At 54.4% G+C, this 138742-nt stretch overlaps 4 protein-coding genes and 1 long non-coding RNA gene across 8 annotated transcripts; 3 read left to right on the forward strand and 2 right to left on the reverse strand.

Moving 5' to 3' along the window:
* The first annotated feature begins 4552 nt into the window (after positions 1 to 4552).
* MFGE8 (milk fat globule EGF and factor V/VIII domain containing) lies at positions 4553 to 13304 on the forward strand. Of its 3 annotated transcripts, none has more exons than XM_040569926.1 (10): positions 4553 to 4744; positions 6804 to 6929; positions 7142 to 7267; positions 7552 to 7665; positions 7780 to 7961; positions 8239 to 8394; positions 9156 to 9300; positions 10285 to 10469; positions 11540 to 11695; positions 11814 to 13304. In XM_040569926.1, the coding sequence occupies exons 1-10, from the start codon at positions 4672 to 4674 to the stop codon at positions 11955 to 11957; spliced, it is 1407 nt and encodes a 468-aa protein (XP_040425860.1). In that variant the 5' UTR covers positions 4553 to 4671; the 3' UTR covers positions 11958 to 13304. The 3 variants fall into 3 exon arrangements, with proteins under 3 accessions (XP_040425860.1, XP_040425859.1, XP_040425858.1); XM_040569925.1 differs by having other exon boundaries at positions 4567 to 4744; positions 10267 to 10469; XM_040569924.1 differs by having other exon boundaries at positions 4586 to 4744; positions 7552 to 7961.
* Positions 13305 to 16321: 3017 nt separating this feature from the next.
* On the forward strand, positions 16322 to 20624 carry HAPLN3 (hyaluronan and proteoglycan link protein 3). Its single transcript, XM_040570352.1, has 5 exons — positions 16322 to 16454; positions 17902 to 18060; positions 18250 to 18621; positions 19263 to 19565; positions 19753 to 20624. Exons 2-5 carry the CDS (start codon positions 17934 to 17936, stop codon positions 20031 to 20033), a joined length of 1083 nt encoding a protein of 360 aa, XP_040426286.1. The 5' UTR covers positions 16322 to 16454; positions 17902 to 17933; the 3' UTR covers positions 20034 to 20624.
* A 794-nt stretch (positions 20625 to 21418) lies between these two features.
* ACAN (aggrecan) lies at positions 21419 to 69642 on the reverse strand. Of its 2 annotated transcripts, XM_040570245.1 has the most exons (18): positions 69274 to 69642; positions 48919 to 48995; positions 48006 to 48377; positions 46785 to 46959; positions 46301 to 46428; positions 45412 to 45705; positions 42878 to 43390; positions 42199 to 42373; positions 41641 to 41768; positions 41203 to 41496; positions 40636 to 40830; positions 36347 to 40180; positions 27307 to 27420; positions 24207 to 24365; positions 24039 to 24121; positions 23655 to 23799; positions 22870 to 23052; positions 21419 to 21968 (listed from the first exon to the last, which is right to left on the reverse strand). In XM_040570245.1, the coding sequence occupies exons 2-18, from the start codon at positions 48986 to 48988 to the stop codon at positions 21880 to 21882; spliced, it is 6951 nt and encodes a 2316-aa protein (XP_040426179.1). In that variant the 5' UTR covers positions 48989 to 48995; positions 69274 to 69642; the 3' UTR covers positions 21419 to 21879. The 2 variants fall into 2 exon arrangements, with proteins under 2 accessions (XP_040426179.1, XP_040426178.1); XM_040570244.1 differs by lacking the exon at positions 27307 to 27420.
* LOC121076157 lies at positions 39760 to 41209 on the forward strand. The gene is made up of 3 exons (XR_005823365.1): positions 39760 to 39841; positions 40572 to 40740; positions 40822 to 41209. It is a non-coding gene; the product is annotated as an uncharacterized LOC121076157 (long non-coding RNA).
* Positions 69643 to 120408: 50766 nt separating the features above from the next.
* On the reverse strand, positions 120409 to 123113 carry AEN (apoptosis enhancing nuclease; the record flags this gene model as incomplete). Its single annotated transcript, XM_040570334.1, has 4 exons — positions 120409 to 121161; positions 121450 to 121650; positions 122059 to 122612; positions 122981 to 123113. Coding segments are annotated over 4 exons (1092 nt in total), but the record flags the coding sequence as incomplete, so codon positions are not given.
* Between the last annotated feature and the right edge of the window lie 15629 nt (positions 123114 to 138742).

Here is a 138742-nt window from a genome sequence, read left to right on the forward strand (position 1 = left end):
GGAGGAATGGAGCGGCCGAGCTGGCTCTGCTGGACGCAGACCTTGGTGCCAAGCTCCCGCTGCGCTTTCTGCTGCGGCCCCAGAGGCTGCAGTCCACGAGGCCGGGCCTCTGGAGCTCCCCACCGGCACAGAGGTCCTCCAGGAGTCCTGGCACGGGGACACGGGTGGCTCCTGGTGGCCTCCGAGGGCCGCTTTGGGCTGCAGGCCCCGTGTTTGGGGCGTGAGGCAGGGATCTGTGCTCTCCTGCTGCCACGGCCGTGGATGCGGCTGCTGAAACACAGCCCCAAAAGCCCCACACGTGCCTCTCCTCAGGAAAGAACAAAGCCCGGAGCTGCGGCAAATCTCACCCTGCCCGGCTCTGGGGGGGGATCAGAGCGAGTGGGAGGCACGGGCAGGGGGCGAGGCGGAGCCCCCACCTCCTAATTATGCCCCGAGATAGGAGATCAAAGGCAGCTTCATGAAGGAACGAGGCCCAGGCCCGGGCAGAGCCTCTCCCCGCACGGCTGGGCGGGCGGCAGGGAGCGGGGAGCGTGCCCTGATGAGCACAGCGCTGCTCAACCAGCCGGTAGGGCAGGTTGGGGCTCCCTGCACACGTTGGGGCTCATTATTGCCGGTACATATTCATACGGCATTAGTGCTCTGAGGCCCGGGGTGCTGGGTCAGGCTGGAAGCTGCTCTCGGGCCCCAGTCCCGCAGGAAGGGAGGAAGGCCCTGAGGAGGCGTGCGCTGGGAGCGCGTGCACCAAACCGATGGCTTTGAGCAAGGAGAGGGCCTGGGCCAGCAGGCGGGGCTGTCCCTTGCCACAAAAACCTCGGTTATCACGGGAACGGGGACGATAAGCTTATCAGGCACACAATTTAGAGTTTCATGTCAAGGCAGGCGCTCGGCGGGAGCTGCAGGGGAAGAGCAACTAGGCACGGCTTATCTGCCTCCGGCATCTGCTCGCGCTGGGGCCTGTTGGGGTCACTCGCGCCGCTGGTCGATGCGCGGTTTCGATCACGCGTTGCGGCACAGCACCATCGGTTCTGGCACGGCCCGGGTGCCTCTGCCCCTCGGGCGCGGAGCGGGCATGCAGGGCTGGGATGTGCCTTTGGGATGGGGCAAATAATTGAGCCTTGTCCTCGCCCCCGGCCCCTCCAGCCCTCGGTTTCCCATCTGGAGATGAAGGAACACCTTTTCTGTCGGAGACACAGCATGCCTAAATCCTCGAGAACTGCAAAGCACTCGAATTCGGAGAAGGGGTTATATAAAGGTGCTTATTTTAAGCACCTTACACGGACACACCGGCTCTAATCTGGATCTAATCTTGTTTATCGAGGTTAGAGCAGAGTTAAACTGGCTGGGATCTCATCTGAGCTCTGACACGATCAGCAGTGGGAGCTGAGCAAAACTGAGGGGGGGGGTGCTGCCCTTTGCCTCCTTCCTTTTAATTCACGAGGTTTTTCATACCCCAAAGGGAACTTGTGAAGAGCTCTCCATGCCCCAAGGATATTCAGTGTCCAGGTTTCTTCAGATAGTCCTGAAATTCCTGGTACCTAAGCGTTAGCATCACTGTAAAGCCCAATTTACAGAAACCACTGACCTTTTCGTGGAAAGGGCAGAGGATTTGGAAAGCTTTTCTTCTTCTAGAAAATAAACAGAGGAGTTGAGCCAGAAGCAAGGATTGGCCTGGCTGAGGATGTTCGGCAGCCATCGGAAACCATGAGCTGGCACCCAGACGGGAGCTGACGACGTCGGGGCAGACGGGGCTGCAGGAGGCTCGAGATGCTGGCAGCGAGCGCCGGGTTATCCTGGTTAGCAGGATTAGGATTAGGGCTGGGGCTTAATCCCCTGAGGCGGCGCTGCAGATTGCTTGTCCCTGCTGCTCGGAGAGACAGAAATGTGGCAGGGTAGAGGCTTCATCCCACGGGGCAGGAAAGCTTCCCAGGACCTGTGCTGTGGCCTGAGCCACAACTTTGTACGGAGCTGCTCTAGGAAAGGGATGAGCTCGGTGCTGGGGTGAGGGAGGAAAACCACATCAGGAATCCCTCCTGGGTGTAACGCTGCCCTGCTCCCCAGATAAACCTAAGCCATCGAACTGCTTTATGGAGGGATTGCTGAAACAATAGGGGTGTCCACCCACACGAAGATCCACACGGCGGGGGTCTCTGATGGGGGGGGAAGGTCCCGTGGGTCAGAGGGGAGTGCCTGTGCCCGGGGGTGGCGAGGAGGAGTGCGAAACCCCAGTGATAACAGCGCGACCCCTGCAAACGTATCGGCCCTCAGCCGAAACCCGCGGGGTTTATGGCCCGGGAGCTGGCTGGGCGCTTGAGCAAGGGGAAGGCCGGGGATTGTTAAGGGGAAACAACTTTGTATGAGCTTGGAAATAAAGAGGATTGCACCACAGGAACACGCAGCCCCATCACGTATGTTTCTCTTTCTCACCCCCCCGCTGGGGCCCAGGGCATCGGCTATCTGCACGGCTCAGAAAGAGTTACAGCGCTGCTTGGCTTGGAAGGTCTCCACGCGGAAGAAACCAAACCCAGTGGTAAATCCTGCTATAACGAGGCCTAAATAGTCCCTGCAGAAGGCAGTGAAATTATGCCTGACCTTCGACCTACCAAACCCTTTCAAGTAGAGCCATCCCTTGCGAAAACTTGGCGGCTGCGCGCAGCTGGGGCGTGGTGTGCGCGTGGGGGGCTCTCTGTGCTCCTCAACGCTTCCCTGGGCTTCACAGGTTGCTTCTCTCTCTTTTGACAGCCAGTTCATCCCTCTTCCAGCCAGGATCTTCCAGCACGGCACCTTTCCAGCCCCAGGTGCCCCCCTACCCTCTCTGGGATCCCTCGTCCCCCCGCAGGTCCCCCTTCGAGGAGCCCCTGGTGCTGCCAGGACGGGGGGTCCTGCGGAGAGCAGAGCTCCGGCTGCCTCCCCCGTCTCCGTTTTTAATATCCTTTCCCATGCGTGTCAGTAGGGACAGCGGCATTTATGCCCCAGGGGACAGAAGGAAAACATTCCGCTTTCTGTTTTTAGAAAGGCTGCTGATTTTTCTGGAGCTCCTTCTGGGACACATCCAGGCGGTTGCCCCTCAAAAGGCAAAACAAACACCCTTGGCCTAGTTGCCTGCGTACGGGCCTGGGAATCTTGCCCCGTGCTCCCCTTCCGACCTTGTTTCCCGCTGAACACAATAGCAGTAATTACCCTGAGGCTGAAGGGTTATTCGAAAGCAAGCTCAGTGTCTTGTCCACTCTCTCCTTTCCAGCTGCTGTTTCTCCCTTCGCTGAGCAAAACGTTCGCTGGTGTTTCCATCAATAACTGATGGAAATTCCACCGCCGAGCTTGGCCGTGAGATACGTGCGTGCTCCCTGCCTTCCTCACGCCCTGGTGCTCCGGGGATACGTTCAAGGGGTTTATTTACGAGGGTGGGCAAGCTCCCTTTGCGTGGGGCACCGCTTGGCTGCACCTCACAGGAGGCACAGGCTGTGTCCAAGGGACGAGGCGGCTGGATGCTGGAGCAGGGATGGAAAATGAGGTGGAACGGCTGATCAAAGTGCACGGCACGTGGCCAGGCTGCTGAGCTCGCTGCCGGCTGAGCTTGCCATGTTGCCAGGGCCAGAAATGGAGCAAGACTCGGGAAGAGTCAACATGTAACGGTGGGCAGCAGCAGGACTATCTGCAGCAGATTAGCTAATGCTAAAACAGAGGGTTTTGCAAGAAGAGATAAGGTCAACTTCATGTTTAGGGGGGACAGGAGGAGATTTCCAGCGCGGAGGCAAATGATCCTGCATACTTTTACTGTGTGGTTTCCTGTACCCTCTTCAGAAGCGTTTGCTGCTGAATATGAATTCAGCCTGAGCGTGCTTTAGCCCGACAGTTTCTGCCTTCCCGGGCAGAGCTCCCCACGTGGCACCAGCTCTGGAGAGCACGGCTGGGCTTTTCCAGCACGGCCTCCCCTGGGGTCTGGGCTGGACAACGCTCAAAGAGGGTCTTGTTCATGGCTGAGCCAACAGATGTGTGGTGCTGGGCTCTGGGGCTGTCCCCGGCCTGGCTGCAGGCTGCTCCGGAGGAAATTGGGCTCCTTGGGCTGATCTGTGCGTGGTGGTGTGGGATGCGCCCTGAGCTCCAAAGCGCCCTGCAGGAACACAGGGGAAGCCCACCCAGGGAGAGGAAACGTACCCCGAGCACGCACCCTGTGTGCTGAGCGTGCTCCCCGTGCGCTCTGAGTGTGCATCCATGCACCCTGCGTGCGCCCTGTGCACTTTGAGTGTGCCCCCCAGGCACTCTGAGCGTGCACCCTGCGCACTGAGTGTGCACCCGGTGCACTCTGAGCGTGCACCCCGTGCACCCCGAGCGCGCACCCCACGCACCACCAGCACGCCCCCACAGCCCCGGAGCGCGCACCCCACGCGCCCCAAGCGCTCTCCCCGAGCTCATTAGCGCCTCGCTCGGCGCTTACTAATTAACCACCTCTACCTTTGAAGCCCGACCCGCGGGGCAGCGGCGGCAGGGCTCCGGGGGGCCGTGCCGGGCCGGGCCGGTCCCACCCCGGGGGCGGGCGGCGGAGCACGTGAGGCCGTGCCGGGCCGTGCCGGGCCGCCCCGAGTCACTCCCCGCCCCGAGCCCCGCGGCGGAGCGGAGCAGGAGCGGAGCGGCTCGGCACGGCTCGGCACGGCTCGGCACGGCTCGGCACGCGGCATGGAGCCGGCAAGGCGGTGGCGAGCGCTGCTCCTGCTGGGGCTGGGGCTCTCGCTGCTGCTGGTGGTGGCCGGTGAGTGCAGGGGGGGGGGCCCGGGGGGTGCGCGCAGCCCCCGCAGGAGCAGAGGGGCCGGGCGGGGCGAGCTCGGGGTCGCAGCTCGCTCCTGGCTGCCAAGCCGGGAGTAGCCGAGCCGAGCTGGGCCGTCCCGTGCTTTCGGGCTGAGATAAGCGTGTAAACAGCTGCCCTGGGAGCGGCCGGCGCGGCGCGGCACCGGGAGCCGCGGGGAGAGGCAGCGCCCTGCGGGTCACCGTGGGGTGGGTGGCCCCAAAAGGGTGACCCCCAAGGGTTACAGTGGGGTGGCTGACCCCAAAAGGCTGACCCCAAAAGGCTGACCCCAAAAGGGTGATCCCAAAGATTGACCCCATAAAGGTGACCCCAAAGGGACGGGTGTGAGCAGGGACCAGGGGAGCGAAGCCCACGCGCGGGAGGGCGCCCGTTCGGCCCTCCCCAGGCAGCCCTGACCTGACCCCCCCCCAGCCCCGCCGGTTTTCGGAGGATGTTATTTTTGCCTTCTGGCCAGCCTGTGGGCTCACATAAGCAAACATTTCCAAAAGCGGTGCCTGAGCTTTGTGGCCTTGGTTCCTGGCTGTCCAGCCCGTGACAGCTCCGTCCTTGACCCGAGAGATCCGTGTGTGGGGAGGATGGAGATGCTGAACCGCTCCGCCACCAGCCCTGAAACGTCCCAAAAAGCAGGAGCATCCAAAACTTTTTGCAGCGATGGAAAATGTGAGCGGCGTGCCTTGTTGCTGGGCGAGGGGCTGGCCGGTGACACCCGCCACCCGAGGAATTATTCCTGGGAGGGGATAAAAGAGAATCTGCTCCCTCGGAATAAATGAAGTATAAATCTAGCACCGGGACCCCTCCCGTCCCAGCCCTGGGAAGATATGCAGGGAATTTTACACCGCTCGCTCCTTTTCCCGCAGTGTCCCACCCCAGAAACTCCCCCGTCGGAGCGGCGTGCGCGAGGATGGCAGGGCGCACACGTCCGCTGGCACGCCGTGCTGCAGGAGGCAGCCAGCTCCTGCCGCTCAACACAGGCAGCTCTGTGCGCAGGGGATCCTTGGGATGCACCCAGGACCTGCGGAGGAGTGTGGGGCGAAGGCATCCCCACGGACCAGCCCGTGTAGGAGCTCTCTCCTCCCGCACCGTAGCTCATGGCAGCGCATTGATGGAGCATGAGGTCATGCAGAGCTGGCTGGGCAGCGCAGGCAGCGACTTGAACCGGTGCCCGAGGTTTTCTGTCTCCCAAGGCTGGGCTAAGGGAGCTCCAGCATCCTTTTGGAAACCCTCGTGGGACGCCCGGGCCCTGCCTGGCCTGCCTGCTCCTGGTGCCTACCCTACAGTTGCTGAGCATCGGGAAGAATAGGATTACCTCAGAGCAGCCCTGCTATTAAAAGGCTAATGAGTAGGAGCTCGCTGAGTAGTAGCTTAGGCTAATGAGAGCCTTGCTGCTTGGTGTGGGTCCAGGCAGCAAGCCCACAGCTCATTACCTTCCACCTTCTCCAGGGCACGCAGGTAGTGGGGGATCACTGCTGGGTCTCCGCCTGAGTTGGAGCTTTGCTCCGACTCGAGCGTGGCACCGAGCGACGTGCTGTCCCTGCGCTTGGCGTGGGGCTCTTAAGGTTTTCAGGCAGCTCTGCGGGAATCCGGTCGAGGTTTATGGAGAGCGTTGCCACCCTGCAGCTGTTTGGGCAGGGTAGATTGGGGGTGGGAGGAATTTCCCCGAGGCCATGCGGCACCCTGCGCTTCCTCCTCTCCCGTCTCCAGTGGCTGTGAGCGCAGGCACGTGGCTCCCCCTACGACGATTTTTTTTGTTTGTAAATACTAACTTTGGTTAGCAAAACCCAGCAGGGTGAGCAGCCCCGTTCCCTGGCATCATCCTGTCCTGCTCATGCCTGTGTGTGCCCCAGCCTGGCCAGCCCCGGCCTCCCGGCACCGCAGCCGAAGCAGGAAGGGCGCTGCAGGCCTGGGATTCCCCTGGGCGCTGGGCTGACCTTCGGGCTCTGTCCAACCACTTTTTCTGTGCACTTTTTTCCTGATGGCTCGCGGTGACACGTGGTTTTGCTGGCAGGTGATTTCTGCAACGTAAACCACTGTCAGAACGGGGGCACCTGCCTGACCGGCATCAACGAGGCCCCCTTCTTCTGCATCTGCCCTGAAGGCTACGTTGGGATTGACTGCAATGAGACAGAGAAAGGTGAGGCTCAGGGAGGGACCCGAGTCCCCGTCGCAGGGGCTCTGTGAGGTGCAGGGGACCAGGCAGCCCGCAGGAGCCTGGCAGCGTGCCCTCCTCGTGGCCCTGTGCCTCCAGCCCTGTTGCATCCTCAGGCACTGAAAACACAGAGGATGCTCTTATTTTCCCCCTTTGCCCATGTAACATCCCTTTTTACCTCCTGTCCCCTTCCCCAGGCCCCTGCCACCCTAACCCTTGCCACAACAACGGCGAGTGCCAGTTGGTCCCAAATCGAGGGGACGTCTTCACCGACTACATCTGCAAGTGCCCCGCGGGGTACGACGGGGTGCACTGCCAGAACAGTGAGTACAGCAGGCTGGGGGGCCGGGGGGGGGCTGGAGGTGGCAGCTCAGGCACCCCTGGACCTGCTCCCAAGGGGATGTGGTGATCCCGGTGATGTGACAGGGGCTGCCCCAAAGCTCAGCTTGCTCCACACGTGTTACCAGCCCTGCGGTCAGCAGGGACACGGCTTGGAGGAGAGCTTCAGGCTGTGCCAGCAGGCCTGGGGGAACCTCGCTCTGCAGACACCTCTCTTCCCGGGGCTGGCTTTGGGGTCACCTCCTGAGCCCCCTCTCCTCTGTCCTAGACAAGAACGAGTGCTCCTCCCAGCCCTGCAAAAACGGAGGCACCTGCCTAGACCTGGATGGCGACTACACCTGCAAGTGCCCTTCTCCCTTCTTCGGGAGGTCCTGCCACGTCCGTAAGTTCCTGGCACCCCTTGTCCCCAGGCAGGAGGCAGACGAGCCCCTGGTTCTGCTGCCTGGTCACGTATGGCCCCTGCTCTCCCTCCCTCCCTCCCTCCCCGCGCCCCCAGGCTGTGCCGTTCCCCTGGGCATGGAAGGAGGAGCCATCTCGGACGCGCAGCTCTCGGCCTCCTCCGTCCACTACGGCTTCCTCGGCCTCCAGCGCTGGGGGCCAGAGCTCGCCCGCCTCAACAACCACGGCATCGTCAATGCCTGGACCTCCAGCAATTACGACAAGAGCCCGTGGATCCAGGTACCTATGGGAGGAGCGGCGAGCAGCCCCGTTAGCTGCTGCTGCTGGGGTTTAGCACGGTGCCACCCGGGACGCCGCGTGTCCTGGAGAAGGCGGTGGGCACCCGGCGCGGTGACGTCCCCTCCTCTGCCCAGACCTGGGGCCAGGGCATGCAGGGCTTTAGCACCGAGGAACCCACGGTGCCCAGGTGTTCCTGGGTGTGATGCGGCCGGGCTGGGTGGTGCCGTGGGTGCAGACCTCACATCCCACTATATTCACCCTCTCGCTCCCCCCCCAGGCCAACCTGCTGAGGAAGATGAGGCTGAGCGGCATCGTCACGCAAGGCGCTCGCCGCGTGGGGAAGTCGGAGTACATCCGCGCCTACAAAGTGGCCTACAGCCTGGACGGGAGGGAGTTCACCTTCTGCAAGGACGAGAAGCAGGACACGGACAAGGTGGGCTGAGCGGTGGGGCTGTGTGCCCAGTCCTGAGCTCGGGGGAGCGCTTCTGACCCGGGTCAGAGCCACCTCGGGGACCCTCCAAGCTGCCGCACGGGCGGTGGCGGTTCGGGAGTGCTCTCCGGCTCTTTAATTGACCATAATGAGCACACCCAAAGAAGCAGGGCTGATTTATTCAGGTCATTCAGATAACATCTTTGTAGTTAACGTGCTACAGAGGATGTGGGCACGGCCTGGAAGCGCCAGCAAATAACTTGCGTGGCTCTGGGCTGAGCGTGAGCCCACCGCGTATCTCGGTCTCGAGTCACTGAATGCAGCACTTTTTTAGGGGAAATGCCTCCTGGCTGTTTTTTTGTGCACCCAGGGAAAGGCTGGGAATATCTGCCTCGCTTTAAACAAAGAAAAGTTTATCTCATCTGCACAGTGCTGGAAAAAAAAAAAGCATGGAAGCGTGACCTGACAGCACGCTGCATTTTGAACGCAAACAAGCACGCCGCCCCTCTGCTTTTCGAGCGCATGTCGCGATTTGGGGAGCGCAGCTGCAGGGATTGGGGGCAGCTCTGTGCGGATGAAGCACGGGGCATCACGTGGCAGTGCTGAGAGCATTGGGGCTGCTGCCAGCTCGTGCGCTCTTCGGGGGCACAATCGAAGAGCTCAGGTTCCCCTGGTTCTGGGGAACAGACACCGAGGTCTGTCCGTCTGGTGGGCAAGGGCTTTTAGGAGGTGCTGGGGTGCCCACCTCTGCCTGCTTTTCCCAGGTTTTCCAGGGGAACGTGGACTATGGCACCATGCAGACCAACATGTTCGACCCTCCCATCACGGCCCAGTTCATCCGCATCTACCCCGTGGTGTGCCGCCGCGCCTGCACGCTGCGCTTCGAGCTCATCGGCTGCGAGATGAACGGTAAATGCGCGCCGTGTGCCGCGGGGAGGTGGCTCTGCGCGGGCTCCGGCTGCTGGGCAGGGGTTGTCCCCTCCCCAGGGACCACGGGGCTGGCAGGGGGGTTCAATCCGGATGGGTGTCGGTCTGGATCCACTGCTGACGTCTCGCCTCTCCAGGCTGACCCCGTGGTCACTGCAGGGGACGTAGGACAGGGCATCCCCCCTCGTACCCGTCCTCGTCCCTACTTGGCCAGTGAGCGCTTGTTTTTCTCAGGCTGTCTCGTGATGCCTGGAAATCCCCACGGGAGCTTTTTGGGAGCGCAGGCTGTTAATCCCATCAGCTCAGCCGGGTAGTGCTGCGTTCTCACGCTGCTAACACCTTCCCAAGCTGTCCCAGCTCACGGCTGGGGTTTTTTTATTGTTCCCCATCCAATCCCTGACCCGGCTGCTTTTCCTGCCGGGGAGCTTGGAAAGCTACCGAAGATCAAAGTCCTGTGGGAAACGTGACTGATGATTAGCCGGAGCCCTCGGCTTTCCCTTCTCCTCCCCGCATTCCTGCCCTGCTGCACGTCCTAGGCAGTGCCTGGCACAGCCCCGAGCGGGGTGAGCGTGCCGGGCTGGGGCTCGGGCCGCATCCTGCCCCTACCCAGGTGCGGTGCCAGCTGTGAATTCAGCGCTGAGCTCTGTCCTCGTGCCGGGCTGTGCTGCAGGGCTGTCCACACGTCCCTGCAGCAGGAGGCACTGTGAGGCAGGGAATGGCTCGGCACCGAAAACACCGTCCTGGCTGCGGCCGGGAGCGTGGGCGAGCTGCCAGCCCCGCACATCCACGGTGCCGTCCCGTGTCCCCGGTGCCATCCCGTGCCCAGCTCTGCTCTCCGTGCCTCCGGGATGTGCCCCCCGGCCCCAAGGGGCTCTGTTGGCTGCGGTGGGGGTGCTGGTGCTTTGGACTCTTTCCATTTCACCGCCCGCATAAACCGTTGTGTTACAGTGTATTTCAACACGGCAGGTTGCTCGGAGCCTCTGGGCATGAAATCCCGCCTGATCTCTGACCAGCAGATCACAGCCTCCAGCGTCTTCAAGACGTGGGGCATCGACGCCTTTACCTGGCACCCCCATTACGCCCGCCTGGACAAGACGGGCAAGACCAACGCCTGGACGGCGCTGCACAACGGGCAGGCCGAGTGGCTGCAGGTGGGTCTGCGTGCCCCAGGCTCTGCCCCGGGGCTGGGGGGGGGCTTACGGCAACCCCCGTGGGGCCCTGACCGCACTCCGGACCCCGACTCCTCAGCCCCAGCTCCTCCTCCCTTCTGTTTTGCAGGACAGCTCAGGTCTGCGTTTCCATTCCCAGCCTGGAATGGGAACAAATAGTTTTGAAATTTCCTTCTCGGTTTCCTTTCCTCCGCTGTTTTTATACTTTTCACATGATTTCGTGACATAATAGGACAAAGCAGTTTAGATATTTGTCCCACTTTTTCTTTTATTTGGGAAATGATTAAAAGCAGCTGCTCCTCAGCCCTAAATCAAGCAGCTGAGGGAAATGCCTCCTGATGGGGTCGCAGTGACACGCTGCCTTGGGCTGTAGCACTGAAGGCTGTACGTTTGTGTACGTGCAGATAGGTTTACATTTACACTCATCTATATAAATATACAGATATGTATGGCTAGTACTGGCCTGAAGGAACATAAAATAGGAGCTAAATTAATGAGGCTTTCAGCTCGTTTGCTGCGTTGCCCCGCGCCGTGCCAGCAGCAGTAGCACAGCGTGGCAGAGCAGGAGGCAGAGCAGATAGAACAGAAACCATCTCACTCACGGCCCAAATGTCAGACCGCGTTGAACCGCGTGTTTCCTCAGCCAGAATCGCTTTCTGCTGGAAATGCATTTCCCCTGGGGGTTCTTTACTTTTTGCCTGGAGAGCTTTGCCATCCTTCCCACAGTGACCTTTTCAGCAAACGGTGCGTAAGGGGCAGCAGCGACGTGCGGGGAGCAGACCCCTGCCCCACGGGGGCTGAGCTGAGGCAGCTGGGCTTGTGTCTCGCTTTGGGTCGCTCGGAGGGATGCTGCGAGTGTTAAAGGCTCGGATATTTCATGACAGCATTTTATTAGCTGCTCTGCCACCGGGGAAGAGGTTGAGTGGTGTTTTCTGTGCTCCGGACCCCCGGGAGGCACGGGATGCTCTGGGTGGGAGCGCTGCTGCCCCGGCAGGGCTGTGCCAGCCCCGCTGATGTGCGGCGCCGTGCCCCCAACCTCCTCTCTGTGCCAGATCGACCTCCGGGACCCGAAGAAGGTGACGGGCATCATCACGCAAGGCGCCCGCGACTTCGGCCACATCCAGTACGTGGCAGCCTACAAAGTGGCCTACAGTGACAACGGCACCTCCTGGACCGTGTACCGGGACAGCCAGACCAACAGCACCAAGGTGAGGGGGCGGCGAGCTCCCGGGGCTCGGGGACGCCTCGGGGTCGGGTGGCACAGGGGAAATTCGGGCTGGTGGCCGGGGGTTCCCCGCGGTGCTCACCCCCGCCCTCTCCCCCCAGATCTTCCACGGCAACAGCGACAACTACTCGCACAAGAAGAACGTCTTCGACGTGCCCTTCTACGCCCGCTTCGTGCGCATCCTGCCCGTGGCCTGGCACAACCGCATCACGCTGCGCGTCGAGCTGCTGGGCTGCGACGAGTAGGCGCCGGGGCGGCGCGCAGAGCACCGACGGGGCTGCTCTTCCCCGCCGCCCGGCCCGCGCCCTGCCCGCCCCCGCGCACCTCCCGCTCCCACCTCAAGCCTCCCTCTCCCCCTCCCCGAAAATTCGGGGGCGCTGCCTTTCGCCCTGGCTGGATGGGGCTGGGGAGGCTCCCCCCGCCCTGCCTTGGCGCTGGGGCTGCAGCACTGCGCTTCGTGGGGCTGTTGTGGGTGGGATGTGGGGATGGGTCCTGCTCTTTTGCCCCGTGAGCTGGGAACGAGGGGCCCTTCTGCAGCTGGGGCTTGGCCGTAGGACCCCCCGCAAATCCTGGAGCCAACTTTTCTGCCCCTTTTCGCTTCTGCTTCCAGCAGCGAGGCTACAGCCAGCAGCAGCGCCCTGCCTGCGCCACGCCAGAGCTCAGGGCTTGGCTGTTTTGGGGGGACCAAAACCAGCCCCCGCCGTCCCTCCTGCTCCCCGCACAGCTGCACGCAGGGGGCTGCAAACCCTCAGCTGGGTCCCCTGTCCCTTTCGCAAGGCCCCGAGTCCCCTTGCCGGTGGTGTCAGTGCTGCATAGTGCGAGAGGAGTGATGAGACGGGGGAGAGGCTGCTCCTATCACAAAGTGCCGCGTCTCCTTGGCCGGCAGCTCTGCCCCCTGGGTCTGGCTTTTTGGCAGCCGAGAGCCCTCCCCAGCCCCCAGCCAGGCTGTTTTCCCCAAGGGAGCAAATCCGGGGGTCTGCGGGGTGCGGGTGGTGGGGGCACCCTGCCCTCCTAAGGGGGGAGGTCTTGGGAATTGTTTCTCTCCCCTTTGATCACATTCCCAGGGTGCCAGCACCAGCGTCCTCCAAGCCTCAGCAGTGCCACCGTCCCCTTTTATTGGGGGGGCTGCAGGTCCCTCGCCCCCAGAGCCAAGCAGTGGCTGCCATCTGCAGTGGGGACGGGGAGCTGGGCACGGGATGCCGGGAGGAGCAGCAGCAGGCGGTGGCTGAGCGACCCAAGTGCAGTGGGCAGGCAGTCGCATCCCTGACCCTTTTTGTAACCTGATTTTTCCCTTTCTGTGCTGGAGGGGAGCCTCACGATGCCGGAGCAGGCGGGAGTGGTAGTAGGAGAGGGGTGAGAGCTGACACTGCCAGGCAGGAGCGTGGCCAGGGGCTCAGGGCAGCGGCAGGACAAGCCCTCGCCTTGGGGCCGTGTCCCCATGGGCAGCACTGGTGGCGATGCTGTCCCCGTGTGCTGCGACGGGAAGCGGCCGCGGGGCCGGGCTGGCTTTGGAAAGCACCGAGGGGACCTGGCCCGTCTGGGGCTGGCCCTGCTGGGGTGTCACTGACAGTATTAAAACCAGCTGAAACTTCGGGCTGTGTGCCCTCTGCTCTGTGATGCGGCTGGAGGGAAGGCGGAGGGGCCCCGGGGTGCCCCTGTGCCCAGGGTACCCGGGCTGCGCGCATCCTTCCCACGGCCTCCACCCCTCCCAGCTGCTGCAGCCCGGTGCTCGCAGCTGGCCCAGCGTAACGGGACGGGACGTGGGGAGGGGAAGTGGCTATCAGCACCCCACACCCTGCGTATCCTCCTTTGGCTCTGATCCTGGAGCAAATCCCCCAATGTGAAGCGAAACTGGCTCTTGGAGCGAGAGCTTCGGCCGGGGCTGCGCGCGGGGATGCGGCCGGCCGAGCTCCTGGGGGGTGGGGGATGGAGGGTGCTGGATGGGGACCCTGGGCCTGGCGGGGAAGGCACTGAGGTGTTGGGGTGGGTCAGCTTTGCTTCCTTCCAGAGGTTTCTGCCTCACTGGGCAGGGACCCCGAGGCTGGCACGAAGGGCCCTGGTGCCACCTGCATCCCGCCACAGTCCCGCTGTCCCCGAAGCTCCTGAACTCCCCACAGCCCTGGCTGCTCGGTGACAAATCGGTGACACAGCCAGAGCTGGGGGGGGGGACACGCTGAGCTCTGCTCCCATCCAGACGTGCCCCCCTTATCGCCGGGAAGCTGCGGCAGAGATAAGGGCAGCCTGCTCCAAGGCAGGCCGAGACAGCCCTGAGCCGGGGGAGGCTGTGACAGGGAGGACGAAGCGAGCCAAAGCCACACGTCGGAGCAGGGGACGCGTCCTCCACGCCCCGTCACCGCTGTCCCCTGCCACCCCCACCCCGCTGGGGGATGCTGAGCCCCTTCCCAGCACCGCGCCGCTTCCTTCCTCCCGCAGACCTCGGGGCTGCCTTTGAAGAGGGCGAGGAGGGCCGGGGCACCCTGCTCACCACGCAAAGCCTCTGTCGGCTCGTCCCTGTCCCTCGGATGCTCTTCCCGGAGGCAGGAAGGCCGGCACGCTGCAGCCGCGGCACCCCGCCGCCTGCTGACCCCGCTGCCGGTGCTGCCAGCTGCCCGCGAGCCTGCTCGGCAGGAAGCAGCCGCAGGGGAGAGCATCCTCTCGCCTCTGCCCGGAAAGCCCAGCGCCGATCGCAGCCTCCTCCGTCCTGCCGCGGGTGCGGGTTTTCCTCCCTGCTTTTAGCCTTCAGCAACAGGTTCCTGCTGGGAGCTGAGACGGGTCCCATGCAGGCGGCGTTTCGGAGAGAAATCCCCAACGGGGCCGCGCCGGAGCTGTCAGCCCCTGGCTTTGAGGCGGGCGAGCCAGGGATGACATTTTTATGGCTCCTGTTCAACCCGCAGCTCGGCCAGCCCCAAGCACGTGCCCGTCCCACATGCTGCGGGGTTGGATCTGCCCTGACCCCGCGCAGCGCCGCTCACCCCGCAGCCCACGGCCGCCCTTGGGGGGCTCAACCCAAAGCCCCAGCAGAAAGCAGGGCTGGGAGCATCCCCTGAGCACCGACAATAGGGTGAGAGGAGGGAAGGAGCCCAGGGGATTCACCAAACAATCCCTGTCCCCTTCTCCTGGGGCCGTGCGGAGGGATGGCTCGTTGCGGGGCATTTCGGGCACCCTGCAGCTTTTTCCTCCTCTCCGAAACAATGGGGCGGCCGCGCCAAGGAGCAGCGTGCCCCGGCGGGGAGGGGACCGTCCCCGATCAGATCAGATCAGACGCTGGCTGGGACGTGGGGAGGCATGTCCCGGAGCCGCCGTGCCGGGAGATGTAATCGCCCCCATTGTGGGCTGCGGGGCAGCGCGCTCCGGCCGGCAGGGCGGGCGGCACGCCGGGCGTCACGCACCCATGGCTGTCCCTCGCCAAAAGCGAGCTGACGGTGCCATGGATCGGGGCCCCGTGACGGTGCTGGGGGCAGGATGTATATGATTACAGCCAGCATGGGGGCTCGGTGTCCCCAAAATACCCGTGATGGCCTCTGCGTCCAGCCAGAGCTGCTCGGCGAGGCCGCCTGAATTCAGGCTGCCCCTTTTTTTGGGGGGTTGGATTTAATCTCTTACTTCTTTGTGATTAGAGAGGCAGAGCTGAGCCGTGAGACCCCGGGTGCCCCAGCAGTCCCAGCCATGCTTCCCAAGGGGGTCGGGGCAGCGTGGGCCCGGCGGGCTGGTGGCAGATAACGCCGTGTCCCGGCCGCCGCCGCTCCCTATCAGCGTGCCGCCGGTGCCAGACGGGCTCAGGCCCGGGGCCGCCAGGATGGGGTTTCCCATTTATTTTCGCACGCCTTGTTTTCTTTCCGGTTTGACGCCGTCCTGAGCGGCGGCAGGAGCAGGGCCCGGGCCCCTGAGCCTCATTTCCTCGCCATAAAACAACAAAGCGCAGCGCCGGGCCGGGCCGGCGGGGCACCGGGTCAGGCCACACGCTGCTGCTGCTCCCAGGTCCCGCCGGGCGCTCGGCCACCCCCAGCCCTGGGACGGCAGCCGTGCCCTCCCGAGGGGTAGATCCAGGGCTCTTGGAGCTGGAAGGAGCTGGGGTTGTGCTGTGGATGGAGATGCCCCAGCGGATGGGCTGCCCGGATGTTCTGGCCCCGTTTCTGTGTCCCGGTGCAGAGCCATCACTGAGTCGCGCTCTCCCAGCTCTGCTTTGCCCACCTGGCCTCAGGCTGAGCCCCGACGAGGCTGAGCCTCGTGGCTCAGTGCCTCCCCTTGACCCCAGAGCACAGGCACCCCCAGAGCTGCTTGTTGCCTGCATGACATGCTCGTGGAGCTCCCACAACGTGCTCGCTTGGCACCACCGCTGCCCGTAGCCAGTCCCCACGTTGGGCAGTGGGATGCATCCTCTCTCCACGCACACATCTTTGAGCAGGACACACTGGGGCTCACCCCCTCATCCCGGCATCCCCAACGGGGCACCCCGTTCCCCTCGGCTCCCCCCACAAGCCGGGGCGATGCCGTCCCGTGACCAGGCGGGTGCTTGGCGAGGGCATGGCCCGGGCAGGGCGCGTGGCTCCGGCTGGGGCTGGAGGGCGGGCGGGGGTCTCGGGGCACCCACCCCTGCTCCGGGCCGCGAGCAGGGGGTTGGGAAAGGCGTGTGTTTCCCTTTAAGAGGCAGGCCCTGGAGCTGCTTCCTCTCAGCCTTTGCAAGAGCCCCAAACACACCGCACCGCCTGCAGCCTGCCCGCTGCCTGCCGCTGCTGCCCGGCGTGAGTAGGGCTCGGTCCCGGGGACGGGCGCGGGGCGGGCTGGCACCCCGGGGTGCGGCACCCGGCGGGGTGCGGAGGGCCGGGAGGGCTGGCATCGCTTTGGGACTGCCGGGCATCACCGCGGAGGCTGCCGGGCATCGCCGTGCAGGCTGCCGGGCATCGCCACGGTCGAGGACGCCGGCTCTCCGTCACGTCCCCACGCCGCCGTCCACTTGCGGGTGGTGAAGAGACTTGGGATGCAGCGGGGTGAGGTCCGGCGTCCCCGTCCCGAGGCGCGAGGCTGCCGGTGCCTCGAGCCCGTGCCACCGCCCCGCCAGCGCTCGGCGGCACACGGCGGCGTGAGCATGGCCGCGGTGCCTCGAGCAGCGCCGTGACGCCCCGCTCGCACCCGCCTCGCGGCCGGCACCAGTGCCCACCCCGCGTCCTCCGTCCTGGGGTCATGAAGCTCTCGGGGATGGGGTTTTTGGGGTTGGCTGTGCATGGGCTGCACCCACAGGGTGGTGGCACCGGGCGAGGAGGAGAGCCCCGGGTCGGGCACCCCGCGGTGGGAGCAGGGGGCTGCACGTCCCGGCCCCGGCGGCGTGGCTGGATGTCACCGCTGTCCCCAGCCCGGTCCCCGCTGTGCCAGCCAGCCCCCCGTGCCCGCACCCTGGGGCACCCTCGTGGTGCTCGTAAACCTTGTCCGAGCGGGGGGCACGGGTGTCACATCCCTGCCTGCTTTGGAGGGGGGCTGCGGAGGCTGGCCGGGTGCCGTGCCCCCTCTGCCGGCTCTGGGGAAGGCTGCAGGCCGGCAGGTAGCGATGTGCCTGTCCTGGGGGACACCGCGCTGGGCACCCTTGGGTGCCCGTGGGGGCCGAGCTGGGGGCAGCGACCCCATAGGTGGGTCCCCGGTGCCGTGGGGCAGCCGGGCTTCTCCCAGGGGCCGCGGTTTGCGGCGAGCTCGTTGTATGGGGACAGCCCCTGCTGCGTCTGGGGCGGGAAGTGGCACCCGGCCCTGGATGGGAGCTCGGGGTCTGCGGCCAGGCCGGGGGCTGCCCCCGCTGCCCCGGCCCCGCACAAAGCCGGGCGGCCCCGAGCTCTCCTCCCCTGCTCGGCTGCACGCTCTGCTGCCTCTGTAAGCTGAGCCTGCCGCCCGCAGCCGGGCTCGGCCACCGTGCTCCCCGTGTGCCCCAGGGGAGGCGTTCCCAGTGCTCCCAGTCCGGAGGACGCCCTGGGGTCCTGCTTTCCCTGGCGGGTGCTGTCCTATTCCCTGCTGTGCCCCCAGCTCTGCGGGCTGGCCGAGCCGTGGTGCTGGTGGCAGTGAGCACCCCGTCGTGCCAGGGAGCACTGTTCCTTTTTGGGGTCACCCTGCAGCATGGCGGGTGGCCATCGTGGGGGCTGTTAAGGGGCTGCTGGGGTAGCACCGGTGCCTCTCCAGGTGTCGCCCCAGCCCTTTCCCTCTCTGCAGCCCGGGCTCAGGGTCCAGCCCCGCTCCCAGCCATGCTGCTGCTCCCGCTGCTCCTCGAGGCCACCCTGCTGCAGCTGGCCAGCGGCTCCTACCACCCCTTCTACAACGGCTTCTACTACAACCACGTCATGAACGACAAGGGCAACGGGCATGAGAAAGGTACAGCAGGCACTGGGGGGGTTGGTGCAAGGGGCTGAATTGCCCCCACTGCCTCTAGGATGGGGTCGGGACCCACATTTTCAGGGGTACGCAGGGCTGGAGGAGCACTGGGGGTGTTCAGGGATGCTCAGAGGTGGCTGGGGGGAGAGGTGAGGCCCAGCCCGTGACATCTTCCCTCCCTGTCTCCAGTGGCTTACTTCAACGGGGCAAAGCTGGTGGTGGAGACCCCCAGAGACCCCGTTTACAGCTCCAGCGGCGCCAACGTCACCCTGCCCTGCCACTACCGGTTCGAGCCTGACCAGGAGGGCAAGCGCAAGATCCGCATCAAGTGGTCCAAGCTGCGGGACGACTACACCAAGGAGCAGGACGTACTGGTGGCCATCGGCAAGACCTACATGGCCTTCGGGGACTTCCGAGGCCGTGCCCACCTCCACCAGGCTGGCCGGCACGAGGCCTCGCTGGTCGTCAGCGACGTGCGCCTGCAGGACGACGGCAAGTACCGCTGCGAGGTCATCGACGGGCTGGAGGACGAGAGCGACGTGGTGGACCTCCGGCTGCAAGGTGGGGACGGGGCGGGGACCGGCGAGCGGGGACCCCTGCGGGGCAGCGAGGTGTTTGGGGGGAGAGCCCAGCCGGCCCCCGTGGGCAGGAAGGGGCTGGGGTGTGCGGGGTGATCCTCGGGGCTCAGAGCTCTCTGGGATGGGGGTTTGGGGGTTCCCGTTGTCCAGCTGTCCCTGTGACAGTGGTACAGCCAGCCCCATGTTGGTGGCGTTCCTGCGGTCTGTGCGTCCCCGTGGTGATGCTGTGTCCCCCTGGGACCCCTGTCTGTGTGTCCCTGGGTCTGTATGTCCCTGCAGTGGTGGTCTCTGCATCCCTGTTATAGTCTGAGCATCCCCAGGCGTTCAGGTGCCATCCCCACGAGGGAGGTGTGCGTGTCCCCAGGACGGAGCCGCCAGCTGTCCCTGTGCCACCAGATGTCGCTGGCATCTCGCTGCTGGTGGCTGCGTGCCCAGCGCACCCCGTCCGGCCCCGCCTGAGCCTGGGGCCGTGCTGCCTGGGCTGCTGCACCCTGGGGTGCTCCCTGCCCCGCAGCGTGGGTTTGGGGTGGGTCGGGGACCCGTGCGGGCTCCTGTTGTGGCCAGGGATGGCGTCGGGTTCGTGGGCTGCCCTGCGAGCCGGCTGAGCACCCCATCCGCCCCCAGGCATCGTGTTCCCCTACCAGCCTCCCCGCGGGCAGTACCGCCTCAACTTCCACGAAGCCGAGCGAGCGTGCCAGGAGCAGGGCGCCGTCATCGCCACCTTCAGCCAGCTCTTCCAGGCGTGGAGCGAGGGGCTGGACTGGTGCAACGCGGGCTGGCTGGCCGACGGCACCGTGCAGTACCCCATCCGCCTGCCCCGCAAGCCCTGCGGCGGGCTGCACCTCGCCCCGGGCATCCGCAGCTACGGCCCGCGCCACCGGCACCTGCATCGCTTCGACGTCTTCTGCTTCTCCTCCGCGCTCAGAGGTGGGTGCTGAGCCCCGGGGGGGCGCTGGGGACGGGGCTGTGCCCCGCAGATGGCATCTGGTGCCCCGCTGGTGGCGTCCCGTGTCCTCCCTGCCCCTTGGGGTATAGGGCTCGCAGCCCGGCAGGGATGCTCCGGGTGATGCTCGGCACCGGGGGCTCCCCCCCTGATTCCCTCCGTCCCTCCTAGGAGAGATTTTCTACCTGGGGCGCCCAGCTGGGCTGACGCTGGAGGAAGCCAAGCAGGCGTGCCAGGACGCGGGAGCTGAGATCGCCAGGGTGGGACACCTCTACTCCGCCTGGAAGTTCCTGGGGCTGGACCGCTGCGACGCCGGCTGGCTGGCGGATGGCAGCGTCCGCTACCCCATCGCCAAGCCCCGAGCCAACTGCGGCCCCGCCGAGCCCGGCGTCCGCAGCTTCGGCTTCCCCAGCAAGGGCAGGTTTGGGGTTTTCTGCTACAAGGAGAGATAAGGAGCTGGGGGAGCTCCTTCTTGGCCAGAGGATGCTTCCAGCCCGAAGATGCCTTGCACCGGGTGTTTCCCAAGGCTGTTTTGGGGGTGATTGTGGGGGGAGGCGGGGTGGGAGGAGGCTTATTTTGTTTGATTTTTTAATTTTTTTTTTCTTCCTTTACATTTTACACTTTCTCAACGCAGCAGGGCTCCTGGCTGGGGCATCTCGCTCCACGTACAGCATGGGGCTGCTGCTCGGGGCCGGGGCAGCCCCTCGCCCACGCCGGCCACCCTGCCGTTCCCAGGCTGTTTCTGCCCCCTTGTCCCCGGCCACGTTTCTGCCCCCTTGTCCCCTGCCACCCCGGCTGCAGGGGACCAGAGGCACAAAGCAGGTGCCTCTGCTGCAACCCATCCCCTGCTGTGGCCCTATACCCGTCCCATCCTGCTGGGGGATGCTGCTGTGCCCGTCCCCACGGGAGCCCCAGTGCCTTACCTCCGTGCGCCCCGCGCCCGGCCTCCGTGTGAACTCTGGTGCCTTCTTCTTCGAGCGTTTTGTTACGAAAAGATGTATTTTCCTGGAGCTCTTCTAATAAATGAGGGAGAAAGCCCCGGAGTGATGTGGCTGTGTCCCCACCTCTGTCCCAGCCTGGTGCCGTGGAGGGAGGATGTGGGGGTCCCCGGCAGGACCGCCAGGGTGCTCTCGGGGCCATGCATGCCTCCATCACCTCAACATCACCTCCTGGGGGGCTTCCCCTCATAACGAGTGCTAATTAACCCCCAGGGGCCGGGCCTGGAAGGCAGGGGGTGAGCATCTGCTGGTAATGGGATTTCTCGGTGTTGGGTTTTAGCTGTGGGGGGTGGATGGGGTTGACCCCTCCTGGGCAGCTCCTCCTGCCCCAGCCCCTTCCAAGACAAATCTGGGGAGTAGTTTCTCCTTTTCGGGTCCCCCTGCATTTCTCCCTTGTCCCCACAACTGCACCCCTGGGATCTGGCTGGGGCTGATGCATGATGCTCTGTGCAGCCCCTTTGGGCTCCCTTCTTTCCCCGTTCTCTTGCCATGGAAAACCCTCCACCAGTGCCCCACCAGACACCTCCCACCACCCCCTTTCCACCCCCCCCCCAAAAAAAAAAAACCACCACACAACCCTATCGGATTTGGCTCTCTTTATTATTTATCATTCTTTCAAAATAGGATATGTTCAAAAATATAAATAGGTGCAGGGAACGCTGGTGCCCCGCACGGTCCCCTGGAAAGAGCACGTCGTCCCGGGGTGGGCGCTGCGCCGTGGGGTGGCGGCGGGGAAGCAGAGCGGGGCCGGGACCCCCGGGTCTCAGCATCCCCCCCCTGGCTCCCCCCTACCGCAGCCCCCGGCCCCCCTGGTACATTCACTGCCCATCTCCCCACCCGCCCCGACGCGCCGCAGCAGTAGGAGGATTCTGGAAAAAAAAAATTAAAAATAAAATTAACCCCAAAAGGTGCTGTCCACCCTGGAGATTAAATAACAGAAATAATTACATTGTTCGTGGATAAAATCAGGAAAAAAATAATCATCTTTATTATTTAACTTAACCCCCTGCCCTCTGCAAACCCACCCCCCTCCCTGTCCCCGAAGGCACGAAGATAATTGGAACCGGACGGTTAGTAAAAAGGCTGACTTCTAATTCGCTTTGCTTTGGTGCTTGGAAAAACATTAATTTTTTTTTTCTTTTATATATATACACAAAGGTGGGTTTGTCTTTAATATAATTTTTTTTTCCTTATATGACAAAAAGCAACAAGAAGAAGAAGAAATCGACTCTGTTAATATAACTGTTCTGTAAAAATCTCTTTCTCTCTCTGTTTGCCCCTCGGTGTCTCTCGCCCCGCTCTAATGGGTGGGTCTGTGCACGGCGCTGCCGCTGGGTCTCGACCGACTCCGGGGGCTCCTCTTGTATAGCCTGCGCTGGTAGCTGGAGGCTGCGGGGGGAGAAAAGACACCTTGTTGGCAGCACAGACACTGCTTGTCCCGTGCAAAATAAAATCCCTGGGAAAACAAGGGTGAGCACGGGGAGCAGAGCAGGGTGTCCCAGCGGCAGCCAGCACACCGCCGTCCCTTCTCTCGCCCCCCAATAGCTGCAGGAGGGTTCAGATGGGGGCAGCAGAAAGAGGGGAGCAGCCTGAGCCCCCTGCCCTGGTGCTTGGCAGAGCCAAGGCTGCATCGAGCCCTGGCTGCCCCGCTGCCTCCTGCCCCTGCTCCTCTTCTCCTCCCTGCCTGGAGCTTTGTTCCCTCCGCCCCGGGACTGCAGCCGGAGCAGCAGCTGGGCTGACACTTGACGGATGTGATTTGGCTGAGGGCGATGACATTGTTGGGAAGCTGCAAGCAGGGATGGGAGCGGGGTGTAGGCAGCCTGGGGATGGGCTGGGACGCCTCGTGGAGAGGGCTGGAGGGCCGAGAGGAGAGGGGCGAGGAGCCCAGCCCCGTCCCTCGGGGCAGCTCTGCCGCTGGGCTCCTGTCCGCTCGGCAGTGTGCTGGGACGGGGGGACCCCGGGCACAGCGCCCTGCTCCTGTCCTCTGCTGATGCCAGAGCTCACCACTGCAGGAGTGTTCCTTTTTCTTCCCTAAGTAGCCTTGGCTCTTATTAAGCTCCTTTTTCCCCTTCCTACAGCCCTATCTCGGGAAAACTTCCAGCAAGACAAGGGACCAGGGCATCCCTCTGGCTCGGAGCTACCCTGACCCCACGGCGGTGCCACCCCTGCATCAGCCCCAACCCTCCCCATCCCCAAAGGGTGGCCGAGGGGGGGAAAGATTTGGTCAAAGGCATCCCTCTCTGACATCCCACGGGATGGGGCTGTGGGGATTGGGGCAGCCAAGACGTACGGTTTATGCAGGATATCCGCGGCTCCTCCCACTGCCCATTGGGCTGGCAGCGGATGGTGGGCACATGGCGCTGGATGTAGCCCTGGTCGCACTGGTACCGCACCAGGGAGTTGATTTCGTAGCGGTCCTTCCTCCGGCCGAAGGTCCTGGCGTTCTCCACCACGGGGGGATCCCCGCAGGCAACTATGGGAGACGGGCAAAGACAGGGAGAGATGGAGGGATCCGAAAGGTTTCTGGCTCATCACCTGAGCCCCAGTGCCAGAGAAGCAGCTGACAATGGGGCGATCATTTATTTTGGGGAGAAACAGATGGGGGTGATACAAAAAAGCGGACTCTTGCAAAAAAAGTTCATAAAAACTTCACCGGAGAGGCAAGTTTACAGTGAGAGCTTCCATGGCAGGGCATGGGGCTGGCATGCAGGAGCAATGCTGCCGTCAGGGTACAGCCCTGCCTGGGGACATGAGGCCCCCGCTCCTCCTGGCTTGTGTTATTCTTTTTCAAGACCTCAGGAATCTTTCTCCTAGAGGCTTGATCAAGGTCAAATCCTAATGCCAATTCCTTCCACCTTTTTGAACACCCCTTGCAGTGACAAATCCATGTTAAGTTCCTCTTTGCTCTCTGCGTTGACTTTCTTGCGCAGAAATGAAGCTTCCTGCGAGGAAAACCCCATTGGACCTGACCCATGGGTTCCCATTCACGTGCACTGGGTGCTCCCAGTGCTGCCCTCGTGCCCTGGCCCCACAGACACTGTCTGAGCCCCCCTCCTTGCTGGTGCAAGGGCTCACCTGTTCCTTTCTTGCACGTGAAAGGCAGGTGGTAGTTGCAGGGGACGTCGTTCCATTCGCCTTGCTCGTGCCAGATCATCACAACGCAGTCCTCACCCGCGGCGAAGAAGTTATCGGGTTGGTTGGGCCGCCAGTTCTCAAATTGCTGGGGAGAGAGGAAAGCCTTTTACCTGGAGCCAAGCCCTCCCTTTTCTCCCGCTGCCTCTCCTCCCCTCCTTTGTGTCCCCTGCCTTTTATCAGGAGAAACCACGGGCTGCCCACACCGCTTCTACAGCGACTATTTCTACCACCATGGGGCCCAGCCTGTGGCTCTGTTTCACGAGAGGCTTGGAAATGCCAGGGGAACCCTGCTCCTGTGCCCCCTGGCCTTCCCCAGGGACTCACCAGTGAGTGCCCGTCGGACCAGCGGAAATCGTTCTCCACGGCTCTGTCGCTGAGCCCGATCCACTGGTAGTCCTGCGCGTGGCCTGCGAAAACCAGACGGGGAGAGAAGAGTGGGTGGTGGCTCCCCACGGCTCGCTGCAGGTCCTCCACGTGCCCCCCAACACTCACTGTTCACAAATTCTTGCTCCTCTGGGGTGATGATGCTGCTCAGGTGGGCTTGATGTTCTCGGCACCTGGTCTCCGCGTCCATCCATGTCTCCCTCTCTTCAAAGTGCCTGTAGCAGTGCCCCTGGAACTTGGTCCAGCCATCCTCGCAGTTCTCCAGGTCTGAAACACACAAGGGCGTGATGACAAGGAGTTGGAGCGTGAGCCGGGAGGCCTTCCAACTCACCTGTTGGCAGCTCATGCGCTGATGGCACAGGACAACACACGGTCACTGCCACTAAAAAGCAAACCCTGACAGGGGTGTCTCTCTGACATCCTAGGGAAAATGACAGAAGACATCGAAGAAAAATGCAGAAGAGAAGGGAGCCTGTGTTGAAGGCCCTGTATTTGCCATAGGGTGACCAGTGCTACTGGAAAACTTGAGTAACACAGAGTTATTGCTGAGCAATTCCATCCTCGTTGGTGTCTGGGCTTCTTGAGGAGCTGGCCCAAGCCACAACCCTCTTTTCTCACTTGTGTTGGCCTGCAGAGTTTTCTTGCTTTGGAAAGCATCTCCAAAACCCGAATCCCAGAGCCCAGAATCGACATTCGCATGTTGAAAAGGAAAGGGGGGGAGGAAAGCCTGGGTTCAGGTGGTCACATTGTTTGCTGTGGTTCTGGGTTCTGAGGAAAAGGAAACCTACCCAGATGGAGAAAAGAGAGGGGGCAGGAACTTACCGTGGCAGAGACAGAAAAGGAAATCTCAAGAAAAAGTCTTGGAAACTGCGAGAAAAGGACAAAAATGTCTCAACTTTTTGAGTGTCTTTTACCACCTGAGAAACTTTGAAGAGTTGAACCTACTAATTATAAAAATAAAACCACAGATGGGGAGAACAGAGGTAAACGGAGAAGCCACCACAAAAGTAGCTTTCACAAGCTTCCATCCAACACAACAGCACACTTCTTCTCCACGTGCCTGAAGGAAACGAAGGCAGACACAGAAATGGTGCTATGGTGGCACATGAGACTTGGGTTTTGGGCAGGAGCAGCCACTGGCTGGAGATGGTGTACCTCTAGGGCCTTGAATGAGCTCTGCCACATCATTTTTTTTCAGTACCTACATTCACAGGGATGAGCTTTCCCTCTGCTGTCCATGAAGAGGGAGCAGAGAGAGCCGTACTACACTGGTCGGAGAGAAGTCTGGTAGAGGTGAGAGCAGAAATCGAGGACACGCCAGGATGGGTTTAATGTCAGCCTTGCAGATGCATCACCTCCCACCCTTTCTCAGCTACCTCCTGCTCTCAGAGTGGTGAGATTTCATCAGTCCTCGTGCCTCATTCCCTTCCCAGTAAGGTTTTCTGTGCTCAGTTTCTTTCTTCTGTTGTTAAACTCAGTAGGTCAAAGCACGGTCACCTTCAATCACATAAACTCCTGCTAATCCACCTTTCTGTCTCCTTCCAACTGGGGACTGCAGGTGCTTCATAGGTGTTGGAAGGGTTCAAAATGTTTTCTGTCCTCCTTAGCAGATCAGATGGTTTATCTGGAAGTAGCTGAAGCTCTAAGGATCCTTGGTCTCTGCAGGCAGACCACTCGCACGAGGTGAGCAGGCATTGCTCTGTCTTTTGAGATTTAAATATACTTTTTTCCAGCTGCTTGAATGTCACCTCTTGTCATCACAGCCTGGGGACGGGACAGCACATGGCACAGAACCTCAGCAGGACATTGCCTCGGAGAAAGGCCGCTCTTTCCTACACAGCTGTTACTTATGGGAAAATATGACAGCAATCGTCTTGGAGAAGAACAACAAAAAGCTTTTTCCCTGGTAGGGACACTGTCGTGGTGATAGGAAGGACTGACTAAGTGCACAGATGGCAGAGATCACCTGCAGTGTCCCGGTGCTCTTGGAGACCAATAGATGTCAGAGAAAGGAAGACTTGCCACATGGGAATAATCAAGATTTGCATTCACCACTGAATTTGGGGCATTGATTTCCTCTTGCATGTCCCAGGCTATGGGCCCCAGGCATCGCGAGCCCATAAATCACAGAAAAGAGGAAATTAAGGCTGGCTTGGACCAAACAAGTTTATAAGCGGCTGCAGGGTAGGCATCTTCTGGCAGAACAAAAGGCAGCAGGGAGGAGTAAATCAGGAGCTGATTAGGTTTCATTAGCAAGGAGACATAAAGACAGCATCATTATTGCCCAGACGGTCCCAAAATCCTGAGCCTTCTTCTTATGGTCTACTCCATATGTTCATAATGAAAGCAGAAAGAGAGATGCAGACAGGTGAGGAAAAAATCCAACGTGTGTTATTATTACTTGTGTCAAGGTGAGTAAGAAATTGCAAACTTATTCCTCTTGTTTGAGCAAGGCAGGGGAACTTCCCCTCAGTTAAGCTGACAAAAGTTTGGGCTTTCATCAGCTTTAAGAAAAAAAAATGTATTTTTTCTTTTCTTGTAGAAACAAAAAGAAGTATTAGTGCAGGTCAAAGTGTGCCTCATTTTGATGTGAAAGTACGTTGCTTCATGTTTTCTCAAAGACACATATTCCCTGCTGGTTTTGCCATGGGAAGCCGCGATGCAGAGATGACAAAAATGTCATGCTGTGTCAGATCGGCGGAGGGTCCTGGAGTGAAGGAGGCTTCTCTCAGCTGCATCCTCACAGAGTGAAACGCAATCATTTCACATGGCTCGCTTGAAGCATCCTTCCATGAAATTCCAGTCTAGCAGAGACAGCTTGCCTGGGGTGAAGATGTACTCAGATGTTTCCCTGCTGTTACAGATGAACAGGAGGACCCTTGAGCCAACGAGACAGTGACTTCTGTGACCAGCACCACTACAGTCTGTACGGAGCTCCACCAGAGAAACTGAGCAAGAGAAAGCTGAAGAAGACGCCAGAAGTTCCTGCTCAGGGATCTTAGAGAACACACTGCCGTGATGAGCAAACTAATCAGAATATGTAAGCAAAAGGCTCAAAACGTTCCCCTGCTGTACTCCAAGCTGCTGTTAGAGGTTAGCTAACAGAGATGAGGGCTGACGGGAGCACCTGGGATCAGCTCTTTGGGGTAGGGTGGGAAGGAGGTGATGTAGCTGTTAGTAAGATTAGCTGAAGCCAGGTAGGCCGTACCGATCTCACACAGGTCCCCTCCGTAGCTGGGAAGGCATAAGCATTTGAAAGAGTCGATGCCATCAGCGCAGGTAGCTCCGTTCAGACAGGGGCTTGAGTGGCACTCATCAGTGTCTGCAAGAAATGAAGGGCTTCCATTAGGGCTCTGGGCAGGGAACTCCACCGACAGGAGAACTCGTTTCCTTGCTTGTTTAGGGAGTACCAGGTGTTCTGGGGGAACCTGGGAGTTGTTAGGTTCTTATTTGGAAGCATACTGCCACTGCTGCTGCTGGAGGAACGAAGGCAAGAGGCCCGACCCACCCTATGAGGAGGATGTTGTTTTGGTGTCACTTGATGGTTGAACACCGCTCTGGAGATATCAAGACAGCCTCAGCAAGACATACATCTGATACACAGCACTCAGCCTCTTTGATAGCTAGGGTAACTCTTTCTTGTCTACCATCTCTGCCCAACGGATGGAACATGCTTGTGGCCGTCTCCACCAGTTATGTGTATATGAGGAAGAATGTGGACTTCTCAAAAGTGAGAAAAACATTCTGAAATAGATGTCTATCATCTCCCAGCTGGCATTCCTGGAGCCAGTGTTCCCTACTAGTTTCTTCCTAACCTTAATTCAGATGAAGTCCCAGGGCAAGTAATCTCATCTCAGTGAAGCTAAGTGCAGGGAAGAAAAGAAGGGCATTCAGAGGTGGTTCAAAGACCCTCAGCCTTTTCCTTGTGAGGATTTTAGGACAGCCTCTTCCTCGGTGAAGAACACCGGAGTGTAGTGCCATTCTCTCTGGACCTGTCCACACTATGCACTTTCTTGCTTGTGATGGGTCTGGAAGAAGCTGTAGCTCTTTCCCAGCTGTGGATTCCCTCATGGTGGTGGAAACTATTCCTATTTCCTCATCTAGAGCAGCTCTTAAGATTCCTTCTGCTTTTCCACAGGTGAAAAGAGAAGTTGGGATGGAAAGAATTCAGCCCCCAGCTCTCCAGTGTTCCTCAATCTGTAATTTGCACAAGCCTGGGTGGTAAGTGCCATTGTTTGGTAGCACTTCCATCCTCTATCATCTCAGGGAAGAATGAAGGAGACATGGATGCTCTGAAGAAGGCCATGTGTGGGCAGTTTGTATCTATATGAGAAAATGTAATTTGTGCTGGAATTAAAGTTCTTCTCCTAGTATCTCTCCATACCGAGCCTTAATCCTACTTATCAACCTTTGGATTCAGAAGGAAAATCATTCAGAATGGAAAGATCTCAGAGATGTTCAACTAAAGAAACAAGACTAAGGAAGAAAGTGGGAGCATACCATGCAGGTTAGGTTAAATGATGATTGATTAGCTCTTCATGTGAGATAACACTTCTTTCTTTCACACTCAGAAGAAAAGTAACTCTTTAAAAGTGCTGACTAACTTCCCATGCTCTTCTTGTGGATCAGAGGGGTTAGTGAAGAAACATTCGAAGATGATGAAAATGGTGGCTGTGGAAATACCAGGGCAGAGCAGTGACTCCTCAAGGTCTGTGTTCTTCTGGTTAGGGCATTTTCACTCTGATACTGTCTCCCTGCAGAACAGTGGCCCAGTTGCTCAGTGTCCCCAGACATATGAGAGCAGACACGTTATACCCGATGTGAATGTCTGGTTGCTCAGTGGCCAACGTCTGATTATGTCAGCTAAAATATGGCATGCTTTGTAACATGCCTAAGAAATGCAAAACATTCTTCCTGACCTTGGATGGTAAATCGATTCGTGCTTTGGAGCATGAGGATTGTCATCTTTATTCTAGGCTGCGTCACTGTGAGCAATGTAATCGTTCCTCTGATGGCTGATGGACCACTTCCACCAGTTCTGCAGTTAGTTCTTCACTGAGAGAAGGCATTTCTTCCTCTGATTGCCCTTCTAAATAATCGTGAAAGATTTCTGGATTTCTATATTCACTGCAGCATGAAGAAAACTGAAGATCCTGTCTCCAGGACACTAATAAGTCGGGACTTTCCAGAACATAATGGAGGTCATGGGCCTGGTAGAAGAGAGAAGCTGCACTTGGCTGGCTCTTGCTTATCAGTGACACTTGGAGTTCTTAGAAGACAGAAAGCGTGAAGGAAAATGAAGCATCCTGAGGGATGATTACAGCTCTAGAGGTCCCCCCAGGCTTCCAACAGCAGTGGCAGCAGACAGTTGTACTGATTCCAGGGGGCTCCAGCTGAACAAGTAAGGAAAGGCTCTCCTTTGTCCATCAGGCTCCATCAAGGGGAAAGCACACCACAGAAGTGGGAACAGAGCACTAAAGCAAGAGCTAAAGCAGAATATTTAGTGGGGAATAATGAGTCTTCAGTCGTCTTTGGCAACGTGGACTAAAACTTGGTGCATCCGAGATCTCTTCTGAGATGCGTGAGACCCACTGCGAGTTGTTGTCATCCCTTGGGCTAGAGGAAGAGGGAGCAGACACACACATGCAAATTCGTTGCCACATATCTCCAGCTGGGAAATAACACTGGGGCAGAATTTCCTTTTACAGATAGTGTATATAATATGACTGCACATATTATATAGGCTGTAAAAACAAATCTCTGCGTACAATATATATGTTATATATATCTCCATACATACACATATATATCTGTATATATCACACAAAGAGAAAAGGTGTGTACTCACAGGTAGTAAAGGAAAAACAGGCAACAAATAAAAGTGAGACTTTTTCTTTTCTTTTCTTTTTTTTTTTTTTTTTTTCCTCAGAAGCATGCTGCAAATGGCTGTAAAGAAGACATTTTAAACACATGATGATCACAAATACCAAACTCCCCCTTCAGCCTGTTTGCTGTTGGGACAGTGACTGTGCCTCCATCTGGATGCAGGATCACCTCACCAGGCTGATATCAGGAAACTTAAACATGTCAGTTAGCTCGGAGGAAGTGTTGCTGATTCTGGTCCTCCCAGAAAATCTGGTCTTTTAGAAAAGTAAGCTTTAAATGGTAAGATTGGCAGCCATGGTGCCTCTGGAAACCCTGGCAAGCCAGTTTGTGGGTGGTTCTAGGATATCGCATCAAAGCCATGGGATTTATGGGAGGTGAGAACTCCAGTGAAAAGAATCCCATCTATCACTCAGCGCCTGGCTTTTTTCTTCTTAACCTTTTCTATGCCAGAAATGCATCCGCTTCCCCAGAGTTTAGGACTAGGTGAGGTCAGCACGTCGCTGTGCCCATCACCAGCTGGCTGAGAAGCCTGCGGCATGCACGAGGGCAAGCTGTGCTCAGCAGGGACCAGCCCCAAGCTCCACAGCACCGGCTGCCCCCTCCCTACCTCGCCACCCAAGGGTCTTACGCGTACGTGAGCTATTTATTTGCTTGGGTGAGCAGTCATTCTAAAGTCAGCTTTGCTTTGAGGTGCAGCTCAAGAGCTTATCAAGCAACAAGAAGAGATTCCTGCTATTATTACCCGGCGCTAACAAAGGACAACTGATGTGGCATGGGATGCAGAACAGAGGCAGCCCCTGGCTTTCAAGAGCTTCAGCTCTGAAACAGAGGCAGAGAAGAAAATGCTTCGCAGTGCCAAGAATAGGAAGCCCATTTAGAACATGTTATTAACTCACTTCTCGAGGATAATGCAAAATCAACAACTCTTTGCAAGATGATTTGCACTGCAGTTAATATCACCCAGAAGTTGCAAAAGATTATTCAAACCTATTGTCACAAGAGTTTCTATTTTACAATATTAACTGGACCTAAGGTCTAACTTTTGGATTTTTTTTTTTTTAAATGAAACCAGAAATTAAAACAAAGAAATCTAATGTAAATAGGCTCTTGCATCTGGAAGATGTAAACTGTTGGCTGGCAAAAGCAAGGGGAGTTGCAGTGTTACAATGAAAACTTTGAATTTCCTTCACCATTTTCTTCCTAAGATTTCTCTTGCATTGCCAGATACTTACTATATTTAGTCAGTACTATTTTCTTTTGATGCAACTAAACACAGCAGAAGTATTTGCCCAGTGTCTTTGAAGACAATGTGCTGTACTAGATCATGGAAACTGGAAAGAAAAATCCTTTAGAAATGAAAGAGAAATAGATCGGTCCTGGTTTTGCTCAGAAGGCAAATGGCATGCAAAAGTGAACACACAGTGAGAAGGGACTACTTTCAAAATCCTTCATCCCAAGCTAGGAAGACAATGCTAGAGACAGTGCTAACACTTCTTAAAATGGTGCAGTCTCTGCATTTCTCCCAATGGCAGCCTGGATCGATGATAGCAAGAATATCCATCAAATAAGGCCAACTTTGCACTTAAAACATTTCCTGGGGAGAAGCAGCTTGCAAACAGACAGGATGCTATCACCCAACTCCTGAAATAAACTGTGCAGTTTTACTGAAGCTCTAAGTGACTAGTTTAGAAACACACTCTAGGATTTAAACTCCTGCTTTTGTTCTGCAGAGAGGAAAATATAGGAGTGAAAGGCAAGGCATGTTCAGGATGTCCAGCTGTCCCTGTTGGGCCTCTCACCTGTTCTTTATAGAATCCTGTGTGTTCATCCAAACAGGGATTCAGAGACCAGACACAACATTATCTTCTAGAGGCCAAAGGAAAAAAAAATCCAGGTACAAATTAAATTTGCTTTTCAGAGACTCCAGGGAAGTTTGAACTGATAACTCAGAGAAGAAAAACATTTGAGCAATTGTAGAATGACTCCTACAAGAAAAGAATAGGAGGAGCTGGAGAAAACAATTCCCTCACATTTTAAGTAAAGTACCAGCACTGAACATCATGTAGCCAGCTAGTGACTTATGATGAGGAATTACGTTCTGAAAAGAATTAACTTTAATGATTAAACCACATCCTCCACGCAGTGGAAGGGCAGATATTGGCACAGCCTGTTTCTAGGAGAAGCTGCCAATCTGCTGGGATGTTTGATTTGTCCAACACTCCCATGGAAGGAGAGCTCAGCAACTTTGAGCATCTCTGCCTCCAAAACGTTGTGTGTAGAAGTTAACTGATGGATACAGAAGACTATTCCAGGGCTGTAGGCTGCGTCTTCAGAGAAAGGTCTGAATTAAGCAAATAAAAGTTTGATGCAAAATGCACAGTGTGTCCAGGAGACATCAAATCATCTGGGTGGCCATTAATGGTTTCTGATTTTGCTCATCTCTCAGCCAGGACTGGAAGCTCCATTTCCTTCTTGAGAATGTACACTCCTTTCCACACTGGGTGAAGCATTATGAACCAGGTGAATGATTTTTAGACATTTTTCTTCTGGTATAGTCTTCTTTAAACCAACAAAGCATTATCCCTTGGATTTCCAGGGTATGAAGAAGGAGGAAACCTCATCAAGACCTTTCTCCCTATGACTTCTAACCTTCAGCTGTGCTGGGGCCCTAGGCAGCAGGCTCCGTGAGTTCATTTCACCAGAGACAAGCAAAACTTAACATAAATTGCTGCCATTTCAGCACATTTCTATTTTCCCCCCTGACCTGAATGAAGTTGTTAAGTCATTGGCTGGTCAGAGTGCTCCAAACCACAGCCTCTCACTGAAGCGCCAGCTTGCTTTTCTCAGCTAATAATTATTTGTCTTCAAATGTTACCAGAAGCAAAAAGACCCACTGAGTTGGCAAAACTCTGGATGGGGAAGCCAACTCTATGGACAGTTCTTCAAGCTGTAGGCTCGTAGGGTTCCTGTCCTCATGGAGGAGTCAAACTGCTGACTAAAGACATGTGCAGGCAAAACCTTCAATTTGGTTAAAAACTAAAGAATACTGGCATGCCAAGCGTTAATTTCTGGTCTTCGTGTGCTTCTGGCTCTATCCTTCAGAGAGAAGTAGGGACTACAGCAGAGCAGAAAAATATCATTCTTCTGAAATCATCCCACTAAAAAGGCTGCTGAATCTAACTGGAACACTTAAATGACAGGACAGGAGCCCAGCAGCTGCGTGCCCCCTGCTCCTCACTCCATGCTCCTTTTGTAAGCTGAACTAGCTTCACCCGTGCTTCAATGGTAGCCAAAATTCATTGCATTTAACGGGTAACCATTACACCCTATGAGCTCTGAGCACAGCATAAGGGACAGGTATTAGAACTGGTCTTTTTGCAAGAGGTAAAGTCAAAGACCAGGAAGCTTCAGGTAGAAAGGGAGCCACGGCACAGGAAATACTATTTTGGGTTCCAACCTGTGGTTCTTCCTTGTAGATTTTTCATGTTCACGATTCCCAGTGCAGTGGGAGGAGTAGTTGAAGTAAAAGATCTGTGAATGTTTTTCCTTCCTCCCCTCCCTTCTGCCATCACTTTGCTTTTCTGCAGGAGTTTCCCCTCGGTGCAGAGGTGCTGCACATTCACGGTCAGTACGCTTTCTTGCTGCCTGGATGAGCCTCGTTCAGACCCCAATCTGGACTGCGTTTCACCCTGAAGGGATACTGCTGCGAAGCTCACTGACCAAAATGTTCTCTCACCCTAGAATATCTTCTGGGGGAGCACCAACCAAGCACGTGTCCTGAAGCTCTTCTCCGGTTGATCAGGAATCCGCAGTTAAGCTTCACGCAGTGGTCGCTTACCTCTATCTGTCACCTGCTTAGAAACCCCAGCTGCCGGAGCATCATTCCCATGACTCATGAATACACAACATGTTCCAGTTTTGGAACATTTTTCAAACTTCTTCACACATGAGCTGCCGAACACATGGTTTTTCTTTCTAAATACTTCACAAGAATGTTGGCTAACAAATGCTCCGCAGAATCTGGCAATCGCCTTGTGGGTAATTTATAAAAAGAATAAGCAGTGAAATAAAACCATTCTTTGGGGCCAATTTTTTTTTCTTTCGCTGAGCCTCACTGGCTGGTTCCTTTCCTTTCCCTCGCCTCCGCCTTTGCTGACTTGTTTTTTACCTCCAGGCTAGGACGTGGCAGTGAGCATGGCCCAAAAGCAGAGCTCGTTAGGTGTGCTAAGAAGTTTTTTGGGTACGCAGTTCCCAAGCCCCAGGCCCTGGGACTACCCTACTGCCTTGCCCTCGCCCATGCCTGCAGCATCTGCTCTGCAGGGGCTCTGCAGGGATGGGGGACCTCAGATGCGTGGGACCAGGGCTGAACAAAGCTCTACAATTACCTGGTGTCTCAGAGAGATGCAGAGGGAACTCGTTCAAACTACCTCGAGGATGGAAGCAAAGTTAGAAACTGGGCTGAGCTTCACAGAGCCCTGCATTTACAGACCCTTGCCAAATCCAGAGCTGCCTGTGCTGCAAGCTGTGGATTAACCAGTCCGGGAGGTAAGACGGGAAGGGGGCAGGATGAATATTACTTCTGCTAGAAGGAACTGAGTTCGTCTCTTAGCAGATACTTTTTGTGCCATGCTTCTGCAGAGTGGCCAATGTGAAGGTGCAGCCCGTTCAGAACCGTGATGCACCTAAGCACATGTAGGACCTTTATACCACAGCACAAGCATGAATGGTTTTGCAGTGGGGCCCATGCCCCAGAACCTGCTACTGGCAGCCGCAAAGTGAAACCAAGCCATGGCCAGGGATGTCGTGGGACATCCTGTGTTACTGGGCTCCTTCCTGGCCAAGAAGCAGCAGCTGGCAAGCATGACAACACCCCTGCTCTTCTTCTCCTTGTAGCATCCTAATGCCTCCACGGCATGTCAGCACTGCTTGGTGGATGGTTGTCAGAAAGCTAGCGAAGCATTTTCACCATACAAGGCTACTCAGATTTAAATATTGTATCTGTTTATACTTGGCAGCAGTGGGTCCTGCTAAAGCACCAAAAAGGGGCAGGGTGGAGGGAAGCACATCTATCAGCGGGGCTGCCAGAAGGCAGCGCTGGCTTGCTGTGAGCATCGCCTCGCACGTTTTGCCCGTTTGCACTGCAGAGAGCAGCACAGGATGCAGACCAGAGGGTGGCCACGCTCCATGCCAAAGGGCAGCACAAAGACAGGAGCAGCGTGCCCGATGGAAACGTCACACCCAGCAGTGACAAAGCGGAGAGTGGAGATTTTGGTCCCCAGCTGGCTTGTTTTGCCTCTCAGGCCCTCGGCACTGCGCAGCAGCTGATGGCCAGCCTGCAGCCGTGGAGCAAGTGCTTGGAAACACCCGGCGGTCCAGGCAGCAAGTCAGCACATCACGGAAAGAGAAACAAAACAGGGCAGAGGCTCGCAGCCTGCCTTATCCAACTTCTCAGCCACGTCCCTCAGCCAGGGTGGAAGTCTCCAGCGGGTGGAGCCGTCTTTGCTTTAGTTTCCACATGAGAAGAAAAAAAGATGTTGTTTTCTTTAGATGATAGCAATGGCTAAGAGCAATTTCAGATGGGGCGTGAATGCCTTGGTGCCTTCCCCAGCCATATCACACCCAGTGGCTCTCGCCAATCATTCACAGAATACTCTTTTTCCAGCCCCCCCTCCAGCAGCACGGAGGGGAGATCCCACCTACATGCCGGTGGTCAGCTGTGGACCCGGGGGGCAGAAGCAGATGATGCCCCTGCCGTGTTCCTGGCAGCTCCACCAGGCTGCTCATCGGGGCTGGGCTGCAGCTGCATCCACCAGGAGCAGCAGCTCTGAGGAGTGCCCGATGCCTCCTACAAGGTGCAGCAGGGGAAGGCCACCTGTGCTTCTCCTGGTGCTCCCCTTGAGCTGGTCCCCAGCTGCTCTCCCCGGTAATGGCAGGAGGGAGGTGCAGAAGGCTTCTGGGGATGTGGTTACACGGGCTGGATAATTAGTACCTATCCAACACAGCCTGTTAAGACAGAAGCTATTGAACATGACTTGGTTTGGTGCCTCGTGTGCTTGTGTTGCTGCAGTGTGACACAGGAGCATTCCCTGTGCAGAACAGTCCCTGTGGTCAGGGCGTTAAACACAACTTTCTTCGGGGACACCAGTAATTGCTGCATGAGGGACTGAGACCGTGAGGTTTCAGCTGTTAATGCATGGTGGAACCCGCCCATTTTTATGTCTTCCCACCATAATGATGTTCTTCTTGAGTCTCCTTATGTGTTAATGCTCTTTGCTGTAAAAGAAGCAAAAAAGTAACAGCTATGCCCCCTCCCTCCCTCCCCTTCTCTTCCATAGTGTTAGGATTAGGAGAAGGCACAGTACCTTCTGTAGTGGGTCCTAATGCCTCGATGGCTTCTTGTGAGGCTTGAGGCAGAGCAGCAGTAGCGGTGGCTGACAGAGGGGGGTTGTCCAGGACAGCAGCTGTTTCTGTCTCTTGTCCTGATGCCGCAGGAGTGGAGGGCTCTATTTCGAGCTGAGCCTCTTCAGGGCTCCTGGGTCCCTGTGTTAGCTCAACATCTGGAGTGCTGGTACTAATTACAACGTCTGGGACAGAGGTTTCCCCCGAAACGCCTGTGACTGAGTGTGTCGCAGCTCCCGATGTTTCATCATGAATTTCCTTTCCCTCAGGAGCACCAGAGGGCTCACCACTGGCCAGAGATGTGGCAGCAGTTTCCATGTTAACAGCAGATAATGCAGATGTTTCCCCACTGGTTTCATGGAGAGTGGAGGCTTCTATGATGATCTCAGGATAGGCAGATGTTTCACCCCGGGCTTCTTGACTTGGGGGTGTTTCTATTCTAATTTCAGGAAAGGCAGAAGTTTCCCCACTTACTTCTTGAATGGTGGATGTTTCAATGCTAATTTCAGGATAGGCAGAGGTTTCACCCCTGGCTTCTTGTCTTGTTGATGTTTCTATGCTAATTTCGGGAAATGCAGATGTTTCCCCACTGGTTTCATGAACAGTGGACGTTTCTATGCTAATCTCAGGAAAGCCAGATGTTTCACCTCGGGCTTCTTGACTTGTGGATGTTTCTATTCTAATTTCAGGATACGCAGACGTCTCACCACTAATTTCATGGGCTGTTGAAGTTTCTACATTAATTTCAGGAAATGCAGATGTTTCGCCACTGATTTCGTGGACTGTCGAAGTTTCTATGCTGATTTCGGGAAATGCAGATGTTTCGCCACTGATTTCACGAACTGTTGAAGTTTCTATGGTAATTTCAGGCAATGCAGATGCTTCCCCACTGGTTTCATGGACTGTGGAGGCTTCTATGCTAATCTCAGGAAAGCCAGATGTTTCACCCCTTGCTTCTTGACTTGTGGATGTTTCTATTCTAATTTCAGGAAAGGCAGAGCTTTCCCCACTAATTTCATGGACTGTGGATGTCTCTATGCTAATTTCAGGGAAAGCAGACGTTTCTCCACTGGTTTCATGGACTGTGGAGGCTTCTATGGTAATTTCAGGGAAAGCAGATGTTTCTCCACTGGTTTCATGGACTGTGGAGGCTTCTATGGTAATCTCAGGAAAGCCAGATGTTTCACCCCGGGCTTCTTGACTTGTGGATGTTTCTATTCTAATTTCAGGAAAGGCAGAGCTTTCCCCACTGATTTCTTGAATGGTGGATGTTTCTATTCTAATTTCAGGAAAGGCAGAACTTTCCCCACTGATTTCTTGAATGGTGGATGTTTCTGTGCTAATTTCAGGAAAGGCAGAACTTTCCCCACTGATTTCTTGAATGGTGGATGTTTCTGTGCTAATTTCAGGAAAGGCAGAACTTTCCCCACTGATTTCTTGAATTGTGGATGTCTCTATGATAATCTCAGGGTAAGCAGATGTTTCACCCCGGGCTTCTTGCCTTGTAGATGTGTCTATCCTTATTTCGGGAAATGCAGATGTTTCTCCACTTACTTCCTGAATTGTGGATGTTTCTAGGCTAATTTCAGGAAATGCAGATGTTTCCCCACTGATTTCTTGAATTGTGGATGTTTCTACACTAATCTCAGGATATGCGGATGTTTCCCCACTGATTTCTTGAATTGTGGATGTTTCTACACTGACCTCAGGATATGCAGATGTTTCCCCACTGATTTCTTGAATTGTGGATGTTTCTACACTAATCTCAGGATATGCGGATGTTTCCCCACTGATTTCTTGAATTGTGGATGTTTCTACACTGACCTCAGGATATGTGGATGTTTCCCCACTGATTTCTTGAATTGTGGATGTTTCTACACTGACCTCAGGATATGCAGATGTTTCCCCACTGATTTCTTGAATTGTGGATGTTTCTACACTGACCTCAGGATATGCAGATGTTTCCCCACTGATTTCTTGAATTGTGGATGTTTCTACACTAATCTCAGGATATGCAGATGTTTCACCGCTGGTTTCATAAACTGTTGATGCTTCTATACCTCTTTCTGGCAGTGCAGATGTTTCTCCACTTAGTTCACCAGATGCAGAGGCCTCACCGCTTGGCCCAAAACCATAGGGAAAGGTGACAGCTGCTTCCCCACCCAGTTCCTGTGAAACTGTTGGTCTTGTCACAACTTCTACTAAATCAGAAGTGACTAAAGTGACTTCTGGAAGTCCTGAGACCTCCCCACTGATATCAGTCACTGCTGAAGGTTGTCCACTTATATCCGTAGCTCCAGAAATGTCTCCACTGAAATACGGGACCCCAGATGGCTCTCCACTGAAGTCTCCTGTCCCTGAAGGAAACCCACTAGACTCCACGGCTCCAGACCCTTCTCCAGATAGTCCTCTGTCTCCAGAAGGAAATCCACTGATCTCCATCACCCCAGATGGCCCTTCTCCCACTTCTTGTGCAATTGATGTCTGCGTTACAACTTCTACCAAAGTAGTATCCACAAGAGAGACCGTAGGAAAGCCAGAGGTGAGTCCACTTTCCTCTCCAGAAGGTAGGCCGCTGGTGACATCCACACCAGAGACTTCTCCACTGCCGTCGATGACCCCGCTTGGAAGTCCGCTCATCTCAAGCACCCCAGAAACACTCCCGCCAAAGTCCATATGTCCTGAAGGCTGACCACTGACCTCCAAACTCCCAGACGCCATGCCTGATGTCTCTCCACCTCCTGACGGCAATCCACTGATTTCCAAAATCTCTTTTGCTTCTGCTTCTGCGGTTGAAGGGGTTGTCACTTCCTCCAAGCTGGCATTTATAAAGGTAACGCCTGAGGCCTCACCACTTCCATCACCACCAGAAGTAAGGCCGCTGAGGTCCACCACACCGCTCACCTCAGGTATTCCAGAAGGTTCTCCGCTGACATCCAGCCCCGAGGGGAACCCGCTGAGCTCAGGCACCCCAGAGGGCTCCCCGCTGAGCTCAGGCACCCCAGAAGGTTCCCCGCTGAGCTCAGGCACCCCGAAAGGTTCCCCACTGAGCTCAGGCACCCCTGAGGGCTCCCCGCTGAGCTCAGGCACCCCAGAGGGCTCCCCGCTGGTTTCAGCTCCTGAGGGCAACCCTCTGGCTCCTCCACTGGTGTCCCACTCAGCAGATGGAAACCCTGATAGCTCTCCTTCACCGCTGACTCCAATTGATCCTTTTCCCTCCTCTTGCCATCCCGGTGCCGTTGTTACAACTTCTACCAAGGTAGAGTCCACAAGAGAGATGGTAGGAAAACCAGAGGTGAGCCCACTTTCCTCTCCAGATGGCAGGCCGCTGATTAGTTCAGTACTGGAGATTTCTCCGCTAAATCCAGAATGCAGCCCACTGCTTTCAACTCCAGATGGCATCCCGCTAATTTCTGGTATCCTGGAAGCAGACACAGTTATATCTTCCTCTGCAGAAGGTAAGCCACTGATATCAACAGTGCCAGAAGGCAAGCCACTCAGGTCCCCTGAGGGCAGGCCACTTTCTCCAGGTAGAAAGCCACTGGTATGCAGGTCTACAGATGGTAATCCACTTTCTCCAATCCCTGAGTGTTCTCCACTAAGCTCAAAACCTCCAGAAGTTGGTTCTCCGCTTGTATCTGGGGCTCCAGATACCCATCCAGATGCTGAAGATTCACCACTGACTTGATGCTCTCCGGATTCAGGGATCTCTCCTGACACTGACACTTCAGTGATGGAAGCATTGGTGCTTGTTTCCTCTGGTATTATGGTAGCTGGAGGAAAAGCAGATGGACTCACTGGAAAAAAAAAAGGAGGGGACAAAGAGAGGGAGATAGGACAATCATTTACTAAATTATTTTAAAGAAGCTATCAACAATTTCATCATTGACTTTACCTCCAAACCGATATCTAATAAAATAATAAAATCACCTTTGGGATAAAGGCACTTGCAAAAATCCTTTGATCCCCTCAAATTTGTTAATGAGTATAATATCTTAAATAACTGTTAACTGCACCACAGAGGTCCCAAGCGCCTCCACGCTTCCCAGCACACTCCTCTGAAATGCACCTGAGGCTGTTGTGTGAAGTGCTAACTCCACGATACGAGACCGCTGAGCTTTCTCTTTGAATCCTTGGATGCATTTGGAGAGGATTCCCTCATGCGAGGACACAGCCTGTTTGTTTTAGGAGTGCCCTGGCCCAACAAGAGCAGCCAAGCGTGACCCAAGAGATGGAGGAGCACCTGACCCACCTGAGAGCAGCGATATGTCAGTTGGGAAGACCTCTGTTCCCCAGGCTGTTCGGTTCTCAATTTCGGTGGAAAACTCCATCTCCACAGTAGTTTCCTCCCCGGAAGGTATCCCCTCCACCCCGGGGATCACTTGGGTTACCATCACCTCTTCTTCAAAGAGTGAGGTAACCCCCTCCTCCTCCACAGATGGCAGAGCTGGAAAAGAAAGATATGGAGGGAGTTTCCAGGAATTCGCATTCTCAGGTGAAGTGGCTGCATGAGGGATGAGCCAGATACCAAAACAATGACCCATGGTGAAAAAGTATACAAAGACTCTGATAACGGGAGACAGGCTGAGCAGAGAAGTGGAGGCAGAGGGAATTGGGTGAGACTTTCCCTCTGAGGGCTTATCAAGACAATAAAGTAAATACATAATTATGAGGATGTGTCTCTGAGTTCCCAGAAGAAGCAACTCTTTGGTGAATCCGGCTTAGCCCAAACTGGGACCCCGATGTGCCCAAGCTCCCTCATGAAACCCTGTTCCCTGAGCAGGAAAGTATTTATGACCTACGAGGGGTGGAATGGTACCTCTGAAGCAGAAGGCATGATGCCGTGACAGCGGGTCAGGAAATCCCGTCTGGTTGTAGTGCTGGTAGATGGTCCTGACACCAGGCGCATCTCCCCCGCAGGCGGGCCGGGGGCTCACGATAGGATACCGCAGGCTGCCGTCGGCTAACCAGCCAGGGTAACATCTATCCAGCCCCTGCTTCCAGGCAGCATGGAGCTGCCCAACAGAGGCCAGGGTGGCATTTTGGCTCTCACAGTACTGTTGGGCTTCTTGGAAGGTGAACTGCTCTGGTTGGGTGGCAAAGAACACCTCACCTGAGGAACGATGGAGAAGACAAGCATTAGTCTCAGAACCTCACCACGCTTGGCATCCTGCAGTACGTCTGCCCAACCCCAGACGTGGGGGTGTGGGGCATGTTTTGCTCCACAGCAGAGCTCAGAGGAACGGGGACAACACACCCTTTAGCCTGTCGATGTAGCAGTACACGTCGTAGGTCTCCGAGGCTGGGCGCATGCCATACGACCGCACGCCTGGAGAGCTCTCTTTGTCTCCTACACAGTTACTGCGGGGATTCACGATGGGGTACCTACAGAGGGAAGAGAGGAGGCAACCCAAGGTCAGCCTTATGTGCTCTGGATGAAGGCTCTCAATGTATTTGGGAACAGGACATAAAATCTTCACATTTAGAGGTGCTCAGAGACCCCGGCATGACTTGGAAAAAAATTTAACCTGCACCTCCAGCTCGGGGCAGTGAATACAAATTTTTCCTCCATTTTTCCTGCAATGTGTCAGTATGCTGTGAGGCTCAGAACTGCAGGATGCTCACAAAGATTATGAAAGGGTTTGGACAGGTTGAGAAGAAAGGTCTATCGGCCACTACCAAATACGATGAGACAGCCTTAGGGCAGCTTTAAATGCTGACGATCAGAGCAGCAGGGCACACTGGAGTGAAGCCTTAAACTCATGTCCAAAAAGTCATTCCAGGGGGTGCCTTGCCCTCGTCAATATTGTTTTACCTGACCGTCTGGTCCCGCAGCCAGCCGGCATCGCACTGATCGAAGCCAGCCTCGTAGGCAGCCTGGAGCTGTTCGGGGGTGGCGATAACCGCATTGTTCTGCAGGCAGGCCTGCTGGGCTTGCACGAAGGAGAGGGCGTATCTGCTGGTGGCGGCACGGTAGTGAAACACCACACCTGGGGGAAGAGAAGACACAGTGAGACAGGGCAACAGGAACCTGCCAAACCGAGATGTATGACCAGATAAGATCTTCCTGATGGCAATGTAAGGACTGCCACCTGTCAAACCCACTTTGATGGAGATCCCTCACTCATTGAGCTCTGCTGTTTTATAGGGTGATGCTCTGAGGATCTCTTTAGCCTTCCTCCAGGATCTTGCTACCTTGACTTCCCCCTTCCCTGGAGCCAGATGTCCATGGGAATGCAGATATGACCACTGCAGCCCCAAGCAGCAGCCACCTGAGCCCCTTCCAGCATATATTGAGGCGGCTCACAGCCCCCTCCTCAGCCCTCCTGTCCCACCTCAGTGGAGGCATTCAGCCTGCCTTTGACCCCAAACAGGCCCACATGCCTCCAGAGAGCTGGGTGCCCTCTGTGATGGCAGAAGCTCAGATTTTTCGGCTGAATAGTTATCTCTAGAAGAAGCTGATCTTCAGGTGTCTCAGAGTCCTGCTGACTTACCGGTGGGGGAAATGGGCTGCCGGGGAATGAGGGCGACATCAGGGACTGCTGTCACTCGCACAAGATGATCTTCCACTGTGAACGCCGAGGCAGGCTCCAGCCCTGGTGTGGCAGTCACCCCCACCGCCTCCTCCACCGAGCTCACCTCTGCCGTTTCAGTGGTGACAGTGGTGACTGATACCAACGTAGTGACCTCTTCAGGCACAGCCCACACCCCCGTGACTTCCTCTCTGGTCACGTTCTCCTCCCCTGGGGATGCTGTCTCTCCTGTGGCAACGGTGGCGAGGAGATCGGGCAGGCCGGTGAAGCCCTCGTACAGCTCCGTGGCAGCGGGGGTGATCTCCATGGGCTCCAGGGTCGCGATGCTGCCGCGGGCCTCCTCCTCGGTAGCGTTGCGGGGCAAGGTCAGCTCCACCTCGGTTTGGGTGACGGTCTGCACGGTGAAGGCACTGCCCAGCTCGCTGCCCACCTCATCAGTGAACTGCCCCGGGACTAGAGTCTCAAAGTCATCACCTGCATCACGAGACAGAGCAAAATGACCAGGGGTCAGTCCAGAGAGGTGTGCGGTGCTGGGGCTGCCTTGGAGGAGGAGCTGGGTGTTTGCTGGCTGCAAGGTTAGCAGGAAAATCCTGATGTTCTTGTAAAACACATGGCTTTCCTTTCTCCACTCTATAACAGCCCAGCATGGAGGGCATAGAGTCATGGAATCACAGGATGGTTTGGGTTGGAAGGGACCTTAAAGCCCATCCAGCTCCAACCCCCTGCCATGGGCAGGGACACCTCCCACTAAACCAGGTTGCCCAAAGCCCCATCCAGCCTGGCCTTGGATGTTGATGAGTTAGAGGCAATGACTCACCACAGCTGGGAAAGCAGAAGACTTTCCCTGTTCTCCTCCCAGCTCTCGTTCCTGGGAGCATCTTGCCCATATCCAAGTCTGCACTGACCTCTAGTGCCCGCTGCAAGGAATTTAAGGTGGCCGGAGGAAAGCAGGGGACTGGGGAAACCTCCACAACAGGTCTGAGCCCGAGGGAGGTACAGGGAGACACCCGGAGCCTCACACTAAAAGCATGAATTCTCACCAGGATCACTGCCTCCTTCTGCTCTGAGAGGACCTAGGAACTCATCACATACAAGCATGCTTCCTCCATCACCAAACAAATTTCCCCTCCCAAATCACCTTCCTGCAGAAGCCACATCCCTTAGGGGTAGGAGAATGTGCTTGTTGACCCTCCACTGAGAAGGTCAGCCTACGGCAGGTATGGAGGCTTAAAGAGCAGCATCAAGCAGAACCGAGCAGGTCAGGGAGGGATAGAAATGCAGCAAGGCAAGTATCAGCTGGGGAGGGAGAGCTAACAAGACACCGCCAGGCTTTGCCTCTAAGACTGTTGTCCCTGCTCTATTTATTTCCAATTCCATTTTCCTGATAGTTCATTTTAGGTCGTACCTCTTAGATCTTAAAGGATTCAATAAATTAGACAGAGATGTTCAGACAAGGACTGGCTGTACTCAGCAATTTTGAATGCATGCCCTGAGATAACCGGAGGGCTGCGCTGATGGAACCATCTTTGGCTTGGCCACATAGATGGATACCAAGAAGTCTGAGAGGTTTTACAGGGACAGGCACTTGGGCCTTCCGATACACTGAACACACCTACATCTGGGCACAATAGGCCTGAAAAAAAGGGTTTCAAAACACATCTTCTTCTTATCATTTCTGCAGAGATGGAAGCCTTATTCGAATGCTGACCGCTGGCTGCCCTGAGCTGACCGTACACAGCTGTGCTTTGCCCCCTTCTTGCTGCAGGGAGAAGAGTGCAGTTAGAAGAAAGAGGGCATCGCAGGGATGCTCTGCACTTCCCAGGTGCAATTTTGCCCTATTTACAATTGCCAGAGACTGCTGCAGTCTCTGATTTATCCCAGTACGGAAACTAAGTGTCTGCACCACATCACAGCACTAGACAGGGTCATATCTGTTCTCTCTTCTCTTCTTTTCCAGCATTCAAAGTCCCGTACAAAAAGCACCTGGGCTCTGTTCCATGTCTGCTACCAAAGCTGGAAGGCGTGGGGGCACTGGGGAGCAGAGGACTGTGTTGCTCCCCCCTCCCTGGAGCCTTCCTGCACAGCACAGGCACCCGTGCACTTTCTGGACTCTTTTCTTCCAACCTGAACATAAATGAGGGATTCAGCCCAGGTCCCTTTGCCTCTGTGCTGCTCTGCAGTGACCAGACACACTGAATTACTACCTGGCAGTGCCTGGGATGAAAAACGACCAGGAGTGGAAAATTCTCCCCTCCATCAACCTGTGTGAATTATTGCAATTAATTTAATTCATGCTCCTAGACTACACTACTGGATGTTTCTTCAAGAAATATTTGGGTAGTCCCTCCCGGTCCTCTTTCAAACCAGAACAGAAAAACCACTGGTGAGCAATAGCGACAAAAGAAAGCACTGGGGACATTTTCAGGCTAACTTAGCTGTGGCCAAGGAGCTGCTCCTTGCTTGCAGGGTACAGAGACATCTCTTACTGCACTCACCGCTGTAGCAGATGGCATCGTAGCGGGAGTGGGGGTGCGGGTACCCCGTCTGGTTGACGTACAGGTACACCGTCCGCACACCCACCAGGTTCCCCCCGCAGTTGGGCCGTGCTCTGGAGATGGGGTAGCGGACGCTGCGGTCGGCCAGCCAGCCTGCGCTGCACATGTCCATGCCATCCTTCCAGGCCAGGTACAGCTCCCCCGTGGTGGCCAGCCGCGCTCCCAAGCTGCGGCATTTGTCGAATGCTTCCTGGAAGGTGAACTTCTCGGGGGAGGTGGCGTAGAAGACTTTGCCTGCAAGCAGAGCATCCGTTAGCACAGGGATTCGCTGTCGGGTTTAATCCCAGTTCCCTCTCTTTCCCCTTCCCAAGCCAGAGTCTGGATAAGAGGAAAAATCCTGTGCACTACAGCTGAGCTGCAGCCCCACCTTGTGACTATCTCTAAAGACCAGAAGAAAGGGAGTCTTACGGAGTAGATAACTGAAGGAAAACATACTCAGCTAGCTGGAGTCACAGGGTAAGAGGAGAATAAAGGACAATTTCACTTCTGATGTGCTGAATATTTCATTGGGTCCCTATTATAACCATGGGTGGTGGACACTTCTGGAAATCACAGCCCTGAATGAATGATCAGAGACAAGCAGGATGGCATGGCCTCTGGTGGAGGTTAGTCCAGCTCCACCCTCTGGGCTGCATTAGTCATTTGACATTAAAATCGTCCAACGTCTAACAAAGACACCGTAGAGAACATGCGGCCTGGCTGGGGGATGATGTGTTTTTCATCTTTAACCTGCCATCTTTTAGGCCCTTTGTGCACTGTTGTCTGGTCTAGGCATGAACAGAGCTTTGGCTGCCTCTGCACCTAGGAAGACCCGCCCCCCCCAAATCACCTTGCATTTGCTCTGCATAGCAGTAAACATCATAGGTTTCATCAGTCTCGCGGACTCCGTAGGTCCTCACTCCTGGAAACTCATCCTTGTCGCCGTAACAACGCTCCCGGGGCAGATGGATGGGGTACCTGGGGGGAGAAGGTGCGTGGGGAGATGGGAACGGGACAGGGCAGGGAGATCTGCTGTCCTGCTCTCCCCACCATGGTCCTGGGCTCCATGCCAAGGTGCCTCCTTTTGGGGCTGAGCCACGCTCGGGGATCTTTCCTTAGCATCTGTTTTGTTCATCAGAGATGAAGGATTGGGGTTAAGCTGTTGTCCACTCAGCTCTCCTCCTAAAGGTCCCTCCCTGGCATGAAAAACCTTGCAGCCCACACCTCCCACTGCACACCAGCAATTACAAGAACCGCTATTTCACAGCTGCATCCCAGCCACCCTTGTCCGGCAGTTTATCACAGGACTTCTTCCCTCACAGCCCTGCCCTTACCTGACAGTCTGGTCAGCCAGCCAGCCGGCATCGCACTGCTCGTACCCGTCCTCGTAGGCAGCCTGCAGCTGCTCGGGGGTAGCAATGACGGCGCTGTTCTGGATACAGGCCTGCTTGGCCTTCTCGAAGTTCAAGGTGTACCTCGTGGAGATTGCTCTGTAGTGGAACACGACGCCTGGAAAACACAACAGGCATGAGCGGCACGCCTGCTGAGGGGGAACCAGCCCCTTCCTTCCACAGGAGTTAGGGATGCAGAGAAAGGGATGAGAAACAATGGATGTTTGTGTTGATTTTCTGTGTTTTAGCATCTTGAGCCCAGGGTGACTCGGTGGGCACAGCAGGGGCTGTGCTGATGTGTGCATTTGAAGGGTGCAACCCCTTGGTCCTGGTCCTGCTCAGGACCAAGGGTGCCACCGTGCAAACACCCAGGGAATGATAACAGTATTTCATACAGGGCATGCCACTTAAAATCTCTGGATCATCTGAAAAAGTAAGTTGTGTTTTTGATAAACAGGGGGCTTTACAAGGGAAGGCTCTCTGCACACTCTGGTCTGGCACCAGTCAGGTGGAAAATTCACCAGGAGGCAAAGAGCGGGCTCCCAGCCTGCGCTGAGAGGGAAACTCCAGTGCCTGTGACCAGCAGAAAGCTCCTGGTTTCTCCTGCTGTTGTGGAAGCTGTCTCCCTGACTTGCACTGAAAACAAAACCCATGATAAAGATAAGGATCATAGGAAACTCAGCTTTTCTTATTTTATCCACCTATTAATAAGGTGGGCTTTTTAAGACTGTGGGGAAAGGTTTTCCAGGACAGACCAATTCTCCAGCTGAGGGCATCCCATCTCCTAAAATGTCTGGGTGAATTAAAAGGTTTTGTACTAGTCCTGTTCCTGCTCCACCCCTCTGAGCAATAGCTCAGCATACCCAGCACCACCTCCTGACAAGGGCGTCATCTTGCTGCCTCTGTAACTCACCTTCTGCCAGAAGAGTCATTTTATTGCCATGTATTCAGCCATGAGTCATTTCTGTTCTGTTTAGTCTGGTGCTAACCTGCTGAAATAAAAGCTTGGCCCATGGCTTCTGCTCACTTGCCCGTGACCCTATTTGAGGCCTGACCAAAAGGGACGACGCTTATGGGGAGAGCAGCACCTTCTCTGCCCATATATTTCTTCTTCCCTTCTGCCCAGCACGATCCTGGGAGGAAACAGCAAAGGCAGGGTCTCACCTTTTACTAGGACCTCTATTGTGTCTTGCCTGTCCTCAATCCCATACATCACTTCACAGCGGTAAATCCCAGTGTGGTTGGATCTCAGTGCCTTGATTTCCAAGGTGGCATCGGTGGGGATGGCGGGGTAATTGGGCAAGGAGACCACCTCCCTGTACTCCGTGTTGAGACGGATTTTCCCACCGGTGGCCACGAGCAAGACAACTTCTGTTCCATTTGAGAGCTTGCTCCACTTGATCCGCGGGGTCAGGAGAGCACTGGTGTCCTCTTCCTCCGGGATGTTGAAGTAGCAGGGGATGTTCAGGGAGCTTCCCAGGGCAACGCGCAGGGGAGACTGCTCGGGTATCTTCACTTCCAGGCCATCACTACTGTCTGCCAGTTCCCAAACAAAGCAATGGTTACAGAGATAATACACTTCATCCAAAATATCCAGTGCTTCTGTACATCCCGATGCCTGTCTGCTATGAAAACTCCTACCCACATGTTCAGATGAACCCTTTCTGGCCTAGTCTACAGGAAAATACTTTGCAGAAATGTAAGTTACAACAATGACCCCTGCTCCATGGTTGCTCTTGGGAGTTAGGACCAGTGCTGGACGTGGGAATGAAGGGAATGAAGGGCTCTACTGCAGTGTGCCTACTGCCCACAACACGAGATCACACCTGGTAGGGCTGAAAAAAGGGGGAGTGATGAAAGTCCCTTGGTTTCTCCCTAAATCCACCTTTAGCTGAGCTACCTCCCCAGCTCCCCAAGCACAATGACATTGACAGACTGTGGTCGCAGCCACCTGTCAAAGAGCTCTGTGTGTACACAGAGCAAATTTTGGGCACACCTAGAGATGCCCACGCTCGGGGATGGGACCTGCATGCAGCACCTTGCTTGGTGCCGAATACCTGCACCCTGTAGTACGTACCTGAGAGCACCACAGAGGTGGCCGCAGTGATGGCTCGCAAACACACAAACACTAGTAGTAAAGTGGTCATAGTTTACCTGCAAGAAACAACACATGAGAAAGGATTTATGACAGCCACATGTCCATGCAGAGCAGCATGCTGCAGCAGGGCAGGGCAATGCTCTTGGCTGCCTCCTGCATGAGGCTGGCAGGGGGAACACAGGAAAGGAGCCCTTGGGCAAGTAAATCAGATGCTCTCTTATGTACAACAGACCTAATTGTCATTGTAGATCACTTATTATATTTTTCTCTTGTTCTTTCTCTTGTGGTTCAGTCTTCCCTGTGGAGCAGAAAGACAATTTTCCAACAAATCCTACCAGTTATTTTGTATTTACGCCACAGGGACCGTCACACACACTAATGTTTCACCTCACAGAAGGAGCTGCCCCTCACCAGCATCCTCCATCCAAGCCAGCACTGGCTCTCGGGCCAGATGCCTGGGTGCATTTTGTACACCTTAAAATGCTCTGAAGGGAAATCTGCTTCCATATGGTGAAAAAGCCAAAGGTTACAGTGCTTTGGTCCAATTCATTTCACCGACAGCATACATAGGTGTAACTGCAAATGGATCCTGAACTGATGCAGGAAATCCCCAGGATACAGTTCTGGGCATCTTAACCCACCCAGTAAATTTCGTGTTGGGATCCATCAACCAGTCAGAGCAACCTGCTACTTCAGAAAGCTCTAGGAAAAGAAAAGAGCACCCTCCTGACTCTGAATGGCAGAAGCAATAAAGGCTTGACCAACTAAATTAATCCTAAATGGATTATCATTCATAACCATTCTGAGGTATAATATCATCAGATTTTTCGATAGCCACGAGTGCTCTGGTCGGTTTCAATATTTCCAATAAAAACGCATCCTCCGGCGACCCAGCACTGTTTGGCGTTTCAGCACTGACTCAGAAGGAAGGATCCCACCTACTGAATTACTGGAGTTTCCTCCTGGTCACCCATCCAAATATCAGCTGCCTCGCTCCTGTGGCCCAGAAAGATCCCAACTGGCTGCAGCTGACAGGGAACATCCTGAGCATATGCCTATCAGCCTGGCAGAAAGGGCCACGAAATATCCTCGCTTGCTTCTGAAATATCCTTGCTTCTGAAAAAAATTGACCTCCATGCACTCATCCATTTCAATGTGATACATTGCAAAATGTCATCTTTTTGAAACCTTCGGTTAAAAGAGACAGCTACACTGGTGGAAAACAGGACAGAGCAGGGCTGGAACGCGTTGGCGGAGAAGCAGGAGGCTTGAGTTCGCAGCTGTAGGGCTGGGTAAGGTCAAACAGGACATATCTCAGTTTCTGCTGTGCCTGGGAATAAAAGACAAGGTAAGGGCCAAGCTCAAGGAGAAGCCATGGAGTCGTGTGTATGTGTGGGCGTCTCTTCAGTTAGGAATGGTATATACTTGTGTAAGCAGCTTAATAGGAACCAAAGAAACACCAGCCATGGTACTGGCCATCAGCAGAGGGAAATGAAGACAACTGTCATGGTGCGGTGGTGCAGGAGAGGCCAAGGGGTTTGGCAGTCAGTATTTAGGCAAAGGCAGGGGCATGTGCCCATAGGATGGGGTGGGGGACGGAGAAGTGCCTTCCGCTCCTCGGCAGGCAAGGAGAATTGGAAACACCATCTGCTCTGGATAAACAGGCTGAAATCAGCGTGCCCAAGAGTCCTTAAAGAGCTGGCTGTGTAAATTGCTGGCCCACTGCTGTTCAGTTTTAATCTGTGCTGGAGCACTGGGGCAGGTCCCGAACACCAGAACAGTGTGCCAAGATTTAGCAAAGATATACAAAGAAGAACCTCCTAAATACACCCTGGTTTGACTAACATCAGCTCCAGGCAAAATAATGGAAAATCTGATACAGACTTCAATTCATTAAGCACTGAAGAAAAGGCATAATATTATTTTTAGTTGAAGCACTTGCAGAGAAAACAGGTGCTTCCAAACTTGATTTTGTTGGCTGGAATGATTCTAAGGTTGCCTGATAAATCTGCCTGCAATATTTTAATGGAAACAAATATAAAAATTATCCGCTGATGAGCAAGGGACGCAGAACATGACTGAAAACGGGATGCTGTGTCCTAGGGAGCAGTACAGAATATATCCACGGGTGAGGATCTGAGGGCTGGAGGAAATGCCTGATGTGGGAAGACTAGGAAGCCTGAATCGAGTTATTTTAATGACAACGGCGAAGACTGAGAAGTTGACCATAGTGCACAAATATCTTTTCAAAAAGAAGCTGCGGGTACTGAAGGGCTCTTTAATCTAACAGAAAGGCATAACGAGAACTAATAGCTGGGAGCCATATGCCAAGCAAACTCAAATGGGAAACAAAGCCCACATTTTAAACAGGAGGTCAGTGAAACTGGCACCGAGGGAAACAATGGAGTTTCTATCCTTTGGTAGCTTCAAATCCAAACTTGAAAACTTCTTCGGAAGAAATGGCTTAGGCAAATGTGAGTTACTGGGTTCTGTACAGAGATAGCTGGGAGAAGTTCAAAGGGTCTAGATACAGAGGAGATCAGCCCCGGATGGTTTCTTCTGACATTAAAATTCATGAATACAAATATATCAATGTTTCGATCTCTGCTCTTGTATTATTAATCTTGCCTGGCCCTAGGCAGTACAAAGAGCCATGAATATCATGCAAATTTTTTAACTGCTTTGTAGGGTCGAAGGCAAAAAGACATCCTGTGAAGTTAACTCCCTTCCCTCCTCAATCTAAGCCAACCATCCCTGAAGTCTGCGTAGGATAGGCATCAGGAGGGAGAAAGAGATTTAGGGGTAAGCTGCCAGTGAAGGAGATAGATGAGGGCTTAACCTGTATTTTGGGGAGCCCCCTCTGGTTATAGATCAGTCACTGCTGACACAAGGCACTGCGAAGAACTTGAAGCAGATACAGCTTCAGCATTTTGGCATACCTTTATGCTTTGGGAGGAAAAAAAGTCCAATCATTGAAGCATATTCTTGTTTAGTTAGAAGAATGCTTCCTACAAGCACAAACAGCTGGGGGACTGGGCATTGAGAGCCCTCCTCATCACTGCTTCCACTACGGAGCAGCCTGACCTCAAATGAGGGATGTCTCCCTGGGATGAACTGGGGTTGTGGGGTGTGCTCAGGTAATTTCTGCTTTCACCATCCCAAACCTGCCATGCCAGCGGACATGAGAAAAGAGTGATACTGAAATATAATGGGAGCTGAAAACTCTTTCAGGGTCCCTGTCTACAGCACGCTACTATTGTTTTGAGTCTCACACAGTTGTTGTTTCTGTGTTCATTTGTAGAGGGTAGGAAGAGAGCAGGTTCACCTATACATCAGTGGGACATCACAGAACCAAATGCTCTAAATGCAGGAAATTCACTTTGTCCCAAAAGCTAAGACAAGCTCGTGCACTCCTGGTCTCATTCGAGTCTTATGCTGATCTTCCACATGGAAAAAGTAGCCTCATATGATAAGTGCTGGGACCTGCAGTATCTCCACAGATTAGCTTAGCTGTAGGGAAAAAAAAAAATCCACAGAAGCCCAGAGGCAATGCCTTTGCCTTGTGAGCAGTGGTTAAACAAGTCACAATAATAATGTTTTGGGTGTGCTCTGCCAAAGCATTGACTCCCCGCAGGAAGAAACCCAACCTACTCCTCCGGGTGCTGTTTGCAATGCTGATCTCCATTTTTCTCTCCCGTAAGCACACAAGAGAGATCCAACCCTGAGGACACACAGGATTCGCAGTGCTGGGAAAGCCTGTGACCCATTTCCCGTTGTTACAGCGAGGCTCCGTGCTGTAATGCTGCCACGCCGTGATGACGGCCAAGGGTGTGATAACCGGCAAACAGCTGCTTTAAGGAGCAGCTCTGGATTTAAATAAAGAAAAACAGCGATCTGCTGAGGTAACACCGATCGCACACATGATGGAGACCTGCTCTGCCTGGCCGGGGGATTTGGGTCACTCTTCTAGTTTTAAAGCACCATCTAAAGCAGACCGCACAACACGTACTGCAGAACTGATGATCGCTGCCTGTCAGAGCAGAGGGGGTGGTCAGCTCAGGTGCGGATGTCCTCTCCACAGAGGTCTGGATTTGGATTAGATGAGCCATGCTCAAGGAGCACGAAGGCACAGTTCAGCACATGGGAGAACCAACGCGGAGCAGTGTGTGCTCAGAGACTGGATCGTGCATGCCTAAGGAAGAGCCTGAGCTGCACGGCTGAGTAAAGGCAGAGCAAAGGCCGGAGCATCGCCTGCTCGGGATTGTACTGATGGCCCCATGGTGGCTGAACAGCTAAGGAGAGAAGTGGTCTGAGCCAAGTGTTGAGGACACAGGCAATGCCTCTACCATTTGTATCATAAATAACACAGGTTTCTGGTGATAATTTCATTCATTTTTTTTTTTTTTTTTAATGAACAATGTAACCTGTCTGATAGTAGAAGGTGGGCTACTAAACCCATAGGAGCTACCAGGTCGCTGTTGTCAGACTCCAATTGAGTGGCAAGGTTCTTATCTCCTATTAGAAAATATATATCTCCTAGCAAAAAACCTTGAAGTTCTGCAGACACGTTGGTGGAGCTCTTCCTAGGGTGAGCCCTAACTCAGGGCTGTCCAAGCTCTAGCAGGGAGCACTGGGAGGGACTAATTCTTACAGCACACACCCACCACAAGGAGCGGTGATCACACTACGCTTTCTGCAAGGCCCATGCTACAGAAACACCTCCCAGCCCTGCAAGTGACTTTCTTGCAAAGCTCCGTTTGCTCTTGCTGGGAGAACAGCTGGGGCAGGGAGCTGTTGTGGCAGGAGGTGGCACACGTTGCACAGCACCCCTCTGCAGCAGAATAACCATCCCTGCACAAGGTGCCAAGCAGCGTGGAGGAAGAAGAATCCAACCAAACTGCCACAGAAATCCCGGCCATCCTACCTTCTCTAACCAGTGACCAAGACAGGAGCAAGGCCCTCTCCGATTCAGCCTGGGCCAGGAAGAGCTCAGGAAAAGCTCTCGCCTTTCCAGAAAAGACAGAGCCGGGAAATGCTGGTAGGCTCAGGAGCTCTCCACCCCGGAGAACAACTGTCCCTTTCACTGGAGTTTATTGCCACTTTATTTTATGCCTAAGGCCGTGCTTCTGTATCAGCTTGTGTGCAGGCTGTCCTAAATTGGCTGCATATAAATATGTTTATTTGAGAATCTAAGTGTGTGTGGAGGAAAGTGTGTACATATGTGCAGACAGGTTTAATCCCTTACTCTTCCAACCCTGTCCCCAGATTTTCAAAGGCCTGAAGAATCTGGAGAGAGCAAGAAAAAGAAAAGTCACTGCAGTGAAGGCCCAACAAAGTGCCTACACAGTAAGACTGTACGGTGGAAAATAGCCAGATGGCCCACTTGCAGCACAGTCTAACTTGTTTGCTTGCTGGAAAGCATTTTCTGTTCTAGTTTATTTTAATTGAGTCCCATCTGCAGTTTCTCCTGTGGCCTTTGCTTGTTCCATACCACGTTAATCACCCTTGTTGCAATTAAATTTATTTTCATCACCCTTAATCCTGCTGTTGTCCTTTTTTTTTTTTTTGGATGGGGGTGGACAGGTCATTTTAAGCTTCCTTGTTTCTCATTTTTGGAAGACCTTTAATAGACTTGCATATTGTTTCTGGCAGCTAATAAAATGCCACTCATTAACTAGAAGATATGCCTGGGCATAAAGGTGTTTCCAAAGACAACATTTCCTTTCAAACTGTGGATATAAAGAGGCTCCTGAGCATGAGTCAAAACCAGCAGTAGTCATTTAGCCTTGGACTCTCTCTCTTCAACTAGTTTTCCATCGCCCGTTTATTCTCCATCAGGGAATGGACCTTAGTATCCCTAGGACACCTCCATCCAGCACTGTTTCAGGTACCAATGCTGGGGACCAAGGGTACGATGAGGTTTGAGGAGACACCACCACCCAGCAGAGACATCAGGAGGGTCCTCATGCCTGGTCAAGCAGCGTGCTCCATGTCCTTCGAGAGTGGTTTCTCCTCTCCCGTGTAAAACTACAGACCGTTCCTCTATGATCTCTGTGAACAAACACCTTATTGTCCCCCTGCATGTTCCCAGCCTCTGTGCAGGACTGAGAGCGTTTCTGTTAAAAACCTCAGCCTGGTCCAGGAAATGGGAGGGAAGGAAGGGGAAAAAAAAAAGTGAGGAGGGTGGGCAAAACTCATTTTATTTCTTCTTTTTCTTTCTTTAAATAAGGCAAACTTTGGAACTGAAATACGGTAATAAATGCACTCCTGTGATTTTTCATGTTTTTTCAGCTGTAAAGAAAATAGGAGAAATATTCCATTCTGTCTGGCTTCCAAACCATTCTGAGAGTAAGGTCTTTATGTACAGAGCAGCTTGGATGCTGCTCCCGCCTGCTCTGCCTCTAAAACCGTCCCTGGAACAATAAAGCCCTTTTTTCCCCAGTCAGAAGGACACACAGCAGTTACTGCTCTGATACTGTGTCATCGAGGGATGTCGTCCTCCCTGCTGACAGCCCTGCACGACTGGCTGCCTGGATTGCTACAGGAGATGGCAAATTGGCAGCGCCGAGGTATGCTCAGCGCCCAAGACAGAAAACAGAGAGCAGTGGCTGAAGACTAGGAAAAATGTCAGGTTTCTGCTGGAGCCTCAGCTGGCTCCTGTCCTGAAGCACCCCTTGCTACTGCAGGCACGAACGTGGCCAGATGCAGCTCTGCTCACACCCCTGGGGCTGGTATCAGAGTGCCCCTCAGCAACATCGTCTGGTCCAGAGCTCCTCTCTCTCCTCCTCTACAAAGAGCCAAAGTCGCCCCGACCTGTAATTTTGGTTCTGTGTTTTTCCATTTTCCATGTCTTTATGGTCTTTCCTTTAATAAAAGAGCTCCAGTCTGTTATAATTTGACTGTTTACTTAATTATATTGCACTTACACTACAGGAAGAGCCAAAATACCCAAGGATGTGTGGACAAGCCTTCAGTAAGCAGGATGCCAAAGGAAATCTTGGTCAAACCGAAACTGTCGGATGCTAGGCTTGGTTAGCTACCCAGGCTCAGACACACGGTCTGGAACTAATGGCCGGCTGAACACAAAAAGCTTTATAAGCATTTATCTCTTTCCTGGTAACTACCACAGAATGCCTCTCATTCTCCCCTGATTTATACTGGTTTTACATTACATCTCCATTAACTCCAGCAGCATTTCTCCATATATTTTTTTTTTCCTGAGAGCAAGCTAAACAGGCAGACCTTGCCACCAGCCACCCCCAAACTAGTTCTCATGCAGGAAAACCAAAACTGCCTGTCACTTGCAACACACACGGACAATTTTCCTGCCCTCCAAGGACAGAGAAGCTGCAAGATGCCCACTCTGGTGAGCAGATGACAGCTGGAGTCTCTCATGCAAGCTACAGGATCAGCACTACGCCTGAGCTGCCGTGGCTCTGAGTGGCTGCCCAACGTGGAAAGCAAAAGCCACATTCAACAGCCCCCAGAGCCTCTAAATTCAAGGCAACAATGAACCTTTGAGACTTGCTGAAACTTCTACTGAGAATCCTCTCTGGTCCAAGGGGAGAAAAAACCTTCTAAAGAGCAATTCATCTCCTTATGAAATAGATGTCTCGACTGAGAACCTTTAAAGAGCTGCTCAGCCACTTGTCTGATGGGTGGTAAGGGAGCCTGGAGCACTAACATCTAGCTTTTAGAGATGGGTGGGTGGTTAGGCACTTCATAAAGCCTCCTTAGACCCTGTTTTATGCACAGCAGCGGTAATTGGGATGTATTCCTTGGCTTGCAAGGAAGAATTTAAGCCAGAAATAAAGAAATGGAACTTGGCAAACTCCTTCCTCCTGGATATGGTGTCTCTGGGAATGACAGTCACCCATCACCCTTCTTTGGTGGAAGAGGCAGGTAAAAAATGCTAACCCAGAGAAAGAAAGTAACAAATACAGGTGTTTTCTGGAGCTGTCATCAGCCTTGAGCAAATCACTTCTAGACACAGAGAGGAAAACCACCGAAACACAGAAGGCGGCACCTGAGACATCACATTCCCTCAGGATGTCAAGCGTGGAGGTGGCAGCTTTGGCCGTGTGGCTCTCCAAGTGACACCATTGTCTGCTCAAATGCATTGTCTCACCATAAATCCCACTGAGAAATCCCAAAGCTGTTGCTGCTGTGCTCCTAGGACCTGAGCTACCTATGCCTGGTACAGAGCAGGAGAAAAGGACGTGGAAAAACCTCTGTCCATTAACTTGGTAAGGCTCATACCATTTACCCTCTCTAAACCACCACATACCCACCTACTCCAAACAGGCAAAAGCTAAACAGGCGGGTAGGTTCTCTGCAGATGCTGAGAGAGATGAAGGACAGGTAAGGCTCAGCTGATGGACAGCAGATATTTGCCCTGCTGGGGGATGAGCCATTACTCTGTTGGAGAGTGTGAATGGTGCTCAGGCTGTGCTGGGGACATTCACTTGTGCAGAATTTGCCTCTTCACTTCTCTTGTGAATGGGTTGAAACCTCATTTGTGCGGAGAAGCAGCCTTAAAAATGAGAAAATGTGCTCCTGAGGCTACAGGACAAGATACAAATGTGATTGCAGAGAAGCAAACCTCAGTAACGCTTCTGTGCTGGCAGAAGCTTCATGGACATAAGCCTTGCTTCCCTTCATGGCTGATGCTGCACTTAGGACAAAAAGTTTTCCACAATGCCCGTGAGACCTTGTGTCAGTATGGAATCCATAGGCACAGAGATGTAAGCGTGAAGCTCTTCACTCACTTTGCTAGCTACTGCCCAAACCTGATATCTGTCAATACTCTGCTGTCCAAAATTGCCTTGGTTTGAACATATGTACTCCTAAGAAATGTGATGTGGAAATTCACCTAACGAGGCACTGGGCGGGACTGGAAGAGACATACCAGCTGCCAGCTTCACAATGGACAAACATTTTCCTCTTGCTCCAGGTAGAAAACATCAAACTAGCTTGGAAAGTCAAGAAACATAGGAGATTTGAGGGAAGAGCCGCATGAGCTCGTGCATGGCTGTAGGGCCTCTGTAATAACTGCATGTTTGGGTGAATACACACAGCTGGCAACACTAACCATCCTCCCACTGTCACCGCATGGACACAACGGAGATAGGTGAGCAAACACATCCTATCTGGCCTTTGCACTACCGAGTAGTTCATGTTTAACAGTGGGAAAACAACCTCCCATCCACCCTGGAGGAAGAGTTTCTAGCTTCTAGCTTCTAGTTTCTAGCTTCATTACAAGCTCAGTATCTGCCTCTTTTTGCTCCCCATTTTCTCTTTCCAAAGCTGGCACCTGAAAGTTTTCTCTGCATTAATTCCAGACATTGTGTAAACACTGTGCTTAGATTTACTTAAATGAGGCTGTTTCAGCTACAGCTTTCCTCCCAAATAGATTTCCTGTCTCATAAATTCAAGACATGCACAGTTTAGTTTTGCTGGAAAGGTGGAATCTCGACTCGATCCTCCCTTTGGGGTGACCTAGAAGACAAAAGGGCAAATGGCATGGGAGAGGGCCAGGGCCTTTCTGGTTACTGGCTGGGAAGGGCAGAGATATCCTGCCATGTGCTGCTCAGGAGGCCTTCAGTCCAAGCATTACTACTTGCCATAAATAATCTGCAAGATTTGCAATCTAATGATCTCTTGGCATTTTTTTTTCTCCGTAACTCATTTTTCAACACAGGACAATCTCTTTCTACTGAGCAGATCAGTGACATTTCCAGCGGAGAAGCAAAAGATTATTATTTTCTTCTGTTTCCAGATGCTTCAACTCTTTGCAACTCCTCAGAGAGCCACATGCATACAAACTGTTCACATGTATTCCTTGCACAGGAGTGGAGGAGCCTTTTTGCCTTTATTCACAAGCCTCTAGTCACCAGCTTACACCGAAGACTTCAGGTACTTCTTCCAACAGCAACGTGAACCCCCAACTGCAATGCAAGCATGGGTTTTACTACTGCTGCCGAAGGATCTCTCACACCTCTTTGTCTGGAGAAGGGCTTTACCAAAATTTCAGAGCAGGTTTTCCTCAAAGTTGTTTGCCTCTAAGGCTGATTTGATGAGCCTTGGTTCTGGAGGCACTGGGCTAGGCTTGCCTTCCAGTTTACACGTCATACCAACTGAGACCACAGACTTTACATTCAGACTGTAAAGATGGGCTGAGGTCAAGAAGAATTTGGTGCTTCTGGTAACCCTTGGCTCCTAACCCGCACTTCTCTCTGTGCTGGACGTGTCAGCTTTTATGTCAGGGCTCTTCCTGTCGCACAGCAGCCATCTAAGAGACCATTCATACAAGAGCCGCATCACCAAACCGAAATACCTGCAGAGTTGTACTGACCACCCCTCCCAAGCAGTGTACTGATTTTCCTGTAAGTATGTTGAAAATCTGTTAAAATCTCCCTGGCCTGTCTCTTCTTTTTTTCTTTTTTCTTTTTTTTTTTTTTTTTCTTTTCCCTTTATTCACCCGATATTCTGTTGACTGCATCTCATGGCACATGGTTGCCCTCCACCATCCCTGTACAATCCCTTCCTTCTCTGTGTGCTCGCACCTCTCACATACCAGGAGGCTGTTCTGGCATGCGGTGCCCTCTTCCCTCGCAGCCAAGACACACAGCGCGTGTTTAACTCAATTTGCCTGGCTCAGTCAATAAGGTCCCTGTTTATTGCTCTGTTCCTCTGGGGGGATGGAGTTATCTGCCCTGCCCCATCGTTCCAAGGGGATTTCGCTGCGTTGGGAACACTGAGGGATGCTCAGCTCCCCTTGCTGGGAGCAGCCCTGTTGGGCATGGACACTGCTCCACTGCCCCTATTCACTTGTCAAGTCATTTTATCCGAACAATAACTTCTGCCTTTGGTTCAGCCTGCTCTATTCTTTTCGGGCAGAAATCAACGGGAGCTCCAGGCAGAAAATAAATCTTCCTCTTTTTTTTTTTTTTCTCTTTCTACAACAGTGATGTTTTTGAACCAAGCCAAATTGTAAAGCAGGAAACAAAAGAAGAAAGAAGATAACAGCAAAATAGTTCACAGCCAAACGGGCTTGCCTGGGGTTTGCTACAGAGAAGACCATCCATCAGAGACCACAAAAGTTTTGGGTTCTACTTTATGAGACTGGTAAGGAGTTGGAAGGGAAGGAGAAAGGTGATGGAAAAGATGCCTAAAAAATTGTCCTGGCCCTCTGTGGAAGTGCACGTGAGTCTCTGGGTGATGTATTCATCCAGCCAGCAGGAACAATAAGGAGACCCCTCAGCATGGGGGAGGCAATAACTGGCAGAAGGGTTTCAGTTCCCTGGCTGAGATTTCCATTTTCAGTCAGTCCAAAACTTCCCCTAGAAAGCTCCTCAAAAAAACAAAAGAAAACAAACAAAGAAACAAAAACCCCAACCACTTTCTGAAATTAGCAGCAAATATAAAAGGATTAATTTTTAATCATGTGAGGCCTATCGTTTAATCCAGAAACAAATCACAGGTTTCTGCTTTTTTTCCAAGGGAGATGTCAGTATCTTCCAAAAAAATGCCCACTCTGAATGGTCTGTTCCCTTCAAACACATGATGAAATTAGCCTGAAGAAAGAATAGAAACATTGCACTTTAATAACAGCCTAACTCTTTGACCTGAATGTATGTTATGTATACAGAGAGCTCTCTCTACATACATCTGAATCTATAATCAGGCATTGGTTTGGTGTTACTGAGGAAGCAACTGTGATGACATGATGTTGAAAGAGAGAGCAAGGCAGAGACAATTAACCTCCCCAAAATTAGTTTCAGATGGGGGTCACTGAATGCACATCAGTAGTCATTGCCTTATAGCTCAGATCTCAGATCTCCACTGAATTACCCCAGCCCAGAAAGACAACAGGCCCTGCCTCAAAGATCTCACAATCTACAAACTATGCAGCTGACCAAACCTAGCAAACGTAAATTTGGGGAGACCATGGAAATACTGAAACAAAGCAAGGCTCTTACATGAAATATAAAATCATACAGTGAGGTGCAGACTGCAAAGGGAAAGAAATTTAACCTAAACACAAGCCACAGACATTTGGAGAGCCAATGCCGTTAAGCCCAAATCTACAGTTTGCTAAGAAAAGTCCATATGTCATACCTTCAAAAAGAGAAAGCGAGGTATGGAGGAAACCAGAAATGCAATTAAATGGGAATACAAAGTTTTCTGAGAGGCAAATAAATTCCTATGCATGAGATGTGGTCGGGAGAGAGAGCCAAAACGCTGCCCAGTGTTTGGTGAAGCATTCTGTAAAGGCAACAGAAAATGTTGTTTTTCCAGAGGTATGTGGAACAGTTTGAAACCAACAGTGCCCACATTTTGGGGAAACAGAAAGGCACCAACACAGATCCCCTTGTACGCAAAATAACTGCCTAGTGAAGTGCTTCAAACCAGCAAATACACTCAGGCAGTGATGGAAGAGATGCGGGCTCTAACACAGACCCTGGAGCATGCTATACCGGTGTTTTGACTCAGACACACAGCACTAGCCAGAGAAACTGTAAACAAATAAAATTTGTTTTATACTATTGTCATAAAAGACCAATTCAAAGACAAATAATAATGATCTGTTTTAAACACGCTATCTTGTAATTCTCCCGGTAAGATGGGTAGGTAAATTATCTGGCGGCCAGATCCAGTTTTTCCATTGGAATCAGTAGAAATGAGTCCCTATAACTCCAAGGTTCGTGACATTAAGCCCAAGCTATGGTTTTAAAACCTAGTCTAGACACGTAACTCTCTGAAAGCCCCAAACAGGCAGCAGGGAGAGCACTCAAAAGGAATTCCCAATCCCCACAAGTTCGCACAGAGCACTCTGCTTTCAGACAGCAGAAGAATTAATTCCATAAGACAACATAGCAAGGAAAATCCTGTTTGGCTCTCACAGAGTAGAAGAACTGGATCTAATCACACACAACATTTGGGCACTGTCACGGAGCAGTCTGCAGACTGTGGCAATTCCATAGCTGTGACCAAAAAGCCATCATGACATTCATACTCACCAATCCACGCTGCTTAAATAAGCCACGCAATGGGAGTGATGCTCAGTAAGACTAGCTGACAGTTAAATGTTCAAAATGAAAATGTTCTCTAGCTTTTAGGATGAGCATTCCGGCAAATGTGGTTGAAAGAGTCCTGCTTCAAGTTAATGACTTCTAATGGAAGTATACTGGGAAGGTGAGGGGCAAATGCTGGTATCGGTTCTGGCCCTCAAAGGTCAGTCCCTGCAGACCCCAGGCTTGTCCAGCCTATGTCTGGGGCCTCCAGAGCTCCCTGTGCTGCTGCAGCATTGAGGATGTTCAAAAGTCTGTTGGACCCTGTCTCCCCTTGGGCTGGGTGCTTACTCCCTGAAAGACTCAATGCGATGTCCTTCCTACTGCAAGGATGTCACAAAAGAGAATTAAAAGTATAAGCGAGTATTTTGGAAAGCAAGAAAAGCATGCACTGCTGGTCACTAAGAAAATTAGCAAATGGCTTCTGAGCTGAGCTTTAAAAGATTTTGATTACAGGTTTTGATACAGCAGCAATAGATTAAATTCTTACAGTGTACTCTCCAATGGTTACTGCGAGAGTTATGGGAATGTCAAAATTGCTTTGTAAAAGTCTGATAACCTGCCCAATTGTCTGCGGTATCTCAGAATTTAAAGATGCAAAAGGATGTCTGAGGCACTCAATGGAATTTGCAGAAGTGCTTTTCTGTGTCTTGGGGCACTTTGCTGCTTCACAAGATGTGTCCTTGAGTCCCTAAAGCAACTTCTGGAAAAGGACATAATTTTATAAGGGAAATAAATCCAATCAGATATCTGAGTGTCTAATGACTCTCATTCCCAATCAGTTTCAAAATATTATTGTTTAATTACACTAACAGCACAAATAAGAGAGACATCTCTGAAGGATGAAGCACCACAGTTCTATACAAAAAGTCAGCTGCATTTGCAGTTGAGGAACAGAGAGCAAACAACTTGGAGATTAGAAGAAATTGGTAATAAACCACGCCAGAATTGAAGAGAAGGTGCCAACCACTGTATTCCAGTGTCGTCAGTTTCCCCAGTATACATAATGGAGGCATGAGAAAAGCTTCAGCGTTACTCAGAGTGCAGCATGAGAAAGCTGTCTGCATTTTAAGCACGAGCAAACCCAGCCTTTTGTCTTTGATGTTAGACCGTGACTCTGCAGCTGCCAAAACTCTCTGTGCAACAACATGTGGACAGGTGAGCGGGGGCCTGAGAACCTAAAAAAGAAAGGGCTGAGCATAATATACGTAAAGTACTTTTATTTAGTTATTTTTTACACCGGTTGGATGTGCTTATTCGAAGTCGGGAGGAATGCAGTTTTAAGTCAGCTGGTGGTGGCAATTGAATGAAACTTTTGGCAAATTATTGCCAAAACAAGAGCAGAAGTAGCAGAAGTGAGGTGGATTGAAAAGCTGGAAGAAAGGCTTGTGTTAGTCAAAGCATCTTTGCTTTCCAGCATTCTCAGCTGCTCTTGGAGATACCACCTCAGTCACAAACCTTACCTTAACTAAAGGAGAACTTGTGGTGGGGCTAGCAGAAAGAAGGACTAAAGATTGTTAACTCTTTGAAATGGGGTCTCTGTGGGAAAACATAGTTTCTCTAATGGAGGATGTAGGTGAAGGCTGAGGGCTATGAGCCCTGTCTTCTTCAAAAGGTGCTGTAGAGAAGGCTGAGCTGGTTGCCCCCTGGCTAAGCACCTTGCCGTGGCAGTGGGGTGTCTGGCAGATGCCAACTCACCCATGAATTTATCTCATCAGGAAGGTTTTGAAGCCCACACTGAACTCAATGCTGTCTAGGCTGGAGTGGTAATGGTAATGTGAAGTCACTTTGGGAATGCCAGTGAGAGCTGGAAGCAGGATACTGGAGGTGAATTGAAATGAAGATCTCCTTTGCTTCCCTGCCTCTGAGATCTTCATGTCTATAATGCATGTCCTACATGGCTACAATGAGAGAATGGCCCCAAACAATGCCAAACATATTTCAGAAAGGTGTAAAGAAATGTGTGCCAGCCTATCAGTGCTCGATATGAGAATAATTTTGGAGCAGAAATGGGCACACGAAGCACACAGCTGTAGTCTCAGGCACTGCACCCTCTTGCTGGCGCGCTCGGCAGCATTAGCAGACCAAGTGCCCTGCCACATGAGGGTATCACTTACGTATCAATTGCTACAAGGCAGCAGGGTATTATTTATACAATAAGTGCTATATAAAACAGCAGGGTAATATTTAGAGGGCAAATACAATGGAGAGGAAGGCTGCAATTTGTTCGGCAGCAGCAGGATGTTCTCTACTCTCCAAAGCACCATGCAGGATCAGGGTGACACTTAGATGCCAAGTACTGTGGGAGGACAGGGTATTATTTAAACCCCAGATACAAGAGTAGGTAAAGAGTATTATTTACTAACCAGATGGAATGCAATAGCAGCAGTAACTGCACGGTATAATTTACAGCAGAGGAAAAGACATCATTTGCAGACCAGTCATTACAGAACGGGAGGGTATTCGTTAGAGTACAGCACTGAAGCATTGCTTTGAAGCCGAGCACCATAAAGACACAGGGTATTATTTATACACCGAACCCCACAGAAACTATTTTTCTGGGGTAAGTAACAGTGACAGTTAATCACTCATACAAAAGCCATCCTGTAATTTCCAATATGTGAACTACGTGATGATTTCAACCTTGAAACCGTGGTACAGATGATGTAATGTTAATTACACTTAGCTGCTGTGCCACAGCACTGCTAATCCCGAGTAATCCTCTGAAGCCAGAAGAGTTATGCCAGCCGGGCTGAATCTGCCCTGCGCAAAGCCTGCTCTGACTGGGGATTTCCAGGGCTGCGGCAGGGATTTATCTCTGGCCCATGCAGGATCCCAGCAGGAGCAGCAGGTTTTGCTGTGCATTACGGGTTGTTCAGTCCTGGGCACGGCTCTCCTGGAGGAGGTGTGAATGAGGGAGGGGAGCTCCAGCTGGAAGGGATCAGCGCCATCATTTTCACCTGTTTATCTGCTGCTGGCCTCCGCGTTTCCTTTGCACACCTTTTTCCCTTCAGTCCATGATCTAAGACTCAGTTCCTTGGTTATTTCTTGTTAGTTTCCCCTAAAGAATATATATATATTTTCCTTTCAAATTATTCCTATTTAATTTTCTCACTATTAAGTCACATCTATCCCTCCTGTGGCCTTCACAGACAATTCCTTCTGTCCTTCAGTGGTTGTCATGACTGTTAATTACCTGTCCAAGTCCTCTGCCTAGTGTGAACCAAGGGCATTGTAGAAGCCAAAAGCACTTGGAAATTGCCAGCCCAGATGAAACCAATGGTGTGTCCAGGCCAGCATCCTGTCTTGGACAAGATCTGTATCACCAGCTTCAGAGCAAAGTTCTCATCATTGAAAAACGGGAGAAATTGCTGAGGAGGAAGTTTCTTTTTAACACTAGGCATTTAGTGGTTGCCTTATGCCTTGAAGCATGAGTATTTACATTCCATATCTTCCCGCTAATGTAAGCGAGGTTTATTGGGCATGGCTGGATAGACAGATTTACTCTCGGTCCTAACTCGTGAGCAGTCCTTTCCCTACCCGGCCGGAAACACTTTCCTGTCCTGGTCACCTCACTTCTGCCTTGCAGATGCCCTTTTGTCTCGTGTTGCCTGATGTGGCCCCTGTTGCACCTTCCATCGCTGGGTTCAGCTCCTTACACCCCCTGCGTGAGACCCAGGTACTTCAGAAGATTCCTAGCTCCCATGTAGATGCCCAGGTAAGATGGTGGCAACCAGGGCCATCTACGTGGTCAACCTTCATCAACTGTAACAGCAAGTGCAGGACAAATGGAGCTGACCTGCCTTCCCCAGGACAGCCCATTGGCCAAATTCCTCTCAGCAACCTCTGCTCCTGGCCAGCACAAGCCTCCGCACCCCGAGGACACCTCTGATTCCCCGGGGGGAGCTGAGCAGCGAGGTACGGCCCTCATCTGAGTTCTGGGCCTCTCACAAACTTCCCCTACTCCACATGAGCCAGCTGTGCTCTGGCTTGAGACAGTGTCTAGAGAAAAGCCATGAATTGCCATGCCTTGGTTGGCACAAACAGTGACTACAGGGGTGAAAACACAGATGGTGGTGCTTGTCAGAGGCCTCCTAGTGCCCTGCTTTCCCAGCATAGCAGGCCTTCCTCCCCGGGGAAGCGCAGAGCCACTGGGACACCTGGTCACCCAGGTGCCACCACCTCCCCTGCTCGCTTGTGGGGCTGTAACGTGGCTCCAGGTGAAGCCATCTGGGGTGTTAGCTCACCACGGTGACTGCACGGGGGCTTGTAAAGCAGGGGAAGGATAGCTGAGCAAGGCTGTCCACTTGGCTGCTGCTTGGCACCTCAAGGCATTTCAGCAGCTAACATATGTGGAAGCTGTTGAGGTACCCAAGTCAAAGGATTCTGGTCTTCCTCATCATTTCCCCCAGCCTTCGGCTCTCTAGTCTGTGCTGAGGAATCACTGGGAAGGAAGAACATCACGCAAGGGAGAAATGGAAATTTTTATTAAAAAGGGAAAGTCCGTCGTAAAACACATGGAGGGAAAAATCTCAGTGCAAAGAATAAAAAAAAAAAAAAAAAAATGGCTGCCCGGCGAACACTACAAATCCCCCCGCCTATTCATGAGGCCAACAAAAAGCTTCTTGAGCTCTGCACTGTGAGCCCATTGAGCACGGAGCGGGGCAGCGGCGCACACACCCTGCCTTGTGCACACAGGCAGTGCCCGCAGCCCCGCCGCGCACACAGGCTGGGCTGTTCTGCCCGCGCACAAGGAAGCACTGAGTTTTTAAAAGTAAACTGTAAGGTTTCCGTTGTTGCACTGGGCTCAAGTATTTTTTTTTTTTAAATATATATCTATAACAGCTCCCTCTCTTTGCCGTCTCTCTCTCTCTCTCTTTCCCTCTTTAAACAGCCCTGAATGCACCAGGCTGCTCCGCAGCCATCCTGCGCTGGCTCCGTATGTGGTCCAGACCCGGGATGAAGACGGCTTTTGTTGCTGCTGCTGGGAAGCTGCCTGCGAGCAGCACACACAGCCCGGCTTGTTCACACGTGGAGGCTGCCGGGGGGAGCAGGAGGAGGAGGAGGAGGAGGAGGAGAGGGAGGCAGGCTGCAGAAGGCTGGGCTTGTGGTGGAGCAGCCGTCCCACTGCCGGCAGGGAAAAGGGAGAAGCAGGGAGACGGCGGCGGGTGGCGGTGGAAAAGATGTCTCAGGCAGCTAAGAAAGGTCCCGTTGAGTGTGGAATGGGCAGCAGCTGGCCCTCCACCAGCCTGCGTCCCTACTGGGTGTAGGGCAGCGTGGGGAGGCAGGGAAGTCACCGGGCCTGGGCAATTTATGGCTGAGGAGAAGCTGCCCCAGGGAGAGGAGGAGAGAAGAGACCAGTAACGGAGGGGATTTTGGAGTCCCCAGGTTTTCTGGCCATTATACACATCTCTGGTTGATACCAGAGCATGGAACAGCAGTTTACACACTCATTCATTCACTTCTGCCTTTTAAATGATACCATCCATCCTCTTCTCCTCCAAACCCCCTTACATTTCTCTCCAATTAGGTCGTATTTTACAGTGAGGAGCTGCCGTTTACAGTGCTAAGTCTGCAGCATTTTAGTTAATGTCCTCAGCTTCCTGACCCCGGTCTCTCTTTGCCCACCTGTCCTCCAGCCCTCTCGCTGCTGTCAAACCCTGCTTCTGTCCGTGGACATGGTTGTAGGAAACATCAAGCAGGAGCTCAAGCAGAGGAGATGAGTTTTTCCCTAAAGGCTGCTGGGGCTGCTCATAGCCCTCAGGCAGCACGGGAACATCCCTGGCCCAGCGAGGGCAGACGGGGATGCCTCCCTCTTCTGTGCTCTGACAGCACCTCCAAACGTCTTGGGGAGGGAAAACACCTCCTGTCTGCCCTACCGGGTGGGTACGGTCTCAGAGGTTTTACAGGAACATATAGCACCAAATAACCAAAGCAGAGAAACAGCTCTCCTCCACAGGGTCTGAAAACCCACCAAATCAGTCCCCAAACCCCTGGCCCCTCTGCCCAGCCAGCATCCTTTATCTGAAGCTCGTAGGCAAAAAACAAAATAGCGGGGAATGCTAAAAAATTCCTCTCACCCAACTATTTCATCATAGGATATTTCCCCCTTCCCACATCTGGCAAAGCTATTTTAGTAAACTGGGAGAACTTTTCAAACTGCATTTTTTTGGCTAAACATCTCAAAAGGGCAGAGTTAAAATGCATGCTTTCCGCTACGTGCAGAGGGTAGGCTGCTGCTGAGCACAAAGTTTAAGCGAAAAGTCTTAAAAAGCAGGGAGTGACCTAAAAGGAGAAATTTCCAACAGAGGCTCCGAAGAACAAAAACTTTTTGCTCTGCCTGCTCTTAGAGAAGAGCTCAGCTACTACTGAGCTACTGCTAAAAACGGGTTTCAGCCAGGAATCAGCTTGGAGAGGGGCAGCCACTGAGCAGTGCCCAGCACCATGCTCTGGAAACCATCCAGGAGCTGCCACCCGTGCCAGGGGCTCGCTCGCAGCCGTGGCAAGCGGGCTGCACACCGTCTGACCTCCCCGATCCCGTCTCCTCTCATCCTCCTGCTGGGCTTGTCCCCCCGACCTGTGGCTTCACGTCCTTCGAGCCCGCAGAGCACCCTTTGCGCTCTCGATAGCGATGCGGTGGCAGCGAGCGGAGCAGTTACCGGCAGACAGCCCGTGATGGTTTGGGACGTCAGTGACAAATGAGCTCAGCCGCAGCCTCCTTGCCCCGCGCTCAGCAGCAGGATGAGAAATGCCACCGACAGCAGCCAAAATCCATCGCGCAGGAACACCGACAGCTTGTGGGGTTGTTTGGGGAGCAGGAAGAGGGGTAGCCCCCTTCTCTGCGCTCCCACCTGGTGGCATTGGATGCCCGGTGTCCCAAGCCACGTGCCTTGCTTTCCCTCCCTCGCCCAAGAGGACTAACAAACTCAGCACATAGCCCCAGTCTCAGGCTATGGGGCCATGCCCCCACAACCCCATATCTGCAGGGGTTGGTGTGGGGCCGGCACGGCAGTGCTGCTGGCAGCCCAGCCCCGTAGGATCCCGGCAGGCTCCTCTCACAGCGGCGCTGCTGGCATGAGGGCAGCTCCGTGGAAAACCCTGGGAGCAGTCAGTGTGCAACTTCCCTCGCATCTCTGCTCACCAGGGAAAGAGACAATCCACTTTTTTAGAGCCCGCGTCTATAGAACACCGAGGAAAGAAGTGGGGAAGTTAAGGAAGAAATCCCAAAGAGAGAAGAGGGAGGTAAAGCGCAACCCCTTACCTTTAACAGTTCAGTGCAGTGCTTGGAGAATCTAAGTCCCATACACCTGGCAGAGAAATTAGGTGTTTTTTGGTGTTCAGGATGGAAAGAGCTTGCCACTTCTTGCTGTTGCTGTATGTCTTCTTTGCAATCTCCAGATGAGTTTTCCTGCCTTTTTTTTTTTTTTTTTCCCGGTTCCCCAGAAGAAATCAAAATTCCCTGTGTGGTATTTCAGGTCCTTTCAGGCAGTGGCAGCAGCAGCAGGCTTGAAGAGTAAGTGCTGTGTGTGAATGGCAAAAAAAGAGAGAGAGGGTTCAGACCACATTAGCTGCCACTGGCTGCAAGAGAGACCATCAAACTCCTGTCAGCCTCCTTAGATACCTCTTGAAGAGCTGGCAAACTAAGTGTATTGGATCCTCCTCTGGATTTTAGAGTAAAGGTAGGCAGGCATCCAGGGGGCAGGGGGAAATAGGAGGGCTTAAGGACAGAAAAGGAAGCCCAGCCTCTTGGAAAGAGGGGAAAAAAATAGAAAAGAAAAGAAAGGGGAAAAAGAAAAAAAAAAGCATTGGCAAAAAAAAAAAATACTGTAAATGGAGAAAGCTGAATGGGGAGTGGGGGATTAAATTTAGCCCTCTGGTTTGGAAGCAAACTACATGGAGCACCACAAGTGGTTGAGAGAGAAGAAATAGTTTATGTAATAAAAAGAGAACGTGGTTTATGTAAACTAAAATAACATGAAGCTAATTAAGGAACCTGAGCAAAGCATGCGTGTCTGCAATGCAGTCAATATCGCTGCAGTCCGACCAGCAATGGGCACGTTTACCAGGGAGCCCAAAGAGAGCAGCAGAGAAGAAAGTTCGGGGACCTCTCTGGGGGGCTCTGCGGGGCAGAGGGGGAGGCAGGTGGTGGAGGTGGTGTTGGTGTGGGAAGAGGGAGGGGATGCTCGCTGTTAGGACATGGAAAACACCTGGAGCAGCGGTAACTGATAAGTGGTATCGAGGCAGAGGAATGAGGCTGATGGGTGGGGTGGAGTTGTCCAAAAGCGGTGCGTGTGGAATAACTGGGGAAGAAATGCAGAGCTAGGGAGCACTGAGGAATGATGAAGGCTGAAGCAACCATCCCAAAACCTCAAGGAGGATCCCATAATGGAATCCTTTGCAGTTCAGATGCTGTGGGAAGGTGCTGAAGAGGCTGTAATGAGTTTTGACTTTTATTTATTTATTTTTCAGTGGTGGATGCTGTTGACTTTGAGTGGGAGAAGCTGTGCCTGAGGAAAATGCAGTGGGTCTGCTCCTGCAGGCCTGCACCTCGGCTTGGGAAGGGGCTGGATGGCAGCTGGGAGGGGTGGGAAGCAGCTGAGGGTTTCCCAGTTGAGAAAACCTCTTCTGGCTGAGAAACTCCGCGTGCCTCCCCAGCGACACAGGAGGGTGGGCGCAGGTCTGGGGACTGAACCTCCTCAGCCTTGCGAGGAGTCCCCTGGCTCAGGCTGTGCCTTGGTCCCTTCACCTGCCCGTTCATCCCCCTGTGCCTGCTCAGACAGCTCCAAGAGGTCAAGGTGGGGAGGCCCCAAGGACAGCAGTACCTGCAATTTCAATGTCTGCATTTCCCTCTCTTTTCCCAACACCCTCCTTTGCTTTCTGTTTTACAACATGATGGTTTGCCCTCCCTCCATGAATTACCTTGATGCCATGCCTCATTTCAAAGCTTGTTTCCTCGGCTGTCCCACTGCTAAACCTGAGGCTCGTAACCCCTTCGCTGCGTTCGTGCCCTCTCATGAGAGCCAGGCATCCATCACCCCGACAGCCAAAGCCAGACCACAGCGCGTGGAGATGCGCTTCTTCCCAAGAGGGAATTTGGCCATGAATCTCCCCCTTGGAGATCACCCTCTTTTTTTTTTTTTTTTTAGCAGTGAAAACTTAATGCTATAGCTTTCTTGGTACCTTTATTCTTAAGGTCAAAAGGGCGGGGAGGGAAAACTCTTCAGGACCACTAGACAGGACATTTACAGCCCTGTCCAAGACTCATACTTTATTTCCACCTGCCTTGCATGCATTTTGGTGTATAAGAACGCTGCCTGTCGAAGTCATATTTAATCTTCCATCCTTTAAGGTCAAGCGGGGGCGTCCCACAGACTTAAAGGGCACGGGCTCGGCCCCAGGGGCTGCTGCCATCTCCAGCGGTGCTGCGGTGGCTGTGCCGGAGCATCGCCTGCCTGCCCACCGTGCTGTGCCGGGCGGCATGGCATGGCTGTAGCAGCAAGATGACAGGCAAGGCGCACTTCAGACAGGGCACGACAGCCTGTGCTTGAGGCAGGGCTCGGTATTTCCAGCTGGGCAGAAAGAAAAGCACGTAGACAGGAGCTATAAAATGCGCCCGGAGTGATTCTGTTCTGACTCATGTGTGCGAGGGGCTCTGCGACACATCACGCCTGGCCACAGCCCTTTCTCACCGTAACAGAAAGTCCTCCTGGGCAATGTATACGTTCGGTTGTTTTGCTGGGGAGGGACTGGGAGGCCTGTGTACCCTCTGCTGCCACTGTGGTTTGGCGAAGAAAACCCCATCTGAACCTTTCGTGAGCTGCAGCCAGGGAACAGAGAAAATTCCACTTTGGAGCTGACCAGCTAGGAAAATGTGATGCTCCACACAAAGCAGTTCCTTAGCAACTTTTGGGAAGGGATAGAAACTGCTCAGTACCTGCTGGCCGTCCCAGTTTTGTGTCTGCATCGGGAGCGATTGGAAAAACAGCTAAATACGTGCAGAGAAATTGTGATTCATAAACCGCTGCTGGAGCTGGTTGTGTTTGTTTGTTTTGAAGCTGGGGAGAGGCTGGGTCAAAAAAGCCATATAAGTGGCTTTTGTTTTTTGTTTAAAGCAGGGATGTGACAATTCAGAGGTCTCTGGAGTACAGGTAACAAGCTGGAGGAGTGCTTACAGTTAGGTAAAGATTTTACATGTCATTATAACGTTCAAAGGAGACCTGTGGCTATTCCCAGTGAGGTTCAGCCTTTGGGGAGTGCAAATATTTGATCAGAGAACAAACCCAAGGAAGGGTGAATAATAGCTTTGCCTATTGAATATCCAGAATTTGTATGGTGGAAACAGTCAATGACTGCAAACAGGCAGAAAAGGAAACAACACCAGACAGAAAAAGATTGAATCAGTTAGGCTGATAGTTATTTGTGGGTTTCCAAAAGCAATGAAAGGCAGGCTTGGGTGGATTTCCAGCCAAAAAATAAAAAGTAAAAAAAAATCAGGAATAGAACAAGCAGGAATAAAGAATAAAATCTTCAAACTGCTTTAAAAAATTGTGCAGACCTACCCACTCACTATCATGAAGTTGTTCCTTCTCCTCAGCCACCAGTTCAAACCATCTCACAGCCTGCAGCTCAAACCCTTGTCTTCCTCTCAGGGTGAAAAGGAGGGCTTGGCATCCTAGAACACTTATTTCTAGTATTATTTAATCCTGTTTAATGTTAACTAGGCTCTTAAGAAACCAGCAGGGACATGAGAAGGGGGTGCAGGATCCTGGCTGCTTCATGTGAAGGCCACTGAATGGGGCTGTGCACAACTTAAAACTGTGCCAAACCTTCAGAAAAAGGCACTGGAGATTTAGGGGCAATCTGGGAGCTTTAAGCTTTTGCCTAAAGGGTATCGTCCATGCTTTTACAGCCAGCATCTGAGGGGTTTCTTGATCAGCCATCGCAGGTTCCTCGTCTGTAACATATATTTGGTGAAGGCTGACCATCTCTCATCCGAGTGCTGCTGCCAGGGTGCCTCGACATCAGCTCTGACTGTCACGTTTGGGTCCAGCACTGCTCCATGCCAAGGTCCTGGGCTGGGGAAAGCAGGGTGTGATGTACATGTGTTGGCACAGCCCGTGTCACTGGGTGCTGGGGGGGAACGTATGGTCCTACCTGGGGTCCCATGCCAGGATGGGCAATCAGAGGGATGGGAAGAAGCAGTGCTGACAGCCCTGTGGGTAAAAATTAGGAGGGGCATGAGAGCTTCCGGAGGAGGTTTTGCCCACTGAGACTTGCTGAGAGCAAAGGACAGAGGCTGAAAAGAAACCTGGAGGGACCTCTCCCAAACCCCAGCACCTGTGCCCCTTTACTCCGGGGTGACTATCAACCCTTGTCGGCGCGGGCGGAATACTCACCCATCTTTAAAAACCAACCCCCGTGCTCACAGGCAGCTTCTCCCGGCCCCGTTTGCATCCCGGCTCGGGATGGCTGCCCTCCCTGAGCCTCCCGCACGGCACAAGGCACCCATTGAGCCCGCAGCGGCCGTGCTGTGCTCAATGAGCTGCGTTCTGCTCGCCCCGTGCCGGCAGACGTAAACAGCCCGGCTCGCCCCGCGCCCCCACCCCGATATTGTGGCTTGTTCATCACCCGGTAAAAATAGCAGCCTGCGGGTGGGATGGGGCACACAGAGCGGCTTCTGTTTGCCTTCTTTTTTTTTTTTTTTTAAATAAAGTATTTTTTTCTTTCTCACTTCTCCTGTCCTCTCGGTGTCTTTCCGATTGCTCAATAGGGCTGCGTGGAGGGAGCAGGGATGGACAACTCTGGTCACATATTTGGGTGCTGGATGGGACATCTTGGCCTTGTCCCAAATCCTCATCTCTGTGCTTGGATAGATGGAGTTTGGATGCAATGGAGGATACAGGGAGAATGGGCTCCAAATATTTATGGTTTTAGGGTTTACACTTCCAGAGGGCTGGGGCTTTGCGAAATGCGGGGATGACCTAGAGAGGTGGCCCTGGGACCCGCCTCCTGCACCCAGGCAGGGTTTTTGGGGTGCAGGATGCTGGTCATCTCCTCTGCAAGCGGCAGGGGCAGCACCTCAGGGCCACAGCCTGACGTGGCAGGGCTGTTTGGGGCTGTTCACTGGGGTTTTGTGGGGTCCAGCTTCGTGCTCAGCATCGCCATTGCACAAGGGATCTGTTATCCATCCCTCTGTGCTCTGTTTGTGTCCATCCCCTCCCAGCGATCCCCAGGTGATGGGGAAATTGCTTTTGTTCCAGAGGATCATTCCCTTGGCTGGCGTGATGCTGTGTGCAGCTCCTCTCCATGATGCTCCTCTACTGAATGCACTCCTCTTTTATTTTCCCCCCTCTTGCACATGTGCGTGCCCTCACCTCACCCTGCTGACCAGCTGCTGAGCCTAACCTCCCCCCCTCCCCATCGCAGACCTGCAAGCTCCGGGAGGAAACAGGGGGGTGGGCACCACGCACGATATTTATACAATGAATGAATGAAAACAGCGCTAATTTTATGTCCCTCCTAGCCGGGGACAGAGCAACACGGGAATACAGCACCTTTTGTGCGGGCAGAGGACATCTCCTCTGTTTGCTTTCCTCCCAGAAGGCCTCCTCTCGCCCAGGGCCGTACAAACAGCTCGCTGTTGACCTTGGAAGCTGGTGGGGAGATTACGTCAAGCAAGGCAGGCTGGCTGGGCTGGGCGCTTCTGCTCCCGGTCCCCCTTTGCTTTGGAGGATATGTTCTCCATGCCCATGGGATCAGTGGCAGGCAAGGGGGAGGCTGAGGGCTCCCTGACCTCCAGGGACCTTGTGCAGAGAGCTTCTCCCTTGGCTTTGTTTAGTTTTTATTTTCTTAGTGGAAATTTTGCATCATTTGTTGTTTATTCCCCCCCCCCCGATGAAAGGTGTTTGCTCATCAGGTGGGGAGGAGGCAGGGAGGGGGTGTAAATGGGGGATGACAGTAGGTGTAGCTCTGACCTTTTTCTGCAAACAGCACCAATTTCTTGCACCTCCATGACCAGGCTCTTTGGAGGTGGGAGAGGTCAGTGGAAAGGCTTTTGACAGGAACACGCCAAAGCCCCTCCGCACAGAAATGTTTTACCCGATTTGTTGGTGGTGAAATGGAAGCAGAGCAGCCAGAGCCTCGGAAGGGGCTGCCGGGCAGCTCTGGGCACGGCTTCTCCCATGGCAAGGCTTGAGGAGAAGCAGGAGCTGGTCTGTGCATCTCTGGTACGTGGATGAGGTGCTCCTAGCCTGGATGTGCTTCTTATTTACCTCCCACAACTTCTTATTTACCTCCTGCCCCGCAGTCACAGCTGTTAGGCTGGCACCTTTAGAGCTGTTGGACATGTCATGCATCGCGGCCTTGAGTGATGGCCCTAGGAAGCCTCGTGCAGCCTTGTCAGGGCGATGAACCGTGGTGATCCTGCTGCCAGCGTTTACACCTGGCTCTGGGATGTTGTGAATCGCTCGCCAGGGTTGTGCTGCACGTTCCCATAACCAGTGTCTTGTCGTAGAAGATTCACTGGCAGACCCAAGGCTCCTCTGCCATAGAGTTGCCAGTCCTGGGTGAACCCAGGGAAAGGCAAGCAAGAGGAGGTTTCTGCTTTTCTTGAGGGCTAGTCAGCATCCCAGCGAGGAGCACAGTCAGGTACACGTGGGGTACCAGGAGCTGCGGGGAAACTGGGGGACATGGGGTGGTGTTTTCTTCCCTATCCCCATAAGCCAGGGATGGGCAGGTGCCACGTAGCATCTCTGGAGAAGCCTCTGGTGACCACGTTGGAAAATAAGAAATGAAATAAGAAATTAAGAAATAAGAAATAAGAATTAGAAATAGGAAATAGGAAATAGGAAATAAGAAATAAGAAATAAGAAATAAGAAATAAGAAATAAGAAATAAGAAATAAGGACAAGCACAAAGGGGAGAAACTCAGGAAGATGCAAGCACCAAGGGCTGTCTTCAGGCAGGGTTTCCTACTTCCAGCCCCCTGCTGAGGACGAGGCTCAAGCACCGAGTCGCAAAGAGCTTTCCTATTTCCCAGATCCCCCCAGGCAGAGCAGTTTCAGCTGATAAGCCAGGAGACGGGGCAGACTCGGCTTGGCTGGCACGCAGCAGCCCAGAGGTCATTTGTGAGGTACAAAGCCCGAGGACAGGCAGGGCAGGCAGCGAGCTTTCCTTACTGTAGGTAAATGCGGCTTAGGGCCTTCAGTGACAGAGGTGGGTGCCCGTTTTTGGAGGTCAATTTTTTGTCATCCCGTTAACAACAGAGTCCCCTTGAGCCTTTTAACCCTCCCAGCCCTGTCCCTGAGCACCGACGCGTGCAGACACTGATGAATTGTTCCCCCCCCCCGGCTTGGCAGTGAGTTGGCAGCTTGTTCTTTTTGCTCCTCGTAGGTTTATTCTTAGGCTTTCTCTTTCTTGGCCTATTTACCTGTGAAACCTCATCCTCCAGTGCCAACATTTCCCTCCTTGTTTTTCAGTCCTCAGCAAATGCATCTTTTTGTTTTCTGCATAAGAGAGATCATTCCTCTGTCTGGGCTGCAGGATGGGTGGCTGGAGCTGGAGTTTTAATTCAGGAGGCCCAGAAATAGCCTCAGGGTTGCTACTAATAGCACACCTCACCTTTTTCTGTCCGTGGAAGACATAGCCTGCCTTGGCTTTTAGCTCTCAGCTTTCAGAGAGCAAGATCTAAGCTCCCATTTAAAACCTATGGAGAGCAGGTTGGGACTGTCCCGTCCTTCCCCCAGCACGAGTGGCTCTGAGGGGCATCCAGGGTTACAGAGATACTCCAATGATTCCGCATCACCAAACACACCTCTGGACAACCTTCTCCTTAGCTCCTCACGGCTGAGCTCTTGGCTGAGTGTCCCTGTTTCTCTGTGTATGGCTGCTTTAGAAGAAGGATCTCCAGTCTCTGCTTCTGATCCGTTTCCCCCGAATGTCCTTCGCCCCATTTGTGTCCTCTGCTGAGCTCAGAGCTTGAGTTTCTGGGCTGCTAAGATGAACAATGGGTGTTTTAGGCTGAGTTGAGGCATATGGTTGGACTTGGAGGTATTCCCATGGGTTCCTGGTGCCTGAAGCGGGGTCAGGCCAGCCAGATCCCCACAAGGCTCTTCTACGGGAGAGAGGAAAGCGAAGGACCAAAATCCAAATCCCCCCAGTTAAATGCAGCCCTGAAAACGTTACTTCTAGGCCGGGATGCGGAGCTCTCTGTGTCAATATTTGTGAAGCAGGAAGAGCCCTGCCAGCCGCAGCGTTTCCAGAAACCAGGCTGTGTGTGCAGGGCCGGGGGCAGCCCGGGGCATGCGGGGCTGCCCCAGCACCCCCTGACCTGACCCACCCCGGGGGCTGCAGGAGGACGTGGGGGTACTCTGCTCATGGCCCTGGCCCCTTTGGGGTCGGGGTGGGCTCTGTGCTGTACTTCAGAGCCTGCAGTAAGCGTCGGCGTTGCGGTGTTGCTGCTCCAGCGAAACGTGGGCGAGCTGTGAGAGGAGAGCGCGGCTGCACGAGGGATGCTTGTGAAAGGGGTAACGCCACACTGATGTGGTGTCACAGTGCCACGTCCTCGCTGGGACGAGGTGACGGCGACACCAGTCACCCAGACCTGGAGGGACAAGAGCAGGCAAGAAGCAAGAAGTGGGAATAATTCCCCTCGGTGTGCTCGGGGCCGGTGCCTGACAGAGCGCCAGGACCCTGCAGGCACCGAGTGGCAGTCCTGGCACAGTGACAAGAAGTGACACGCTCTTCTTATGGGGCCTGAGCCTGAGCCCCTCCCCGTTTTCTTTCTACTTTGCAGTATTTCAAGAAGGTCCTAAATATGCAGATAGTGTGTTCTTTAGTGGTGTTTGGTTTTGGAAAAAAAACTAAAATTGTAAGGATATTTTCCTGTATGGAAGAAGTGACGGCCATGGAGTTGTGAATGAAGCCATGACTTATTTGGAAGATATTCATGTTCTGGACCCACATTTCCCAAACACTACAAGAAAAGTCAGGGAACATGACCCTGATGGCAAGGAAGGAAAAGGCCTGAGCAGTGTCTGAGGGCTGCAATGAGGGCGAGGGCTCAAGCAGAGCAGGATTCACCGGCGCTAGGACAGCGCTGCGGCAGGGACGGGTGCCAGATGCACACTGCGGGTGCACCCAAGGTCTCCCCGGGGACAGGGCTGTGGGGTGCTGGAGGTGCTGAGGCGTGTTGGTGTAGGCAGGATGTGAAAAAGTCCCATGTGCTCTGAAAACAAAATAAATTATTTTTCTCTTGCTGAGTGCACTCAATGTGTCTTGGCCTTTGTGGGGGAAAGGTATAGACTTCAGAGCATCCCCTCCTCTTGCCACCGTACCCCAAATGTCTTCCTTCCAACACAGCACCCATGTCCTGTCACGCAGCACACAGCCGTCCTTTGACTTGTGAGCATTCAGGTGGGAAAATGGCCTGTCAGGGCTTTGTCATTTGTTTTACCCTTACCTTTGTTGGGTCCTTTTACAGAAGCCCCAAAGTGCTGTTGTGAAAAGACAGCAGGGACTGTGTGGACCTCGGGTAACTTTTCTGAAGACCGTGAGACCTGCCAAACAGCCCAAGAGAAAGGATCTTACTGTGTTGATTTGTTTTCTTTGGTTTATGGGGGAAAAAAATATTTCACACATAATTAGAGCAGCCACAGAGAGATTGTATTAAAGGCGCTTTACTGGAAATTTCAAGGGACAGAACAAGGGAAAGCTGTGTTAACACTAGCAGCCAGGAGAAGGACCTTGCCTGCGAAACGGTGGGGAAGGACAATGTGGGGTGTTCAAGCAGCAAGAAAGAAACTGTTCAGGAGGGCAGCATGTGCATCAGGGCCTGGGATTAAACTAAGCTGCTGCGGGCCACGATGCTCCCAGCTTGCCTCCCCTGGGCCCCGGAGCGCTGCCGGTTGCCGGCCTGGGTGGTCAGGGGTGGGGGGCACGGGCACGGCACCGCGTCAGAGGGAGGGAGCCTCCAGTGTCAAGAAACTCGGTGTTTTCTTCAGCAAAACCCACCCAATTTCCCCCTTTGTGGCAGTGGGTAAAGCCAGGAGGTCCTTCTGTCCTGAAAACCTCTCCAACATGGTAAAGGAGCTCTTGCCTGCTGCTTCTGTCTGATGCTGCTGCTCCAGAGCAGGTCTTTTAAGACAAGGACCCCCAGGACAGACCCAAGACTCAGCGACAAGCCCACCACAGGCCTGTCTCTCTCTAAACCCCATCACCGTGGGCTCTGCATCCCCTAGTCTGGAGTTCCCTTGTGGACCTTGCTGTATGTCTCTCCCAATTTCCCATTCTTTTACACTTTCTCCAAAGAGAGAGCTGCGTGGGTGGGCTGTAACCTTATCTAGGTGGGGTTTTCACTGTTGTTGGGATTTTTGGGTCCCTTAGCCTCAATGAGAACCTTCAAAATGAAGATCTTGGGTTTCGTTTTTACCCTAGTTTCAAGGAAACTGATGGAGGGAGTAAAGGGCTGATGTGTCCACAAGACCCACTCTGCTGCTTTAGTGCATGGCACCGTCTGAGCTCTCCACACAAGCTGAGCTGTCACTTGCGACATGCAGAAGTACCATTATTCCTGCTTTAAAAGTAGACAAATGAAGCGCACTGTCTTGCCCAGGGCCATGCTAAAAATCTTTGATTTTTAGAAGAGGGAAAAAAAATCTTTGATTATCAGAAGGGGAGGCAGCACCTGGACTCACCTGCTCTCAGACCCTGCTCTCCCCTGCGATACAAAGCGCTCACTGCCTGCTGGCTCGTCCTCCTCATTGTTGCTGCTTGCTTCATTTTCCGAGCTTACATCATCCTGTGGGCAGCAACGTCCCGTGTGTCTTACAGGAGCCACTCTTCCCAGGTTACCTGAGGGCAAGGCAGGGCTGAACAGCAGCCCTACAGAGGCAGCGAGCACACTGTGCCCGTTTATTTCCTCCCATGTGCAGGAGGCGAGCGAGGCATACTTGTGGTGGCTGCTATTAGACATCAGGGAGGAGCATTGCCTGGTGGTTAGCGTAGGGACCGACAGGCAGGAGTCCGGGGATGTATTCACAGCCGTGACACTGACTTTGAAGGCAAAATGACATGACCTCGTCTCCTCATGCGAATCAGGGGCATCAGTATATTTAACTGCTCCGCAAATGGCCCAGATAGGTCAGTAATTCAGCATCTGCTCATTTCTTTGTGCCGTGCCTTCCTGGCTCAGCTGCCGTGCTGCTCTGGCTGTGTGGGGCTGGCTGGCTGGAGGACGTGCAGAGTTAGGGGCGCTGAGCACTCGTGAGGGACCATGGAGGGGAAGCAAAGCACACAAGTCCCTCAGCACTATGTTCGAGTTGCGTCCATCCCTTTTACTCAGGGGCTGTTCTCCTTTCTACTTCTCCTCTTGGACTTTGCACCTTTTCCCAGCAGATATTCCCTGCTGGAACATCCCTCCTGGTTTCAGTCCTGGCTCCATTTCTCCGTGCTCACCCCCGACTTGCAGCCCATGTCCCCTCCGTGTCCCCTCCGTGTCCCTGGGTGTCCTCCCTCTTCACTGGCCGTGGAGCAGCTCCCCGGAGGCTGGCTGAAGGCTGTGTCTGCAACAAGGATGGGAAGGGGAAGGAAAGAAGGCAGAGGAGCAAACCTAAATAAAATCAAGGCGAGGAGGAAAGTGAGTGGAAGGGTGTTTGGGCTTAGGCAGGATCCATCTGGTGAGAGAGGACGCAGTAATGGTGCTGGGTCTGAAACACAGCTGAGGAGCTGGCCCAGGAGCACCTAGGCTCTGGGGGTTATATAGGTGGGTATTTCTGCCTGGTACGGAGCTATGGCCTGAAACAGAGGATGCAGATTAATTGGAAAGCAGTACCAGGAGGCAAGGAAGGCTCTGGGACAGTGTTTGCAGCCCTCCCCTTTGGAATAGGGCGAGGGTGGCCAAGAATAACCTCCACCAGCACTGTTAGTGGGGTGAGCAAGTTGGATTTTTCCATTTGCCCTGTGTGTGGCTCTCATCCTTGTCCCCTGACTCACGCCAGCCCAGACAGGCTCCTCTATTCACCCCAGCTCAGCTTGCGGGGAGGAGGCCGAGGTGGAGGAAGGACTGCGCGCACCCCCGGATACTTCGGGGCAGCAGTCCCTTCCTCACCGCTCTTCCCTCCCTGAAAGCCACACTGTTTGCCTTCAGGTCTGGGTGCCCAGGCAGAGGGCTGGCAGCCCTGCAGCATCCTGAGGGCAGGACACAAGAGATGGAGCAGGGAAGCGGGGCTGAACACAGCCGGGCAGCTAAGTGGGGATCTTTCTTTTGATGTGTGCAGCTCTGACCTGCGCTCCCTCGGCCACTGGAATTACACCGGTTTTCCCAGCCAATTTTCCACGTCCCTTAGTGCTGGGGTTGGTTCGTGACATTAGTTCTTGCTGTGCCGAGGTGGGCGAACAAGCTGCTGGTGTGGGTCTGGTTGAAGAAAGCCAACGGTGCAGCGCTTCTGCCCCAGCCTGTGGCAGCCCACGGGCAAAGGGAACGGAACCGGAGTGAAACACGGAGACACAGGCAGTGGGAAAGGGGGGTTTAGAAGTAAATTGGCCCAAAGCATGTTCCACCGGGGAGCCAGGAATAGAAAGTCTGAGGGAGATCGGGGGGATTGAGAGTAATTGGCCATTTTTCAACACGGCACTGGTGAGATGACATGAGAGATGGGATGGGAGATTTGGGGAGCTAGATGAAGGAGGGGCTGCTCTGGTAGGGCAGTTTCTAGCTTCCCAACAGCAATACATTTTTCTCCCCAAATTGGACCCCAATTGCCTGCTGAGCCTGGAGTCTGCACTGCAGCAAGTACCTGCTGAGGGCCCTCCAGGATGCTAAAGATGGAGAAAGAGGTTTCCTTTTAGGCACGATCAGGGGCTGCGGAGAAACCAAGGAACAGGTTCATTAGAGCCGAGACCTCAACAGGATGTTCAAGACAGAGCTCAGGGCAGGCCGACCTCCAACACACTCTGACGAGCCCTCCTGAAAGCCCACGGTGCCAGGGGAGAGCTGGTGCTGCCTTCCAAGAGGCTGCCAACATGCTGCAGGAGGAGGCTCACGGATCCTGGCTGCGGGGCCCGTGGCTGCCTCCTGCTTTTTTTCCGACCTCTGCAGAAGCGACAGCACCCGCTGGGGCCACAAGTGCCAGCGGAGGGAGAGCAATAGAGAAAAATACAGATGTTAAGATTTGATTACAGACACATTTCCCCTGTGCCTGGCTCTGGCATCCTGCAGGGGAGCAGGGTGAAACCCCGCTCAGCCCTTGTGCAGAGCAGGAGGCTGAGGAAGGTGTCTTTTATTTGGGATCTGCTGCAGATCTGGAACCACAGATTGTGTTGACCCGTGGAGCTGGGTCAGTGGGTGCTAACCCCAAACGCTGGGGCTCGTGGGTGCAAGCTGGATTAGCAGGGTTGCTCAGCTGGTTGCCTGTGATTTCCTTCAGGCCATGAATAAAGAGGGCAGGAATTTCACATAAGCTCCAGTCTCGGTGGCATCACGGATCGCATCGCAGCCCTGGTCACCTCGTCCTGGCTGCCGGTGCCCCGGAGCTGGTGACCGCAGGCATCTGGCAGGGAGCTGGGCTGTGCGGGAGGACTGGAAGTCCTGCTGCTCGCCGCACACAGACTGCCCTTGTTCGGCAGGGCTCAGGTACGGCCCTGCACCTCGCTGCACGCTCCCCAGCTTGGTCGGCCAGCTGCTCTCTCCCTGCATCCCTCCCTAGGTCAACAGGCTCCTGTGCCAGCTACTTTTGTGTTTCTTTTTTTTTTTTTTTTTTCCCAGTAAAATTCAGCAGATATCTGTTGTTGAATCATTTAAGAGAATTAAATGGGAGTTAAACTGTTATCTGCGTGGCCTGAGCACAGCATCATTGCACTTGGCTGGAGCAGAGACTCAGCTACAGCCACCCTCCGCATCTCAGAGGGTCCTGCTGATGTAGCTGAAGGCTTCAGGAGGGGTTCTTCACAGGCAGGGGCAGACTTGCTGATGGGCCAGGGGGTGCTGTGACTCCTGGCCATTCCCACTGCCCTCCCCAGCTGTGACCGTACCCTCTGACCAGGAGTTTTCATGCTGGAGAAGCAGAATAGTACTGGGAATTTGACCGACACCAAATGGAAATCATCCATAAATGATGCTAAGGATTAGTGTGATTGCAAGTTGGTACGTCGGGGGAGATGGAGGCTGTGGTGCTGTCTCTCCGTGGGGTACCTACACCCTGGCAGGAGGAAGGATGCTCTGTTTAATTCTATGTTGTCCCACGATAGTTTTCCTCAGTTCCCTGCCTTGCTGCTGAAGTTATGTTGTGACCTTTGGCAAGTCGTGTCCTCTCAGTCACTGGCTTTTCTAGCATAAAAGAGAAGTGGCAGGGCTGCAGTACCACGGGTATGTGATGGTAGTGCCCTCTAAGACTGGAGCACTCAGATAATCCAATGGTGGCAGCTTCACAGGAAAACCACCAAGGTGGATGTGCCAGACACCACTGTTTTGGGTAGGGGGTGGTGGCATTTCCCTACTTCTTTGGGATTAGATGATTCCCCCGTCCTGCTTAGCAAAGAGCTTGTGGGCCCCGCTGCAGGTTGGGGTAATGGCCGTAAATTACGAGCTGGGAGAGCTGATCTAGGTCTGGAGCATTAAAAGTCCTGAGACCTGCTCTAAGGGTGTTAGAAGGCAAGGAGCCAGTGTGGATGCATTCACTCTTGTGATTACCTGCAAATGAAGGCGGCCGCTCTGACTCATGTGCTCGTGGAGGGGAATTACAAAGAGAGCTGTATTCTCAATGACTCCCCGGCCGGCGGGCAGGAGCTGGGAGCTAATGTGCAAATCACATCAGAGGCAGAGGAGAGCCTTTCTTCTCCCTCTGCATTGCTGCACGAAGCCCACCGACACGGGATCTGAATTCTCTGATTTCTTACACTGCATCAGCTTAAGAAAATATGGGCATGCCTCCGATGCTGCTATTCATTTCCAGGTGCTGCTTGGCATGCTTTGACACTGGGATGAGTATTAACGCAGGGACCAGTCCATGCCACGCTGCAAACAGGGCTTAAGGCTCTGGTTGCTGCTTCAGGATACAGTAGCTGCTGGCTCAGGGGAGACACTCTGAGTCCCTGACCCCAAAAGCTGTCCTGGAGCTGCTGGGCTGCTGGTCTGGGGAAGCGTTTTATGAATCAAGGCAAACTAAATCTGGTTTTACACAGTTCCCTCCAGTTTCTCTCCCGCCTGTTGACAGGGAGGAAATGCTTTTCACATGCCAGCTGGTGACACTGCTCCATTATAAATTGCTCCCCTCCTGTTTTCAAGGCACGACTGCAAAAGGCAGAGACAGCTCGCAAAGGTCTGCACCTCTGGGCCATCTGTTGGTGCTGGGGCTTGCAGGTTTGTAAGGGTTGCTGATAGCTTTGATTTTTTTTCCTGCACAGGCTCGGAAACCTTGGGGCTGTCCAAGCAACCCCTCCTTCATCCTCTGTGGGTATTGGGGTGTTGGATGGGAACAGGGCCAGCCCAAGGTCCATTTGTCATATCTTTGAAAGGATGAGGCCACTTGGACTTCATAGCTTTATAACGCTGTGTGCCAGCAGGGTACCCCAGGCCTGGTGACAATGCCGTGCCACAAGCAGCAGCTCCTGCCTGATGTCCCACGACACCTCCAGAAGGTGCAGGGACGGGTGTCCAGCCCAAGGCAGCCTGGTGCCAAAAGCCATAGCATGGTGCATGCGTGTGTGAGCACTGTGTGTGCATGTGCATGGTGTGTGTGTGCACGGTGCCTGCAGGAGGAGGGCTGCCTGCACTCACCGGTACTTTTCCATCCTCCCCGAGGCTGCTGCCTGCCGGGGTGGGAGCTGTTTGTAGGGCTGAGGCCAAGAAGTGTCCCATGACGTGGCCAGCCCTCCTTTGCCAGAAACCACCTTTGCAGCAGCAGCGTTTTCCCCACTCCCACAGTCATCTTTAGTTTCATTTTTCTCTCCCAGCTAGGCAGGGCAGGGCAGGCAGCCAGCAGGCCGGTGGAGATGGAGATGTCAACTGCAAGGGGTGAGACAGGAATTTAGCAGCCCCTGGGCAAAGCCAGCACATCTGAAGGGCTGGCTGCCATTTGCACACCTTTGTGGATTCCAGACCTGCTGCCACAGCTTAACTCCTCCAGTGCCAGGCTGCCACAGCTGCAGGTACCCGCGGCCTTCTTCTCACTTTCCAGAGACATCTGCCTTGTCAGTTTTCCTGACACGAGATTTAGAAAGACAGTGAGCAAAGGAGAAGTGGGTATGAAAGTTCCCCAAGAGCAGGGACAAGCTCTGTGACTTATTTCTGAGCCTGTAGTGATTTGGGTGGTTTTTGGTCTCTGTACAGCACCCATAAGCAATGGGTGCCTTCAGCTGGCAGTGCTTTATTTCATAATGTGACACTTCAAAGCTGTTAAAATAATTGAGATAAATTATGAATTACTTGTTAAAACAGAACAGAAAAGATATCCGGAGGAATTACTTTAGCCATGAGGCCTGATGAATTTTGGCCCATCCCCAGAGACAATTGGTACACTGTAAGTGGAAGTACCTGAGTTCGGTGTAAAATCCTGCAGGGCAAAGCTGGCAGCATTACATAGCAGGCATCTTACAAGGCAATAGGCACTTGGAGGAGGAAAGAGAGGGGTATTATCCTGCTCTTTTGCTAAATTTAATGCACCTGTTAAAGGCAAAGGGCTGGACTGAGCTGTGACTTAGCCCAGCCTAGCATGGTGTACAAATGTCCACCACTACAAGGCTTAACCCTGTCGAGGTTTCCTTGCTGCCTTGCACGGCAGTGAGATTTTTCTTCTCCTTGGGCAAATCCCTCATGCCCAGCTCTGTAACAGATTTCAGTCTGGATGCATCACAGCCTCTGCATTTACACGATGAGGCAGGGAGAGAGCCAGGGCCAGGCTGCCCCAAGTGAGCTGCATTTTCTGGAGAGGAGCAAACAAACCAAACCACCGCTGCCTCGTTTCACCAAGGCATGCCAACACCGGCTTACGCACGCGCTGCAAGTGGAAAGAAACAGCAGCGAGGTTTGTTTTCTCACAGGAGAAAAATAATCAAAACCAGCCCTGGATGAAAAACCCCACCGTGAACAACATGGCGTTTTGTATTCCGGCTGGCAGTTGTGAGGCCAGAAAAACACGATGTTCTCTGGAGTGGACAACAGAAAGCTGCTGGAGACAAGCAGCCGAGGAGCTCCTGGGGCCAGCGTTCCCGTGGATCAGTCCCCTCTGCTCCGTCCTGCCTCTCCTGGGTCTTCTCCTTTCTTTGCATTTCTTCCCCTCTTTGCTGCCCTGAACACTGCATGCTGTACGGCTCCTGCTGGGAAACAAGGGAGGAGCTGTATGAGAGCCAATTGCTCTCTGTAAAGTGATTGAATGCAAAAACGAGAGACGAAAAGGAGGTCAGGGCCAGGCGGCCAAAGCAAACGCACGTAGCAAATGCAGGGGGAGAAGAAAGGCTTGTAAGATCCCTACACTGGTGGAAACATGGCTGCGTGCATGGGGGGAGCAGCCTGGCCATCCTGGGTGAGCAGCCCTTCCAGCCACGCTGAACTGAGCTTCTCCTTCAGGAACTGTCCTGCACATTTTTGAGGAGTTTCTGCATCATCCCAGCCAGCCCAGGGGTTATTTGTGTGCCACGTCCTTTCTTTACTGGGCCTCCACATTCAGTGATTGGCCACCAGTGCCCAGCCCCTGATTGTACAACGTGTGTTTTCAAAAAACAGGGCAATAAGAAAGGGTTTCTGCTTACACATTTCCTTCACAGGCAGGTCTTTGGGCTACCATGTAGACTGTCATCAGGCTTGCAAATATTTTTGGAAGCTCCCAGTGGCTGGAGGAGTGTTTGCGTTCAACAAGTATGACCCTGAATTACAGCAAATAGGACTCGGTGCCTTTCTGGGAGAATAGTTGTCTACCTACCAGCACAAGTAGCGAGGCAGGGAAGCAGCTTTCCTCTGGAGTGTCAATCCTTCCCTGCTTTCACATTGGCCTTGTCCAAAAGCCATCAAGGTCTGGTCATATGCTTGGTCAGGTGAGCTGGGGAATGCCGGATTTAGTGTTGTGTGGCTGCTTTGGCAGAGATTCGGCAAAGGGATGGATCAAGGTCACCCTGCACGCTCCGAGTTCTTCCTGCACATCCCCAGCAGGCGCAGCATCAGCATATGATGAATGAGAAGTGTCTGCCCAGACTGTGTCTGCATTACTGAGCAGAGGCTATCCAATCCACCTTTATCTATCCAGCTCTTCCACTGGACCTAAAAGTGTCTTCAGAGACTTCAAATACAACTCTAGAGACGCTGGAAGCGTGTTTGTACTTGGCTGTAGGTAACCTGAAGTGCAAAACATTTGTGTAATGCAACCGGACACAAACTGGTGGGTAAGTGGGGCACCCTAGTTTCTCCCAGCTGCAGGTCTGATCACTAGGACACAGCTAATGTATTAAGAAAATAAGAATTTCAGCTTCCAGTAAGACAAAACAACAAGATAAAAAAAAACAAAACACAACAAACAAACAAAAAACTAAACAGGGAGATCGTATGCCTCCATCTGTATCAACGAGTTGAGGAAAATGGAGCTGGTGCTGGCTTGGGTTTTAGGAAACCACTGAGGAAGGTGATTTCTCCATCATGATCTAATGAGAACCATGCATCTCCTGTGTCAATATCCATCAGGTAAAATAACGTGAGCTCCAGATCACTTGGGAGGAAATGAAATTGTTAGAATAAAAGATCAGCATGGGATTCAAGCCCCTCTGTGCAAGTAAGCACATTGGCTTTCCTGGGGAATTTATTTAGCAGGTGGAAATCCTTAAGCTTAAAGATAAAGATCGTGTCTCCAAAAGAGGGTAAAATCTTTATTATTATTATTAATATTTTCTGTCAGCTTTCAAACATGCTACTCTTTGTAAAACATGAAGGCAATATTCCTTACATGTGGCTCCCTTCCTCTCTTTTACAGTAGCCCTGGGGCTGTTTGTCCTGTTACCTACATAGGCAGAGGGAATATATCTAATCACAAGAAGAGGGTAATGAGATCGCACAGAAAGGTTGCTGGTTTTGGTTAAGATTTGACAGGTATAACAGCGACAGGCCCCGGGATGGCTGCAGCAGCAACTGCCACCGAGCTGCCTGCACGCCCAGGGGTGGCTGCCGGGGGCTCGATGCATCACGGTGCCCAGAGCAGACTGCAGCTTTGGAAATCCACACCGTGGCGAACAGCTGGTCATGTTGCAGTTCCACAGTGCAGGAAAAAGAGAAAAAGAAAAGAAAATTATACTGCTGGCACGCTCCCCCCACTTGTCCTCACGTCTGGTCTGCCACATGGTGTGGTTTCCACCATGGGGAAAGCCACGTTGGCGTTTATTTTCCAATTTGCGCCTGCTGATAGTGAACGAGGTACAGAATGCGTTTCAGGACAGAGGCTGAGCACTGCCCCTGTCTGTGCAGTGTTTTTCCAGGAGCGGGGCCGTGGGAAGCGAGTGCCACTTCCCCGCGCTGCTGTGGCTGTGCACCCGCTGCCGCCTGCGTGCTGCGGGCTCCGTCGCAACAATTAGCATGAAAAGGGGAAAGGAGAGAAAGAAAAGCCTGGGGGAACATATCTGAAGAAGCGAAAATGCCAGTGCGGGCCAAGAGAGATTTTCTCCAGCCGAAAATCTGTCGTGCTTGCTCTTGAGCTGGCAGAGGGCTGGCGGGCTGGAGCCACGCCGCTGGGTGAGCTGCTGAATGCCCCTTTCTTTCCCTCTGCCTCCTGAAAAAAGTACAAGGGAGCCCGAAGCAGGGCAGAGAGATGTATAAATCCCATGTGTAATCCCGTTTTTGTGGAGTCAGCCCCGTGTGTTTGAGACTCACCTTGGATAACTCGCCGCAGGGTGGGACGGATCCTCCCATCCCCACCCCAAAGCCAGTTTGGGGAGGTTTTGGTTGTTTGCCCCAGGCAGGACGCACGGGGAGCATCCAGAGCTGGCACCGGGGTGGCCGTGCTGTCCTGGGGACAGCGGCTGTGCTGCCTGCCCCTGGGGGACCCCCTCAGGAGTTTAATCTGGTGTCACCTGCACAGAACGTGACTCGGAGAGACAGAAGGAGAAGAGGATGGACCTCCAACCTCCGCTGCGTCTCCAGCTGTTCCCTAGCCATTTCTTCCTGGAACAATTAAGACCAGAGTGCTTAATTAGAGAAGATTCTGGTTTATATATTTGCATAGGATTTTTGTTCTCAGGCTAAGTGCTCTGCAGAAAGTTACATGGAAGTGTGCAGGAACAGCACATAGGGAATGGGGAAAGCCAACAGAGCTGGCATATTTACAAGAATTAGGCTTTTAAAAATTGTTCTTATTTTCTCTGTGGAAAGGTCCATTCTTAATTCATTGAGGATGACAGGAATAATTAAAAAAGAAAAAAAAAATAGCCCCGAAAGGCCATGAATAGAGGAATCTTTTTTACATAAAGTCAATATTTTGAGCTTGTTTTCCTGGGACAAATGTCCGAAGGAGGTGAAGGCAAGTGACAGGTTGTGTTTGTTTTGGATTTTTCTCATTTAGAAGAAGGGTTTTGTCACCGTGTGTGGCAGGAGAGTGTCTGCAGTGGGGCGGTGTCGGGGCCTTGACACCAGTTCTCTTGCTTTTCCGTCTGCTGCAGTGTGTGGATCCCCTACAAGACGAAGGCTTGCTGTGCCTCCCCGTGCCCTACCTTGAGAGCACTGCCGCCCGCTCCCAGCCCCAGGGGAAGGGCCAGCAGCCAGTGGGAGACCAGTCTGCTTTCCTTGGGCTTCTCTCGGTGTATGTCACCGTGGTGTGAGCCCACGTAAAGCTGCTTCGCCCAGCCGAGCTGGCGGGCTTGGATGCTTCTGCCATTAACGCCTGTGGAAAAGCATCGGAGTGTCACGGGGGAAATACTGACCCTCAGAGCCACGCAGATGGAGGGAGGATAACAGCTATAGGAACTTCTGTACTGGTGTGGAGCCTTATGGGGAAAAATGCTTTAATTCAGTAGTACCCACATGTCCCTCTGGCCTTTCAGCAGGAGATGGCCCTTTGCATATTGGGATCTGTGATTTCTTGGAGCTGTGAACATCCAAGCTGCAGGGTGGAGAACCTGGGGAATTTCATCTGAAGAGCCAGCTCCCCACAATGCTTCAGCTAGGAGATAGGATTACACTTAATTCACTGCATCTGAATGCTTGCACAATTTTTTTTCCATGAAAGGAAAAAAAAGTCCTGGTCTTCCCTTGCCTTATCTTCTCCTTGTCCTCACCCCAGGATGCTGCAGTGCTACCCTAAGTCACCCCCTGGGAATCTCCCAGCTCAGGGTCCTTCCATGTGCCCCATGCTCCCCGCAGTGCCACGGGGGTCCCGTAGACAGATCGGGGTGGGAGCAGCCGTGGGACAGCAGCAGGCTGCTGCTAACCCCCCCGAGGCATGGCTGGAGCAGCGAGCGGCATCCAGGGCTGTTATCCACTTAGTTACTCCTCGTAGGGCAGGTCAGATCACCTCGGTGTGAAAATTATTCAGGGGGTTTTATAGCATTTTTCAAATAAACATGCAAGGCAGACTATTTTCATTACTTTCCCAGCCTCCTGTAAAATTTGTCGACAGAGTGCTTGGGGAACAAATTAACCCTGTGCGCCTGGCCGGGAGAGCTCTGCGACGAGAGGACTGCTGGACCTCACCACCAGCAGAGCTGTAGGATATAAGGGGTCCCTCTGCCCCTTCATACGGCAAGAGCCAGGAGGAAGACTGGCTCTGAGAAATGTGCTAGGCCAGGCATTCACAGCCTCCATGAGTCCCAGGATGGCTGTGGAAAAATATATCAATATATCAACGCTGGCAAGGCTCAAAGGATGAGGTGCTTCCATGGGGAGCAAGCATTGGAAGACCCTTCCCACGGGGAACTCCCCTGGGATGGAGGAGAAACTCTTCCTGGCCGTCAAAGAGAGCATTTCATCTCGGTGTGTGTGCCGTGGGGTGCCTGGTTTATGGCGGGTGAGCTCATTGACGGGCTGGGGGATGAATGCCCCACTTCTGTAGGGGCAGCCAGGCAGCGGCGTGGGGCCAGCTGGAACCTGAAAAGGTTCAAAGATCCCCAGCGCACCAGGCAGCTCTTCTGCTAATGGGGCTGCTCAAATCATTTTACATAATGTTGAAAATGCCCTTTAATTAGCAGTGGCTATTTCTCTTTGTCCCTTTGGTGACAGAGACAAAGTCTCAAGCCTCTTCCCTTTCATTTCTCCCCATTTCCTCTCCCCAGAACTCTTTTCTTTTTTGATGTGCTTTCACTGATGCCAAAACCACCAACGGTGTTTCTCTACAGGGCTAAATGTGGGAAGAAAAGCTTGTGTGGTGGCCACCATCCTTGGCATGTGGAGAGAAGGTCCAGAAGGTCCAGCCAGGGGCTGTGAACCAGCCATCATCTCAGCCTTTGGCCGAGGCTCTCAGACCAAAGACGAGCAGGAACAGGCAGACTGAAAGGAGAGCTGCTCTCAAAAGCTCTTCTGTCTGATATACGCTTTTCTCTGCTGCTCTGAGTCAGCATTTGGCCTTACACTTTTGCTTTTCCCAGCCCAGCTAGGAGAGTGGAAGAACTGGAGTTCCTGAGTACTTGGTAGCAAATGTGACTAAGGAATAAAAACAGTGATTCACGCGTGTGTTTGTGAGCTTGAGCCCTCTGTTTGAATTGCTGCTATTTATGGGTGGTGGAACCTTGTCTTCTGGGTGAAAATATTTGCAAACCCCCATATTATTTAAGCCTTAGTGATCATCTGTTCACATGTCCTTGCCATACAGGTGCTATTTTTTGTTGTTGTCTTTTAGACTGATTTTCTGTTCTCTGTTCAGAAAGGAAAAAACAAAACAACAACAACAACAAAAAAACAAACAACTCACAAACAAAATTAAACCCAAACCAAAATCAAAACTCTGTCCATTTCAGCCTCTAAATATCACAGTGTAGAGAACAAACTGGAAATAACAATCAAATAGTCCTTATCCCAAAAATCATCAGAGAGAGGTTCATTGGTAGGTGCTCTGGAGCAGCAGTCTCAAAGTTGGGGTCACTCCACCAGCAAGCAGAAAAGCCTGTGCCCTTACAAATAACTGCTCAAAGAGCAGACAGCTGCTCCTATGCGAATTCCCAGCATATCAGCCTCCAGTCTTTTCCAGTAGTGAGGTGCTCCAGTAAGCAAATCTCATATTTTCATCATGACTGACTTCTTCTGCTCCTCCACAAGCACCCCATCTCTGGTATAACCCAGTCACTGGACTTTTTGGATCATTTGGATTTAAAAAAGAATATTGAACTGTGGCAAATCCGAATGTGTTTTCCATTAAAGCTGCTTGGCACTGTGGTTTCCCTTCTGTCTCACCCTCTGGAGCATTGCCTTATGCTTTACCCACATTCAGGTTCAGGCTGTTGAGACATCTGAGCCCAAGTGCTTTGGGTGTATACAGGGCTGATAGAAATAACTCTGGATAATGGCTCTATATTTAAAAAGTAGCTATATATGCTATGTGTGCGGGCTATTAGTGGGGTCTTTGGCCACACAAATGAACACAGTCACATATAGCCTAATAACAGAATAGCACATTCTGTTAGCAGTTGGTTCCTCAACATCTCTGTGATGAAACCTGCTAAGGAGCTGCAGCTTGTGTCAGAGGGGGCACAGACCTCAGCCAGACTGACCACAGCCCCCTGAGACTGATGGCGTGGGCACAGGCCTCTGAAGGAAGAGCAGATTTGTTCTGATTTCTTCCAACGTCACCAAATTATTCTTGTCATCGGTCCACACGGATGCTACGGTTGGGGTGGGAAAAGAAATAATCAGATTTATTGAATCCTTTTGTCTCCTCTGAGTTTACAGTTGGGCTTTTGTTCTAGTCTCTCTCGTTGGTATTTCCTTGGCAGCTCATGAGGGATTTCTTTTTTTGAATGATCGAGCTTGTTTTGTGCCAAAGGAGAAAGGAGAGACAACCATTCTCCAAAGCTCAGGAAATGTGACATCACCCAAAATGCAGACCCAGCTTTTTGGTGGCCAGGTGGTAAAATGAAATATTCTCAGCAGTCTCAGCATCTCCACTGCAAGGAAATTAGAAGCAGAAAGTTGGGATGACAGCCCTTGGCAGCTCTATTCAACTTGGGGTTGGGACGCTAAAAATACCAGCTTGGCAAGACTGCTAGAGAGAATAATAAAAAGGCCTCAATTTTGCCAGAATTGTGGATTTCTGCTCCGCCGCCGAGCAGAAGCTGTGAGTGGTGACTCACACTTCGCTTGACACAGTCTGGCACTTTGGTAGCTCGTCGGCCCGGGGATCTCAGAGCTCCCGTTATCCCAGCCAAACCCAGCCGCATCTCGGCAGGGCTGGCGTGGAAGCAGGGGAAGCTGGCAGATAATGGGCATTTTCCTCCGGATCCAGACAGGCTCCAGAGCATGGGACCTCACATACGTCTAATGACTCGGGTCGCAGCTAGGCTAATTTTTGGAGGCGCGTGTTTCTGTCTGAGCAGTGAGCACAGGCACCGGGTTTTCAACAGAGTTTAACACTTGGACAAACCAAAATGTGGCCAGAAGTCTTGTAGCGGGACAGCTGGATGCTTTTGGAAGGCAGAACTTTGTCCCCAAAAGGTCCACCTCTCCCCAGTCCCTGCATTGATGGGAAGAACGATTTGTGCCACTGCAGGATTTGCCAGGTGATGTTTTATGGCCTGGGTGCACGCAGGGAGGTCAGGCTGGAAAAGCCACCGGTTCTGGTCTTAAAATCTTTTCCCCTGTGCATTTCTCATGTCTGAATGTTCTCATCAGCTTGACACAAGCTGTTTATCTTAGGAGGGGATTTGGCAGGCTCGTGTTGCTGTTTGGTACCTGCAGCGTGCAGAACAGGAAGACAGGCAGTTCCCCAAGCCAAAGAGGGACAGCACAGAGTCCTGCACTTGGAGATTTGCTCCAGACAGACACCAAAGCTGCCAAAGTAACACCATGTACCTGGTCTTTCACAACAGGGACAGCGCAGATGGCCAAAACCGCGTCCCATATCCGTGGTATAATTCTGTCATAACCTCTGGATATTATGAGCCCATCTCCTGGGAGCGGTTCCTAGGGGAGATGTCAGCTGCAACACCTGAAAGAGCTGTCATTACCTTTTAGCAGTGATATTAACATATCCTGTCCCTGCAGAACAAGGGTGACCTTCAGCTGGGAGCTGAAATGATCTCAGAAATAAGAAAGGCCCCATAAACAGGTTGGCATTACCCAGCCTGTTCTCCAGGCTGTATGCCACCTGGGGAAGAGGTCTCGGGAGGGAGGGATGGATGCACGCAGCACTGATTTTAGTACCATAACCACCCCATGCAACACAGCACGTGTGCCATAGATCCCCTGTATTATCAATCATGCCTGTACAGTAGATTTTTTATTTTATTTTTGGCAATGGAGCTGCAGTGGCATCACAAACCAGGGTAGAATATCGAAAGCCAGGTGTGTGGCCAGAGCAAGCAGCTGGATTAGCTGCTAATGCTAAACACTGCTCTCCAGCCACAGATGGGTGCAAGTGGAGAAAGCATCTCAAGGCTGTTCAGAGCTTGCTGGATGCTATACTTGTCAATTCAAGTCAATTTCAACTTTTTTGTCAGGTGTATCTGTGATACCTTTCTTTAGGACAAACCTGGGGGTGACTGTTTCTGCTTATTTTTAGATGAGAGCCTGTATGGAAATGTTCTTCCCCTCCACTTCAGGGCCAAGTTCAGCAGTGGAGGAGAGCACTGAGAAAAAAGAAGAGAGAGAAAATAAAAAGCTTGGCTCTTAGCTCCCACACATGCAAGAGGACCCGAGAACCAGGTAGAGCCTTCTCGTGTCGAGTCCTTAAAAGCTTCATTGTGATGCTTTTGCAAGAACATATTTATTTTGTTTCCTGAGCCGTATGAGCAGGGCATTGTATCTGCTGGATTAAGGCAGCTCTGTGCTGCTTGGAGAACTATGAAATCCCTCCTCTGTCAGGCTGAAGTGAAAGGATCCCATTCATCTGGGCACTCCCGCCCGGTGGGGTCTGTTTAGCATTCATCCCCAAGTGCAACCGAGCTCCTGCTGCTGTCTCTGGCCCGTGCCACTCCTCTCCCACATCCCCCTGCCCCACAGGCGCCGGCAGCCAAGAGAAGAGAATAGGGAACCTCGCCCATGGGTGCTCATCGGCATTCAGTGGGCATTTGCCCCAGTACCCTACTTCACGCCAGTGAAGGCTCTTGGCCCCGCTGCGTGCCAGCGACGTGCAGAGCAGCAGATCCAAGGGCCGGGGAGCTGCAGGAGAGCAGCCGCCGGTGACGACATGTGAATCAGCATCATCCACAGCACGGGCACGGCCGGGGCAAGCGGGAGCCGGGGCCATGTGCAAGAAGGTGCAGGTGTCTCTGTGCACGCAGGGAGGTTGGCACATGGAGGAGGATGTGCACAGGAGCTGGAGGAGACACGAGGGGATGGAAATCGGCTCGTGGTTGCAGATGTGTGGGAGAGATCAAGGGCTTGGCCAGTTTCTGCTTTCTTCTCCCGTGTTTGCTTTAATGGTGACCGGCCGTTGGGTTTTTGTTCATAGTTTGGATTCCTGATACGAAGCCAGATACTATTTATTTGCTCTAATTTTTCTTTCCTAACATCTGTCTAGGGTCTGACCTTTTTTTCTTTCCAACTACTGGCTAGAGACAGTGTTAGGGGAAAATTGATAGGACAGCTCTTGAGAATTATGCATTGTCCAAGCCAGACACAAAGCAATGTTTCCTTCCTTGCTTAAATTCTGTCCAGATGAGATTGGACCCATGCCTGAGCATCTGTGATCAACAAAGCTCCCAAATCACTTGTAACTCAGAGATAAGGACAGCCCTAAATCAGCCCAGATCACAGAGTATACGGGGCTGAAAGAGCAGACATTGCTTGGGGTGGTTTCTCCAGATGAGGATGGCCATTTCTGTCTGCACATGAATCTCCAGCCTGATGGAGTGAAACCTGGCATTGGAATATGGGTTGGTGAATACAGGCTAGACCTTGAGGCTTCAGGCTTTGTTTTTGCAGGTCAGCAGTGACGGAAGGAAGAGGAAGCCTGAATTAGGGTCAGGAGCAAGTGTCTCACCCTTCTGGGTCCTGGCTGGGGCTGGCTGGGGTATAGAAAGTTTTCCTGTGGTTGTTCTGCCTGTATGCATGGCCCTAGCAGCAGAAGGAAGTATCCAAAATCTCCTTGGGAAACGAAGAGCGTAGAGACAGCGGAGGAAACCAGCCAAACCTCACAGTGTGTGGCCACATCGGACCTCAGCTCTGCCCATCAATAACACCATTTATTGTTTTTAGAGGGAAAAATGTACCTTTGTGAAAACAGCATTTCCCAAGCTGACTGGTGCTTCAGGGAGGGAGGGAAAGGGGTCTCTGCCTGGCTGGAAGGCACCGCGTTGCTGCCTTCTGGGCCCCTCCAGAGGCATCGTATTTCAGACAAGTTGTCATTTCTGGTTACACTTCCAGCGCTTTCTACTAACGACAGGCAGGGAACAAGCGGCCCTTTCTTTCCAGCACTCTGACAGACGCGGTGGAAAGACGGGAGGGCTGATGAGAGACATCGCATTGTGCACTCCTGGTGCAATGTCCCCCACGAGTGCCCGCACAGCCGGGGAGCGACTTAGGCTCCATCTTGATAACTGCGTGCTGACCTCACTGGAGACATGACGCAATTACCGGGCCTGTGAGAGAAACCCCCGGAGACCAGCTGCTTAAAACACTGCTCCCTTATGCCTGGAACAACACTGCCAGTCTTACAGCCTTGAGAAGCTCCTGTCTGTCCCCAGCCTGGCCTGCCGGACACTGCTTGGGGCTTGCTGGAGGCTGCGGGGTCTGGGGACGCAGAGCTGGGGTGGCAGCCCCAGGCCACCCAATGCCTCTGGGACCACTTGTCCCCGGTGTCATTTGTAAGAAGCAGTCAGCTTGGTGGTGATTTTTCTTTTTATTTTTTTTGGGGGGGGGGGGGGGGGAGCAGAGAAAATCTGTATGTCCCAGGAGATTCCTCCAGGAAGAACAGGCCTTCTTCTAGTTGTAAGAGATACAGCACTCTCATAGCAGCTCTTTTGTGTGGAGTTTGCTGAAGTGAAGCCAGCTCTTGCTAAGAATCGGTTTTCCTGGGAAATTCCTACATTAATGTGTGCAATGTGGCTGTGGAAAGGGCTTTTCACACCCCTGCAGGGCCTCATCCAGCAGGGCTGGGGCTCTGCCACCCTCCCTGTGGCTCAGGCTCCAGCTCCAGGAGGAAAGGGCCAGGCAGGCCTTCCTATATGTACGGCAGGGAGCTCTGTGTCCACGCCAAGCCAGCTATCACCCCTTAGTACCATTTGTGCCAGCAACTCTGCTTCTAAACCTTGTCAGGACCCTGGTCCTTTGACCGCATGTGAGTGACGCAGTTAGAAAATTTAGTGGTAACAGGCACAGAAACTGTGCTCAGTCCAGCAGGACGGGCTCAGAGCTATGGGCCTGACGCAGCCCTCATTGTCACATTTAGATCTTCGGGCTGAAGGACAGCAGGATAAAGAGAGTTTCTAGAGCATGGCCCTAAGGGGCTGTTAGCCATCTCCAGGCCTGTTGAGGAGGAAATTTAGGTGGCTCGGGTGAGCCCCAGCAGGGCACGGTGTGTTGGGGCCTCACCGCCCAGCTAGCATCAGGTGCGGTGAAATGCTGAATGGTGTTCGAAGGAGCAGACAGCCACGGAGTTTCTTCAGTCGCTGTGTGATTCACACTTTGGCCAGTGTGAATCCATCCTGCCAAGTGGGCTCTGGGGTGGCCTGTTACCCCCTGCCATCACAAGAAGGCTGGGCCTGGAGACAGCAGCTCAGAAGGGGACTTAGAGACAGACAGGCTTTGATGAGAAAAAAAAAAAAAAAAAAAGGAAAGAAAAGGGAGGGGGAGAAAGGGGGGAAACCCATCCAAATGACTCTTTTCTCAGTAATTTTTGCTAATTATGAAGCCATTGACTTCTATTCCCAGAGCCTCCCTGTGTGAGGGAACTTAATCACTGATGACAACTTTTTGGCATATTCGGGGTTGTCACTGACAAGAACACATACCAGACACCTCCACCCAACAGCAATATCCGCCTCGACAAAATGAAGTCTCCATGTTACTTTCAGTGCCATCGCTCATTCTGTCACATTCTCTTCTACTGTTACCCTGTTAGCCACACCATGATGTCAGTTTAAGGTAGCCATGGATGTTTCCCAGTTGTTTAGACACCCCTTTTTAACAAACAATGCAAACATGTTTTCCTTCCAAAAGGAACTTGGTGGTCTACAGTGTCGACAGGAGGACCAGGTGAAAACCCACCTGTGGGCTGTGTTAGGCTGATTAGAGACACAGATTTATAAACTTGATTTTGTTTGAGGAGCCTCCCAAATACTGTTGACACTGATGGTTTAGATGTGGATATTCTGCAGACAAATTTCAGCCTCAAGGAAAAAGCAGGCAAGAACCAGCATTGTCATCTGGGAGAAAGAAAGAACCATTTGCCAAGGGAATGGGAACTCGGGGTGAGTTGTGCAAACAGGGGACTGGTGCTGTGAACCACACACAACATTTTCATTCCAGATTCACCATTCTCAGAGCACTCATTGCATGGGCTGCTAATGCCCATTTTCCGTCTGACCAAGATTTTTCATGGGCCCAGCTGCACTGAATCCAACTGCGATGGAGAACAGATTGCTTGAAATGGTCTATGGACTTCTTGGGTCAGCAAATAAAACTGCCCAAGTTAAGCAGACTCACACAAACTACTCCCCAGTAGATCACACAACAGCCAAGAAGGCAGTTGTGCCAAAACTACCATTTACCTGTGTCTCAGGGGCTGCTGTAACAGCAGCTACAGTCAAAAACACACCTTGATGAAGGTGGGCATAACAGGAATCTTCTCCTAAGTGTCCCAGCAGCGAGCAGAGGCTCCTGCTCTGAACTCACACTGCATCCCAAGGCACTGGCTAAGCCCCTTCCTTCTCCAGACAGAACCCTAATTGCCAATGCTTGGCAGCCACTCCGTCATGAGCAATAAGGGAAATTCATATTTTGTGTTTTAAATGTGTTTATTAGCCAAGAAGTTATCACCTGAAAGTGGACGCCAGGGCATGTCCAGAAACCTCTTTCCCTAAGGTTCCCACCAACAATGTGGGCACTGTAACATCTCATGGCCCTTTGGTACCAGCTCCACGGCTGCTAAATCTGTGCAGAAGCCTAACGAAATCCAAGGATCTTTTTTAATGTCACAAAGTAACTTCTTGAATGGCTAACTCAGGAGGAAAGGTTTTTGAGAAACTTTATGGTCACTGGAGGAAATTTGTGAGTTGCGATGTGTGGCTATTTGATGACGGAGAGCACGTAAATCGATCTCTCGGGACGAAGCTGGCACGCCTGCTCTCTTTATGCTCATGACCCGGTGCAAATTCACGCTCTGGTCTTGCAGCGTGAATATCCCACTCATCTGACTTCTCCACACCCCCAGTTAATTACAACTCTGCGTTTCCTTAAAGAACCCCAGGTGCAAACATACAGATTAGAGGCGGTTACAGGAATAGGCTGCTTGGCTCGCAGAGCTAAAAGGTTATTGTTGCTTCCACGGAGGTTTCATACAGTGTGCGTGTGTGTGTGCATACATATATTTATATTTCAATTATATTTATGTTATTATTTCAATTACAACCATCCATCTCTTCATAATGCCCGATTTCATTCTGCACTGGATTAAGCCCTGGTTGGATGCCAGCTCTGAAATGGCATGAATGAGTCCTCAGAGTGCGGGGAACCTTTCATCATGAAGGTCTTGAAATAAATGTCACCACTGCTCTCATCTCTTTCTCTGAATCCCTCTTTTGCCCCATCCCTCCTTCCTGCTCACTGAGGACACTATGGCACTGTATTGACTGGTGAAGAAAGTGGCTCTTTTTGGGAATCACACGTGCCCTTCTGTTGGAGGGAGTCTGGGAGCCGCGGACGACGTGTGCTCCACTGTCCCTTGAGATGCCATGACAAGGGTCTTGTCTTCACTGCCCACGTAAAAGTAACTGAAACCCCATTATGCTCTCCAGCTCAGATGCAAAAGTGAAGATGAGGTGTTCTGGTTTTATTGGAAGGCAAATTTACCTGAGCCAACCTTTGGCACTGTTCACACGTCCTACTCGTCGTGGGTACAAACACATGACTGTATTGTTAGAAAAGGCAAGATCAGTGACTGCCAGATTCATCCTCACTCCCTCACACAACGCAGCCAGAGACAGTAATACCTGGTCTTATGGATATAAGCAACATCATATCTCAAAGCCATAAAAACCTCAGTAACCCTTTGGGAGGCTTTCAGCTGACACAGGAGGAATTTTCTGGGGGTGGGAGCTGGGGGTGTCACAGCCCGATGCTTTGCCATCTCATTTTGGGGCACTTTGTATTCTAGAGTGTTTGTTAGGAGCAAGGGACACATCATCTCTTGAATGCCAGGATGCACAAAATGAGCATGGTGTGAATCATCATGTGGAAAACCACATCTGAACAATAGTCAAATTCCTCAGCATTCATATCTTTGGAGCTTTCAGATGTATCTGCACCAGAAGTAGGAAGTACAGTACAAAATGAGGCAGTTCAAAGTCTGTTTTCTAGGGGTCTAGTAACCATTTCACAGCTTCAGTCATTCTCACATGCTGCAGCTATTGCCTCACTAAATACATAAACACTGAAGTATAAACTCCTTTAATGCTAAGGAAATACCCCAAACACCAACAAATGGATGAGCTGCAGTGAGTGCTGGTGGAATAAATCCCAGGCTCCTGCGGGCTCTGATGATTCAGGCTTTGCATTCTCATGGTTTATGATTCCACCAGATTTCCTTGATGCAATTATTTTCTTGCGACTCTGCAGTCTACAAATGCTAAATATAACGTTGCACATAAAATAATAGCCTCATTCCTGAAACAGTCACTTGCCTAAAGCCCTGCCAAACAGACGCTTTTTATATTACATTAGTCATGAGCTGTGGCTGACAACAAGTTCCTCTTTGGAGACCCCTCCCAGAAATCTTGTGGAAAAGTCCTTTCTTTTTTATTTAAATAATTCCAGGCTAGCTGAGCGTATCAGGCAGGAAAACATTAACATTTTCCAAGAAGTGGCTGATGTCTCATGCACCCTTTAACAGTTGCTGCTGGTTCTTTAACAGATGCGTGGGAGGGATGTGAGTGACTGCGAGCAGGGAAGTGGTGTCATTGCTCAACACCAATAAAGACACATGAAGCCGAACTTTGGAAAGAGCTTTTATAGTCTAGGAAGGACTTATGAATGAACCAAGAGACCCTCTGTGCTAGTTAGTGCTGGAAGTCAGGTTTAGGCTCCCACCATTTTATCCCTTGTGTTTTCAGGGCTCAGGTGCCGAGCAAGGTGAAGGCTGTAAAATGCTCCCAACATGGGAATATCCCTTCTGAGCTCCTCCAGCCAGGGGTGGATGGAGCATGCAGAACCGAGCAGTGAAAGAGCAGCCCCTCTCCCATAGTCAGAGCTGTGGGTATCTTTGTAGGGCAGTGCCAGCTTCATCTTCACCTCCTGGTTTCCCCCATGCCTGGTCACTGGAGCGAGGTGGGAGCCAGAGCTCCAGGTATCCCTGCACAAGGCAAAGGAGGCTGGTTTGGATGATGTCCTTCCTTCACAAGGGAAAGCAAGCCTCTTCCTCTATCCCATTCCCAGAAAGGGACATCAGCAAAGCCCCTTAGGGCAATGTTCCTTGGCACCTCATGCCCTACGTTAACACCAGGCACTCTCTGCCTCCCCACTGTTGAGCACCAACCCAACGTCTTCCAGCAGCTCAGGGTCGAGGGAGCGGGATCTGGGGGCAAACAGCAGCACTGTGCAACGCGGTGTCCACTGCAGTGCAGGCTGGGACTCAGTCCTCTTCTCCAGCGCCATTTGGAGGGGAAGGAGACGGGAGAGGAGGTGTGGGGTGTGGTGCCACACCGCAGTTTTCCACGTGGCAAAGCCAGTTGGAGTCCACAGCTTGCCAGCCTCCAGCTCCTCTCTGCCGTGAGGCAGCTGGCCACCCCGCTCCGTTGTGCCAAACTCGGTCTAACTGGGTCAGGGATCTGAGTTTTAAAAAAAAAAAAACTCAAAAATAAACACCAGCTTTCTTACGAACTTTGACCACTTCATTGTTTTTAAGCACAAAAAAGGTGCTCATCAACAGCAGTTTGAGGGAGGGAGAGGTAAAGAAGAGGAAACAACTTCCCATATCTGTTTTACCACCAAAGAAACCATACCTGTTTTTCACTGAGCCATTTATTCCAGCCAGGCAGATAGCTGCTGCCCAGAGCACATGGCAGTCTGAGCCCTGCAGACAGCAAAGCCGAGCGGGTACCTGCTTGTCGTCAGCAAATACACAGCACCAGACCTTACAGGAGCAGAGGCTCCTCTACCTTGCACCTCAGCCTCCTACAAGGCATGGTGGGGATGGCCAGAAGAGCACATGGAGCACGCAGGCGCATCCCTCCATTGGTGCACCACGGGGCCAGCTGGTAATGGTCTGCACCGGTGCCTGGTGGTAACGGGGTGTCCATCCATCCATCCAAACGGGGCTGGAGAGGCCATCGCGTGGTTGCTCTCGAGGGACCTCTGGAGTTGCTCTCGAGGGACCTCTTACTACCTCTTGAACTCAAAAACATGAATATTTTGTCCCTGCTCTCTGTGGAATTGAGATAGAGCGATGCTGTCTCTACTTCACAGACCCCTGGCTGTTCCGTTGAAGGGTTTCTCAGAGCCGACCACCTGAACTAGTGGCTTGTGGCTAAGTTGAGCCTTTTCCAATCTCTGCATCTCCCAGATGAAGTTCTTTCAAGAACAGCTTGTTCCTTTTTGGCCTCGGTATTAGTATTATTAAATAAAACTTGGATCCAGCTCTTGAAACCTTCCCCCAAGATGCCATTTAATTAAAGCAGTGGAAAGAAAAGACCAGTCTAAATGTTGTAACATTTTTAATTAGTGAAACCTTCATTTTATTTGCTAAAAAACAAGATTACCTCTAAGTCCATTAAAATGAGTCCTCCATTGAAAGGCTTTGCAGCGTGTGTGAAAGGGAGATTTAAAGGATGTTAATGAGGGCTTAAATATGCTAAAATAATTGAATGATATTTTTAATGGAAGAACCTAAATAACCTTTTATTCCCATCACGCTGAGCATGTATGTTTGTGTGCTTATGCCTTTGAAGTCCACTTGAACATACACCTGGATGGGCACACACCTGCCTCCATCCAGACCCTCCCATTCATCCATCCCTACTGCCATCAGGAACCATTATCCTTCCCTGCTAATTCCTGAATAATGAGATCCCTGAAACAGTAGTTATGTGCTCAACTCATAAATACTTCAAGTCCTTCTATTTACAGTCCCATGAGTCATTTATTGTGATGGAGGACTTTGTTTCCTTTGGTTATGGGGGCTTTTTAGGAAAGATAATTTGTCTTCCCCTATAAACATTACTTAACGATTTCAGAATCAGTTACTCTACATCTAACAGCTACCACTCACAGATATGAAGGTATCCAGGTCCATTCCTAAAAGTCAAAAATGGTGCAAAAGCTGTTCCTATTCAGACAGATGGCTGGGGGATGTCAGCTAACAGGGCTCATTGGTCCTTACTTAGTAGAGCACAGCCTGCTCGTATGCCTTCCTCACTGGGAACCCACCACACAGCTGACAAAGTCTGTAGGCTCTTCTTCAGAGCCTTCTGGCAGAGGAACCTGCTCGGAGGAGGCAGTGCTGGTGTTCTGTCCACCTGCATCTCTACAACACACCTCGTTTTCTCTATCAGCAAGGACAGACATTAGCTGGCCACACGGGCACAGAGCACTTGGCTGTTTTGTCCATGATGACCTGATTCCTTCTTGTTTCTCCATTTCCAGATGTTCTTCTATGGCCTCTTGTTATCACAAATGAAAGATCCTTGAGGAGACCAACTCCATTGCCTGCCTTCTCTCAGAGACCCCGTCCTTGGTCATCTTTGCTTGGAGGTTCTTTGAGCTTCAGACCATGCTCAAGCCAAGCACCCTCCTGCTTTCCAAGGCCAGCAGCATAAACCAAAGCAAACCAGGATTAATCCATCCAGCCAAGAGCCTGGGAATGTGTATAGGGAATATATATAGGGAATTGCAGTGCACCCTTCAGAAGGTCCTGCAGCACATCTCCCAGCATAATACAGCCTTTTCCCTGCAGTCCTCAAGCAAAAAAAAATAACCCTTCCCCCCACCTAAAAAGACCTATTCCTTATGATAGTAAAGAGTACTGATTACTATTAAAAACCCAAACCCTGCAGGAAAGCAGGGAGGGGGAGTTTATGGCCATTGACCTTTTAACTCAGGTTGGTTTATAAAGAGCTGTCTTTCTGTTGCACCACTGGGATTGTACAAGTTTCTTGGCCATGAATGGGAGCTTTGTAGGATTCTACTGTGTGGTCATTCACAGGCAATCTGTTGGTCTTTTTAGAGACGTTTAATAAAAAATAAAACCTATCTGGAATACAGGAGGAGGGGGGTGAGCTGAGTATCAGCTAGCGGCCCAATCAATGAGTGAATGTGTTCGGGTCTCCTCCCGGAAGAGAAAGCTTGTTTTAGGAATTTAGCCTGGCACTCGCAGGGTTCTGTTTGTATAGCCCTTTCATTTAAAAAAAAATACATGCAGGCAATTAAGAAGAGATGGCTTGGAGCAGGCACAGGGAGAAGAGACAGGGAGGGGGGGAAAAGGGGAACCAAGAAAAAAAGAACAACTGTTAGAACAGAGAAGAGGGCAACGAAGGAGGATAAAGCCAGAAGCAGTGCCATCTTCTCGTTCTGTTAGCACCATGCGGTTCACCAGCTGCTGAAAGGGTGCTCGCAGGATGCAGCAGTATCCCCTGAGGGTAGAGAAACCTTGGTCCATGCATGGTGGTGCTTGCTCCATCCCCTGCTTCCCTCCTGCACCGGCTGGTACAGCTCTGCTGGATGCTGCCTCTCATCCACTCGTTTGCTAGAAGACCTGCTGCTGGGCCATGGGAGATCCAGCACTGGATCCAGGCTTAGACTGGACCTCCAGGCACCAAGACTCCATAAAGCAACACGCTTTGTCAGGAATGGCACGATTTGGAACAAAATCTGCCTGTGGTGGTTGTTCAAGAACCTAGCACGACGAGGTACTGGGCAGGACTGGGTTCCCTGGGTGCCACTGCACCGTGGATAATTGGGATGAATTCCTTCAAGCTGTTAGGACTTGGATGAAGCTGATTTGTGGGAGGTTTGTCCCGAAGGCAAGAAGTGTCCTGATCTCCTACAGAGTGTAGAGGTCACCTGTACTTGCTGGAAGCCGTGCTGCTTCCTGCCTGTCTGGGCACGGGGCTGCTCACCGCGCCAGCACGCAGGCTGGCCCCAGAAGCACCCGCTGGCATGGTGGTGCAGAAGCTGCAGATATCCCTGCAAGTCCAGTAAGAAGCTGTCAGCACGAGGCAGCTCTTCTGGAGAGGCCAGCCTCACCTGAAAGGCTGCCTTTGGGCTGACAGGGGAGACAGAAACTGGCAGTCTGTGGTCCCCAAGGCATCCCCCGGCACCTAATGCAAGGAGCACATCAACCAGGCTGCGCCAGCTAGCCTCCAACAAACCTGCCTCCCCGAATTAGCCAGCAGCTCCGCTCGGACACTGCACTTTCTCCTTCAAGGCGTTGCTATGAGACATTAAAACAACCCCCTGTTTTTCAATGGCGAGAGGCAAGCGCTGTCACACGGCCTGATAAACCACGCTGGGCTCCCTGCGTGATGGAGGCAGTGCAAGTGCCAGGCACAGCCATTAGCTAAATTCGTTTTCTCTGTCTGTTTGTACACTTATTTTTATACACGTAGAATATTTATATATAAATCTTCACATAATTCATCAAAGTGTGATTTTGGCCTTGCGACACGTGGCTTGTTAAATTCTCTGCATCACCCTGTAGTGATCAAAAAGGATCTCAGCTGTGCTCTCCCCTCTGCTGATAGCCCTTGCTATCTACAATCTATCTTGGCCTTTACTCCAAAAGAAAATTAGAGACTTAATCTGTGAATAGTTACCAAGAACATTTAAGGATAAAATAAGTACGTAGCCTGGGGATAAGAAATGTTCACTGTTCTTCACTGGGGCTTTCAAAGAGCTTAAAGAAAATACCTCCCACCAGCTGGTCTACAAAATGTGTGACTTGTACATTTGTAAACCTGAAAAGTCAACAACCATATATGTTGTTAGGATTTGCCAGCCAGAACCCACAACCCATATAGAGAGACCTTTGCTCTGTCCTTGCTAAGTTGAGGACTGGATTTTAGTCGTGACCGGCCAGAGGAAAATAAATAAATAAATAAATAAATAAATAAATTGCCTCGTGGAGGAAAACTTTCCATTAGCATAATGCCAGCAGCACCAGCCTGGGAGGCGGCTGGAGGTGCCTTCACTCCAGGGCACAGCAGGGGCAGGAGGGAGGGGGCATAGGGGTGTCCGAGGCCACAGGCACAGTCCCTAAATTAGGCCAGCCAACAAGCGGTGGAGGGCCTGGGCTGGAGATAAGTAGCTGTGAGGTCTCTGTACCCACAGCTCGGAGGATGTGATGTCGGCTTCAGGAAAGTCACTGCTCTGTGCCTCCAGGGCCATGGAAAGCTAAGGAGGAGCAGGGGGAAGACCGAGTCAAATCCTCCTGTGGGCACTACTGCACCTCTCAGGCAGGGCCAGGGCTTTGTAGCCCTGCTGAAATGCTTTATTGATGGATATGCATCGGGGAATTCCAGGGTCTCTTTTTCAGGGTTTCTGAGGAGCTGATCCAGAATGCAAAGCAGGCTGGGGTTGCTGTCAGTGGCTCTAATGAACGGCAGGGGCAGACACAGCGCAGAGCATGGGCACTGAAATGAGGAGATTCATTTCAATGAACCATCAGCAGCCAGCTGCTGACGGCAGCACGCACACGGAGGTCGGCACCTCGCCTCCCCTTCTGGTTGCATCGCAGACGGGCAGCGATGCAGCAGGACAAAAAGCAGAGATTCCTGCTTTAGGATATCAAACCTCAGCTCCTCTCCTGCTCAGTTACTGGCTCTGAAATGTTTGTCTTCCAAACACTTGTCTAGATATCCCACCCCCGTAAGGATTTATGAAGGTTTCATATGCGTCTTGTGTAATTGCTGAGAAACCTTCCAGCTCATTGAAATTGGCCAAGGGATGGACAAGCTTGTGACCTGGTGCATGAGGCTATGCCCTCACCAATTGCTAGCTCTGTGAACGTGGCAATCTGTAGCTCAGGGTGCTTCCAACCAGGTGGACTTCAGCTGATGTGCTAACCAGTGCCCCAAACTATCCCTCTCCTCAAGGTGTTGAGCTTTCCCTGCCTCTGCTCTTCTTCGGCACAGCCCTGTGGCAGCCTTTGGTCAGCCACGGTTGTCCCAAGGCACTTCACTGTCTCCAGACAGGGGTGCTGCTCAGGAGAACATCGGCTTGTACTGTGGAGTTAAAGGAAGCTCGGGTTCCTGCTCTCCAGCAATGTCTGGGTTTTCTGTCTATATAAGCATGGCAAGACAGAGCTGGTTTCTGAAGGCACCAAGTGCCTGGAGAGCTGCTACAGGCAGCAGGAGGTGTGGGCTTGAGGGACTGTGCCAAGGGACAGCCAGACCCTGCTGCTTTCCCCAGCCCCAACACAGTGACCTAGATTTGGGGACAGAAGTAGCCTCTCTGTTCGTACTGAGGCTTGGAAAAGAAGCACGCTACCATAAGGGCGATTCTTTGGGGCTCTCCTCCCATGCTTCTAGCAGCAGTCGGCATCACTTGGGTTTCAGCCCCATGTGCTATCCCTTGCCCAAGCTTGGGTCGACCTCAGGGAAGGAAAGAGGGGCTCATGGTGCAGGTTTTGGTATGGGCTACGGCTCATCCCGGGCCTCAGCCTGCCCAGCGAGAGCGGAAAGAGCCCGGGGATGACAGAAGGAGCTCTCTCTCCTCATCTGACTACGGCTTTTGTGAGTCAGGTCGTGTTTGCATAAACTGGACCCGGTTGCTAGTGGCAGGTTTTCCTGCCCATAACCACCGTGCCTTTTAGGGCTTCTCGCAGCACCATCGTGGTGATTATTATTGGCAGCTCTGCCTCGGCCCTGCGCGGGCACAGCCTGGACGGAGCAGCCAGCGTGTGATAGCACCAGGGAATAGGATTATTTGGGCAATTTTTCTTCTTTTGACAGCACTTGAACTAGAAGAGATTCCAGTAAGAGAAATTACTGGCAGAATGGACATGGAAAGAGTGATTTTTAAGCAAATATTGGAGAGGGTGTTTGGAGTGAGAGATTCAGAGAGAAACCTGACCCGTGTCCCATTAGAGCAAGCAGTGCAGCTCTGACTCCACAGACGTCCTACAGTCCGACACCTAGGGAGAGAAGAAGTTCAGGCAACTCTAAACAAACACACTCTCTGCAGAAGGCTCTGTTTTCTTTTCAAGCGGTGGACAAGGGAAAAAAGGCAGAAGCCTTTGGTAACCTCTTGGCTGACAGCTTTCTCCCTATTCCTACTGAAGGAAGAGAAGATATCCACCAACTCACCTCACCCAAACAATGATCCAGGCTCAGCTCTAAAGTTCTGCCCTTATTTATCGACTGAATCTTCCCCCAGGAGCTTGTTGAGCAGTGGATAGAAACCATCCCTTTTGTATCCCCCATTGCAGACCCTTTGTGTAAGCCCATGGCACAGAGAAAGGTGGGTTTTGCTACTTGACCTAAAGCAGCACACAGCCAGCCCCTCTCTTGCCAGCTGCAATATTTTGGCAAGGCGGTGGTTTGCAGCAGCACACGCATACATCCCATTCAGGTTCAGAGACTGCTTGTTAATTTAAAAGCCTATTGCTCAAATTCACCTTCCTCGGGGTAAAAAAGTACATCTCCAGAGCTGGGCAGTGCAGGCTGGCACCTCACCGCTTACAGTAGGGAATTGGTGCTGACAAAGGTGGGGCTGCCTTGGAGAAAGGCGAAATGCTGGGCATTTGTCCGTTGGAAAAGCAGCATCAGAGCAACAAAAGAAAATCCAGATGTTGCATTTGCGTGGTAACGGTCTGGCTAATTGGAGACAGCCCCACCTGATTTCTAGCAGCTTAGCATTTCTCTTCGCTGTTTATTGACTGAGGATTTTCTCATTATTGGCACATCTTTAGGAGAAAATAGTATCCTTGTTTGGCTTCTGATTCTTTCAGAAATACTGTTTTTATTACTGTACCTTCAGCAAGATTTCATAATAAGAAATGGAGGCTTGTTAGCTCAGCTGGGGTTTTGCCATGGCTTCTGCAGGGACACAATCTTGGCTCGTGGCAAAGGTCTGGAAGATGGTGACAGCAGCAAATATCCACAGATGCCCTCCTACATGGCAGAAGCTGGGATTACAGCAGTGCAGAGTTGCTGTCCCACTTGTCTGCTTCTATCCCTGTGAGAGAGCTGCAGGGGCACTGGACACAAAGCAATATCTAGAAGTCAGGCACAGGGAAACTCTCCTTGGGCACAGGATTAATCCAACCCCCCCCGTAAAGGGTAGCAAATAGAGGGAAGCCTTGCTGGGCCACAGGCAGGTGAATGCACCTTTCCCTTGTGAGAAAGCTTTTGCTTTTCTGGGTCACGTTTTCCCACCCAGGGAAGTTTCAATGAAGCATCCAACAGCCAGCAAGTTTCGCAGCTGTCTGCCCCAGAGGGTATCCAGCCCCTCCAAGTTCAGGCATCTGCAGCTGGCAAAGCACCCAGTGCTGAGCTGTGACCTCTGCTTTGCTTTGAGGGCCAAACTAGGCCACTTGTTCTTCTGCTGCCTTGTTCTGAGGGCCAAACTGGGCCACTTGTGCTTCTGCTGCCTTGTTTTGGGGGCCAAAGCTGGGCCACTTGTGCTTCTGCTGCCTCTGGGGTGCTGCCCTGGGGAGAACCCCACATAACTCAGCAGAGACAGCAAACTGGCTCCCACCACTGCTCTCCCAAGCCTCACGTTCCCACCACTCTGTTCTCCCTCTAGGAACAAAAACAGCCCAGCCAGGCTGCATCGCTGGCCCCGTGATGCAGGGGAAAGCTCACGGCTAGTAGGGAGCAGGGTGAACCCACAGCGAAGTGGATTTCAGCATCCCCAGCAGGAGGAGGTCGGATGAATTTCAGACATCTCTGGAATTTCAGCTATTTCATCGAGCAGCTGTGCCCTGCAAGCGGCACTCAGCGCAGAGGGCTGGCGAGAAGCAGGCCGGGAGCCAGGCGTGGAGGGAAGGCCAAGGCCAGGCCGCCCCCGTCCTGTCTACAGCCTCCTGCACGCTGTCCTGTCACCCTGCCAGCACCTCAGGGCCTTTGCAAAGTCCCTCTAAAACCACCAAAAGGAACAAGAAACCAAAATCCAGCCCTTCCCCCGATAACACAGCCTTTCTCAGAGCCCTCCCCACTGCAGGGCTTTATGCCTGGCTTTTTGGGGCCAAAGCATGCCGCTGGCTGTCCTGGTGCCACGGCAGCGTGTGCGTGGCCAGAGGCACGTAAGCTTGGTGGCCCAGCAGAGCAGACAGCTCTCTGTGAGGGGTGGAACAGGCACAAAAATGATCAGTCCCCCTCAAGGCTTGCAGCGGTGTAATAAAAGTCCCTGTGTCCTGCATGCCAGGGAGGTCCAGGGGAGGGGTAGGGGCTGAAAGTGAATTAAATGGCCCTTTCAGGAGCAGGGAGCACTTCAGCTTCCCTAGCCCATGTAGCGCAGTTGCTGTTGAAGTCTCCCCACCATGATAGCCAGCAGAGCTGGGCCCACATCATCTTTGTAGACACCGTGTGGTCCCCGAGGAAGGCAGAGGAGCAGGGCAGGAAGGGAAGGGATGGGCGCTGGATTGAGAAATGAGATTAGCTTGTTCAGGCACACAGGAGGGATCCAGGAGCATGACGTGCCCAGGCACACAGGGACAGCACAAATCACACCCAAGGTGAAATGCTTTGTCTATCCCAGCACCTGCACACTCCTGGGCCAGATCCTCCCCACCTGCAAGTGAGATCAGCTACAAGGTGTGGAGCGTTGAAAGGGGGCAGAAAGAAGAAAAGAAAAATCATTTGTATGAGAAAATCACCTTCATATATCATCACCAGTGATGCCAAGAGGGACCAAAGCCCCTACAACAAATCCGTTTTCAGCAGCCCCTGCTGTATGCAGGACAGGGTGCAGGTGGGCAGAGCAGCCACTCACGCAGCACAGCTGAGCCCATCCAGCTCCCCTATATAGGGTTGGGCTCAGAAGCATTTCCCCTTTTTGTTTGGAGTTTGGGTAGAGGGGGAAGGGAAGAGAAATAGTATTCACCATGCTGCTGGTATGCAGCTGGTAGTACCTGTAAAGCCAGGGAAGATCATACTGAAGCGTTACAGAGGTGAGGAGTACTAGAAATACATTTTTTTAAAAAGCCTCTGATTATACGGACTCAAAAGAAAGCTATTCCTGAAACAGTTGGTAGCAGCAGCTCAGGGCCAGCAATGCCTTCTACCTGGGGCCATGTGAACTAAGAACATTAATTGAGCCCCCTGGGTATGTAAGCCTCTTATCTACTTATACACAGCACTTTCTCTGAGCTGGAAAAAAATGAGATTACAAGCTATTTTTAATGAACAGCAGTAGGATGTGCATGCTCACCTACTCTTTGCTATAAGATGCTTCCTTCTCTCTCTGCTTCTCTTTAAAACAGTTAGCTTTTTAGGATATGAGCTCAGACTTCAAAAGGGGTGTAGGTGTCAGAGGAAGGGGGGCAGCTCCTATTCATTCTCTCAGGGCTAAGGGTGCTCTCAGAGCTGCTGCTGAGCTCCTACAGGTGTGGCTCAGTCCCTCAGATCTGACATCTCAAAGCTGTCGAGTGGGGCTCTCCCTGCCTTCCTTTCTTGCTTAAGTGACTCCCTATTTAGCGAGGCAGCCTTTGAATCCCCTTTCCTCGGTGCCTCGCTCGCTGGAGGTGCACATCAGAAGGGGAAGGTGGATGGGTCTCAGCTCCTGGTGGGTGCAGAGACCTCAAAGGTGGTTGTGGCGAAGTGGAGGTGATGCTTTGGGTAATGCAATGCTTTCAGTGCAGCCCAGAGGCTGCGCAAGAGCGTGTAATACTGCCAGCAGCAGAGCAGGGACCCACAGCTGTGCTGACATGGTGTGCAGGAGCTGTTCCAGACCGGAGGGCACAGCATGGTGGTGGGATGCTCTCTGCTCCCCTGCTGAGGAAAAAAAAAAAATGGTCCTGGGGGCCCTTATTGCTCCTGTTCACTGGGTAGTCTCCTGCCCCTTGGGCATTCCATCCCATGTTTCTTTTTGGGATGTCCTGGTATGATCTGAAGGGGCTTCTTTTTCCTTAATGCCTGAGAGCTGTGTGCTTTGCAGTCTGCCTTTGTGGTGGTGTGGGTCACGTTGGGTTGGAAGGGACCTTAAGGGTCACCTAATTCCAATAGCTCTAATTATGAAAGAAAGATGCCTGCTGTTCCCATTCCCTTTAAAAGCCGAGGCTTTTCTTGCTGCTAGTCAACTGTGAGCACGTTTCCTGTTACAAGTCTGCCCTTTCAGTTGATTTCTGGCTATAATCAGCGCTGCTCTTCTGTTTCTCTTGAGGCTGATTCTTGTTTATTGATCTCTTCTCTGCAAACCACCATGTGGCCAGTAGAAATGGGTTAATTTCCCATGTAATAAGCCATGGTTTTAAACCAGGTTAAGTTAACCTTAACTACACCATACTCTAGGGATAACTCAGGCCAAGGTGAGGATCTGAGTGGTGCAGGGCATCTTCTGCCCTCCAACAGTGTTTGAGCAGAGAGGTTAATTGGGAACCTAGTCCGGGGGAAGCAGCAGTGCTCTGCGACTTGGCCAAAATGATTCCTAAATGGGCAGGGCCAGTCCCCAAACAGGCCTTTATCTGCTCAGCTTTTGCCTGGGGCTCAGCCCAAGACTTGTCCTTGCTCTCCTTGTGGGGACCAAGCATGTCAGAAAGCAGCCCAGCGATGGAGCTCGAGGCACAGCCCGACGGGGGTGCTCGGCCTTCTTGACTGTGTCAGTCCTGCCTGGTGGCTTCTTCCCAGCATGGGGTCAGGAGACCCAAGCTTTGCCTTTCTCACCACTTTCCCCAGGGAAATTAGGGCCTTTTTGTAGGGCCATAACATCCCACCCAGAGCAATGGGATGAGCTCTGGAGGCACAGCCCAGCTGCTTCAGAGCCTGGGGCACACCTGAAGAGCTCTTTCCTTGATTTCGTGTTTATCATACCAGAACAACAGCATGAGAGGCTTTCCCTGAGAGCACAGATAAACGTGTCCTCCTGGTTATGACAGACTTTCTGCCTCGTGGTTCTGTTTTCTGGCCTAAATCCTGCTCCCTCCAAGAGGCCGATCCTCCCCCTGCCTGTTTCAGCACTTTCTAGCTGTGTTCTCAGCTTGCTTTTTCAAAGCAGTATCTGAGAGCCAACCTAACATCCCTGTGCGTGTCTCACTTCTCTCTGCTGGGTTGCTTCCCCCATCGGAAGGAGGGAGGTATGGCTCCCATCACTGAGGATCTCACAGTGGTTTGCAAACCTCCCTTCCACCCACTGCGACGCTGCCGGTGGGAAAACTGAGTTGGGGAGCAGCAATGGGGCCGTGTGAGCATCAAACGCCTGGCAGAACTGGAGCAGGACTGGTTTGCTTCCCTAACCAGCACATGCAGCGCAGGACAGGCTGCGGTTACTTTACACCAGAGCCTGGCAGTGTCAGCCCCCGGGTTGGGGTCTGGAGCGGGGTGAGGTGCAGAGGGAGGCATCAAAATGCTGGGGGAGTTGGCAGGAGATGAAGAAAAGCAGGACGCTCTCTTCCAAACTTTATATATATGATTATATTTAAAAAAAAAAAAAAAAAGCTGGAGCTAAAAAGGCAGCTTGAGAGAGAGGGGAGTCTACCACAGAGTGGGGCTGGTGGCGGCGGGGCTGTGCTTGCCCCCCTCCTGCTCCTCCCATGGCTGGACTCAGGCTCAGCCCGTCTGTCCATCTGTCCCCAGCAGGCTGCCCGGTGTCCCACGCAGGAGCTTGGGGCGAGGGGTTTGGCCCTGGGAACAAGCGCCCCGTGTGCTTCCCCGAAAGGGGTTTTCATCTGGTGCTTGCTGAAACGGCCCAGGATGGGGCACAGCTCAAACATGAGGCCCAGGTGGGAATCCCAGTGTGTGTGCCCATGGGATGTCCGTCTTGGGGTATGGGCAGTCCAGGGGGTGGGTCTGGTCCCTGATCGTTTCCTTGAAGGTCCCTTCTATGGGGTGATGGCCTGAGATGGGGGATGCGTTTGGAGGCAAGTCCAAGGAAAAAAATCTCCCTCTCTCCCATCAGCTTCTCCATCTCTCCATGCTGCTGTCCCGTCCCCTCCAGCTGCTCTGCCTCCACCGGGCCAGGCTGTGCCCCCCAGCTCAGCACTGTCACCTTGGGAGGAAGGGAGCAGGCTCCAGGGGAGCTCGGGGTCAGAGGAGAGGACAGCTCTCTGGAGGCTTCATTAATCCCCACTGACCCTCGTGTCCGTGTTCCTCCACCAGTTTATGCATTCCCGAATCATGCTTTGTTAAATACCTCGTGCGCTTGGGAAATCTGTTGAAATGCATCAAAACCAGGCGTTTGAATATTTCGTAGCCCATTAGTAAAAATTCACCTGTTTGAGCAGATGGGTAGAGGTTGGTGTTGCTGCTCTGAGTTTACTCTTGAGCTACAATTAGATGTGGAATACACGTATGTCAAACGTAGCATGTGCTACAAACACAAATGATTGTAAAGCGCTGTAAGGGGATGCGCTGAGTGTAATTGTGTGTGCTGAGTGTGATTGTGTAATCCACGAAGGTGGATTACAGAGATTACAGGTCCCCCCAGACCCTTCCTCCCCAACTCCCCCCAAACTAACCAGTGAGCCTTGCTAGTGTTTTTTTCCAGTGCAAGAGCACAGACTCTGCTTTTATTCTGGAGGCCTGTGAGTGCCATTTCGCCCCATTTCACACCTTTCTACACTTTTTAGCCGGCCATGCCAGAGGCCAAAAGGCATGCACCTCCCTCAGCTGCCATAGCTCCTCAAGTCTCATCCCCCAGGATGTTTGGGACAAAATTGCTGCTGAAAGGGCAACAAGAAACCATTTTTGGAGCAACTTTTTTTTTGACCAGAGCTGCGTATTAATGCCATCTTAAAATGACAACAAGCACTGCTCTGTGCAGCTCTGGCTTTGATCTTTTCCATCCTTCTGCTATTTTATGAGACCAGAGGGTTAGGGGTGATGTGGGCATGTCCCACGGTGCCACCGCAGGGTGCCCGTGTGTGACTTGGCCCCAGCAGATGCCACTCACAGCTGGGATTCCCATTTTATGAAGGCGGGAGCGGTTTCTAATAAAAGGGAAGGAGTCTTGGCCGGGCCAGGTGAAGGCCAAAAGCAAACAGTGACCTCCCAGCACTGCAAACAGAGCCCAGCGCTGACCTGCAGCCCCTGCTATTCCTGTCCTGGGTCCCCTGCCCATGCCCTGCCACGCTGTCCCCTTGCCTCCTCCTGCTACTCCCTAACAGGGGTGCACAACGCTGCTTTGTGCCGGCTGTTTTACGTGTAAAAGTGAATAAACATCCTATTAGGGCTAATGTGCCTTAGCTCCTCATCCTCCTGCCCTGGTCCTGCGGAACTATGGCTGTACGGGGGGTTTGGTGCTGGCTGTGCATTATTGCTATTTTATTAATCAGGGTGTTTGTGCTGAGGTTTCAGTGCTGCTCCCCGTGACAGCGGTCCCTTGTTGTGCTGCCGTGGGGGCTGAATGGTCAATGCAACGCTGGCTTGTCTTTTAGTGCCACCGTTTCAACGCAATGGTCCCCAAAATTTAATGGGGGCAAAGCTCAGGGCATTCACACTCCCCTTCTGGGCTCACCCACCAAATTAATGGCCGCAGCTGTGGGTCAAGGGAAGGGCCGTGCGTCGCTTGGGATTTTGACAGAAGTCTGGGGGGTGAGGTGAGGGGTTAAGCAAGGAGAGGCTGCCCCATCCCCGGCCTGCGAGGGACCAAATGGGAGATCGGCAGCCCGAGGGCACCATCTAGCGAACGGCCCGGCCTGCAGGCACCGCCGCGGGCAGGGGCGGAGGGGGAACCGGGGGGGTCCCTGGGGGTCGGCCCGGGGGAGCACAGGGTCGCGGTTTTGCTGTTTTCCGGGTTTCTGTGTGGCGATGCCCGAGAGGCGCCTTCACCATCGCTGCGGGGAGCTGGGGCTGCTCCGTTCGGAAGCGGGGTCACGCTGCCCTCCCGACACCAACGCTCGCTGCTCTGCCCTGTGCCAGGTGGCACTGGAAAGATGTCAGTATTTTGCTGTTTCCCAGTTTGGGGAAAAAAAAAAAAAGTCCAAAAATATGGTGGCTAACTCAAGGCTTGCTTTGTGAGGGGGTCCCAGGCGTGCAGGAGCGGTGGTCCCAGTGCTCTCCGTGCTTCTCCCAAGGATGCTCCTGGCCTCTGGGCGGCTCTGAAACCTCCCTTCTGGCTTAGCAAATTAAACAAACAAACAAAAAAAACCCACAGGTGCTCTAACACCTGCCCATCTGCACACCAGGGGTGAGCTGGGATGGGGAGAAGCAGGCTGGAACCCCAAAAGTTTGGCGCGGAGCTTAAGGCTCCCCAAGATGACGCAGCTCCTGGGGACGGAGGAATCACTCTGACCCCGGGAATTGCACATTTTGCCATCCCACACCTTACTGGGGTCCCCGTCGCAGAGCTGGGGTGACCCCGCACCTGGCAGGTGGAGCTGTGGCTGTGCAAGGAAGGTTTCTCCCCCGGGCACACCCTCAGCACCCACAGCGAGCCCACCCCACGCACCCCACACCCCTGGTGCACGGGAAACGGGGCGAGCAGCCTCCGGGCGCAGCATTCCGGTGGCGGGCACCGGAGCCCCCGAGCAATGGGGCAGGGGGAGATGTGCCATCTCCTTTCCTCGGCAGCCAGCCGCCGTGCTGAAGTGGCTTGTTTTCCATCGGGGAACGGCTGTTGCTAGGCCACCCCGGTCCCTCGCATCTGCTGCAAGGGGTTTCGCAGCCAATCCGCGAGGCTGCGCCGGCAGCTCGCACGCCCGCACGCCCGCACGCACACCCCTCCTGCAGCTCGAGCTGGCAGATGTGCCTGCTCATCTCCAGGTCGCACCTCGTTGCTTCTTCCGCCCGGGCAGGTTATTAGGGCGACAGATTTTAATTTGGAGCAGGCGGAGAGGTTTCTGCCCTCTAATTCCCACTGCGGGTGGATAGGAGAGGGGCGATGCCGGGGGTAGGGGTGTAACGGAGCTGATTTCCCATGTTTGCTGTGGACTGGCTTGGTTTTCAACAAGTGGCTGTAAACGGGGGAAATCTGTGTCCCTCCGCGTCCCCACGGTGAAGCAGCACCACCACGGGCTGTTCCTGGGCAGGGACATGCCCTGGGCTGTTGGTCCCAGCATCGCTCCGTGCACAGACACAGGGGATGGGGCCACATTTGGACCAAATGCTCGCTGCACGGGGTGGGAGACACAACCCTGGAGCCAGGTCTCCTGGCCAAAGCTGCTGTTGGGGTCCTAAATACGGCAAGCATCCTATGGGCATCCCACACCCACCCCGAAGAAGCCCCCATCACCTCTGGCTGTGCAGCCAACGTGGTGCAGAGCCCATGCAAACCGCGGTGGGGACGTGCACGTCTCCATGGCTGCAAAGCCCTCACCCTGCAGGATAGGAGCACCAAATTGTGCAGGGAACAGGACAATCCAGGACTCGATTTCTGAGGGTCCCCCACGCCGAGCTCCGCTTAGTAGGTCCGTTTTGTAGGGTGGCAGGAGGAGGGGGGCTCGACAGCAGCGAGGCGAGCGGGTCGCGGTTCGAATTGTCTCTGCTGCTGGAGGAGAAGCTGTTGCTAGACAGAAGTAAAAGCTGTCGCCATCGGCTCCCATTGGCTCAGCCCCACTCCAATGACGAGCTTATCAGTTACCTGCTCCTGCAGCTGCCTGGAAAAAAAAAAAAAAACACAAGTCATTTGACAATGTTTTTCCTCTGATAAAAAAGCCCCGAGTTCCCATTGCCGGATCCGTGGGCTCGTGTTAATCATTATTCAGGGTCGTCGAGACAGCCGGCGAGTTTTCTGCAGGTTCTCGAATTGCCACGAAATTTAGCGTGGATGACGAGCTGGCCCAGGCTTTGCTCCTGCTCTCCTCTGCCCGCCCGAAGACGCTCAGCACCACCGGGCAGCTCCGGGGACAAAGCGGGGCAGACGCGGGCTCTTCGCAGCAGCAGCTCCCTGACATTTAGGTGAATATTCACAAACATCTGTGAAAATCCTGATTAGGTCTTGATCGGTTCACTGGGTGGAAAAAGGGGTGAAAATTGCTGTTTGCGTGATTCCCGGCCAAGCTGGCTGGCACTCCCCGACACCAGGAGGCTGGGGGTGCTGCCACCTCCCCATCATCCACCCCCGGTTTGTGTTCCTACAGGGATGCCCGTGCTGGACTTGGAGGGATGCTCCTCTGTGGCTCTCTCAGCCGTTCCCCGGGGGGCTCGTGGGCTTCACAGCACAGCGTGGGGTTTTTCAGCCCTGCAAAGCTGATGTAAATCCGTGCTGCCCCCCCAGTTTGTTCCTCCCCTTCTCCAAAAGCCAGAGATTATGGGCCAGAAGCAAAGCTCGTGCGTGGGCAGCATCACTCTGGCTGCATTGCCGCCCTCAGGTGTGCCCTGGAACCAAGACGGTGGCTCAGCAGGGCATTAAATCAGCGTGGTGGTGACGGGGACAGGCAGGGAGCTGGGCTGGGAGAGCTCGGCAATGGGAAGCAGCGTCTCTGGATCGCAGGGGTGAGAGCTTACAGCTTTCTGTCCCTCTCTGCAGAGCCGACCCCGCGCACCACAGCCCAGCCCAGGCACGCTTCCAAAAGCCGTCCTCACTACGGCGTTTTGATGGTCGAGACTTTAGAGATGTTCTTCTGATTGTGAGTTGTTTTTTTCTCCTTAATTACTCCTTCCTCTCGCCTGTGCCTGGCTGCCTCGCAGGATGAGTCACAGGCTGATAAACCTCCCGGCCCTCCACCTCTTGTCGCAGCTCTCTGTCCCCATCCCCACGCACCCGCCCCGTGTAACGGCCAGCACTTCGGGGGAAGTCGGTGCCTGGGTCACCAGCCTGGGGCAGCGAGGGGAAAACACGCTGAGAAACGAGCCTGGGGCCGGCCGTGCTCCCGAGCTTCCCTCCTGTCAGCCTGGAAGAGGTGGGAATGGCAGCGAGGAGGGACGAAGACCTGCGCCAGCTGTCCCCCTGCACGCACTTGGGTGCTGCACGCTTATTTCTTTGGCTGGAGCAGCACAGCTGTTGAAGCAGTGCCGCCGGGACGGCAGATTTTTGACCTGTTGGCTATGTCGGAGCATTTCTGAGCCATCCCCAGGCTTCCTCCGCCAGGCAGGGAGGAGTTAAGGGGAGCGCAGGACGCCTGGTGTTATTGCAGCGATGCGTGCGTCAGGTGCGCTGCGTCACCGTCACCGGCTCCTTGCCTGCTTCCATGCTGTGCTCCATGGACTTTGCTTTAACGCTGGCCCCCGCTCCTGCTTTTTGCATGGCAAGGCTCCTGGAAACCCCGCGGTGCCATCCCGCAGCCTCCCTTCTCACACCGAGGGCTGGGGTGCCCATGGGAACCCTGCACCCTTCCTACAAAATTCATCTTTTTGTGCTCAAATAGCGCAGCCCCCAGCCACACACAGCTTTTCCTGTAGGCACAGCACTTCCCCAGGCTGGGATGAGCCTTCAGAGCCACAATAGGAATAGTTTTGGGTTTTTTCCCATTTTCCTCTGAATCGTTCTTCAAAGCGCCCCGACCGCAGGTGACTCACGCACCGAGCCGCAGGGAAGCGGGGCTGAGCCAGCTCCCCCCCCCCAGCACGGCCACGTTTCGTTCTGAAAAACACTGCCTGGGATCAGGCCCTCGCCTCTAAAGCAGGCAGCCCCTCATCAGCAGCTTCCTTCCTAGCACAGGGACATCCCCACGCAGAGGGTGACGGCTGGGACACTTTCCCTTGCCCTGGGCTTTCCCTCAGCCGCCTCCTTGCCCCCAGCAGCGCCCATCCCGCCCCAAGGGGTGCAGCTTCCCTGCTGCCAGCACCGCTGCTCCAGGACACCCACACCCTTTCCATGACAAGGGACTCGAAAGAAACATGAAAAAAGCACGAGCAAGGCATCCTGGTGCCCCAGGACAGGATTTGTCCCGGACTCACGCCCAGCTGAGCCCATCCGCTGCTCCTCCTGCCCCTCCTGCAGGGGGCTTGGGGCAGAGGGGAGCATCCCGTAGCTCCCCAAAACCACCTTGCCCCAAGAATTACTTATTCCAGCCCCAAGCAGGCCACCCAAGATGCCTCTTCTGGTTGCAGGTGGGTTTTAAGCACAGAGCACAGCACTTCATCACGCCAGCACACACAGAAGGTTTTTGCAATAATGACTTTTAATTCGGAATTTGACAAATAAGACAAATGACAAATAAGACAAAGTGCATCCTAAGCTGTTTTCAACAGGGTTTAGACACCGATTAGACCCGGACTCTCTTTCCAGGATTTGCTGTGCAAAGAAAACGGGGACGAAATTGGTCCCGTCACCGGCCCTGGATGGCCAGGTGCCAGCAGAGCAGCTTCCAGCTGCTGTCCCAGGGCCACGACCCACACCCCTGTCTGGACGACCTCTGGAGAACCCACTAACCTCCATCCTCCCCGATCAGCAGCAGGACGTGCCACCACCCGCCACGCAGGGCGTCCTCTCGAAGAGCATCAGAGGTGCCCCCAGAGCCCCACTCCACAGCCACGCACCCACGGGCGCTCCTCCCGGCTGGCACCGGGACCCCGCTGGTCCCCAGGCACCAAGCGCCACGGATCTCGTTTTTGGGGAGATCCCCCCTGGGGAAGGAGGTGGGCGGCTGCCTCCACGCCTACGAGCTGAAGGCACCAGGTCCCGAAATGCATGGACGGGACGCCAGCCCTGTCACGGGCTGCCCGCTGTCAGGTCCGTGGGCCAGTACTGGTCGTCCAGGTACTGGTCACTGTCTGTACTGGGGTCCGCGGGGGGGCTGGGGGGCCGGGGGGGCTGGCTGCGGGCCAGCTCCGTCTCCCACTGCACCTCCACCAGCCTGTAGAGCTCCATGGCCGTCTGGGCGTCCTCCACCGACGAGTGCCCTCTGCAGCCCACCTGAGAGAAGGGGAAAAGGTGGTTAGAAAAAAGGGAGGGCAGAAATCCCCCAGTTTGCTTGCTCTTAAGGACAGGTCTTGGGGTTTTGGAGATGGAAAAGGCTCGATGCAACGCCAGGCAGGACGAGGAGATGTATGTATGTATCTGTCATCTTTCTGGAGGACACATGGGATGAGCACAGGGGGTCTCCATCTCCCAGACCCCACACAGACGTGGGAAAAGGCTGAGCGCACAAACTCGGGAGCCCAAAGGGGAGCCCCACCCCACAGCGAGGTGTCCGGAGCTCACCTGGATCTTCTTGTGGAGCAGGTGCTTGGCCAGGCTCTTGAGCGAGGCGCTGGCCCTGACGGGCAGCCCTGCCTTCTGGTTCAGCAGCGGGATCCGGCTGGTGTCTCGGGTCCTGTCTTTGGGGTGGAAGTACTTCAGGGCCTGGAAGTCATTGTGGATGGCGTGTCCTACCACGATCTTGTCTTTCAAGATCTTCAGGATCTGGAGGTGTCAGAGGGGGTTAAACAGGCAGAGCAGCAAAAGAAACAGCGGTCAGGTATAAAATAAACCATTCGGCATTCAATTCGGTTCCTTCTCTTCTGGTGTTTTGGGTTCCCAGAACTGAGCAGTAACGGGAGTGGTGAATCTGTTCCATAAATTACGGACCGGTTCTGCTGTGCAAGTCCACAGCAGCACAAGGCAGGAATACCGTGCGCTACTTAAAGCTTCAGCAAACCAACCTGGGGGCTCCTGCTCCTACGCTCACAGCTCTACCTCGCAGCAGCCCACCAACCATCGCCGCCCGCAGCCGGCAGGGAACGCACAGCCCCTTCCCTCTCCTTTCAGCGAGCACACCACGACAAGGCGCGCTTCCCCAGCTGCTTTTTGGCAGCCCCGGGACCCCCTCACCTCGGCCTGGGCGGCCCTGAAGGGAATGGCGTTCCTCAGGTGCCCCTTGGTGACGCCGCTCCAGCGCGTGCGGTAGTCGACGACGGGCAGCCGCGGCCGCACGTACTTGTCGTAGATGACGTCCCCGTGGTAGCCCACCACGCTGCACCGCGCCAGCTCGCTCTGCCGCCCCCGCGGGCCGGTGCCCACCATCTCGCAGTCGATGGCCACGTACTTGGCGGGGCGCAGCGGGGGCACCCCCGCGGCGGTGCCATTTGGGATCGGGGACCCGGGCACCTTCCCGCACCCGGGGGCCACCTCGGGGAGCACCTCCGGGGGGTCCTGGCCTCCCGGCTGGTGGCGGGGGGGTCTCAGCACCCCCCTCTGCTCCAGCAGCGCCCGGCGCTCCAGGAAGCGCTGGTGCCTGCGGCTCCGCTTCTTGCTGCGGGGCTGCGGGGGGGCAGGGCCCTGCGGGGCCGGCCTGGGGCCGGGGGGGCCCTGGGCACCCTTGGGTGCGGGTGGGGGGGCTCTGGGGGGCGGCAGCGGTGTCATCTGCCCCTTACCCGGCGGCCTGCCTGGGGGGGGGGGGGGGGGGGGAGGAAACAAGGGGGGTCAGTGAGCGCCCAGCCCCCCCCACACCCCATATCCCCCCCCCAGTCCCATACAGGCTGTGCGGGCAGGGGGCGGCGGTCACCGTATCACCGCCCGAAGCCCCCCGCCCCACTGCCGACCCCACTGTGCCCCCCACCCCCCCAAAAAAAACCTGCCCCCCCCCCCCAGGACCCTGCCTGCCCATTGCCCGCCCCCCCCCCCGGCCTCGCTCCCCATGCCCCTGCCCCCCCCCGATACCCGGCCCCAAACCCCGACCCCATCGCCCCCCCCCCCCCCCAAACCCCCGACCCCCCCCCCCCAAATATCCCAGCCCCCCCCCCCCCGCACCCACCGCCGCCCCACGTGTCCGGCCCGGAAGCCGCCTCGCTCACATGCCCGGGCAAGTCCTGGCCTGGCCACGCCCCGCTGCTCTCCCATTGGCTGAGAGTGAGAAGTGATTTGCATACGGGGCGGGGCCGGTGACGTCAGGCGCGGCGGGGCGGGGCTGCGAGCGGTGTGGGTGTAGGGTGAGCTGGGGGTAGGGTGGCCCGGCTGTAGGGCACCCCAGGTATGGGGCGACCCAGATATAGGATGGCCCAGATATAGGGTGACGTGGGTGTAAGGGCACCCCAGTGATAGGGTGACCCAGGTATAAGGCTTCCTGGCTATAGGGTGAGCCAGGTATAGGCTGTTCCAGCTATAGGGCACCCCAGCTATAGGGCACCCCGGCTATAGGGCACCCCAGCTATAGGGCACCCCGGCTATAGGGCACCCTGGCTATAGGGCACCCTGGCTATCAGGCATCCTGGCTATAGAGCGCCTCAGGTATAAGGTGCCTCAGGTATAGGGCACCCCGGCTATAGGGCACCCCGGCTATAGGGCACCCTGGCTATAGGGCACCCCAGCTATAGGGCACCCTGGCTATAGGGTGCCCCGGCTATCAGGCATCCTGGCTATAGAGCGCCTCAGGTATAAGGTGCCTCAGGTATAGGGTGCCCCAGGTATAGGGTGATCCAGCTATAGGGTGATCCAGCTATAGGGTGGCCCAGGGATGAGGTGCTCCTGGCCACAGGGTGTCCCAGCTATAGGATACCCCAGCTATGGGGTGCTCCAGGTATGGGGCATCTCGGCTACTGGGCGTCCCATATATAAGGTGCTCCAACTGTAGGATGTCCCAGCTGTAGGATGTCCCGGCTGTAGGATGTCCCAGCTGTAGGATGTCCCGGCTATAGGATGTCCCGGCTGTAGGATGTCCCGGCTGTAGGATGTCCATCTCCGGCCGGGGCACGGCAGTGACACGCGGGGTTTCAGACCGTCCCCTCGTCGCTTCGCTCCGGAGGCTCACGGAAGCAACGTCCGAGGTGATCAGAAGTGAGAAGCGTCGGGCACGGCCCCGGCCGTGTCCCCTGGCGCCTCGCCGCAGCGGCCGTGCGCCCTAGGGCAGACTGTGACTTGTTGTGGGATGAGCCATACAACAACAACAAAATCACTAGTCTTCCACAGGGGGCCAGGCACCGCGCCCGTCCTCGGCCCGTGGGGCCCGCGCTGGCTTCTCCGTGACACAGGGACGCAGGACGCGCGTCCCCCCCTCCGTCCTTCCACCGCTGTGCCCCGGGAGCTTGCTCTGCCTGGTCAGGAGGAGATTTAAGTCACCCTACAACTGATTTTTCCTTATTCTTTTACGGTTTTCCTTCTGGCTAGCGAACCTCTTCCTTCAATCTGTTGTCCCGCGTTTTGCATCTCTTGCTGCCGTCCGGGCTGCTCAGCTAATTAATTCCCCCTAATGAGACTCCCGCTCGAATTTTGCTGTTTTTGGTGAAACCGATGCAACTTTTCAGGCCGGTTCTTTGGGGTTTTTGGGGTCTCTTCACCCTGTTTTTCCCCCATGGGTGTGAGCTGGCCACCGCGTTGTTGCCTGCATGACTGGGAACAAAATCCTTCCCCGGTGCCAGAGCAGCGGGAACGCAGCGGCTGGACCCGGCTGTTTTCCCAGCTGGGATTCCAGCACCCGGACCCTCGGGGCTGGGCGGTGGAGGTGGCTGGGGGCACCTCCCCTGGGACACGGCTGCAGCCCCTGGGGGTCCGCTCGGCCTCGCCTTGTCCCCAGCCAAGCCACCCCTGGCCCCTACCTCTGCTCAGGCAGCTCCATTCCCAAACCCCACACTTCTCCTCTATCCCAGGTGCGAGGATGGAATTTGAAAGGAGCCGAAATTGCTTTAAACGGGTCCACGTGAGGGCTGTGAGCTCCTCCGGTCCCGCTAAGCTCCGAGCTTGGGGTCACCGGCAGGCACTCGGCACATCTCACGGCACAGAACGGGGCTGCTTCTGCGGGGTGGGGGGGGGGAGAAACAAACGGCACCGAGGGGGTTGCACTGGGAAAAAGGTGCAGAAAAGACCGGGAAATATGGGGGCAAACACGGGGCACTGCGGGAACCAGGGTTGGAGCCTGCAAACTGCGCGCGGGTGCGAGGGAGGTGTCGGGTGGGAGCTCCCTGGGAGAAGACTGGAGCAGAGCGAGGTGTCGCTTGTCCCCGCGAGGTGCTGGAGAAGGTGCTGAGCCCCGGCCGGCGGGAGCCGTGCTTTGGGGTCACAGCCGAGGGTTTCAAGGAACGCCAGGGCCCCAGAGAGGTTCCCGCGGTGTTTGTGCCGTTCGAAATAACAGCAAAATCTGTACAGCTCCGGGCAGACCGCGGAGGGAACGAGGGGCTGAAGTTGCCGGGTGGATAATTTAGGAGCAGCGACTGGCCCCGCTCCAAGCCAGCCCCTCGCTCACCGCTGCCCGTGCCCGCTTCATGCAAAGCTCTCCGTCCCCCCAAGAGATCCTCTACGATTTATTTTCAACGTGTGGCTCTGCAGAGGCTATCCGTCGGTGGCTGCAGGCTCCCGGACGTGTCCACCCTCTGCCCCGTGCCCGTCCCCAGCCCTTCCCCTGCCCTCCCGTGGTGCCGCAGGCTGGAGGAGCTCAGATGAGGGACGTTCGGGAAGGGCGAGGAGCCTGAGGAGCCCGCGCCAAGTCCCCGCGCCGGGAGGCGGCGGTGGCCAATTAGCGCGATCATGTTTATGAATGTGGATCAGTAATTCCAGGTAAGGTCCCCGAGCGCCTCGCCGAGGCAAACAAAGCCGCCCGGCCGGCCAGGACCCCCGCCAGCACCAGCCGGTCCCTGCTGTGACTCCGAAACGCCTCATTTCCTGCCGCCAGCCGCTCGGTCCCCATTAACCACCTGCGCAGCGCTGGGCGTACCCGTCCCTGCGCCCGGGGACACACATCACCCCCTGGCCGCGGGGACAGCGGGTGGGGAAGAGGAGCTCGGGGTCAGGTATCCTGGGGGAGGATGGGGTGATCGGGGATGGAAAAAGGGCTGAGCTGGTACCAGGGAGGACCCCGGTGGGGAGTCTCCGGAGGTTTTTGGGCAGCTGGGTCCCCAGGAGTGCTCTCCTCATCCCTGCTTTACGCCCCCAGTGCTTTGCATTTCCCATGCTGGCTTGTGCAAAGAGACCACGTCCCTCCTAGGGCCCCAGGAGGACACGGAGAGGGTGGGTGCTCTCCCACCCAGCCTTTTAGACCCCTCAGTGCTGAGAAGTCCCGCTCAGAAGGCACAAACCCATTGCCCTTCTCCTCCTCCACCACTCCTCGGGCACCTCCTGTCCCCCGTGCCCGGACCCCAACCCCTCCATCCCATGCTGACCTCCTCCTCGGCCACATCCCAATGGGTGCCGCTGCTCTGGGGACACCTCTGGGGACAAGGAGCCTGGCTGGCCGCGCACGGGGACGGGCTGCCCGGGATGGGGACGTGAGGCAGGCCCACCTCACCCCAGGGCAGGAGGCAGAGGGATGCGGCCCCCCCAGCCCGCTCCTGGGTTTCTGGCTCGCCCCCAGGAGAGCAGCGAGCAATTACGGGCCACGCCGAGGCTTCATTATCGCTCTGTCGTGGCCTCGTTTGACGAGACGTTTTATTGCCAAACTTATTAAAAGTGAAACGTGCGGTTTCTGCGCAGCAATTTCCTGTCTGCGGCGATAAGCCGGGCTGTGCCCACTGTGCAATAAACGGCTGTGTTGATGCACGTCCCCGGCTGGGGCGGCGAGGAGGAGAGAGGGCCCAGCTCGTGTTAATTGCGATGGTTAATGAGATCTATTTGGGGACTCGGTGCGAGGCGGTGCCTGCCCTCCCCTGCCGCCGCTCCGCTCCTGGGGGGGCCTCCGGTGGCTTCGTGCTCCCGGTGCCAGCAGCGGGGACGGGGTCGGGTCCCCCCTTTCCCACCCTCCCAGCTCTTCCTCCTCCTCCTTCTTCCCAAAAACACCGAGTCCCACCCAGCTGGCTCTGCTCTCGGCTGGAAAAGTACCCATCTGCCGTGAAACCTCCCATTTTCCTCTTGCTTTGCTCAAGGAGGTCCTCCTGGAGGGGACACAAGGGACTCAACGCCAAAAATCACTCTGTGTCACAGCCCTAGCATCCCTGCTGCGTCCCCCCCAGCCCCTCTCCCTGTGGGCTGCCCTCCCTAAAAAACACCTGACAAACATCGTCTCCCTCTGCCAGAAACAAAATGTCCTCTCTAGGTGTGCTTTTTGCTTTAATTACATCTTTTTAATATGTTCTGGACGGCAACTTCTCTTTAAAATGGAGCACGTCAAACTGGATTTACAAAAATCCTGACTTTTATTTTATTTTTTTTTTTATCACCTGGCCAAAGTTATTCATTGAATTCGACCTGGGTCCGCCTAACTTTTTCCAATAAACAATTTGTCACAAAAATTCCTCCTGGCTCGGGGAGCCCTGTTAGCTATTTGTCAGCAGCCGAAGCCCTGTTGGGTATTTCCCATCTGACTTCTTTTCTTAACGGCGGCTTTATTGCTCTGGGAATTAACGGCAGAAGACGTGCCGCTTGCTGTTCACCGCGCTCCTCCAAAATGCCACTCAGCTCATCAGGCCGCGGAAGCAAAGTGCACTCGAGGCTCCCCCATCCCCGGGCGCCACCGCTATGGGTTTGGGGACGTTTCACCCCAAATTGCTCCCCGCACCGCCGTCGCCAGCCGGGGAGACCCCCCCGGGTCCCCTGTCCCCGTCCCTGTCCCCAGCCCCTTCCCCGCCGCCCGGCTCAGCCTCTCGCTGGGTGAGCTCCCTCCGTCGCCAGCCCGGGCCCTCGTTAATTTGTCCTGCAGCGTGTGTCGTGGGCTGACGTGTAATTAGAGCTCCTGAAGCCTGTCTCATGCTGTAATTGCCGTGACAGGGGCCACAGCATATCCGCTTGTTAATTAGTAAACCACAATATCCCGGGGGCTCGTTGAGAGCTGCCTTAATTGTATTTCAGCTGGAACAGAGGGATAATTACCCTTCTCTAGCACTGCCACTTTTTAAGACTTAAATAAATAAATAAATAAAACCCCCCAAATTGAGCTCCTCTTCCTCTCCCCTTGGAGCACGCCAACCTGCTTTTGCTCCGTCCTCCAAAGCGATGGTGTCTGAGCGTCCCCATGAGGGGCTGGCCATGGGTGGGCCAGAGGTCTCCAACCAACATTATTTTCCGTGCCAAAATTTGGAAGGATTCGGGCAATGGGATTCCTCAAAAAAAAAAAAAAAAAAAAAAAAAATGCATCCCCTCTGTCTGGGCAGGCACCAACCTGAGGCTGCTGCTCGGGGTGTTGCTGCGTCCCCAGGCATCTGGTGCAGCCCCGTGTGCTAGCTGGGAACGCTGTTTGCTGGGAAGCTTCTCCTGCCTTGTGCTTCGTAGCCCCAGCACGCTTGGAGCATCTTGAGCAGGACCTCAGCACGCTCGGAGGATCATCTTCTAGCCTCCCAGAAGAGGAGACCTGGCTAAAAGCTTTTCCATCCTTCGACCATCCTTCAGCAGGGTGTGCTGGGGGGTGTGAACATGTTTGCATGCTCCGAGGGGCTGTGGGGAGGTCCTGAAGCTTGGTGTGGGATAAAGGAGGTGCTGAGGCTCAGCATCGCCCTCCTGCCAGCACCCAGAGCCCACCAGAGCCCCGTGGCTCCTCCAGGATCTTGGGGGAAGGTTAGCCCAGGAAGCGATGCTAGCGCACGACATCCATCCTTTTTCTTCTGCTTCTTCCCCAGCCGGCACAAAGAGCTCAGCCGCCATCAGCCCTGCGGATTCCTGCTGTTCAAAAAAATCCTATAATGGGCAACTGGCCTTCGGGAGACGGTCTGTGAATTGGTTTAAATAACAGGCCTGGCTCTCTCCTGGGAAGCCGCATGGAGGTCAGCCTTGAAGAAAAGCTCGGTGCAGCAGCTCCAAGCATTAGCAAGGAGAAATAACTGAAGCAAAGAGCCTTGGACGTAATTACAGCCTAAGAGCTACGGTGGGAGCTCAGCGACCTGAGCCCATCTCCCGGACTTTGGCGCAATCAACGGATTGACACTGCTGGGTCCTGACGGCTGGTTTTGGGGAGCCGTGCGCCGGGACTGAACGCCGGAGCAGGAGGAGCAGCAGCGCAGGTGCTTGCTCCAAAGGTTGGAGCTGGAAGAGCGTCTCAAATGCCATGAAGAAGCAGATGGAGGCAACCACCGGAACGCTCCGTGCGTAATTGAGGGCACCTTCGAGGGTGAGCTGGAGGTGGCTGCCCACCGCCGGGCTGCTCGGTGCCACCGCCAGGCGAGTCCCTGTCATTAGAGCCGGGGTGGCGTTTATAGCCGAGTAACCACAACGGCTTCGCGCAGATTAAACGACATGCTGCAGGTTAATTAGATTTCTCGCTGCTGCCTCAATTAACTTAGCCCTGTCAGCTGCTGTCAGAAGGGGATGGAACCCCTTTGAAATTTGTAGGGTTTATCGCTTGGGGATGGGGATGGGTAAACCTCTCCTTGGGGCAATCACGGTGGTGGGTGGGTGAGTGCGTGTGTGCGTGTGCATGAGTGTGTGCTTGCACGTGGATGGATGTGATGCCACCTTCTCTGCTTGGAAACCCCTTCATGTGGCAGAGGAGAACGACAGGAGATGTGCTTGTCCTCAGCACAGGGGACGGGGGATTTCCCCTGCTGGCATTTCAAGCCCGCTCTGTCATAAGACGTCCTTTAAAAAATACATATTTGGGGGAAGAGTCACTTTTTTGTCATTCCACACGGTGCTGTGTGAATGCAAATAAATAAAAGGGCCCCCTTTGAAAACATCTGAGAATGCTGGTTTGTATTTTTAAACCAATTTCCTTCGACTGTGTCAGGGCCTGTTTTGTGTTTGCTCGACAATTATGTGGCTAATGAGGACAGCCACAGCTACATTAGACAGGATTAGGAGGAATAAGGCTACAAATGCTTCAGTGCTTAAGACAACCACTAACTAATGGGGGGTAGGAGGGCATGCTCCAGGAGCAGGCGGCTCCTGGCGGGGTTTCGTGTGCCATTTGGAAGGAGCTGGAGCGGGCACGGGGCAGGCTGACACGGGGCGAGGGATGCTCCGTGTGCCGTGAGCTGCGTGGTGGCCGTGCTCACGGGGCACGAGGGAGCTCGCTGTGCTCTGGCGGTGCAGAGAGGCCATCACAACCCAGAAACATCAAGATCGAGAGCTCAACTGCCATCAAAACACACTTCTCTGCCAGCCCTTGCACAGGTGGGATGCTGTTCCACCGGGATGCAGAGCAACAAGTCTCACCCTCGATTCCCTCTGCACAAAGAGCTTCGTCTTGTGGCCAGGGCGGTGGTGTAGCCTTTGGAGGGACAGTGCTGAACGCTCATGAACCAGCCCAAAAAATGATTGCTGGGGCAGGGCTGCGGTGCAGAGCACGGGGTGCAGGCAGCTGTGGCTGTACCGAGAGCCCTGCTGCTCCTCCAGCACCATGGTAGGGTGTGCTCACCACGTGGCGGGGGCACTGGAGACACCCATCCTTCCCTGCCAGCACCGCCGGGGATCATGGGCTCCGCAGAAGGGGCTGGGGAGCAGCCTGGTCCTTGCTCTTCCTCCTGCTCTTTCTCTTCCCATCGTGCTGCCCGGTGCTGATTCTCCAGGTGCTCCTTTGGTCCCGGTCTCAGCGTCGTGGCCCCGCAGTCTGTAGGGTCGTGCACAGGCAAGGAGAGGTGCTCGCAGCTCACCGAGACCCCGCAGAGACCCCAGCTCATGCAGATGTCTGTTCCTGGGCTCCCAGCTTGTCCCTACCCTGTCCCCAACGAGGCCACCGCGCCCGCACCTGCAACCAGCGTCCCTGGAAGAGGACGGCATGCGTGCTGAGGAGCCTCCCCTGAGCACAGGGACTGAATTGCACTCCGGATGACTAATTTGTGCCCTAATTGGTGTGGAAACGAATGCCAGAAAGCACTGGAATACCGAGAATTGAAGCTCTCCATCTTGGCTTCCTTCAGGGAAACGGTCTTAATTAAGAGTCTGTCTTGCAAAGAGAGATAATTCCCAGCTACGTGTTGAAATGGGAGCCAGCATGGAGCCTGCAGCTGAGACCAGCACCTCGGCGGGCCTGCGGGCTGGGGCGAAGCCTGGCCAGCCCTGGGCCCCTCCAAGCCCAGCACCCCCTCAGGACACCCCCATGGCCCTGATGGCTCTTTTAGGGTCCCTCAGCCCCAAAACACCACTTGTTCTCCCTCACAGCCAGCCCCAGCAGCAGGAGAGGCTGCACCACTTGCAGGAGGCCCTTTTGGGGCCGCACGGCCCCGGTGCTGACTCCATGCCTCCGACCTCCACCACCGTTGTGGTTATACAAGCTTCGTGCCATCGGGGCTTTTCCCCGGTGCATTTTTTTCGGGATAAGCAGCGATTTCCCCGCTCCCCATGGCCAGCAGCCCCAAAAACCCCTTCCCCTTCCTGCCCCACAGCCCGCAGAGCCGCCGGCCCCATCTCCGCTGCCTGCCGAGCTCGGCTGGCACCGCGGCGCCCCGGCCCCTTCCCCACGGCCTGGCGGCGAGCAGCTGCTCCCTTAGAAATGGCTGTTGCCATGGTTTTCCCAAAGAAAACACGGCCCCCCCCCGCGCTCCCCACCGCCACCACCGCTCCCCACCGCCTTAACCTTGTGACAGCAGCGACGAGGATGACGCGGAGAAAGGCCACTCGGCGTAGCCATGGTAACAATTAGCTTTTTCTTTTTTTTTTTTTTTTTCTTTTTGTTTTGTTTTTTTTTGGGGTGGGGGGGCGATGGGAGCCAGGCAGACCTGCGGCTGCCCTCCCGGTGTGGGGGCTGCCCCCAGCCTCGTGCGTGGCACACGCCTGCCCCATGCCCAAGCATCCCATATAGATGCCTCGCTCGGACACAGGGATGTCTGCGGGGTCTGTTTGTCTTGTTTGGCTGGGGCACGTCCCAGGACGCCAAGCAAACCCTAAATATCTCGGTGGGGTTCTGCCAGCCAGAGCAGGAGGTGAAGGCAGGGAGCTAGGGAAAGGCACCCCCTGAGACCAGGAGGGGTGGGAGCCCACCCAGCAGGGAGGAGGAAGGAGGGAGGAGGATGGAAAGGGGCTCACGGGGAGCTTGGGACACTGGTTGGGATCTGGGTGGGATTTTGGCCATCTATGTTCTGGCCCAGGATGCACGCTGCGGGGTAAACACGCCGCGAGGCTGCTCCCTGGGTGTATCAGAGTCACAGCTGCCGACTGCAGCGCCTAAAATAAGCGTTTGCCTGCTTTTTATTCCTCCGAGCCCGGCAGAGCCCACTCAGCTCCAGGAGCGGAGCTGGAGTCTATTCTTAGCCCTGCAGAGCCTCCCGGTGCTGGGGGGGGAGCGGGAGTCCCTGAAACGAGCGGGGGCCGCCGGGTCCCGCTCCCACCCGCTCCCGGAGCCGGTCCCATCCCGAGGGTGCCACCGGGGCTGGCGGGGTCCTCGCTGCTGGCCGAGGAGGGTTTGGGAAAGGAGCAGGAGCGGGGATGCCCCGGCACCGCTCTCAGCGTCGCTGCAGGATTTGGCCTCCCCGGGGAGCGGCTGCAATGCAGGAGGATTTCGGAGGGGTCGGCGGCCTCACGAAGCTGCTTTCCTCGCAGAGCTGGGCATCCCGGTGCTCCAGCCTGCATCCCGTGGGGACAAGGGCAGGGATGGGGACAGGCGGGGATGCAACGGGTGCTCGGGGCCGGGCGGGCGAGGGGGAGAAGCCCCGGCTCCATAGCAACAGGTACTTGCCGCGTAATGGAGTCCTTTCTGCCAGCCTTATTCGCGTGGCCATAAATAATTCAATTTTCTCATTCACGCACATGAATGCTGCGGGCCGGGGCTCTGGGCGCGCTCAGCCTCCATCTGTCTGGGGGGGAAGGGGGAGGCAGGGCTCGATAATAGGCTCCAGCATTTGTTTAACAGGGATGAGTGTGGCCAGATGGCCCGGGGATGGCGAGGTGGGGACGGGGAGGAGGAGAGGGATGCTCGGGGCTCAGTCGCGTCCCCAGAGCAGTCAGGTTTGGCCCCGTCCCCTGTGCTGATCCCGGTGCTCCCCTGGGGAGGAGAGCAGGGGACCTGTGGGGCGACAAGCCGTGGCACATCCACATCAGCCTCGCTGCTGGTGACATGGATGTTGGGGCCGGGAGGGAGCCGGGTGTGCTCAGGCTGCCCTGCTTTGCACCCTGCCTTTGGGGCTTGCCACCGGGGAGCTGTTTTAAGGCTGCAAACTGACGGAGCGGGGCAGCGCCGCGGCATGTTGGGGATCAGCCCGATCCCTGGTGAGACAGCGGGACACTGAGGGAGTCGCTCCCAGAAAGAGACCCTTTGGCTGGAGACCCCCAAGGCCGTGCCATAGATGTTGCTCTCCACATCCCACACTTCTGGGCAAGGGAGTGCAGCCCCGAACCCTGCCACAGGCACACCGCAACAGCCCCGGCAAAGGAGAGCCACCCAGCAGCTCGCTCCTGCAGTCAGCAGGCTCCGTGCCACCCTCTGGCAGGGGCAGGGGCGCTGACCAGAGACGCCAGCAGAATTAGTGGGGTTAGCAGGCTGTGTTGGATGAGCCTGCGTGCTGCCGCTGCGCAGCCCTCACACATTGGGGCTAGGGCACGAGGGATGCTCGGCACTGCCCGCTGCCATCACCTCCTCTCGTGGGTTTGGCACAAGCCACCCGATGAGAGCGGGATCTTTATCCCCACCTGGGGCTTGTGGACCTGCTGGCACGTGGCTCGGGTATGCTGAGCCCCTGGGAAGGCGAGCAGAGCCCGGAGAGGAAACACATCAAGCCTCAGCTCTGCCTCTCTCGTGCCCAACCGAGAGGCAGCAAGGTCCCCGCCTCGTTCACTGCAAAAGGCCCCGAGCAGAGGTCGCACCCCTGCCCCGTGCAGCAGCGAGCACGCACTTGGCCCCATACGGAGGAACCATCTTGGGCTAAAGCCTACGGAGCAGGCAGAGGATTTTGCAAAAACAGGGGGCAAGAGAAGAGCCCGTGCCACGGCGTCGCTGTCTGCCACCAGCACCGAGAGGTTCCCCGTGGGAGCAGAGAGCGGCGTTTGCAGGCTGTGCTTGCATCGCTGGGGGATGGCGGGGAGCGTACCCAGCTTACGCGCCGGTGCTGCCGAGCGCTGCCACGTATTTGGGTACGGCACGTGTGCATGGATGCGTGTTTGGGTGCACTCACGCACACACACACACTCCCCTGGTTGCACTGGGAATGGGCTCTCGCAGGATTTTGGAGCAGCAAAAGCTCAGCTAGGCGTCGGCGTCCCTGGAGCAGCCGTCGTGGCCAGCCACCAACCCACAACTTCTCCTGCCCATGGTATTTCCCTGCCTGCTCCGTGCCCGTCCAGACAGACCACGGGTCTTTTCAGCTCGACTCCAGCCCCTCGCACACGTGATATGTCCTTATTAACCCCTAAAATTACCCCCTGCCCACACACAGTGGGGCAAGGAGAGGGTGCCTGGTGGCTGCACCCTGGGTACGTTTGCCCACGACTGCTCGGCTGCTGCAGGACAGACAGACAGGCGGACTCCCAGGTGCGATGCCCCATGGTCGCCACTCAGAGATTCCCACCTGTCCGACAATTTTTTGCCTCTTCCACTCCAAACCCGGGCCCAGCCCAAGCCTTCTGCATCTTCTGCCAGGTTCAGGGCAGAAACGCACCATGGCTTCTTCCTTCGCACCCCAGCGCCGCAGAAGCAGCACGCAGAGAGCCCTGCAGCCGGCTCCTCTCTGCGCGGCACCGGGGCAGCCTCATCCTTGGCCGGGCAGTGGTTTTTACCCCATTTCTCAAGGATGGACAGCAGAACCACCAGAGCATGGTCCCCATCCCCTTCTGCCTCGGTATCTGCCCCCTGAAGGCTGCAGAGGCAGCCCAGGGTAGGACTAACCGTAGGGTTTGCCCTCTTGCCACCCCTCCGAGGCCACCAGCTCTCTGCTGGTGGGGTCCAACGCAGCCCCCGTGGAGCCGCATCCACCGGCACCCACGGGAGAGGCGGGCTGGGGGCGCGGGGACCCGCAAGGTGCCCAGGTGAGGAGTTTGCCGACTTGCACGGTCCCTGCTGGGGTGCGTCCCATGGGGTGGGATGTGCCCTGCCTCTCGCCAGGAAGGAACGTACCCGTCCCCACATGCACATCCCCACCCCGCTCTGCTCTCAGCCGCTCCCGGACCCTTTTTCCACCCCGCACATCCAAGTGACGCCGACGTCCGCAGCCGGAACGAGGGCACTTACCTGCTGCTCGCGCCAGCGGGGCTGGAAGGACAGCGGGACACAACGCCACCGCCCTGGGGACCGGGCAGAGCCGGTCCTTGCCCCCCAGGTGAGGAGGCAGCCCCTCTCCCCCCGCTCCTTCACCATGCCCGTGGCTCCTGCAGCACCCGCCAGCACCCGGCAAAGCCCTCGGGGCTCGGCCGTGCTGAGCCCCAGGTGCGTGGCACAGCACGGGGGACAAGGAGATGCCCCCTGGGGGTGCCACGCGAGGAAGGGGGGGGTGCCTGGACGAGGGGGTGAGAGAGGTGGGTGCCTGCAGGGGTGCTCGGGGAAAGCCAGCGTGGAGGCGAAGGGAGCGTGGTGCTGCCCAAAGCACGGCATCCCAGCCCTCGGGGGCAGCGGGGCTCTGTCACCCCGGGGGTGACCGTTGTCCCAGGGGTCGCCCTGTCTTCTGGAATAATCCCCGTGCCCCGCCTGGAGGCGAGGGGAGGGCAGGGAGGCGGCGGGACCATGCACGGGGCTGGATCCCAGCGGGATCCCGGGGGGCTGTGGGCTGGGGGTCCCGGCCCAGCGCCCTGCCACCTCCCCTCGGTGGCACGGAGCGTCCCCTTTGTCAGGGCTGGGCCCGGCGGGGGGGGGGGGGGGGTGCACCGGGTCTGGGGGGGATGTACCGGCTCCGGGGGGGGGGGGGTTGTGCTGCCGGGGCCACGGAGCGCAGCCTTACCTTGGAGGAACCTCTGCAGGGGCAGCAGCCCGGCCTCGGCGGCCCCAAACCCAAACCGAGCAGGACCCGGCTGGGAGAGTGACGGCACCGGGGGAGCTGCGGCGGCGGCGGTGTGGGGACGGGTGGGATGGGATGGATGGCATGGGATGGGGTGGGGTGGGATGGGATAGATGGGATGGGATGGGATGGATGGGATGGATGGGATGGGGTGGGGTGGGTGGTCTGGGGGCTGCGTGTCCCCCCACTCCCAGGTGCGGAGACAATAGCCAGGGCTCCCGTTGCAGCTGCAGACTGTCTCTTTAAACCCCTCACCAGCCCACAGGTGGCCCTGTCACCACCGTGGTCATCCATGACGTCATCGGGAGGGAGGGATGAAGAGGAGGAGGAGGAGGAGGAGGAGGAGGAGGAGGAGGAGGGGGGGAAGAGGCGAGATCCCCCTCCACAGCAAAAGTCCCCGGGCACCCATGGCAACTGCCTGCAAATGGCGCTGCGCCGCGCGGGGGGACGGGGCTGGCACCCCACGGGTGGCACCGGGGGGAATGGGGCGCTGTCACCCCACGGGGGTCCTCACCTGACCCCAAAAAGAACCCCTGGCACCAGGCGGGCCCCGTGTCCCATCAGCTGTGTGCTGGGATGCCCCTGGAAGGGGCTCCAAGGGTCTGCAACCGTGAATGAAGCCTCCCCTCAGGCCTGGGACAGAACCAAGTATCAAATTAAATCCCTTTTTTTTTTTTTTTTTTTTCCTTAGCTTGTAAAAAAGAAAAATCGGAGACCTCTGCTGCCTCCCAGCCCGGGGCTGACCCCGGGCTCCCCCCGTACCCCCGCAGCACCCACCCAAACCGGGGTGCCCGAGCGGAGCGTGCTGCTGCCCATCGCTGGAGCAGGCGGGGTGCTTCGCCCCAGGAAAAAAAAAAAAAAAAACAACAACAAAAACCCACAGAGGCGTCTTGTTTCCGAAGGAAAAGCAAACGCCACCGGGGATTTCTCCTGGAAGAGCCCCCCCAGCTCCCTCCCACAGCCAAACCACCTCCGGGAGAGGTTTCCCCGGGATTAACACCAAGCACCCGAGCACCCTGCCTGCCGCACCCCAGGCGCTAGCCCGCAGCCGTGCCCGTTTGGGAACGTTGGGCTCGAGCAGGGCCATTTGCACAAACTTTTTTGGTTTTCCCAGCCACCGCGATGCGCCAGGGCTCTTCCCCTAAGCGCCACCCCAACCAGCCAAACGGGGGGCTCTGGGGTTGCTGCCCCCAGGTCTCCCCGAGGTGAGGACGGCGACGGCCACGTGTCCCCGTCCCCAGCAGAGCAGGAGCCCGGGTGCTGTGCCAAGCTGGGAGCGGGCACCGTCACCTCCCCCAGCAGCACGTTTTGGGGAAAAACACGCCATGAAAAGGCGTCAGGGAGGAGAGCAGCCTCAGCACAGCCCCCAAACCCCAGCTCGTCCCTTCTCTCTGCACCACCAGCCCTCTCCTCTGGGCACTTTCCACTAAATCCCCCCCCCAAACCCCACCTGGGAGCCACCTGCAGCTGGAGGCTGGGTAAAACCCCCCCCAAAAAAGCAGAGCAACCACCCCAATTTCCACCTCGTCCCAACCCTACCCGTGCCCGAGCCCTTCTCCCAGCTCGGGGAGCCTGCAGGGGTCCGTCCTACAGCCCCAGGGATGGGGTTTGCCCCCAGCCTCGGCCAGGTGAGCCTTCATAAAACCCATCCCCGCTAATTAACGGGACCGTCCCCACGAGGGGAGCGGGCTGGCCGTGGGGAGGTTGCGGTGATGAAGTTATTAGCTTGGGAAGCGCTAATTGCTGCCGTATTAATGGCCCTTTTGTCCGTCGAGCTGTGTCTGTGTGTGTGTGTGTGCGCGCCCGGGTTGTTTTCCTGCCAGCTGCCGTGTGGTTGGATGCTCTTCGGTATTTAGTTTTATCCTATTAAGGTGGATCCCAATTAATTACGCGGGAGGGAGGGAGACAAAGAGAGGCACCGAGGCCGTTCGCTTCAGGCTTTCCATCGTGCCTTCGGCGCCCGGGGTGCTGCTGCTCAGCCAGAAAGGGCTGGGGAATGGGCACGGGCACCCCATGCGCCCCCAGACCTGTTTCCCGAGCTGGTTATGGGGTGCAGGATGGGCGCAGGGGTTACAAACCGCCCACACCCCGCCGCTGCCCTGCTTGGGGTGACGTCCCCAGGGTTTTGCGGGGATGTCACTCAGTGCTTTTTGGGGGCTGAGACCCCCCCCCCAGGGCTGGCTGCACTCCCGTGCCAGGTGAGGCTGAGTGTCCCCAGCTCTGTGGCACTAATGCCACCGCCTGGCCGCTGCTGTCCCCGTCCCCGGGCTTCTGGAGGGACCCCATTTGCCTGGGGACAAGCACAGATTATGGGATTGGGGGGCACACCCCAAAAAACACCGAGGAGAAGCGGGGAGTTGCGTTGGCACGCGGTGCGACACGTCGGTGCCATGTTGCAGGGTGGGGACACGGCCCCAGCACCCCCCTGGAGCACCCTGCTCTCGGTGAAGCTCACGGCGAGGGGACACCAAATGGATCTTGGGGTCCCCTGAGCCCCCCATGTCCGTCCGGTGAAGGATGAGACCCCCCCTAAAGCAGGGGGCGAGGGACAGGAGCTGAGGGCTGAGGGGTCCCCCAGGAGCTGGGCTGGGTGGAGGGGAGCCCCCAGCGGGTGGGTGGGTGCCTGGGGGGGCACCCAGGGTGTGGGGGGGTCCTGAGGAAGGGGAGAGGGCCGGGTGTCTGGGGAGGAAGGGACGGGGGCTGCAGGATGTAGGGGGCTCGGGGGGGATTTGGGGGGGGGGGGGGGGGTCTGGGGTGGGGACAGGGGGCTGCAGCTGTCAGGGGGTGCAGGATGGGTGCGGGGTAGAGGC

The sequence above is a fragment of the Cygnus olor genome, chromosome 11 (genome assembly GCF_009769625.2).
Source record: "Cygnus olor isolate bCygOlo1 chromosome 11, bCygOlo1.pri.v2, whole genome shotgun sequence".
In the NCBI taxonomy this organism is placed as follows: domain Eukaryota; kingdom Metazoa; phylum Chordata; class Aves; order Anseriformes; family Anatidae; genus Cygnus; species Cygnus olor.

Bases quoted from the DNA above. Each gene is read 5' to 3' on its own strand.
- MFGE8 (XM_040569924.1), top strand. From the start codon at position 4,672: ATGGAGCCGGCAAGGCGGTGGCGAGCGCTGCTCCTGCTGGGGCTGGGG. The intron at 6,930-7,141 runs GTGAGGCTCAGG...CCCCTTCCCCAG, and splicing joins CTGCAATGAGACAGAGAAAG to GCCCCTGCCACCCTAACCCT. The intron at 7,962-8,238 runs GTACCTATGGGA...CTCCCCCCCCAG, and splicing joins ACAAGAGCCCGTGGATCCAG to GCCAACCTGCTGAGGAAGAT.
- HAPLN3 (XM_040570352.1), top strand. From the start codon at position 17,934: ATGCTGCTGCTCCCGCTGCTCCTCGAGGCCACCCTGCTGCAGCTGGCC. The intron at 18,622-19,262 runs GTGGGGACGGGG...ATCCGCCCCCAG, and splicing joins GGTGGACCTCCGGCTGCAAG to GCATCGTGTTCCCCTACCAG. The intron at 19,566-19,752 runs GTGGGTGCTGAG...CGTCCCTCCTAG, and splicing joins CTTCTCCTCCGCGCTCAGAG to GAGAGATTTTCTACCTGGGG.
- ACAN (XM_040570245.1), bottom strand. From the start codon at position 48,988: ATGACCACTTTACTACTAGTGTTTGTGTGTTTGCGAGCCATCACTGCG. The intron at 48,378-48,918 runs GTACGTACTACA...GGGAACTGGCAG, and splicing joins CACCTCTGTGGTGCTCTCAG to ACAGTAGTGATGGCCTGGAA. The intron at 41,769-42,198 runs GTAAAACAATAT...TTCCCTCTGTAG, and splicing joins CTGCGGGACCAGACGGTCAG to GTACCCCATCGTGAATCCCC.